The sequence below is a fragment of the Drosophila innubila genome, chromosome X (assembly GCF_004354385.1).
Source record: "Drosophila innubila isolate TH190305 chromosome X, UK_Dinn_1.0, whole genome shotgun sequence".
Classification (NCBI taxonomy): Eukaryota; Metazoa; Arthropoda; class Insecta; order Diptera; family Drosophilidae; genus Drosophila; species Drosophila innubila.
Window position 1 is genome coordinate 17,933,022 of NC_047626.1, and position 144,179 is coordinate 18,077,200.

The window sequence follows — 144,179 nt, forward strand, 5'->3', positions numbered from 1 at the left end:
ATTAGACATAAACATGTGTAGATGACTATTTGTTGGTTTTATTTGTATGTATTTTGATTTTCTGTTTTTTTTTTTTTTTGTCTTTTCACACATTGAAATTTTGATTTTCTTTTGCGTTTGGAATTTGGGTCACACAAGACTTTGTTGTAGAAAAGGTTTGTGATTCTTTTTGCATGCAGCTCCATTATGTAACTGAATTTCCCTGCCTGTTATATGGAGAACTGTAGCATCCGATTGACTTGCTCGACCATTAAATCTCGTTTTTATGGCAACTTTCTAGCTGAACCTTTGGAAGCATAGCCTCTCCTTTGTCTTCCAAAGGAATTTACTGTCATTTTACGGCTTCAAAGCGTATCAATGAACCACTTACACCTATGAAATACTTTTACTGAAAGCACACAATACATACAAACATCATGAGTGTATATTTATAGAGCTATTGAGGTGTTAATGTGACCACAATTTTATTGGCAGCTCATGAGTCGTTAAGCAGGTATTTAATGGGCAGATTTCAAATGATCATGATATGATCATTTAGGTATACATTTAAACAATTCAACAATCCAATTGTTATATTATTAATCAAAAATCGCAAACATTGAAAATTGATACATCAGAACATAAGGTCAACAGATCAGAGAATAGTCTATAGTTATACCAAAGTTTTAGAATCTTATAGCGTAAAAAAAGAGAGTCCGAAACATTTGTAAGATCGTTATAGATTGTTTAATTCTTAAACCTATAAAAAAAAAAATAAACATATTTCTTATTATTATAAGATACTATTTTAAGATAATCACATCAATCAGCGGAGCTTTGGTAGCTTTAACTCGAGGTCCCCTTGGAATTCTGTACATACTTTGAAGTGAAGTACTTGTTTTGACTACTCTTCTGGCCATTGCGATGGGGTCCTTTATAGCTGTAGAAAGCGAGGCATGAGAGACAATGGAAGAGAATTGAATAAAGTTGAAAAACTCACCGTGAATTTAAGATGAACCAAGTGTCTCCATGCTCCGTGGAGTCATTCATTTTCACAATGTGCCCCATTCGGATTTTGTCGCTCTTCTGATCCTGCAGCAGTTTGCCCAACGTGTAGACGGGGAAGGCAAAGTACTCGCGTTTCATGGAATAACGTGAGCTCTGGCGTTGCGGATGTGGCACCGCCGTGGTGCTGGCCAGGGTGTCCGTGGGTGACTCCAGACTGTCGTCCATGTAGACGATCTGTAAGGAACTGCTACTGCTACTGCTGCCGCCGCCGCCAACGCTGGTGGTCTCTTCCAGTTGCTGCTGCTCTTCCAGTTCTATCTGCTCGATGGGCTCCTTCACCTCAGAGCCCAGCTCCTCAAGCTCCTCGAGCAACGCCTGTTCCAATCCCTCTGCTGGGCTGCCAAAGAATTCGGTGTCTGCAGCCAGGTGATGACGATGATTGTTGGGTGCTGCCAGTGCCGGTGATGCACGCAGCACTGGCTGCCGTTGCATCACCTCCTGGGGTGATCGATAGGCGTTATACTGCTTGGCCTTCTTTGGATTCCTTCTGCGTTTGCTAGGCGGCATTTGAGTTTCGTAAGGTCTCGGCATTGGAGTAGTCAGTGAAGTTGTCACAGAAGCGGAAGAAGTATCGACTAAAGTATCGGGTGCAGGAGCAGATGCAAAAGTGGGTGACACAGTGGCGACTGGAGCACTTTCAGGAGCAGAAGCCGGTGCCGAGACAGGATTTACCGATGGTGTAGTGAATGTGGATGAATCTATCAACATTGTCGGTGTCGTTGTTATTGGCGCCGAGGTGATTGCCTCATGGGCATAGAAGGGAATCAGCGTCAAGTTGAGCAACTCCCTCTGACCGGGCAGTCGGAAGCGCTCCACAATGGGCTTGGGTCGAAACATGGGAGTCGAGGGCGGATAGAGTATTTGACCAGGCACCGGCTCCTGCATCGGATACCGTTGGGCACTCAGCATTGTGTTGACCAGGAGCTCACCTTTGGTGCCATTGTAGACAAAGATTGGATAACTGGTCGCCGACAAGGTGTTGTCCCCAGGTGCATTATCAAATATGGGCAACGACTGCGGCTGGCGACTTCGTTGCTCCGTCCTTGGCTGCCGCCGTAACATGGACGGACTCTGGCGTCGCTGCTGGACGTAGTGACTCGGTATCTGCAAGCGGTGAGGTCGTTGATAGTACGGTACCATCAAAGGGGGAGGCGGAGGCGGAGGAGGAGGTGGTGCATCCGGTCGCACCACAATTCTAATGGGCGGTGGCTGTAGTTCTCGATCCTGCCTCATTCGTCGTGAAGTTGTTTCATGGGTTGTCGTGTCATAGTCTGCCTCCGATCTATCCACGCGATGATGCTTCATCAGCTCATCCTCGAGTATCCAGAGCGGACGTTGTGCCGCATTCAGATAGCTATGTGCTTGGGAATACGGTGCCCTTACTGGCGTCCACGTCCAGCTCCACTGTACAGCTCCGAGCAGGCGGAGCAGCGCCAAAGTCCAACTGGCCATTGCCTCCATTCGCATGCGTGCTGTCCAATTAACTGGCCAACAGAGCACTGTCATCCATGGTCTTTATAAGACTCGGTTACTCGTACTTTCATTTGGTGACCTGCAAATATCGCCCAACTTGTTCTCAACGGGTCAAAGAGTTCACTGGGCTGTGTTGGTTGCAAGTCAGTAGCTCAAGTGGTTCTAGGCCATATTCATGCCCAGTGTCGAGCGAGCACCTCGCCCAACATTTGACCCTGTTGTGGTGTAAATAACAGCTGTTCCACTGTCTCTATACGAGAACTTGTATTCCGGCCAAACTTCCTCAACGGTTAACGCTTTATAACGACACTGAAATTGGACTAAAAAATTCTTTAACTCAGAAGGGTTTCAATACCCGTTTCTTAAAAAATAATTAATAGGGTATATTGTTTTCGTTGGAATGTGTGCAACAGGGAGAAGGAGGCATCTCCGACCCTGTAAAGTATATATATTTTTGATCAGCATCAACAGCCGAGTCGGTATAGCCATGTGTGTCTGTCCGTCTGTCCGTCCGTCCGTCTGTTCGTCCGTGTAACCGCCTAGATATCAGAGACTATAAGAGATAGAGCTACCAAGTTTGGCACGCAGATCCCAATGGCATTGGAGCAGGTAAAGTTTGTTTTACATTTTTGACACGCCCCCTTTCGCCCCCGCAAATCACGAAAAACCGTCTGTTCGTCTGTATAAACAAAAGGATATCAGAGACTAAAAGAGATAGAGTAGCCAAATTTGTCACACAGATTTCTGTAGACCCACGCAGATCAAGTTTCCACGCCCCTTTTCGCCACTGCAAATCGTGAAAAACCGCCACACCGACAGTTTTTAAGATAATTAAGTTTTTATGACAATTTACGTTATCTAATAATATTATCTATTATCCTACTGAATCGCAGAAAGATCATACAAGAAGAACGGCAGTAATAGCTAACCAAAGTTATTAATAATTGAGGCAATACAAGCACCGAAACGTATGCAATAGTTTTTATTAGATAATAATTTCTACTACTTTTACATGTATTGAAATAAGTAACGGGTATTCTATGGTCGACTATAGCCTTTTCGACTAGTTTTTTATAAAATAGCTAACTCTTTAGGGCTTCAAAGCCAAACTTGATTATCATTTTCACAAATCACCAGCACATGAACATATTTATTTAATAAAATATTCTGGAGGTTTGTGAATTACACCTGTATAGCTAAATTCTTTTCTTATATATCTATATTAATAAAATAAATAAAGAGAAAAGTTATTAGCTAATTAGATCTTAAGCTATTGTTAAGTTTTCTTTTGGTTTAGCTTCGATTTCTTCTGGGACTCACAATGAAGTCAGAACTTGAGTGCAGTTCCTGAATCTTTACGGTTTTTAAAAATGAGTTAAAACTGAAGGCAGAAGGGGGTCCAAGGAGGGAATGTCTTGAAATGGACAGCTGTCAAAACTGACATTAATCAAAACACTCTAACTGATTTGCTTTCTTGCGGTTGCAGTGGTTCATTGTGGTTTCTGTTGCTATGGTTCTTGTGGTCTATTCCATCTCTGACATGTTATAATATTTTGGCTGGCATCCAATGCCTCATCAAAACATGGAAACGTTGCATGCGGCTTCAGTTCTGATGGGAATGTGACTGTTGACGGTTACAGGGAGGGTCCAATGGTCCGTCAATTCGACGGTTACAACTCAAAGTGCTTGCTGCTCTTTTGTTTAACATTTGGCGCTCCGCTTCCACTTTTTAATGTTTGGAAAAACAATTTGGACAACTTGCAGGAGAGATACAAAGAAATCCAGTGAGCGTGCAAGAGAAAGAGAGAGAGGGGGGAAAGAAGAATAAGAATTAGACAGAGGAAACCGACTTGACCACAGTGGAGTGGAACAAGTGGAACGCCGCGCCAAAATGGGGTTAATAGCCTTTGACAGACAATTGGACGGCCACGGGCGGTCGTGAGTTCTCACTTTGGTAGAGGTACTGCAGCAAGATCTCTCGGCACATGAGAAATGAAAATGGAAATGGAAAATGAGAATAAGAATGGAAAAATGATTGATTAGCCTGTATTGGAGCTTTGATCGATCAATCGGCGCTATCTGCTGGTCCCTGTACCGTCGGTTAATTACAAAAGTGAAATCATTTCCCTGGCTTTATCAGCCTGTTGCAGTATCTCTAGGAGTCACCGGGTCCCGGGTTAGATGCCGAGCTCGGAATCTGTTTAATCTACAAAATCGCTGCGTGAAAGAATCGAAAATGATTTTCATTCATTCATATCGATTATTAAGTGCTATGTTTAGGCGGTAATTTGTAGCTGCAATATTATAGTATTATTGTGATTGCGGGTCAATTTGATTCCTATAAGCTGCTCAATTGCGTGACCTTACAACATAATTAGATCGAAAATGGAAATTAAATTGGAACGCATGTCCATTGGCCTTACGAGCTTTTAATAGACTCTAATGCGTTTTAAATTCGCCCTTAAAAATGCTGGAATCCAAGAAAAAAGAAAGACTGCAAGAAAAAAAAAGAGATGCAACTCAAGATCTACAATTTACTATCTACTCATATCTATCTGTCGTAAATTCCACTCATCTTTCACTCACGCTAACTCGTGCCTATAATTAACAGCTAGAAATATTTGGACAGTCATAAAACACATGCACATACTCATTCCCATAGACTCACGTGAAATGAGAGGCACACAAATCTTAGATTCTAACAGACCGCCCGAAAACTTGTATCTGACATCGGGTCGAGACAACGCATCGCATTTTTGACACCAACAATTTGTTCTGTCAATTTGTTATAAAATGCATTTTATGCAAATGAAAGTTGTCCTCAATCTATCTGACAGATAGCAGAGTTACACTGGCACTCATATTTTCATTTTATTTTCTTCTTTCTTCTCAAACTGATTGATGCGCCGCATACGTCGCACTATGAAAATTAAACAATAAACTAATCAAGAGCCAGATGAGCAGATGCATCTGTCAGATACGGATACAAATGCATATATAGGTACAGATACGGATACACTTGTGCCAAGATACTCCTACATATACAAGTGTCAAACGATTCTTTTGTCTCTTTGCATATATTTAAAATCCCTCCCTCTTTCCAGCTTAACACGACTGTCGCTTATAGCTTTAATTTCAAGCATTAGTACTATATATAAATAATCCATCAGTATGGAAAATTTTAACAGACAGAGAATGATCACCATTGTTATTTATTGATTGGAATCTAACTATTAGTATTTGATATTTGGAGTGTCAAATATAAATTTAAGATACCTAAACAATCTAGAATATTAAATCACATAAATATGGAATGTAAATATCAGTTCTTGATTATGACATGGTGTCGAGTACAGAATATTTACGTAATTTTTATATTTGATTTGATTAGCCGCTATAACTAGATAAATTGTTTCTAGCTGTTATCGGAACACGGGCACATTAAAAGCTACAACAACAACTAATTGGCCTCTTTTCCCATTTATGTCACTAATATCAATCGATATACATATGTACTTATAAGAAATATGTATGCCAACCCCTGCATAGCCCTAAGCCCTTGGAAGCAAGAGCTTTCAGATATGAGCTTTCAGCTGGAATCGCAATTAAGCTTTTGTATACCTGAGTCGCACCAAAAATTAATACCTACGTAAAAAGAAAATACAATAAAGAAAAAAACTGGCGAGCTTACTCGACAGTATTCTCCGACAACTCTGACAATATATTCTGCCGCTCGAATAAATATTATAAATAAAATTTTTTAACTCAAAAATCGGGGACTAGGAATTGATATTAGAACTATGGTTTCCTGCTGAAAACATCTTAGAATTGACCGTACATTATCATTTTTACATTTTTTTTTGGCCCATACAAATCGATGAAACCTAATATAAATACATATGCTTCATAAATTTGTCTTAAAGTCCTTACCTATTAAATTGTCCTTGTAATTTTCCATTTTTTCAAAGTTGTAAATTTGTGGCTCCCAAACCCCCAACTCTAAGATCATTTTGTTTATAAGTACACTGGAAAAAAAGACCATCTTCTAAAATCAAGAGCATCCATCGTAAATATTTTGTTCTTAAAATATGATTATTTTAAGACCAAATTACTAAAACTAATATTATTAATCTAAAAAATCTTAAAATCTTAATATAAGAATAAAAATCTTAAATTGTTAGGAAAGTATAAATAGCTAGTATTTCGTATCAAACAAATGGAGGCCCTGTGGTGCTCTGGTTAGGGAAGCCGCTTCAGTTGTGAAGCAGTAGGCGCCAGTGCGAATCCCACTCGCAACAAATTAAAAAAAAAAAAAAAAAAAAAAAACAGAATAATATGTAAATAAGTAAAATTTTGAAAACAAAAAAAATTATTAAAATATATAAAATAATTTTTATTTATTTTATTTTTTAATTTTAAGAACATTTATTCATAAAATAAGAACTTTGTCTCATTTGAAATGTTCTTAAAATCAAGATGTGCTCTCTTGATTTAAGAATTTGATGTTCTCGACGCATTTTTTTGACCAAAAATCTTAGTTCTGAGACCAAAATCTTGATTTTAGAACATTTTTTTTTATCAGTGCACAAACTTAATATACCCTTTATATACAGGGTATACAATAACGAAAGCTTTTGACTTTTGGTAGATCTGATCGGCTCGGCTGTAAGCAAATTTAACAGAAAGCTTTTCCAGTCAGCTTTCCGTCCAGCTGCGTCAATAAAAGCTCTGTCCGCATTTCGGTATGCTCCGCTTCGTCTTCCCTCGTTACCCGATTCCAGTACAGGGTGTTGTTGTTGTTGTTGTTATCGTTGTTGTGGCTGCTGCTGCTGCAGAATTCAATTTGCCTGCTCGGGCTCAGTGCGAATTGAACTGTCGAAACGCGCGGCGGCTGCGTTTGGGAACGTGGAATTTGTTTATCTTTGTTTTTCGTTCATTCTTTATTTTCGAGAGCGTAAACTGTGGGATTAATAGTTTTTTTTTTATTATTTTTATGTGTAGCAATCGCAATTGAAATTGAAACAAGTTATTTAGCGAACAAGTGAGCATTGAGTTAAGCTTTCATAACAAAATTGTTGCTGCTTCGATCTCGTCAAATAATTGGTCAAGATATTTAATCAGATCGGGCATATCAACACATCATTTATCTATGCAAACATAGATATACACGGCATCACACACACATACGCATGCATATGCGTATACATTAACCATATATATATGGACGTCTATTTACAAAGAATATTTGCAAAACCACTGAAATCAGTTTTAATTTTGGCAGATATTACAATCACAAAACATGAGCAATACACACGACATATCGCCCGCGAGACGAGCTGCCTTCCAGGTGTTGGCTGGCGGCTCTGCCGGATTCCTCGAGGTGTGCATCATGCAGCCCCTGGACGTGGTCAAGACCCGCATGCAGATCCAGTGCACTCCCGCCAGCGCAATCTCAGCCGAGGTGAGTCTAAAGTATCTAGATTTCTCCATCTCATCTCTCGCAGTAGTGCAGCTCTCAGAGAATGTCAACAGAGAAGCTTGGAAAGTCAGTGAGAGCTTTAGCCGGAGAGAGCTATCATACAGCTTTTAAGTGATTCGGCTCAAGTGATTACCCTCTTAACTTCTGAGACTGATATCATCGACTCACACTCACAGATATAGGCTTCAAGGCGTTGATAAGACTGAACAGCTTTTATGACCACAGTGCTTACCAGCTGATAGCATAGATATTTGGAAATGTCATGCCAAGGTCAATTTACCCGTAGATTCTTTCTTTCGAAATGCGTGCTGAACGATTAAATAAATTAACAAAATATGCTTATATTTAGATGGCCCAAAACAAATCCACAGCTGATGTCTGTCTGTCTACATATTTAATCAGTTCGAATGCTTTAATTTGTTGTCGTGCTGTTTTCCCTTATCGATAGAAACCGCTACCAAAAATTAAAACAAATATATATATATACTTCGGTTATCAGCTGATTTGACTCATTCGCATAATCATTCAATCGTGTGTTTCACATATCGCTAATATGTCTAGTGAAAGTTCTAGCTCTAGACTATTCCTTCTCTGTATCTTATCTCCTACAGTTTTGACTTGGATATTTATTATGAGTTAAGTAAAGTTTTACAAGACTTTAAAGCATGTTAAGCCTCTGCTCTACATAAATATTAAGTTAAATGATGATATTATCTATTCTTTTCTGTTTGGCGAGTGAATTCTACTAACTAGTTTATAGCACAATATTAAAATAGATGCAAAATCCAAATAAAAACACACACGCACACACAGTCGCACAACAAACGAGTCCAATTAGCATAGTGTCTAAAATATTGAGCACAATGCACCCAATTTTTATTTCAATATACCGAAATGCTGTGAATTTTGCATGGAGAGCGTATTTTGGAAATGAGCAAGTGAGAGTGTGCTCACTAAAAGAAGCTGGGTTAGCATATTGGTATATACAAATTATATATATATATGCATTATGTATAATACAATGATAGTCACAGCTATTTTGACCCAATACATTATTAAGTACTATATACTTCCATCTTACCATTTTTTATATCTTAAATAATAAATCTTAAATCTTACATCTGAAATTTTAAATTGTTTATCTTATTTTTAGGGAACTTATACTGGCGTTTTTGACTGCTTCGCCAAGATGTACCGACAGGAGGGTATTGCATCGTATTGGAAGGGCCTAATTCCGCCTATTCTAGCCGAAACACCCAAGCGGGCTATTAAGTTTCTGGTATTTGAGCAGACGAAGCAATTCTTTCAGTTTGGCTCACCAACACCGACACCGCTGACATTCTCCCTGGCGGGATTGACGGCGGGCACATTGGAGGCCATTGCAGTGAATCCCTTTGAGGTTGTGAAGGTGGCACAGCAAGCGAATCGTCAAAAGAAAATGATAAGCACCTTCCAAGTTGCCCGGGAGATTGTAAATCGTGACGGCTTTGGGCTGAGAGGTCTCAACAAAGGCGTGACCGCAACAATGGGACGCAACGGTCTCTTTAACATGGTCTACTTTGGTTTCTACCACAGCGTAAAGAATGTTGTGCCCGAGTCGAAGGATAGCACCTGGGAGTTCTTGCGTAAGGTGACCATTGGCTTCACGGCCGGCACCCTTGCCTGCTTCTTTAATATACCCTTCGATGTGGCCAAGTCCCGCATCCAGGGACCACAGCCAGTGCCCAACCAGATCAAGTACCGCGGCACATTAAGCTCAATAGCCATTGTTTACCGGGAGGAAGGATTCCGGGCGCTCTACAAGGGTCTGGTACCCAAGATAATGCGACTCGGTCCCGGTGGCGCCATCATGCTGCTCGTCTTCGACTATGCCTACGAATATTTATTGCTGAATCATTCGTAGTTTCCTTTCATATTAAGATTAAGAAATTATCGGTTTGTTTATAATTTTTATTATACACCTACTTTTATAATATTTTTTTTTGATTCTACTGAATTTTGTATACCTTTAAATGATATAGATATAAAAAGATATTTACATATACACATTAAATTGACTGTAAATACAAAGGAATTTAAATGCATTTATGGCAAGTTTAAGACTTAATGCAATTTGAGTTTGGTAATAAAAATTTTTATGCAAAACTCAATTTTAAGACGAATTCCCCCAATTTAAATAAAACTTGGTCAGGATTTGTGAAGTTTACTACTTCTACTCAGATTGATAACTGTTTTATGTTAGTGAAAAGATAATTTCATTAAGAATAAGTAGTTACAATATTTGCTTTATACACTAATGCTGGCCAAGAATAAAGTAGTTCTGTTACATATTTATCACAAAAACCATTATGCCCACTTTTACCAAATGTCAGCATATAAGAAGCTCAATGAAGCAATTATTTAGACACAGTTCTGGGTAATTTTATTATCAAAAGCTTTAAAATATTGAAGCTCATTGCACTCAATAAATGGCGCGCAGTTAACGAAGCATTCACTGAACGAAAAAGCTTAGCCAAGACACACACCCGCTTTTTGGGTAAGAGCAAAGCTAAGTCATCAAACTAAACTTAACATACACTTCTATAAGCTGTGTTAAATATTAATTCATCTCATGTTAGTAAATATTTTTTTCGAAAATGTTATTGATTTGAAGGGATGCACACTCAAAAGCTTGATCTTTGGAATGAAAATATACTATGAAATTCCCTGTGCTTCCATCGCTAGATTCTAAATCATTAGCTATATTAGAATCAGAAAATAATGAATCATAAAGTATATTTGAGCCATCACACTACTACTGCTAGTAGATTTAATACTTAAAAAAAAGTATTAATTAAAATTTATATAGGAAAGCTACTGTTAAAAGAAGCCCGACTTAAACCAAATTCAAACAAGATGTAAAACAAAATGCCAAAAATACTACTCGTTTTATTTTAATATATTAACAATCGATTAAAATGTTCATAGTAAACCATAATTTGAATTGAATTTTGAAATAAAAGCGACAGGTTTGAACCAAATTTGGACAAACAATAATGAGACAGTTAAACACATTATTTTCTACAATAAAGGAAAAGGTCATGTGTAAATATTTGAGTAATCTAAAGAAAGTTTTATTTTTAATAATGAATTAAATTATAAATATGTGCAATTTAAAAAAGTATCTGTATATTAGTTTTGATGTATAAGTTGCTGTCGCTAGACTTTAATCGGAACTTGAGCTGGAACTGAATTGAATAGCGAGCTTTTTAAGCAGCATCCCTGAAAGCACATAGCACCTGCTGCTGCTGTTAGACCTACACTGAAGCATTCACATACACACTCATTGGCACACGCACACCAGCAAACATTCAATGCTATAGCCACCCCCTTGTGGCAGGTTGCAATCGTTGTTTCGCACTTGATATTGATTTGTGGACAGGCGCATGCGAAGTCGTGCCACAGTCGAGCTTCAGTTCGAGGTCGAACCCGATGACGAGTTCAAAGTACCGAGTCCGAGTCCGCGAACAGAGTCCGAGTCCGAGTCCAAGTCCGAAACTGAGTCCGTAGCCAAGTGGAGAGTCTAGAGCCAACGAGTTATCCGTGCAGTCAGCGACACTAGCAGTCGTTTGTGAGCGTTCGCAGCGCAAGGTACTCTTTAAGTTTCCTGGCGCATTCGAACCATAACTGTGACTGAACAGCACAAGGTTGTCAACCTGGTTTCGAGAGCAAAAGAGAGGCAGAGAGAAGGAAGAGAGAGAGAGAGAGAGAGAGAGAGTGTGTACAAGCTGTAGTTGTATACCATACAGAGAGCGTTGTTGTTTTTTTTTTTGCTGTTCTTCAAGTGTCGGCGTTAAAATTGTTGTTCTATTTGGTTATGTTGTTTTTTTTTTCAAGTGCGTGTCGAAACCAATGAAACAAACACAAATGAGAAACAAAGTGCAAAACGAGGAAATAATTTAAATAAACGGACCTCACCAAATTGTTGCTGTTGTGTGCAATTTTAATGAACGTAAAGTAGTTTCCAAAATTTGTGCTGCCTTCAATCGTAAATTCCTTCTTCTTTTTTTTTATTGTGTCCTTTGCGCAATGCGAGTAAGCGTGGGGAGTGAGATACACAGAGAGGGAGAGAGAGAGAGGAAGAGAGAGAGAGAGAGAGTTGTGCGTGTGTGTGCGATTGCTTTGGAATTGTGCGTGCGCAGTTGTTCTACAATCTAAATGAAACAAAAGCTGGAGAGAGATGGCCAGAACAGAGAGAGAGAGAGAGAGAGGGAGAGAGACAGCGATAGACAGAGAGAAAGTTAAGAAGGAAGAGAGTGAAGACATGTGAAATGTGACGGACCTACGCAAAAGCTAAAACACTTGAACATAACTATTTGCAGCTGTTTTCTATCCGATTCCAAATGCTTCCCCAAACTATTATAATGAAAAAAAAGTTTTCCCCACGTTCAATAGAGTGAAAAAGAAAATGTTTCTCAGTCAAGTCTCAGTGGGAATCGATATATTTTTATTAAATTCATTATTAAATGCTTTAAGTACGACTCGTGTAAGTCTTAGACCTATAATAGAGCGACGAGAACACAATGACAATAGCGAGTAACGAGTAACGAGTACTGGGTAACGGTTATCGGGGAGCGAACTGTGACTAGCGAATAGGGTGGAAAGCAGTGGAGAGGGCATAGCATACGCTCAGGCGTATGTTCGCTCTTTCTGTGACGCCAACCGAACCTAACCTCTCTCGCTCGCTTTATCTCTCTGTAGCTCTTTCTCTCTCACGCGCTTGCCCTCCTTGCTCTGACAGCAGCTTCTACTACGTTCTACAATCAAAAACTACTACGCACACACACACACACACACATTTATATACACATATATATATATATTTGTATATATGTATATGTACATTAAATAGTTGACGCTTTTCGTTGCATAGTTTTTGGAGGCAGTGCAAAGGAAACAAGACACATTTACTTTAGGGCAACAGCAACAACCGCCAATAAGTGCTCTATTTTTTAATACAAATCTCTCTCTCTGTATTGTAACTGTCAAATAATTGTAACTCTCATTGTTAACATTGTTGTTGTCTGTTGTAGCCAAAGCAAAAGTTAAAGCCAAGTCAACAGACCGAAGCAAAGACACAGTCAATGTGCAAACGAAACCAACCAAATAATTAACCAAAAAAACAAAAAAAAAAAAAGAAAACGAAAGAAAACAAACAAAAAATCAAGTTGAATAAGAAACGTTGCAAGGCGAGCTAAAGCGAGAGAAAACAATTGGACAAAGCGCGACAAGCCAAAAAGTGCTAAAAATGTGCGCCTCGCTGCGTCGTAATTTGTTGCTGCAGAGCCTTTGGGCCGCCGTTGTGCTTCTTGGCAATGTGCAGGTGAGTCATACAGTCGAAATCCTATCGTTACTCTACCCCACATTTAAACACACACACACACACGCACATGCACACAGAGAGACACGCACACACAGAGTTTGCTGGTCTAAGTGGAACCCGCAAAGTATGCTACACGGAAAAAAAGATTCTGAGATTTCGGGAAATCCCAAATGCCATCCAAAGTTCAGTGATGTCGAAATTTCATAAACGAATACGAAATATTTGATTTAAGCATGGTTTTTCGCAAATATTTAGCTTTTCGTGAATTTTATGACAATTTTGTAATTGAAACACTTATTTACCTATTTAAATACTGAGTCGTTCCTATTTGATAGTCATTCATTTTATAATCAAATCCTTAAAAAAATACACAGAAAATAAATTGATGTACTCGACACATTTTTTACTTAAAATTTCTTCGTTGTGTGATCAAATAAATAATAAAATTAGAGAAAATTCTGATTGTAAGATTGCGATTTTTGAATATTTTGTATTTTTAAAATGGTACAGTTTTAAAAAGAGTATTCTTGATATAAAAAAAAAATGGTTCAATCAAGAATTTAAACTTGCATATTAGACTGTATATTTTTTTTTTTTTGCTGTGTACTACCAAAAATGTGCTACGGCAAAAGAGACTCTGGCTTCAGGTCTCGCCGTTTGCTACTGTCCTCGTACACACACACACACACACACTGAACTACACAGAGAGACAAACACACACACACACAGGATACGCGAGTGTGCGCAAATATTGGCTTAATTGAACAGTTTTTTTCAGTTCTTTTTGGTTTTGTTTTGGTAAGCCAAAAGCGGGCACAACACTTATACAACACGCACCCAACCAATTTGCATATGAAAGTAGCGGACGTAAAAACTCATCTGTGAGGGGGAAAAAACTAGTTAGTAGGACGAAACGAGAGAGATAGACAGAGAACGAACAATTTTACTAATGATGTCGCTTAGAACTTTTGCTTAAACTTAATGAATATCAGTCAGCGTGTTTTGGCAAGTGCTGTTAATGGTATTTTTCTACTTTCGTCTGACACACTCACCCACTTACATATATACATACATATGTATGTATGTATCTGACTTGTGACATTTGTGACCAACTGATCAAAGCATTTAATAAGCAAACACACACTCGGCAATGTCTTTATCGAAATGAATTTGAAAAACAATTTGCCTTATCAATTTTACTGAACTTAAATAACTCAAAGCAATTTGCCCAGACCGGACAATACAAGAATTCAGAATAGGACAAAACACACACACACACACACACACATGTTGTTGAGAACTAGCTATTTAAGGCAGAGAAAACAAAAACCTTATCAAATTCATACACACACATACACACAGAGAAGCAAGAGATTGAAAAATGTGAGAGAGAGAGAGAGTCAACCTGAAATGGGTATTAAGTGGTAGGTGAGGTGGGGGGGGGGGGGACAAGCTGACAGGATACCACGCAAGCACTTCAAGGAGGCAACGAGAAGAGCTGGAAGAAGGAGAATAGGAGAGTTAGACTTAGCGTAAGCTGCTTTATAAGCTAGCCTGCTTCTGGTTGCACGTTGCACGTTGCAGGTGCTTGGACTTGTGTCTCCCAATGTTCCCGTTGCTTTGTATGCAGCCTGCAATTTGCTTTGTTCCCCTCCCCCCTCCCTCCCCCCCCTTTCTCGTGCCTCCAGTGAATGCCTTTCAACTTTCTTCGTGTTGCCTGATACTTTAATACCGCTATTCATATAGGTTGTTGTTGTTGTATTTCTTGTAGTTGTAGTTGTTGCTGTTGCCAACAATTTATGAGTGACCCAGGGCAAAGGCCTGTGGCTGTCACAGTCATAGTCACAGTCACAGTCACAGTCACAGTCACAGTCACAGTCACCTCCAGTTACAGTTCTATATCCACCCGCGCTCCAGCCCCATTCTCTACCTCCGCTTTCATATCCATATCCTTACTCTCATCCATATCCTCATGCTCAGCTAACCCTCAGCTCGTCAGCGACCCGTCAACATTGCCGTGCACGTTATCAGACAAACGCATCGCTCGTCAACCTTCTGTGGTTGTTGTTCCTCTTCTTCCTATTCCCGTTGCTGTTGTTGTCGGTGGTTGCTTACACTCATTTCATTCACGTTCATTTTTCCCTTTTCTGCTCCTCCTCCGCTTCTTTTCCCTTCTTCGCGGGTTTCACGTATTTTTTGCAGTTTTTTTTTTCATTTTTAGACTCTGTACTTAATAAAGTAAAAACGGGTCTATTAAGTTTGTCAAAAAAATTGTGCAAATCAGGCAGAAGAGGCGAAAATATTTTATTTTATTTTTTATTTTTACAAAATAACAAATGTTAAAGTCCATTTTATATTGGAGTTTATTTTTGTTTATTTTATTTATGCACGACTAAAAGCAGTCGGCAAAGAAAAATTTACTAACTATAAAAATTCAGCTAATAATTAAAAATAAAATTAATATTAAATATAAATTATGAACTGTAAAAAAAAAAATTAAACTAAATCTGGGGTATGCAAAAATTGTAAATGATTCAACAATTGTTGCAAGGATTGGGGAAAACCCAGAAAAACCCAATCAGCTGAATAAAAATTAGTGTTGATATTAGTAATAGTATTAATACTAGACTAGTACAATGTAATATAACAAGTTATAAGTATTAGTAAGGTCTGGGATTTAATGAAAGGTATTGGAAAAGTGAGGATATATATTCTTAATCGTCATCAACTGTAGATCTTTAGATCTCAGATACTTGAAGAACTTTAAGAGTTTTCTCCATATCCTGAGCAGATCAACTTTGTTTTAAATTGAAAATTATAAGAAATTTCTAAGATTGAGGCCTGATCCAACAAATTGCAAGGCAATTTAAGGTAAAGAAGAAAGAGTGTATGTGTGTGTATGAGTCTATTTCTAAATAAGTCCAGGGTGTCTCACATTCGGGTTTTCTCGACTACGTAGCCTCTTCCACTAGTTAATTTTTTATATTTTGTTTCAAAGGACTCTTCGCACGCGTCTCTGACTCATACGCCGTACAGACAGTCACGAAGTTGAAGCGGCCAAGCACAATGTGCAATATGTCCAGGAAACAACCCAACAACCGTCAGCCGATACCGGCCTGGATTCCGTTCCTCTTGTATGCAACCCATACAAAGTCTAGTCACATATTAAAGCCCTTACAGTTACGAGCATGCCAAGTCACAGGGGGCTACCATGGATAGGGACTTAGCGGGGGTTTGATAACTGTGCTTTGGCCATATGATTGTAAGCTGGTAACTCGCAACTACCAACTGGCAAGCCAGCAAGTTGTCAGACCGCTGGTCGCTCAACTTCAGCTACCCCTAAGCCATGTTTACAGCAGTTCGACTTAATTCAGATATCACGGGGTTGACAATGGAATTGAAGCGAGAGAAATAGATGAAGAGGAAGAGGGGAGTCTGCGGTGGAGAGTCAATTTAAGCCCATTTAAAAAAAACCATCTTAGCCAATCTGTCGATCTTGCATTCTGCGCCTTTGTCCTCACTTTTGATTAATATGCAAAGCCCATGACTTTAGCAGCATTCTCAATATATAAAATGAATATTATAACATCATTAAGCTATTTAGCTAATTTATGGCTTAAAAAAATGCAAATAGTTGCAAAGCGGAGATAATTTTGGTAACATATACCTGATTTTAGTCCTTAGACTTTCCTGGTTTCCATTGCTGTAAAAGATCTGTGACACTAATCGACTTCATGTTATTCAGTAACGATGGGATCAAGAACTAAGCCTATGCAATCATAACTTTTGCACCACTATAAATAAAAAAATTACATAACAATGTTATTTAACTAACCAAAATCCTTCAAGGATATACATTTTCTTGAAAAGAGATCAGTTTGGGTCTTCAAGTGCCAACTTAGATACTGCTAGTTTCTATTTCTTGTCTATTACCATCTTTTGTGCTTAATTAATTCAAATTGTTTATGTAAAATTTTACAAGTTTGTTTACTCAATATTCGCTTTGAAAAGCCGAGCTCGAGTTCCGAAATTATATAATTCATTCATACACATATTAACTTGATCGAAAAATATTATATTATTAATTTCATGTAAGAGTTTAAGGAAACTCAATTTAAATTCAGTACGGATTTTGTCTCTCTTTAAAAGCTTGTGACACTCATCACCTTCATGACATGCACTAATGATCGGGCCAGTGTTCAGTCGAATGCACTTCAACGACTGACCCATCCCAAGGACTTTACTGTGGGGTCTTCACTGTGGCTCCCAAGGGCTGTGCCTAAGCATTGCTCATAAAAACTCGTTTGCTGTTAATGCTTTGTGCGTGGCCTGCAGCTGTTGTAGTAGTTGTGGTTGTTGTTCACATTGTTGTTATCTATTGTATATACTATATAGCTGTGTTCGCTCCTCGATGCGGCTGCCACTTGCATTTAATCATAGGGTAAGGTTCGCATTCGCATTCATTGCCTGCACTTGGTCACTGGTCATGGGTGAGAGATGTGTGTGAATCAGGGATTAAAACCGAAACGAAGAACGGTTTGGTTATGCTCGCTTTAAGGTTTTCAGTTAAAGGTTACGAAAAATATTTTAATTTCGTAACAATTACCTGTTTTTTTTTGTAAGTTTCGGTTTTGAAATGCCGATTCGGTTTCGGTTCACAAAAAAAAATACAAATTTCTTTACAAAAAGACCAACTTTTTTCCTTGTTAAGACTGTTACTTAACGCACTGTATGCACTTCAGTTGTACACAAGGGCAAACACAAACACTTATGCACTTTTCAAAGCCAGCCGCCGATTTAGCTGGCGTAACAAAAGCAAAGTTGCGCGTTTTTTTCAATCGCGAGCAGCAACAGTGCTGCCATAAGTCGATAAGAAAAACAGGGTAGACGGACTCCGAAAAAAGGACAAATATTTTAAAAAGGGACAGAAAAACAGAACAAATCTCAAAATTTCAACTTTATCATAGTTTTTATGTACACACGAATAATACCATGCATAAGTTTTTGTGTTATTGCTGTTTTTGCCGCGATGTTGTCAATTTTTGACCGTTAAAAATATTAAAATTGGAAAAGAGTCTTATAAATAATCTATGCTAAAAAATAAAAACAAAGAGTAAGATCCCAAAATAACTTATAGAAAATTGAAGACTTTTATGGCCGTACGCGTCGCAGCCGAAATTCAAGAATTTGTTTGTTGTTTAGTTTCATTGGGGGTCATAAATGATTTTCGCGTAGCGTCAAAAGTTATTGTTGTAGCCGGAGCACTGGGAGCAGCGTAGTGATGTAAAAAACATCGATGAATCGCACATCGAATTTTATTTAACGATGTTTCGCGATTTTTTACTATGTTTTTGCAGATACCGATGTTCATCGATGCATCGAAGTTTGACAAAAACATCGGTCGTAACGATTAGGACTGCTATAAAAGCATAACATACGATACATATGACTGCTACGGAAGCACTCATTGTTATAATTATAATTTAAAACATTGTTTATCAAAAATATGGATCAACGGAATTGAATCAACGGAATTTATTGTGATAATATTTATTTTAAACATTGTCAATAAAAAATTGTTAATGTTATGAACAAAAATTTGTATTATTTTATCGTATATATACGATTTATTTAATTTAATTTTTATTCCTTTTTTTTTAAAGGAATTATGTTTAGAAAACGGAACATCGGACACGATCGATGCATCGAAGTTTTTGACCGATGCTTTATACACCATTGAATTTTCATTTTGTAAACATCGATATCGAAGTTTCGACCCAATTTTACATTACTAGAGCAGCAAGAGCCAAAAATGCGCACAAAAGTAATCGCCGATTTGTCACCACAAAATTCGTAAGAAACTCACACGAAGACAAAAATTGAAGTTTCACGAAAGCAAGCACGAAATTTGCAATGAGCACTACAACAACACTGAAGTCATAAATTATAGCAAAATGAGAACTTTTATTGCCCCATCGTCGCGACGAGATCTGTGTGGATGTTGTTGCTGTCCAGCGTCTCGCGACGCGCATTTGCTGTATGGTTGTTGTTTTGCTTATAGAGGGGGGGAGGGGGTCATTAGACATTTGCGCTCAGCAGCTCAGCTCTATTAAGTCAATTTCCTTTTTTTTTTTTTTTTTTTTTTAATTTTTTATCTAAATTTAAAGCACATTTGTATTGAAACAATATGTTCAAGCTTCAGCAAGTATTGATTCAATTTCGCCAAGAACAATATGGTATTACTTTTAAAAATAAAAATAAATCCCATTTGAATTTATTTTAAATTTATATTTCAGATGATCGTTTTATATTTGAAATTCTATTTTGTTTAACAAGCCTTATCAGCTTTTAATGAAAAAAAATTATTAATTGAGCTGTTTTACATATATTTTTTGATTAAACTGTTTAATACAGAACTTACCAATACATATGACATGCGATATGACTAATATTTGCAACTACGATATTTTCGATATGTTACTCTATGAAATATTCCACCCGATACCTATATCGATAGTCGTCTTTAGCATGCGATATGCTGTGGTCCGCCTTGCACTGGTTACCACTGTGCGTGAATGCAATGCCATCACAAATCGAACTCACTGGCCACCCTCGCAATCCTTCAGCATTTGTCAGGCTTGGCAATGCCAAACAACTTGGTCAGCGTTGTCGTTTGCTGCCTCACTGACGATTGTCCTCGCCTCCTTTTTCTTGTCCTCCTCCTTTTCGTCCTTGTCCTCGCCTCCTTTTTCTTGTCCTCCTCCTTTTCGTCCTCGTCCTCGTTCATGCTCACATCAATGGCTGTTGTTGTTATTGTCGTTGTTGTTGTCGTTTGCTGTTCGTGCACATTCATTAGTTGTGGTGTCATAGCCCACACATCCACACACACACACACATCCACACACACAGACACACACATGCACACACAGACAGATAGACTGTGCACTGACCCCACTTCCTTTCAATTTCCCGTGCCACAACTGAAATCCTTTTGCTCGTGCTTTTGCCTCGGCTTCTGCCTTTGGCTTTGTTTGCTGTGTCCTTCAGCCATGTTTCGAATCCTCAACTCAACTCGACTCGACTCAGCTCGTTTCGTTTTGTTTCGTTTAGTTTGGATTCGTTCCGCCGTTTCTTTTCCCGTGCTTTTTCCTTTCTTTGTTTCCTTCATTTTATACCCGTACTAGTAGAGTGCAAGGGTATATTGAGTTTGTTGCAATGTACATATGTAACAGGCAGAAGTAGACGTGACAGAACTTATAAAATATATATATTTTCGATCAGTATTTACCAACCAGCCGAGTCAATACGAAAGCCTAGATTTTAAAGACTTGAAGAGCTAGATCAACCAAATTTGGCTCAAAGAATTTCATGAAATTTATGAAATCCACAGACATTATAGTTCTTTTAAAATTTTGCCCCCTTACGACCACGCAAATCCCAAAAAAAACCACCACACCCAGAGTTTTAAGAAAGTTTTTTTTTTTTATTCTAAACACTACTTAATATTATAACATAGATCTATTCTAAACATAGCTATGGCTGTTTTAAGTCTTAAGAAACTTGAGCGCCTAAATGTATGTAATATTTTTTTTTGTTCAAATTGAGTAACGGGTGTTTTATAGTCAGTAACTCAAATATAGCGTCGTTTTTTTTTGTGTTTTTCTTTCATGTTTGTTGCTTTTGTTTTTCCTGCTGTAACTTGGTTTGTGCAGCTTTGGTTTTAAGTTAGCAAGTCCAGCGGATCGGCTGGGGTTTTATCCTGACTTTGCGGTCATGGCATGCCCCCTTCCCCCTTCCACTATTCCTGCTGTGCCCCTTTATCGTATCCATACCCATATTCAGTTACAAAGCGTTTACGCTTCAATGATTTTTTCGATTATGCATTTTGCTCATTTCAGCGTTGACAAAGGGGCCACCCTCCCCCTTCCTCCTTCCCCCTGCCCCCTGTTACTGTGCCACCCCCTTTAGAGAGGGGTAGAGCAAACGCATTGGCTTTGTTTTAGGCTAATGTCATTCGCTGGCTTCTGGGCCGCTGTTGATAGAGAAAACGAAAGCCAACGACAAACTGAGCCACAAAAAAAAATGATGATGCCAGATACAAGTAGAGGCAAATTCAGGCCTAAGCCAGTGGCATGGAATTAAGGTTAAGTGTTGGACTTGCCAGTAAGGTATTCATATGTAGATATTGAACGATATGGCGATATGGGAGGTGGCCACACGACCATGCCACATGGGTCAACAACACTTATCCTGCGGCGACCGCAAGGTGACGACTCTTCAGTTGGCTTAAGCCTCAGTCTAACCACAAAAGATGTGTGCGTGTGTGTGCGGATACAGGAGACGGATACAGGACATGCTGGGACAGAGAGGGAGCAAGTGATACAAATGTGGAAGATGATGATAATGATGATGATGATGATGATAAAGATGGTAGATGATTATGCTGATGACTCACACAATTGAGCAAATGAAGCAGAATGAATGGCAAGCGAAGCAGCAAAGCAAAAGGTGCAAAAATATGTAGACGGAAGAGCGGAGAAAGCGGATAAAGCCGAGAAATAGAGACAAGTATAAAATGAAAGACATAAAAAGCAAATCGGCGTCACAAAAGCCATGCCGAAAGCCCTTTTACACACCGACACACACACACACACACCGACACACACACACACAGACAGCTGTTACACAGCGCAAGTTTTGCGTTTGAAGTGCCGAGAGAAAAGAAGAGCGAGTTGGAGATAGAAACAGAGAAAGAGACAGAGCGAGTGAGAGTCGCGTCGCAATTTTCCAGGCCAAAAAAAGGGTGCACGAAACTTCAGGAAAACGGCTTTAACTAATGCAAACAGCAGTAGGAGCTGCGAGTAGGAGACGGCAAGGCCGAGGTCTCATTGATAGCCAGCAGGAATAGGCAGAGGAAGAGCTGAAAGACGCGCACGAGAAGAAGAAGAAGAAGAAGTAGAAGAAGTTCGCTTGGCAAAGTTGAAAAATACAAGTTCGCCTGGTTTTGTTCGTTTGGCTTCGTCTTTATAGAAATACATATATACATACGTATATACATATATATATATATATATATATATTTTATATGTATATTTGTAATAGGAATAACGTACATATAAGAAACGTGGCTAAGGAAGATGCCAAATCGGTGCCTCGGAACGTGAAACGTCAGTGACAACGTGCCAAGCTGAAATTGTGGCAGGTGCTTGAATTTGGCATTTTGTTGACTGAGCCTGAACGACTTTCCTTGTTGTGACTTTAGCATTCGCCCTTCCACACCACACCACAACACACCACAACACACCTCTTAGCCGCATGCATTATTTGTTCGAGTTGTTTGTAGCGGGTGTGGCCTGTATCAGAGTGACTAAAGTCCCTCCAGTCTGTGGCATATTCAGTAGTTCGTTGCTGATTTCATTTGAGTTGCATGGCACTTTTCAATCGCCTCACACGAGTCACGTCCCACACAAAGCAATGGAGGAAAATGGGGAAAATGGGTAAAACCGTAAGCAGTTGGAGTTGGGGTGAAACTAATGGCAGAGGAGCTCAGTCAAGTGGGAGCATCAGGACTATGCGTACTCGTTGTTAAAAGACAATCCGTTGCATACGGTTCAAAATGAAGCTCGTCTTGACTTTTCCAGGCGAGTTGTTTTGCCAAAGCTTTTGTCAGTTTGGCAAATGGAAAACGGCAATTGGCAAACGCGGCAAATAGTGAATAGTGAATGCTGAATGGCGAATGGCGAATGGCATCATTATCGATGCTCTCATTAGCCATGTGTCGAGTGTTCAGCCAGTTGAAGTGATTGCTATTTACCACAGAAAAAGAGCAGATGAAAGAGAGAGAGAGAGAGAGAGAGAGAGAGAGAGAGTTGACTAGGAAATGGTCGCACTTTGTCTGTCTCAAAACAAATAACCCAATAGATAAACGAATGAAAAGATACCGCACATTAGAATAAATGAATGAATGAATAAATGAATGCATTATTAACCTCTTGCATACAAATGTTACAGTTTTATCTAATTCTTCCCACATTGTCTTCCATTTCGAATGAACAATCAAATACTAACATATGTGCATAATTATTTTATAGAGCAAACTTCTACCGCAGATTCAACTCCAATTGTATCTTTTGCATTCAATTTTTAACGCAACCTTGTATGCTCTGAAATTCTTACAGAATATTATTGTCGTAACAAATAATTACCTGGCAATTCTTAAATTGGATATAATAATTGCAGTGGGATCAGTTGCCATTTACAAGGCTTTATCAGTTTGAACAATTTTTCTATTATCAACTGCAATAAATACAGTTGGAATTTAACCGTTTTTTTCGAAGGATCTTTAAAACTCATTTAGAATAACATGACGGGTTTCGAACCCAGATTTATAAAAGTACTACTTAGAAAAAAAATTCGAGATTCACAATTAAAATCATCTCAAATTGTGTCAAAAATTCGGTAGTTCTGAATTTTCCTTCACTTAAACTTAGATTTATTTAACTGTTTTATTGCAGTTTTATTAATAATATTTATACACTGAAAACATTAAAAAAAAATTGTGCTAAAATCGAACTTACCATTTTTTGTCTGCGTTTGAGAGTTGATTTATAACAATGGCGTCACTTTTCGAACTAGCGCTGCCAACTTGTCAGCGGGGTGCTGCCAACTTAACGCCACTACGAATGGAATCGTAATTTAGAAAACACGACAAATACATCGAGCATTTATCGTGTAGCTAACAACACGTTCCTGGACTTCAGTTATAACATGCAAATTTTGATTAGATTTGATTCATCTGCTGTCATAGAAATACAAAGAGCATTTTGATATAATAATTTATTCTTATCGGGTTTTTGCCACAGCTTTCAATTGAATGTCGATTCATTTTGGAGGCGTAGGAAATGGGGAAATAGAAATGTGTGAATGAAAACACCACCTTTCAGTTGAGTTCTGTAATTCGAGGCATTTTCAAGTCGATTTGGGATTTGGGGAGCCTTTTCAATTCCCCGAATCAGGCTGTCAGGTTGTTGGACAAGTTGTTGCCCAGGTTTTTCCCATAAAATGCTTCACTTAAATGCAAATAATCAAATTTCTACGCAACGCACACACACACACACACACACACAAGTCATACAAACAAGCTGCTAATTACGTGACCCAATTAATTCTAAACACACACACACACACACACACCAGTACAGCAATCAAAATAATATTCGTTGGCTTTTAAAATTTTTGGCTTTAACTAGAAAAACATGAACAAAAAAAAAAAAAAATTGAAAAAAAAAATCATGATGATGATAACCAAAATGTTTATTTGAAATGTGCGCCAGGAAATACATTTCAAGCAGCCTCCCAGCCCACCCCCGCCTGTCCCCCGTCCCAGCACTTTGGCAAGAGCAACAACTTTTTATTTAGCTGGCTTTTTGTGCGGCACGGAAAATCCAATTTTATTTGCATTTTCATTAACAGCAAATAATAAAACGGAAATATGATTTTTATGCCATTCCCATGCAAAATGGGCAACCCGTGGAGCAGTTAACGCAGCAGCTGCTGCTATGCCACGCCCCCTGCCCCCACCGCCACCTCCCATGGCTGTGCACTGCCTAGGGCCACGCCTTGTACGCCCACTTCCAGGCCATTACAACGTGCATTTCCGTTTTGGCGTTTTTTTTTGCTTTTGCTGTTGCTGACGTTGTTGTTGCTGTTGTTGTTGTTGTTGCTGTTGTTGTTTTTGGGTGATTATAAGCAATTTGTGTTATAAAATCGCAATATTGCATTTTTGGACTATGCTGCTTTTCGTGCCTTACCTTGCTATTTCCACTTTCCTCTTTTCTCCCTTATTCTACTTCCCACTTCCACTCCCACTCCCAATTTCATTTCCATTCATTTTCCACTTTTTGCCTTTTCTCGTTTGGCTTATTTTTCAATTGGCATAGTTTTCGCATGCTTGGGTTTTCCCGCTCCTTCCCTGCCTCTCTTTCGCCCTCTCTCTCTCTCTCTCTCTCTCTCTCTCTTATTTTGTTCTTCTTTCATTTAAATAAATAAATTCTTGTAATGAAGCTTCGTGCTGAAGTGCGTTAAGCAAATGTCATTAAAAATACTATGAAACGGATTCATTTGATGCTTGAATTGGGTTTAAAATTGGATTGTATTTGAGTTGGAGTTACATGGATACATTCCTGGCCAGCCGCCGGGGGAGTTATCATTGGGTTTCTGACTTCACTTGGCCCAAAAAACAATGCCAAGCCAAAATCAAAGGCCAATCCCAATTTGAACTTCAGTTTGACACATTAATACCAACACCGCCGGCCATTTTCGCCATCATCCTCAGCAGAGTGAGCTCGCCGTATTCCCCAAATCCCATTTGGCTATCAGCACGACCGGGAATCATAGGTGGATGCTCGGAAGTGTGGCAGGGGGGACGAAGGGCGTCAGCTGCTTGTTAAATCGAAGAGCGGCGGGCTTCAAACCATTTGGGGGTCATAAAAGTGGGTAATGCACACCATGTGGATACCCCAGATGTATCTGTGTGTGTGTGTGAGAGAGAGGATCATGATGGCAGTTTCAAGTGACGCGCAATATTTGTGACATAAAATTTGCTATTAAATAAAATTTTATTTGCAAATTCATTCAAAATACTCGTACAACCAACAAAAATATTTTGCAAGGGATGAACCAAAATGAATACGATGAAAAAAAAATATATATATATATAATATTGGAGTGCTACAATTGTGACTCACATAAGCAGGAGGAATGAAGGGAGTTGGATTTGCGCTACAAAAATTGACTTGATGTCAAATTTTACGACCGCGTTTGCAGATAATGAAATTTATATAAGAAGACAGACAGACAGACAGCTTGACAGATAGACAGACAGATAGACAGACAGACGGATAGACAGAAAGAGGAAGAGACGTAAATAAATGAGCAAGCGACGTGGCCAAGACTAAGGAATACAAAAGTGCACAAATGAAAATCAATTTATTGCAGACAATAACAAAACAACAAAAATAACGATTTGGACAATTAAGCTCGACAATAAATCTTCAGTTTTTATTCATTTTATATTCTTTCTGGTCTTTAAAGCCACATCACGATAACGTTAAGTTAGGTTAGGTCAGAAACGATAGGACATCGATTATAAGCGTTAGCCTATAGTCTATCGATATCTATCGATTCAGTGCCATTACTATAATTCAATATTTATAGAACTATTGTTTACTTTGTAAGTTAGAACTAAACTGATATTCTTTAGACATATTCCTAGCTATTAGAATATCTTTAAAATCTTTAGCTTTAGGAATTACAAACTACCTACTAAATTATATACATTCATATGTCAGTGCACATACATACGTTTTATAATAATTATTTGTTATAATGAAATGAAAATCAATATTGGTTAAAAGCTCATTTGTATTTGATTGGTTTGTATTTTTTTAACATCCCTGAATATTATTGATTTTTATATTTCGAATTTTATATAAGATTTGTTGCTGACTTTTTTGATTTAAAGTCTTGTCATTGCATTTGATCTTATAGTTGATTTGTAATAACAATAAAAACTATTTTTAGTCAGTACATCATTTGACAAAAAAACAAACGATTATTTGGTATTTATAAATAAGATGTTAAAAAATTTGTACAAGTTGAAATCAACCATTATTTTAGTGAACAAAAAAATATGCAAACTAAAAACTGAAAAAAAAAATGTGCAAAGCAGACTAAATGAGTGTAAAAACGACGACAGCAATGATGAAAATAATATTGAAACAGATTTTCAAGTTTGCTTCTGAGGAATGTAAATATCCATATGATTGTGTGTGTGTGTGTGTGTGCGTGTGTGTGTGTGCGTCGCCTTTGGCATTTTCCTTACCCCGTTGACTTTGTGGCTTGGCACTTGGCACTTGGCGTTTGGCTTACACGTAACCAGCCATGTCCAAAACGAGTCAACGAGCCAACGTACATTGTTGTCCTTCTTCTTCTTCTTTATCTTCTTCTTTAACTTCTTCTACTCTTTGGTCCTTCGTCCTGCGTCGCACTTAATAAAATAATGTTGTATGCGTTGCGGCGCATAATAGCTGCGAGTGCTGTTTATCTATGTGTGTGTGTGTGTTTGTATGTGTCTGTGTGCTTGGTGTCAACTGTAATTGTGTTTGTTGCCATGTCACATGCACACACTTGCACACACACACACACACACACACTTATGCACTCACATACTCGCAGTGTTTGGCTGAGTTGCTGCTGTCGTTGTTGTAGTTTTAGCTGCCCATAATAGTTGTTGTTGTTGTCGTTGTCGTTGTTGTTGTTGTTGTTGTTGGCATCGCTGTGGCTGTTGTTGTTAGCATGCAAGTGAGTTTGCTGCGTGGGCGGCTCTATTAAACTCTGCTGTTTGTGGCTAAAATTTGCCAGATATGCACAGCTGTGGCAAAAAGTTAATGGCCAAAGCCCAAACAACGAGACGACATCTACAACCCCACCCCCAATACCACAACCCCCTAACGTATCTTTCTCTCTCTCTCTCTCTTGCTACCCATTATGTAACTCATCTCTTTCTCTCTCACACTTCTCTGGCCATGCTGTGTTTTTATGCCTTTGTCACTTGGGTTCTATTAGGCACAAGTACACACACACACACTGACACTGACACACACACACACACACACACACACATTGTTACTTTATCGTTTAAATATTTTGAAGTGTAGCACAGACACAAATGCAACAAGAACAACAACAACAACAACATCGAGAAGAATATCGTCATGTCTCGGCATGTGGCATGCAGCGCGTGGCATGGCACATTATGTGCCACTTGTATGCGACAATGACTACAAGAGACGCAATATTCCGCACCACTCACCCACCAACCCACCAATCCCATGCACCACTCTGGCCAAAGACAAATTGTTAGTGGTGCAGCATCACAGCCAAAGTAATGACATTTTCAACGTTGTCTACTCTTGTTACTATATGTAATATGTTTTATATACACAGAAAAAAATCAGGAATTCTGAGATAAAATCAATACAATGCGGTGTCACAAGTAATCCCGAATATTCTTAAACCAAGAACAAAATACTTGATTCAAGCACAGGTGTTATCTCAGCAATATTTTGATTTTCGAGCTTACTTAGGATTTATTTGAATTAAATAAAATCTTTTTGGGCTTCTTTGACTTTTTTAATGTTCAGTGTTAATATCCAGAATACATGCTTAAATAAGAACGGAGTCTGAAAATACATGATAAAATCAAGAAATTTAAACTTCAATTTTAGAATGCATTTTTTTTTCCTGTGTACGTTTATATATGGGGAGTGTATGGTGGCGCCCTCTGGCCGGCAGCGTGCACATGTGACAACAACCCGTTGTTTGCAAGTTATGGCGGCAGGAGTGGAGGGGTGAGTGGTGCTGGTGGTGGAGGTCGGAAGGTGGCTATAAAACTCAATTGCCATTTAAGCACTGATTTGTGCGCTCGATTGATTAATGCGGCGTTTGTACGAAGCGCGCGCACATTACCGATAAGTTACTATCGATAACTGTATAATATAACCCTGTGCACACACACACACACATATAAAGCACATTATCACCAATCGTATTTCAACTTCTTTATATAAATACGCATATGGGGCAAATTTCTGGCTACTTTTTGGCTACTTTTGGGCACTTGAGCACAAGTCAGGCGTTAAATTTGATGACGTTCAACATTTGCTTTGCACTTTCTGTCTCTTTCGCTCCCTCGTTGACATCCTCTTAACGGACTCTGTCGTTGAAGAGTTTCATTTTATTATTATTAAATGTTGTTTTGCCCTGGATTATGGTAGAACGTGTCGTATGGGCAACCAAGCAGCAAACAACTCCTCTCGCCAGGGTCATGTGCACACCCAAAAACGACGCCCATAGACACCTACACACACACAAACGTATATATATATATATATATATATATATGTACCTACATACAATATCTAAATATATATATATATATATTTGAGCTACCAGCTAGCAGCATCATAAATTTACTAAAATCGAAAGCCTCTTGGGTCACGGGCACAGAGGCTGTGGGGAGCCTTTGGATGGGGGCGTTTCCATTCAATTTCTTTGTTCGTTGTTTTTCTTTTTCTCTTTTCTTATTTTCGAAACCACTTGAAAACTGTCCAAATCAAAGCCTGCATCCCCCAATTCAACCACTTGCCACTTTGCAAACCCCCTTCGCCTCAGCCTCTGTCCTGGCACGCCCTCAGCAGGCTGTGAATAAAAATTGTGTGGGGCTAACGTATTGGCAAATAAATAAAGCGCCAAAAATAAAATACTTTGCGAATATAGGCAAAAAGTAAAGCCACAAGAAATATTCGGAATTTTATTTTATTCGGCGCTCAAAAGTATGCTACAAAATTGTTTATGCCTCCTTTTTCCTAGCGCACTGTGGAAACATTAGCTATTTTCGTAAGTCATTTGCACATTCTTCAAAAGTAAGCAAATTAAAAACGTCGTGCAATCGCATAGAAAAAGAAAGTAAGAATGTATGATATTTTTGAAATGTGACAATTAATTTAGAGTAGTTTAGTAATTTAGATTATATTAAAAATTATCTGACGACTGTTTGTTCCTATGACAGTTGTATGCTTTATTGGTCCGACTTTTATAACTTTTTATAATAATTCCGTAAGATCACCTAGATCAGTGTAACTTGGACCAGCTATGTTGTTAAACAACAAATATGTTGTCTGACAGTATTAAAAATGTACCCGTTTTTTTTTTTTTGATTTTTTTGTTTGCTTTTCAGTTATTTACAAATTACAACAAAACATGTTTAGGCTGCCATGTTTAGAAGAAATGGTCAAAAATTCCCATAGTACGCGCCCCGCTCGCTGAATTTGCGAGTGTGTGCGAGTGTATGTGTGTACAGAGCGTGATTTTTAACGTGAATAAAGCGCTATTGATATTGAGTGTTCGCCAACGCCTGGGAAGTGAGGGGAAGGAAGGGCCCACTGAAAACTGAACGCGCTGTCATATTATGAGCTCAGGCCAATGGCATAAAAAGGGTTTTTTATCGCCAGCTATACAACCCTTTGCCCCCTTTTCACTCACACACACACACACACACTCAAACACACTCTTAGTTTGCTGCATGCTGATTTGGGGTCGGCAGCCGCTATAGTTTTCCCTCACACACACACACACACACTCGCACACACACATGTAGCACTTGAAGCGTCACAAATACTCGCACAGTGATTGAGTGGCGACTGCATCTGTTGTGATTTTGCGGTTGACAGTTAAGTTAATTTGTTTGCCAAAAGAAATAAACGAGTGTGCCATACATACATACATACATTCATATATGCTTAGTATTTGTATGTGCAAGATGGTATAGTATTGTGGAGTACTTTCTGCCAATCCTTTTTAATATGCCATCTCAATGATACGGAAAATTAAGTGGTTAGCACTCATAGATTGGTCCGTTTAACTGACTAACCCTATCAATCTATCGCTCCATCGCCCCAACACACATTTCCCCATCAACCGCAACCATCAGCCACTGCCACGCCCATTCGAGAAGCCGACCAGCCGCCCATCTCGCTTACCGTATGTGCTTTGTGGAAACTGTACCGTACACAGTGTTGTATTCCGCTCAATGTTGTTGTGTGTGAAAGTGTATTAAAGTTTGAACTAAATGAATTTTAACTAGAAATCGATTGATTATCCGCTCTTTGATTGAATTGATTCTAAGTAATCGACACAAATCGATAACATTGATATTTACCCCATATGAGTTTGTTATACCAATTAAGATATTTAGAAATATTTTAGTTATTTTAGACTTATCTTACAAAGTAACTTTAAGTAAAAATTTAAGTAAAAGCGCTTCTAACTAATGTTATATAATTTTTTGAAATTTAATATAGATTTATCTCAAATTGATTGGTTTATCTTAAGTCAAAACGATGTTCTTATTTATTATAAATGCATTAAAAATTTATAGATCACTATTTAGTTATTTTTAGCTTGTCTTTAATTAATTATCTTACATGATAAGATTATTAGAATGTAAATTGTATAAAAAATGTTAAATAATTACATAACGATTTTGGCCCACTGTCCAGGTGAGAGAAATTGATTGATTATCCGCTCATTGATTCTAAGTAATCGACACAAATCGATAATATTGATATTTACCCCCTATGAGTTTGTTATACCAATTAAAATATCTAGAAATATTGTAGCTATTTTATAAACTCTTTAGACTTATCTTACAAAGTTACTTTGAGTAAAAATTTAAGTAAAAGCGTTTCTAACAAATGTTATATAATTTATTTTGAAATTTAATATACATTTATCTCAAATTGAATGGTTTATTTTAAGTCAAAACGATGTTCTCATTTATTATAAATGCGTTACAAATTTATAGATCAAGATAAATTTATTTTTCACTTGTCTTTAATTAATTATCTTATATGATACGATTATTGCAATGTAAATTGTATAAAAGTTGGTTCATGTTCAAGTTTTTATCTTTCATAATAAGAACATTTTTTCATATATGGATTTAATTGAATTTATTGCTTATGAAGTAAAAAAGTTAAAGTTGTATGTAAAACAGTTCATAAAATTTGAAATAAAAAAAGTTAAATAATTACATAATGATTTGGGCCCACTGTCCAGGTGAGAGTTGTCTTTACCTTTAACTACAATTGTAGTTGTTTATGTTCGTTGTTGTTGTTGTTGCCATTGTTGCTGTTGTTGACGGTTTGCAGTGACCTAAGCCAAGGAAACGGCAGCTCACGAACAGCTTTTGGCCTGTGGCAATGTGTGTGTGTATGTGTGTGTCTGTTGGCAAAATGTTTATGTCGACGTCTTTTTAATTTAAATTTTGCCTTTTATTTCGAGGCATCGTTTCGCACGATTCGCCATTTTGTTTGGTTGTATTGCTGTTGTTGTTGTTGTTGTTGTTGTTTTTGTTTTTGTTGCCTTCTGTTTAGTTATTTCGCCTATTTGCATTTGACTTGATTTCCCTTTTTTTTTCTGACCTTTTTCTTTTGGGCCCTGCTCGGAGCAAAGGAAATTACAAAGCAGAAATAATTTTTGGGCAGGAAAATATTTCTCATGTTTATTGTGAATGGTTCAAACGGCAAAAGTGAAATGTGGAATTTGGCAACAACGACAACAAAATGAAGAAGAACAGCAACAACAAAAAGCAAAGAAAGGGCAAAGGGAGCAAGAGAGAGAGAGAGAGAGAGAGAGAGAGAGAGAGAGAGAGATTGTAATGTGCACACGGAAACGGGATTTCCCGCTTTTAGTTTATGATCTTTTTGGGCTCTTTTCACTTCCACTTGCGCCATAATTGAAACGAGTTTATTTGTTAGCGGCCGTAAAGTGGGGAAATGAGAGCAATCAGAGGCAGGGGCAGGAGCTGAAAGGGTAACCTTTGACTCTTTTCATCTCTGCTCTGGCTCTGGCTCTGTTTTGGCCCCAAAAAAATAAAATAATAAAAGTTTTTTGTTGTTGTCAGTTTTGAGTTTGTGGCTAAAGTTTTATGACTTAAACGAAATCTTAAATGAAGTCAATGAAATGAAAATCCATTTCAAGTGAAACTTTTGGATAAAAAAGAACGAAGGGAGCGGGTAAGGATTTCGGTTAAATCAAAGTGCAGATGCCATGTGTATAATAAATGAATGCAAATGAATGTCCTTGTGAGTGTCAGTCAGACAGTTAGTCAGACGGACATTCAGTGGCTCTGTCTATTGTATATATACGCACATATAGATTATTTTTGTGTGGGTGTGCATGTGTGTGTGTGTGTGTGTGTGTGTACTTACCTCAGCGCCTTTGGCGCAGCGCAACTTTCTCAAGAGTTGCTAATGCCAGCGCTTTATCTGTGCCTGCTTATGAGCCTCCAGGGCTTTAGCTCGCACTTGTGCTCTCTCACTCTCTCTCTCTCTCTTTATCTCTCTCACTCTGTCTTTCTTTCTTGCTGTCTGTCTCTTTCGTTTGGCCTTCTTGTGAAGTATAATACATTTTGGGCAGTCTTGCAAGGTAAAGCGACTTGGTCTGTGGTGGATTTCATTTAGCGTTAAGTTTGTGGTAAATTCACCATGCCGCCGGCAATTTCACCACTCGCCTCGTAGCCTGACCAAGCCACTATGGGAACTTTGCCCGTTTTTTTTTTTAATTAATTAATAAATAGCTTAGGAACAAAAAAAAAAAAATTATTCAAATCTTAGAAATCTATCGTATGCAAAATCTGAACACTACAAGATCTTGTAGAAAACCTTTTTGTGTTTTTAAAGATATTTGTACCAAATTCCAATTGTATATTTATTGCTCAATAATGCTCAGTTCAGCAATAGAAACAATTGGTTGAGAGACCGTTCCATGCATGAATATGAAATCGTTATATTTTTAACTCTAAAAAATTTATTTGATACGCATATTGCAACAGCACCAAAGACTCAACTAACAAATTCTACCATTTGAAATTGTTGGCCCTTCTAATCATATCATTGAGAGCACTTGATACTTTAAAACATTATTTATTTATTCATATTAATTATGATAGCTTTGAATATATACTAAATTCGTTAATTTTCATGCTTGTGAAAAATACCAGAAAATAGTGAAATGTTCCCACAGTGCACGCCAGTAACTCAGCAACTTCAGCTTTAGTTTTTACTCCAGCTACAGTTTTCTCCATCTTCGAGTTTGGTTCGTCTATTTTACACAAATTATTTCGAATTTATTTCGGGTTACCTGTCTGCCAAACCCTCCCCCCCGCCCTCACTCTCTTTGTATTTATGTGTGTGTGTGTGTGTGTGCTTGTGAAATATTTTGTAGTATACTTTTCTGCTGGGAGCAGCAGCGAGCTTGTAATACAAAAAACCAATTTCAAGCATTCATTCAAGGCGCTACGGGATTTTTGTTGTTGTTCTCGTTGTTGTCGTTATTCTAGCATTTTACGTTAGCTGAAAATTGTGTGGTGTTGGTTTTGCTGTTAGTTATTGTTGTTGCTGTTGCTGTTGCAATGTCCTGCCTGTGTGAGTGTGTGTGTGTGTGTGTGAGTGTTGTTGCCTCAGGCATTCAACGCTGACAGTTACGTGGCCCTTTTGCATAGCAACGACAACGACAACGATACACACACACACACACACACACCCACACATACAACGACTCACCCCCTCACCCCCGCAGCTACTCCACCCACATGCTGGCCAAAAAACCCCCCCTGCCAGTTAGCTTCCCCAGTTGGGTCATTGTATAACTGCGTTGCGTGGGTTTGTTACAGTTGTTACCATTGTTGTTGTTGATGTTGTTGTTACCGTTTTTGCTGTTGCTGCTGTTGTTGTTGCTGTTGCGTGGCTTGGTATTGGCTGCGGCTTCTGCTGCTGCTGCTGCTGCTGTTGTGTATTTTAAATACGCTTCAAATTTACTTGTATACGCTTTTAATTTGTGCACATTTTGCAGCTGCTGCTGTTTTTGTTGTTCTTGTCGTTGTTGTTGCTTCTGTTGTTGTTGTTGCTGTGTGGTAAGTGGGCCAGTGAAATATTCAATGCGATCTTCTTGTTGCTGTTGCAGTTATAATTAAGAAATTTACTCAATTTACTTGTAGTTAGTATTACAATTTGTACAGTTAAACATTCATAGAGCGAACAAAGCTTTTCGATGGCGAATTTAAAAAATTTATAGAATTTCCTTGACACCTACAGCCAAGGACAAGTAAATAGCGCAAATTAAATGCACTAGTAAGATATATTTTATTTAATCGAAATGAATATAAAGAAAACGCTCGTAAAATAAAATAAAACGAATATAAGGGTTAATATGTGTGTTGTGTGTACCATGAGTAAGAATGAAATTGACAATTGAGTTTATAATTTAAATAGAAATAGAAATCGACAAAGAAATATTAAAGATACTGTTTACTGAACAATAAAACTGTTCAGACTTTTGCTATTTAGCTGTTCATTACTGTAAAACCGTTTTTTCGTCCTCAACTCTCTCATAATTTCTTTAAAGTTGTTGCTCTTGCTTTGACGTCATAGAGACGCTTTGCTGTAGCTGCAGAGTTGTTGCCATTGTTGCGGTCTATTGAGCTGTGTCTCATCTATTTAAGGGACTTTGACTTACGTAGCCAAAAGGGTTCTATGTCATGCCCGAGCACACACACACACACATGCACCTGTTTGACATGTGTATGTGTGTTTGTGTGTATTTTGAAGTTGGTTCAGGTCAAGCGGCTGTCGCTGCCAGACAAAATGCGACTTCATTGCGGGCAATTTCGTGTATGTGGCACAAAGTTGTTGAACTCTATGAATTGATATAACAACAACAACAACAACGACAACAACAACAACGACAACAGCAACAGCAACAAAAGCGAAACAAAACGACGCGACATGGAAAATATCGATTTTATTTTATTGACACGAAAAATTGCGCCTTGAAATATGCAATGCAAAAGTAGAAAATACAAGAGTGACACAAGGGGCTTGCAAGGGGGGTGAGTAGGGGAGGGGTGTTGGTTGCTTGGAGTTCACTGTGCCTGATGACGAAGCTGAGCTGAGCAGAGCTTGAGGGGAGTTGGAAGATGGGCAGGCGAAGTGGCAGACTGTTAGCTGGAACAACGACGCAGATAAGAGTCATAAAAACGCACACAATCGCACGCAAACAGACAGACACACACACACATACACATAGAGTCAGACACACAGATACAAGTTGGGGCAACGTTTTTGGGTTTTTCTTAACTCGCAAGCGGGCAGGGAGAGTGTAAGGAATGAGACTTGGGAGTCGGCATGAGTGCGAGCGAAAGGCGAAGCTAACGATTATGATGATGATGACAAAAGCAGCAGCAGCAGCAACAGCAGCCGCAACAACAACAACAACAACAACAACAAGAACAACCACAGCAAACAACGAGTCATAACAGCGACAAACGTCAGTGGCAAAAATGCCAAAATAAATGACACTGCGACAAAGTAAACTTCCTTTCGGCTGTAACAAGCGGCACGCCCATCAACGCCCACGCCTCCCTTTTCCACACCATTTGCCCTCTTCCTCCTGTCGGAGCATTCCTGAAATGAGCAGCTACCACGAAAAAAAAAAACAAAAGCAAAAGCAACAACGAGCTAAGGAAATTACGCGTTGGTTTGAGGCATTTGTCTTGTGTTTGGGGTTGTTGTCTTCTCACGAGAATATCTGTGAATATACATATATACATATAAATATACATATATAAATGGGTCTGTTGTCTTGTTTTTCTTATGGATTTTGAAGCAATGCAGACTTTGCAGATTACAAGAAGAAAAAAAAAAGATGAAAAAGTCACAACAAAGCCAATTTGAGCTTTGTAATGAATGAAACTGCGCACAAAATAACCAACAACAACAAATGACAACAAACGACAACAATAACAAAAGACAAGAGACCCGAGACAAATACATGCATGTACATATGTACATATGTATGTACAAAAGACAAAGGCTACGATCATTATAAGCACAAAAAACATTAAGAACCACTGAGAGGCTGTCAACCCTATAAATGTGAATTTGGCAACATTACAAAACCATATGGCAACGCCGGCCAACAGTAATGTTACGACTTGCATGTCATCGATATGATATCGATAAGCTCAACAGGATTTTCCTTTGTACACAGATAAATCATCAATTGAAATAAATCGATTCGAATCGAGAAGCTAAGCATCTCTTCTTCTTAAAAACTTTCATAAGTGTGAGCAATGATTTATTTTTATTTATTTTAAAATCAAAATATATTCTACATTGCTCCTTGAAACAAAGTTTTGGTTAAAAAAATAAAATGCTATAAACTTGATTTTTTAAGCCTATTTAAAAGTTTATAAAAAAAATCTCAATTTTCGAAATCTAAATGAAGAAATAATGATACTATCGATTATTAAAAAAGAATTACACTAGATTATTGTTTTACATAGAAACAACTTTAGGGCTTTCACGTGACAGTGGCAGCGAGGCTGTGAGCACGATTAAAAGTCGATAATTTCAATCGAAAGTTAGTATTTTTGGCATATTTTAGTGTGAAAGTTTTGACAGCAATTGTTTAGTGACGTCACGACACAAAAGCATTTGTTTGATTGTAGGAAAATTTTACAATGCAACCCACAAATTATTTTGCAAGTCGAAACAACAAAAATTTAACGGTATTTTCATATTTTATAAATATATAAATTGTTAATAATGGGCGCATCGAATAAAAATAAATAATAAACATACGTAGATCGTCAACTCTACAATAAAGACTACCAGGAAGCTCAAATATTTTCAAACCAAATTATAAAACTGTAATAAAAATTTCTGGTCAGGACTGAATTGTAAAGGGATGCTCACGATTTTAGTAAAGCACATGTGCCCGCTGCCATGCTGCCACTGTAAAGTGAACACCCTAAATAATTTCTATCGTTATATGTATATAACGATAAGCATAGCGATCTATCTATCTATTATAAAACAAAGTCACAGAGTGGGGTACACTTTTGTTCATAAATGATGTTTACCACTCTTGTCAGTTTGCTTTCATCATTTTCTTCCCCTCTACCACTGTATCTCTTTTTCTTTCTCTCTCTTTTAGTCATGTTTGTCAAAGAACTTGCAGCTACATATAAAACGTGATAACAAAACAAAAATCGCTACTTTGCTATGGCATCCCTCATATCATGTCACAGTGCGACACTTATTGTTAGTCCCCTGTCCGCTGACCCCTGACCCCTCTTTATAGCTCAACCTATTTATCGCAATCCCTCCTCCCGGAACACACACCCCCTCCTATCGGGTAACTTTGCACACTTTGTAATTGGGTGCCATTCAAGTGTCCAACTGTTGTTAAGGCGCACAGCTCAAATTGCATATTTCGCCATTATGAACTTGTTAATGCCCCAATCCCAGTCCCAGTCCCAGTGCCCATAACCCAGTCCAACAGTTTTAGAACTGTTCAACCCGGTTCATAGTACATAGTACCCTTCTGGCACTGGCGTCACTAAAAATTACGTCAATTAAACTTAATTGTACTAATTTTTAAATTCTCCACTCTTTTATTCCCTTCACTCGTTTTATTATAATCTTTATTTTTTGCAACTTTTTGCTAAATATGCACAAATATTTAATGAGAGAGAGAGAGAGAAGGCGCGAGAGAGAGAGAGGAAGGGAAAAAAAATTACTTTTACGGTAAAGAGCGTTTAAATAAGGAAACGAAATGGCGTCCAGCTGACAAAATGTAAATAAAAAAAATATAACAAGCAGAAATGCGGTAGTCAAGAGTGCTCGACAAGAGACTACCTTGTAGCTGGTTGTAAAAGAGCGAAAGGAATGATTCTCTAGGATTATATAATATATAAATCTGCATTTTTAAATAAGTTCATTGACGTCACATTCAGAAAGCAATGTTGGTTTTTATTTTTATTTAGTATCTAATATGGTGATTACTACTAAAATTAAATACAAGGGAAGAATCTTACTAACTTTTACTTATAGCTGATCTTGATCTTGAAAAGAGTGACAAGGAATTTGAATTTTACTCAAATCATACGAGATGTATTTTTCAGCTCATATGTATGTACGCATGTATCCTTTTTCGAAGGTTAGGTTACACAATTAGCTTTCTTTCGAAGTCCAGTTTTAAATACCCTATTCGCCAATTTTAAGGGAAATAAGTACGAAAAAAAGTGCAGAAATTAAAAACGAAAAAGTTTTCTGTGACCCTTGTGCGAAGGCGCAAGAAAGATGCACTAAAAGTTCTTGCAAGCAGGTGTAAAAGTTCACTGCAAAGTTCACAACAGAAAAAAGTTGCAATTTTAATTTACTTATTTGCCACACCTACTATAGAAACTAGCAACTGCAACTGCAACTGCAACACCGTTAAAAGTTGTTCATGATGTCGGTCAACTGGGATTGGCTAAGTGTTGAGCCGTTACCAAAAATAGCCTTCAACCGGCACAACTGAATCCACATCACTTCACTCCTAACGCTCAATTCATTCAGCGCAGATTCCATTTTATAATGGTATTGTGCGAAGAAGCAGAAAAAAATTACGCACAAGCATGCATATAAAGAATTTAATTAAAGTTCATTTGGTTGGCGCACTTTGGCTTCTGCCACCTCGACCCTGTCTCTCTCTCTCTCTCTCTCTCTCTCGGCACCTCTACATCCTGCTTCGCCCCTCCAAAATCTGCCCCTGCTGTCGAAGACGTTGCCACTTCTGTCACTTCCGCCTCAAGTAATTGCACTCCATCATCATCATTTTGCTTTTATATGGTGTGTAGATGAGTGTGTGTGTGTTTGTGTGGGTGTCTGCTTTGAGACTTAAGATGGTAACTCTGGCTCCGCCCTAAGACGACCCATTAACATACATATATATAGAACCCAACAGCTCAAGAATGCAAAACGACGGCAACTTCCTGGCACAATGGGCAAAAATCGACGCACATTGCACAGTAATTGAATTTGAAAAGATAATAAATCGATAAATATTGCAAAAATATCGATTAAACAGAGTTGCAGTTGTACTTAAGATTATTTAAATATGTTCTTGGTATGAAGATCTCATAAGATTAAGTGAGGTTTTGTAAGGTAGAGAATTTTTACTTTAATATTGTCATTTAAATAAAAAATGTATGAAAATTAAAAAAAAGTTTGCAACATTTTCATTTTATTTCGATAACATTTTTTCGATATGATTGAAACATTTATATCATTAAATGTTTAATACTTACAATTGAAGTTTACACAATTTTAGTTTAAAATTGTACATTTTATACTAAAATAATGTACACTGAAATACAATAAAATTTACAATGAAATATTAGAAAATTAATATATTTCTTATTCAATTGCAATGTTTTGCACATACAAATATAATATGAAATATAATATGAAAAATTAACTATATATTTATATTTGTTTTAAAATATAGATCATAAAGTCCAATCGCTGTTATTACATACACAAATCTCTCAAATAGAGAAATTATCCCATTGCCCGCTTGGTAGTTTGTTTATTATGTGTCGTTGCTTCGTGTGCACTTTTTACACTTAATTAAGACGCCCGAGAGAAAACCTCTGACACTCTGACACTCTGAAAGTAATCTACCCCGTCCTTTTCTCCCATCTCCAGCGGTCTAGTAACCTGTTGTAGTGCTTTGCAAGTTAATTCGATACGCAGCCGCAAAATTCAATGGCAGAAGTTTTGTGGCCTTTGCACCGTGGGTAATTTTCATGGCACCTTTTGGCTCAACGTCAATATATACATATGTTGTATTCACGTGTCTTGCAACAAAGTTGCATGTCTATCACGCTCTCGCTATCTCTTTGTCTTGCTGCCTTGACGCTGTCGAAATTTTTGCCAAATTGCGCATACGCCTATGTGCCAGTTGAGTGTTTTTTTTTTTGCATTCATTTTGCCAGTCTGTTTGTTATTTATGCACGTAAGCAGCATTTAACTACCCTACAAAGAGTTCGTGTGTCTGTGTGTAATTCATTGACTTCAATTTACAGAGATAATGAGAAAATCGCAAACAGTGCTCAGAGTAAAAGGTTGCCAAACAGAGGAAAAATCGAATAAGCAAACAAACGCACGAACTAACAGCTAAACAGCTAAGCAGCTAAACAGATACAGATACAAAAACTACGCTTTGCAGTTACATAGATATGTTACTAGTAGTCGTACATTGGCCAGGTCTTAAGCGAAAGCTGATATAATGAACTAACTCGACCCACTGCCAGGCAATTCAATCATGGCTTTTAACAGCTTTTATCTGCTGCCAGCAGCGTCAACGCCATGGCTGAGCACCTCTTTGAGAGTATGTGTGTCTATCTCTAACTCTCTGTCTGTGTGTCTTTCAAGTGCATTTCTTCCTCATCCTCTGACACTCTTTTTTCTGTATAATGAGCGTGAAATGCTTAAAGCTTAAATCACCGTTTATCAAAGCCACTGCATTGGCTTCTGTCTATCGTCATCATCTGCTTCTGCTTCTCTTTCTCTTTTACTGTCTCTTTTTTTTGTTTTTGAACATTTGTGCTCCTGTGTTCTGTGCTCCAACCAACTTGAGCTGAACTGCATCATCATCTTGTGAATGGCGGCTGCAATGTAATTAGTAGCTGTAAATTCGTGGGCTCAACGACTTTGACTTTGACTGCAGGCGTTGGAAGGATCGGGTCACATCTTATCGGTAGCTCGTTATAAGCTTAGCAAAGTTTCAGGTTTATACATTTATAGTTTATGCATTTATGCAACTTCTACTGCTACTTCTTTCTATCCTCAATATTCAGCAATCCGCTTTAATATTGTAAAGAGCATAAATTATGCCAAACGTTCGCACACCAATTTCCACAGTTTCATCTCGTTAACGGCATTGTTCATGTTCGTGTTGTGCTATACAGGATTTTAAGTGTGGCAGCAACAGCAACAGCAACAGCAGCTTGAAGCTTGAAGCTAAAGTCGAGAAACTGCTCCTCAGCCATGCCAAATGATTAAGCATCAAAGGTTTACAGTGCCTTCTGTTCTGCTCTAGGTAAGGAGCAAGATGTGAGAAAATAAATTGAAAAAGCTTTTCATTTGGCTTACGCTTGCGATTAAAATGAAAATGAGTACAGAATGGGGAGAAGGGAAGCTTGTATGGAAATGGACTTGAATTTGTATACATTTGTGTGTGTGTGTGTGTGTGTGTGTGTGTGTGTGTGTGCATCAACGGAATGAGAATTAGTCGCTGTCAGGGCAAAGTTTTTGTTGCCTGACTGTCAGACTGCCATTAGGCCCAAGTGTTGTCAAAGTCGCCATCTTGAAACACGCACGAGCTTTACTCTGTCTCTCCCTCTCGCTCACCTTCTCTTGCTCTTCCACTCTATAGATTTATGTGTGTGTGCGTGTGTGTGTGCTTGTGTGTGTGGGTGCTTCCGGTTTCAATTTATTTTTGACGCACGCCAAAGTTTTACCAAAAAGTATGCAACATATACAAACTCCAACACACAGACACATACACACACGCACACACACACACGCACACACACACACACGCACACAGACACATACATTTACAGCTCTCTTTCACAAGCGGGCCTTAAAAGCATCGTTTTCCAGGCCTCGATCCATCGCAGAGTCACTTAATTAGTTTTTACACTTAATTGAATTGCAATGCCTCGTCATGGACGCAACGCCGAAAAGCATGCAGCAATTTTTTCTTTTCGTCTCTTTTCTACTTTTACAGAATATTATTTTTAATTGTATTATTTTTTTAATGGCTCGACCGTGAAGCTTCCATTTGCTGGCCTCGTATATCACTTAGTTTTTCATAAATTTGTGGATTTCAAATTTCATTTTTCGACCACTTTTCGACTGCAATTGTTCCCGCTCGTTTTTGTGGTCAACTGTATCACACAGACATACACACACACACACATCTATATGTATATATATATATATATTTATATATACACACATACATATATGCACTTAGATAGCCGAGTTGAGCCTGTAAAATTAATCATATTTATTATGAAACGCTTTTGTTTTGGGCCAACAGCGCTTAAGCCCCAACAATTTGTGGCCAGCTTAAAATTTTGTTATCCCCAATTTTAATGCAATGCATTGAAATGTTCAGAGCGTTTTAGGGCCATTAATGCTCTATGTATATCCCATACATAATATATACGAACGTGGTCATGGTCGTGGTCATACCCCTCTCTCTCTCCTCTCTCTCTCTCTCACACGTATTCCAAACTGGAACCATAACCAGCTCCGAACCGCACCCGGAGCATTTTCGTTATGTATTTTTGCTGATTGGTTTGCTGATTCAGCATTAATTTTCAACGGACTTAATTTACAGTGTTGTCCTTCTTCTTTTGCTGTAATTTTTGTTTTGTTTTTTTGTTATTTTTTGTACAGCCATTTTAACTCCCTCCCCTTTTGTTCCTTGGCCATTTTTCTGCCTGTAAATTTACACAGTCAACGATTGGTAATGATGACTACTCCTGTTCAGCTAAATCCACTTTATAAAGTCTTGTTTGAGACAATTCATTGCTCAAAGGATCCACAATCATTTACTAAGGAAAAACTTCAATATACTTTGAAAAATGAATTAAATGCTCTTTTTACTTGATTGTGTTACAATTCCACTCCAAATATACTTCTGTTTCAACTGCAATTTGATTGAGTTTCAATTAGATATTTCTGATTCAAATTCAGTTGTGTAAAGCAAGGCTGCAAAATTTTGGTGAAGGTTCGGCTTAGATTCACTTTCGCCAATATCGAGTTGTCGATATTTCGATGTATTTTTACATCACTTACAAAAAGTATGTAATTATTTTTTTTTCGAACCGAACCTTTTATTTAAGAAATTCGTTCGGTTCAGTTTCGGGTTCACGAAGTATATAATATTAAAGTTTCGGTTTATGACCCGGTTCGGATTGCTTAAAAACCCGTACCGAACCGGTTCAGCGCGGTTGGGTTCAGAACCGGTTTGCAGCTTTGGAGTAATGTGTTTCAATTCACACAATTTCAATACTTTTCGCTTGAAATATTTTTTATTAAGATCTTGTTAAAATGCAGCAAGTTTTAGTGACCTTTTACTCTTACCAAAATACCCCGTATTACTTGATTTTATGAACACTACAAACAATCCTATCATCTAGAGTTTCATTTGTGATTAAAAATTAAAAAATTATGTTTTATAAACTTCTTTTAAGACGCATTATTATTATTATCCACCATTAATATGTATGTGTTAATGTTAAGAAAAAAGTTGAAAGTCTACTTAGCTTTTGCTTTAAGTGAATAATTCGATTGTGCTGTAAAAATCAATCAGTATCATTAGCACGTTTCTTTCATCATCATCAGAGGAATTTATAGGACATTAAACGCACAAGAAAATTCCATCTAGCTCTGCGCATATCCTCGGTCATTCGAATCACACTCAATTAGCTCAAAAGTGTGCGACACGAAAGTGAAGATAGAGACGGAGAAAAAGACAGAGAAAAAAAATCGAGAGGCAATTTGGCGTGTTGGTGACCTGCGCCAAATCGACAAATAACGAACTGAAATATCATCGCAGCTGCAATTGCAGAAGTAATATGGAAGGAGGATACTGTGAAGAAATGAGAAAGTGAGAGAAGAGGAGCGGAGAGGAGAGGATGGCATAACCCATATAATCTAAAGAGTCGAACTGGGCAAATGGAAGTCAGAATCAAATAGGATTCAAAAGAGGACACAGACTTTAATGCGAGTTTTGGAAATAAAAAATGAAAAAAAAAAACAAAAAAAATAGCTTAACAGGACTTGGGTAATTTCATTTGGCCAAAGTTGGATAATTGAAGTGCTGCTGCTGCTTCTGCTGCTGCTACTGGCTGTTTCCTTTTGCCTGCTACTGTTGGCTTTCCAGCTGCGGATGCTGCTGTCTAGGAGGCTATGCAAAATCAATTAGATAAGCGCAGTGATAGCTGCAAGTGGAAGTGCAGTTGACTGATAAAAATGTAATTGAAATGCCAACGTATCTATGATAAACTGCTATCCAGGGTAAACGCAATGAACATAATGACGCTGATCCTACTGATGATGATGATGATGGTGATAATGATGATGATGTAACTTAGTTAATCCTGCTGTTGACAAGCAGATTGTAAACAGCAGAAAAAAAAAAATATATGTATCAACAATTGGGGCAACAAGTTATGCACCAGCTCTTGCAGGCATGTGCATGTAAGATCTGTCAAAGCAATCACTTGTCTGACTTACCTGCATACCGCACACATACACACACACACACACACATACACACACGCACACACTCAGAGACAGCAAAAGAAGCGTAAGAAGCAGCATTAGACTATGGGAGTTTTAGACATTTTTTATGTCCAAGTTGTAAAAATATTTAATGAAACGGGAATTTATTGAACAGAGAAGTATATATTGTATAATACATTCTTTTTGGATATTTTAATGCACGTATGAGCAAATATATTTTAATTTGTTACAGCAAACATCTAAAATATTTAATTTTGTTAAAATATTATTTAATCTTAATAATTTTTAGTCAGTATGTGAGGAATTTAATAAAAATGACCCACAACTAGCAGTTAGGTCTAGATTTCTCAAAGAAATAAATAAAGTTTTTCATAAAAGAAATTTTAGTTTGACCTACTATTTGTATTTAGGATGTATGGTATATTAGTCCGATGTTGAAAATTGTAAGTTCAAGTATTAGTAGTATACAACACGACAAATCTGCAAGTTATTTCTAGATTTGATTAAAAAGAAAATACATTTTATATGATATTATAAGAATTAGGTGGTCTTAGTCTCACTATCTTTGCATATTAAAAGCCGAATGCACAGGACTAGTTAGACCAAGTTCATAATTAATTCAAAAAAATGGGCAAAGTTCCCATAGTGCAGTGGCTGAGAATTTTTCGGATTTCACTTGGCACAAAAGTTTTTGGCAAAGTTTCAGTTTTCGAATTTTGCAGTTCTCAAACATTTTGCAGCTCAACCATATTCTTTAGCCGTTTCATGTTGTTCCCCTTGCCCTTTCCCTTTCCCTTTCCCTCACCATCAACGCCATCCTTTCAAGCAGATCTCTTTAATATGGCCCTAAACTTAGGCATTCCATTGCCACACAGGCACGCACAAGGATATGCGTGTGTGTTTGTTGTGTGTGTGTGTGTAAGTGTATACAATGAATGCCTGCTCTGAATAGGATTGTAGTACAAACGGGACAGAGACAAAGCGCTGAAATTTAATGGCAAATGCCAGAAGCTAACGATAAACCCCAGCACAACCAACAATCTACGCAATTGCAGAGTTGTGTGTGTGTGTGTGTGTATTTGTGTGTGTGTGACATGCTGAGTCATCAAGTGGCAGGAAAACACAACTACTACTAGTATGCTTTGACACTTGAAATTGAGCCGCAAAACAAAAAAATTAAATGCCAAAAAGCGAAAAATGCACAGAAAAGCAAAAACGTAGAAAAGTCATAAATAATAGTCACAGTGTTACAATGCGTGTATATGTGTGTGTGTGTGTGGGTGTGACAGTGGGTGGCTGTTTTACTATGATTAGGTGTGTGTGTGTGTGTGTGTGTGTGTGTATTGCACACTCAGTGACTGAAACTTTCAACTTTGACTTACTTTAATCCCAGCCAAACGAGACACGCCATTTCGTCCACAGTTGCTCACAAAAAACATTTGCCCACCCACACACCCACACCCACACACACACACAGCTACTCACACACTCACATGCATCCCTTCCAGCCACTGTCCACTCTCAGCTCATTTTGCTGGCTATTTTTCACTATTTGTCTTGCATTTGCTACGTGTTGTTTTCATGCCTGTCCGCATTTAACATGCACAACATAATTTCCATTCTTTCCCCCACTTTTTGCCTGCTTTTTTCCGCCTTTTTCGCATACATTTACTTTTTGGGGCGACTCTGCTGTCGGAGCGACGCGGCAGCACTTTGAGGCGCCTCTTCAGCGACTTTGGCAAACAATAAATTGTTCGTTTTTCACTGTTTTCCATACTCTTACCGTCAAACAGGCACTTCCGCCACCAATGATGTGTATACTTACTTATATGCATATCAATAAGTATGTTTGTATATACATACCCATACACATATATCATCCTGATCGAAACGATTCAATATGATTCTTACACATATGTATATTTATTTATATATATTCGATTGTATATTTAATAAATATGAGAATACAGTTGACACATACTCAATTCTTATACTTACTATTTACTTAGCAGATATATCATTCAAAATAAACAATTATACTTATTTATAAGTCTTCTCTTAGCTGACATTTAAATTCAACTTAATGAATGTGATTCTCTTTAAAGGGTATTCAATCTTTGATAATACAGATATTGTTTTTCTTGATTTTTTCTTTGCTTAACGCGCTCGCATTAAAATTGTATTTGTCTCTGGCTCTGGTTTTGGTTCCGGCTGCTGAGCGACGATGTGAAATGCGAAATGCGAAATGGGAAAAGAAAGGAAAAACTTATTACGTGTGTTATTATAACGCAATTTCTTTTGTGCTTCTTTTGGTTTTGCGCTTTGCTTTGAACGTTTTCAACTTTTGCGCTCTCAAGTGTCGCCTGTCGGCGGTCGGCGGTTGGCGGTGGAGGCGCCACGCCCCCAAACGCTGCCGTCATCTCAGTCGCTGTGGCGAAATTAAAATATCATAAATTTGAGTTAATTACGGTCGAGTAAACATTAACATAATTGTGTTTCTGCCCGTTGTCAGTGTCGCATTATAAGTAGCATATACTTATTGCCCAGTTTGCTTTTCTTCTATTCTCTTTGTCGTGCTTTTCTACGAACTTTCCGACCAGGAGTGGGCGCCCCCTTTCCAGTTGGTGCTTGGTGTTTGGGCGTAAGGGGATTGTCTGTGACTTTTTAAAGTCTATAAATAAATTCTAATGAGCTTCAGACTTAAATTGACTATTGTTGAAATCGATACTACAAATCAAACCGTAAATGCTTAAGTTGAATTTTGCAATTTTGTCGTAAGTACAAAACTTGTAGGTAGCCTCTTTGTTATTTTCTTGAGCCATGAAATTCTTGGAACACGTCCGGGTCCTCCTCATTCGTCCAAGTATCTTTTTAATAACATTCGGAATATGAATGGAAATGTCCAACGAAAGTTTTTTAAATCTTTTGTGCATCTTGTGCTCTCCACTTTAGTTCTCGGAAGAAAACTTGTATTCATGCAATTATGAAAATAAAATGTAATACCAACTTTTATATCATTAGACTACTGCAAATAGTTGGCAGTTGATCAAATAGACTAGTTCTTTTCTTTCAAAAGAGTCCTGAATTGTTAAAAAATATTTAAATTTTCATAAATGCATAAACATTTCTCTAATATTCAAATTTATATTATAAACAGTTGTCTCAGCTATGTTGTGTGAAAATTTCAGCCCTCTAGGTATTATGGTTTGGGCTGTGCAATGATCAGTCAGTGAGTGAAGGAGTCAGGATAAAGAATTAGGTTTATATATAGATTTTGAGATTGCATCAGATTTGAAGAGTGATCTGATGTGATCAATTAATTTACATTAGCTCTTGCAGTGGACATTTTCAGTTCGCTGACACTTGGTAGTACTTTATAGTGTTGTAAGATGTATAAAATTGCATAATAAATGTATCACTTGAATCAATTGAAGGCATTAAAAAGCTTCTGCACGATATGTATACGTTTATTTATTGCACAGATTTCAGATTACACAACAATCAGGGTCTGACGTAGAAGAATTAATCAATATGCCAGATATGCTGCCTCCAGCTCGGGTTGTTTACCAATACTCATCTATTTATAGACTACCCACAGTGCGGTTGGTTATAATTGATAAATTGATTTATTGAGTGGAAATACTTGTTAATTGTTATTGCTATTGTTGCTGCTGTGAAATGTTGTTGCCATGTCATTTAAATCCTTGAGAGCCCCTTCAGCTTCAGCTTCAGCTTCCAGCTTTCAGCTTCACATCCCTTTGGCGCTTCAAAGTGACCGCAGAATTTGTGGCATGCCCTGTGCTGCCAATTTGACAGTTGGTTGACAAGCACTCGACGCCCTGTCGCCTTGTCACTGTCACCTGAACTGAACTGAACTGAACTGAACTGTACCCGAAACAGAGCTGAGCACAGCTTGAACTCGGAGCACAAACAGGAGCGTGAAGCGAGTGTATCCAGTTTGCCACGCCCATCAAAAGGGTTCGCAGGCGTGAGTTTGATTACATTTTGGCCCTTTTGCCTCGCGCGAAAATACACGACACAGGCTTTGATTGCCAGCAACAGCAGCAACAGCAAAGGGGCAGTGGGCGTGGCTGACTGACGGTGCAACATTGTTGGCCTGCAGACTTTGGCAATTGCAATTGCCGTTGCTTTTGGCCAGGCGCCCGTTGCAACATCCGTTTCCGCTTCCGCTGCGTTGCCTGTGTGTATGTCTGTATGTCTGTGTGTGTGTGTGTGAGTATGCCTGTGTGTGCGTGTGCGTTTGCTTAATTTCGATTTGGATTGTCGCCTGCCAACTCTGGCTCAATCTCGTCTGTTTACGCCCTGCAAATGCCGCCAGCAAATTGTTGCCAACTCATTTCCGATGATTGGCAACCTTGGCGCGCACACACACAAGTCCATCGCAGGTCTGGTCCAGGTATTGGTCTTAAAGCCACATGCTTCACTTATAGTCATTGCTTAATTATACTGCGTTTGCCACTTGCCAAAGATCCGTTTGTTTCATAACAATTGGGCGTGTCTGTGTATTTGTGTGCGTACAAACAACCATGCATATATGTGGTTTCTCTGTGTGCGTGTATGTGTGTGTGTTTGCCAGTTTCAGTTGAGCGAACTCTTCCAAATGAAATGAAACCAAATGTGTGGCATACTTTTAGGCTGCACTTTAAAATGAATTCCCAAACAATTTCGTGTCATATTTTTATTTTGCTTATATTTTAACCAATATTTAAAATGTTTGCCAATGTGTACACCCATAATATTTTTTTAATCAATTAAATTCCAATATGCTTAAACTGTTTTAAAAATCGACAGGCCTCTGCAAAATTATCAATACTAAAACAGTTCTTAAATTTGTTTAATAATAAAATCAGAAGATTCTGATTCATAATCGTTTCAACACTTGATTAAATTAAACTAAATGATGTTGAAATGTGAGCCAAATAAGGGTATAAAACTGGCGCACCTACATGCCTTTATATATTTATGTATAAGCGTGTGTATGCATATACACATAAGTATATAAGCTATGTGTGTGTGTGTGTGTGTGTTGGCTTTATTTTTGTGTTGGCAGATTGCGTTGCCGGGGCAGCGGCATTATTAAATATGCCGCCTACTGCTTTGGCTACTGCAATTGCAACAAGCAGCTGTTGTTGTTGTTGTTGTTGTTCTTTTCGTCGTTGTTCGTGTTGTTGTTTGTTGGCATATGCCGGGGTGTCACCGTAAACAACAGCAACAACAGCTACAATAACAAATATTAACAGACCAGGCCAGGCCCGGCCCGGCCAATTGCAATAATGACGTTGAAAAGGCAAAAGCCCAGTCAAGCCAAAAACTCGGGCCAACAGGAACAACAACCACAATAACAACAGGCATATGCAAATCCATGTGTGTGTGTATGTATTTATGAGCAAGTGTGTGTGTGTACATATATATATATATACATATATATATGTTTTGTTTTGTGAATTATTAGATTGCCTGGAAAAATGCAGCAACGTCACAAACAAGAAGGCGATGTTGAACGTTGCAGAACGACGTCGTTGCCGCCTTTTTGCCAACTTAATTACTTTTGAAAAATACACACACACACACACACACATCCACTCACACATACATACAAGCGGGGGAAGAGAGATACAGGCACATGAATAATGGCAATTGGTGTGTGGATGGATGGATGAATGGTTGACTGACAAGGCAGCCAAGTCTGACAGCAGGAACAGAAACAGGAGCAGGAGCAGGAGCTGGAGCGGGAGCAGGAGCGGGAGCAGGAGCGGCAGTTGGAGCAGCAACTGAAACTGGAACTGAAACTGAAGCCCCGTTTCTCGACATGCTCACACATGCTCAGGGCGCACGCTATTATTATATTTATTAGCAGGGTAGAAACATAGACAGAGGCAGAAATAGGGCCAGGGGTGGGGGCAGGTAATGGGAAAGGAACTGGGAAGGCGACTGGGGCAGGATCAAAAGGCAGGACATGCGGAAGGAAGTCTTCTTTAATGCAGTTTATGTGCAGCCACGTTATGTTCGTCAAATGCATTTTGATAATGGAGTTTACATACACCTTCCTTCACCCTAACCCCTTGTCTCCTTCCCCAATGCCAGCACAGAAAGTTTGGGCAACTCAATTTTCATGTTGCCATGATAACAACAGCAACAACAACAGCCACAAATGTGTATACTGTTGTGGGAGTTTTCGAAGCAACATGATGATGAAATCATAAGTATCAGTGAACACAGATCAAGGATAAAAAGCAGCATATTTGTCTCATCTGTTCAAAGTTTACCAAAGGGCTTGAAACATGGACATTTTCCCCTTTCATCTTGCTCGATAATAAAATCAACAACATCGTGCCAAAAGAGTTCTTTGATTAGGCTAAATCATTTGCTATAGAACAAAATTGTTGAAGGGACAAACAGCTTAGTTTGGTGATATAAGAAGATACAATAGCAAGAGTCCATTGACTAAGTTGAAGATTTTAAAAATGTTTCGCATTATTCCTTCGAAAGGCAGACAATTTAAAGAACTATTTTCAATGAAATGTGCTGGAATTGAAATAAAAAACAGCTTTTGCATATGAAATACAACATACTAGAAAAAAGCCAGCAGCTCCACTTTCGATACATTATAAAGAATTTAAATAAATTTCGTTTAAAAAATGACAATTTAATAATAGAATTTTAGCAGAGATAAACAACAAGAAATATAAAAAACAAAAACTATATTCAAACTTTTGTTAAATTTTTTTTCTTTTTTGCGGCAATTGTGTATATGTGTTAGTTTTATTTAAATGTAATTACAAGAAAAGTTGGAAAGTGGGAAAGTTGGAAAGTTGGCCTTGCACCAGCTGAAATTCAAATTCCAAATATTAGCAAGAGAAGTCAAATAGTTAATAATACTAAAAACAAACAAAGCAAATCATGACACAAAATGCAAAGTAAAAAGTTAAAATCTATGTTGTGTACAAATTTCAGCCTCATAGCTCTTACCGTTTGCACTTCAGAATGATCAGTCAATAAGTCAGAACAAAGAGTTTTATATATGTATGTATATATGGAAAGATTTGAACATTTTGCTGAATTATGTTGGGCCTGCAACTGTAAGATAGTTGTTGGCTGAATGGCTTTGTTTGAGGCCTTTATGTTTGCGAGCTGCGTTCAGATTGAATGAATAACTCGCTCACTCTCACTCACACTCATACTCATACTCACACTGGTACTGACAGAATGAATGAATGCAAAATGTTTGAATGACTGCGAATGCATTTCAGTTTGGTGGAAATATGAACTCCAGCTTATCAGGCTGATGTTAAACAATGGCACCAGCTAATGGAAATTTGAAGCAGCGAAAAAATTTCAAGTCAAAGCCGGGACTATAGTAAGATAAAAGAAAAGCTGAAAAAAGCTGACGCATTGACGAATAGACAGACGGGCGGACGAATAGGCTATTAATCTGTTTGTTACCATAGTTATTCGAAAAAGTGACAGCAGTTGATACAAAAAAAAGAAAAATGCTGAAAATACACAAAAAAAAATTACAACTACAAAAAAAGCGTTAGTACAAATAAAAATCAAAGAAGTATGGAAAACAAAAAACAGTTGATTGAAAGTTGAAGTGCACACCAAGTGGCAGAATAAATGCGATTTTATGATATAATATGTTTCAACTGATAAGCCATTGATTGAGGTACTCCATAGTGCATAAGGACCATCAAGTAACTGAGTGCTCACAATCGAAATCAGAGCATAATCATTTAATCAATCCATCAATTGATGCCGTTTTGCTGCTTGTCTATGCATAATTCAAATGGTCATTCATCAAACTGCCAACTGCCCGATGCTGAGATGCTGAGATGCCGAGAAGCCTGGCAATGGCATCTGTAATGAACCATTTAAGACATCGTTGAGGTTTAGTTGCCCATGCTCTTCAGTCTGTATAGACCCCCGCCTAATGAGTTCAGTTGTCTCACTTGATTGCCACATGTGGCATGTGTGATGATGCTGCCTCTGCTTCTGCTGCTGTTGCTGCTGCTGCTGTTCTTGTATCGCACTCATATCCTTAGACAAATGTAATCTCTCCTACTCGTCCATTGTGGGGCATCATCATTTTTTATCGCTCAGATACGCCCAAAATGCCAGCAAGTCTCACTTGCACAATGTGGCGTATGATTAATGTCTTGTTGGGCTATGTTACGAGTAGTCTATGCCCAGACACATTAAGCATACGCACAGTGTTGCAATGCAACGCCAAGTCAGCTACAATTCAAGCATATCAAGGAAATTATGTAAATGAATTCACAGGATAGAATTACGAACCACTAAACTCAAGGTTTTAGCTCGAATCTTGGCTCAATTTAATACAAAAAAAAGAAATAATTATATATCCATATTTTTTGTATTATTTCTAAATTTTTTAAGCCGCTAAAATTGTTTAATAATCAATTATTCTTAATGAATCTAACTTTTAATTATGATTTATTATTTAAATTTTTGTTAATTAAAGTCTCAAATAAAAGAATGAAATTCATTTAGCTATTTGTTTTTCAAACTGAGTTTGTTTTTTTTCTTTATAAAATAAAAGGGCTCTTGTTTGAGGGGTACACAATGTTAAAGGTTTTTTTTTTATAATCCGGCTCGATAGCTGGATTATGATATTTGTTACACACTGTGAGCGGAATTCCTATATTTGAAACATGCTCTCAACTGTGTTTGCTTAGCAATTAGCAACAACACACGGCACTGAGAGAGAATGAGAGAGTGAGAGTGAGAGAAAGAGAAAGAAAAAGAGAGAGAGGAAGAGAGGGCAGCATTTTATAGCTGACAGCTGGTTATTGCTGATGCAACAAACGTGACATGAATCAATTTGTTGGCTGTATCGATGAGCCTGAGTGTGTCGGGAGTACTCGAACTCATCATGAATTGCACTTGAATACACACAGCACATGCGAGAAAATGAATCAACATATACATACACATATACATAGACACCAGCGAGTACTTATATTACTTTTGAATACGCTTTGAAAGCGAAACCAATGCAATTTACTCATCTAATCCCGCTTCCATTTGCATTCTCATCCATTCACAGGCCGCCTCGCCGCGCTGGGAGCCACAGATAGCGGTGCTTTGTGAAGCCGGACAAATCTATCAGCCGCAATATCTATCCGAGGAGGGACGTTGGGTAACGGACCTCAGCAAGAAGACAACGGGCGCCACATGTTTGCGTGATAAAATGGATTTACTTGATTACTGCAAGAAGGTAAGTCGAACAGGGATTGCTTTAGATTTGCAGGAGAGAGTGAAACGTTTCTAACAGAGGGGGAGGGGGGGAATAAATGCAGAGGGGTGAATTGTTCATAATGTGTAGCTGATTGAATTGAAGCCGCATTTAAATTGCTATTTGCATTTTCTACTATTGCATTTACTTTGCATATATGAAAAGTGCGCAAAGATTGCACCCCCCCTTGCCCGCCATTCCACCTGGCACAAAATGTAATTTTATGACCTGGCTAACGCTCAAGTTTGCAGCCACAAGCTCTGGTCTGGTAACCATCTTCTCCTCCACAGGCAATGTGCCACTCAAAATGCAGCAACATGAAAGGCAATAAATCAAAAGAGTCAGCAATAGCAGCAGCGAATCAGAGCTCGGCTAAAGGGACATTGGTTGAAGGGTATAGGATGTGGAAGGAGAGGGAGAACAGAAGCAGAAGGCAGTTCAATGCTGGCTGCTGGGTGTGTGGCAACAACAATTTAATTTGCGCTGCGTTGAAAGCGTTTACATTGAGACAACATTAAACGACACTTAATTAATTTTCCATTAATTTTTGCTTTTTCGCTTTTTGCGTACGCTCTCCCGCATACTCTCCTTCTCCTTCTCCTTCTCCTGTTTCCATTTCATTCTCCACACGCGGCAGTTTATTCAACACGTCGCATCACACATGACGCATACGCCGTGTATGCCGTTGCCGTTGCCGTTGCCGCTGCCATCATAAATTGGCATGCCATTGGCAATGACGCCTGCCTGCCTGCCTTTGGCTTTTTTAATTAAATTTCTTTGGCTTTCTCTGGCTAATGTAGCGTTCGTTGTTTTTTTTTTTTTTGTTTTTCATTTCCAGTTGCTGTTGTTCTCTGTGCAGCACGAAGCACTCAACAATATGTAGTCTATAAATGTGGCAATGCAATGTCTGGAATACAGCGTAGTTCGCGTCCTTGTCTTCCCATTGTCCCTTCGTCCCTTTCGCCACTTTCTTTTATTTTGCGCCACGTCGCCAGTGATTGGCACAGACGACAGTGTTAAGTGAATTGTGAAGGCAAATAAAAGCAGACAACAACACGACAGCCACCAGAGCTTGAGCTCAATAAGTTTTTCAAAATTTCCATTTCTGACCTTTGAGCATTGTAAATGGCAAATAAAGCACGAGCTCGACACAACCATATGGATATGAAAATATGAAAATGAATACAAAATTGCATTTACGACAATCTAGTTACCAGTGTGAATGTGACCGTGTCTGTGTGTGTCTGTGTGTGTGTGTGTGTGTGCGCACGATAAATGTACATGTTATTGCAAAACTGATTTGTTTACAATTGCAAGTAAAGTTACCAGAAGGAGCAACAGGAATATAATCATCGATTGATTACATCGTAAAAGGATTGCAATATTGTGCATAACAATTTGTGCTGATTTCGGGCTATCTTAATATTCAATTGCATATAACGAGCTCAGTTTTCATTAGGTTCTAAGATTTGCTATCTATTTATGAAACGATCGATTCAATTCAATTATATTCAATCTCTATACAAGTATAAAAATCCTTAAGCTATTGCTAAAAATAAAAGTTAATCATAGCAAGAAATAGTCGGTGTATGAAATTACTTTTTGTTTTATCCTGTTGAATCGATTATAATAAATGCCTGATTGGCTTCAAACGCATATTTGTTTGATTGGTTTTAAAAAATAATTGTTTCTTATATGAAAATTCCATAACTTTTATTTTGCTGATTCATTTCAAGTCACTTTTTAATGATTAAACAGCAGAAATCTGAAGGCATCTCAAAAATTCCTTGAAATATTCCATGGAAATAGGCGTGTCGAGGTTGTAGAGATGAAATTGTAATTAATTAATATCGTATATTCCGGAAAACACAGGCAACGCCGGCTTACGACAGCTTGATCTATTATATTTCATTTTATTTTGGTCCTTGAATATGTTTTGAGCTTGTTTTTGCTGCTTGAACTCATCTATTAGTCATAACTTGGTGCTGATTCAAGGCTAACAGTCAACTTTAACATACAACTGTCTGTCTGTCTGTCTGTCTGTCTGTCTGTCTGTCTGTCTATCTGTGTATCTGTTTGTGCCAAAAGTCTGAGGCACATCCCTATCATTATAAGGATGATTCTAATGAGCCTTGCGGGATGTCAAAGCTGTCGCATTTGATTTTGACACGCAAATTTGTTGCGACCTGGTGCTGCCGCTGCTGTTGCTGTCATTTTGCCACAACATAAATCAAATTACACACACACACACACACACAGACACACACACAGGCCCACACATATGTGGTCATAAATAAGGTACTCATATGTTGGTTGATGTGGCTGTGGCACATATTTTATTGGCCTTTCATTTGCATTTTATTTTGTATCGTTATTCGCTGAAATGTTGTCAGCCTGCAATTTGCGTGTGTTTGCAACGTATTTTATAATTATGTTAATTTATTTATTATGCTTAATTTATGGGAACATGTTTTCGACGCCATTGCCAAGTTTTCCACCCTCTTTCTCTCCCTCTTAGTCTGTGTTGCTCTTAAATTGTTATTAAAATGCAATATACCCAAAACAACGATATCAAGGCAAAACAGAAGCAAAAAAAAAAAAAAAATGACAAATATAAAGCCAATTAAATTGCTATTGCTATAAAGCAACAATAAACAATACTATCAGAGACTAGCAGTATAACTGATTAAATTTCAATTTAAGACAAATAAAATTCCCTAGTAAAGATTCCAATTTGCAGCTTGCTATGCTATAAATTGAAATGCAAATAAAAAACAGCCAAGACAGAAAGTAGAAATTAAAGTTAATCGCGAACTAATTGCACTACAAGGGAACGAGCTAAAGAAGAACGAGCTGTAAAAATGTCAACAAATTGGTATGCCTTACAAGTTATGAAATAATTGAAGTCGTTTCCACTTGTCAGTACAAAAATTAAAAGCATTCACTATAAGCTGGATAAAGGGTACGTCAAATCGACTTAGTTCGGTTTGCAGTCGAGAACATTTGAAGTAAGATTATGAATTGGCAATGGCAGCACGATAGCAGAATAATGACGATTGCAATATGGTTTTAAACGAATGTGTTGTTTTGCATTGCTAGCAGGCCATTAGTACCCAGCATTGCTAGGCAACTAGGCACTTTATGCTGATTAGCCGAAAAGCCGAACCACGCGGCGTATACGCAATGCGCCCATACGCATCAAAGTGCTGAGTGCGTTTAACTGAAGATGCCACAATATTCCAGAATATTAGACTGTTTTGTTCGTTATTCGTGACCACTTGTGCAAGCCACAATACTCAAAACAAATAATCGTAACAACTGGCGCTGAATGAAGCACAAGCAGAAGCAGAAGAGGGAGTGGAAGGGGGGAAGTGGAAAGTGGGAAGTGGAAAGTGGGCTGTTGTTATGTAGACAAACCACAATCCGTGTTTGCTATAACTTCAATTGCGTTTCACGTACACGCAATTTTCAATGCGTGCATTTTGTTTGCCTTTGGTTTTGCATACAGCCTCAATAGCCTTGAGCTGCACCCTCCACTAACGAATGCACAAAAATTATAAGGGAATATAACCGCAACAGAGAGTTAAAATTGATCGTCGAGAAACTACTTAGTAAAAGTAAAATGATATCCGATTCAACTGCTCTCAGTGGTTTTTTAGCTTGCCTTAAAGTATGCTTCACTTTATCTCTTCCGATTTTATGGACAGTATATATAATAATGTTTGTATCCACATGAGTAACTGGCTTTTAAACCAGTTTAACCAAATGATAAAATTTTGGTTCGTCGTTTCGCATTTGCGCAATTGGATTATCCACTTTTTAACCATTTGGTAGGGTATATGAAAGAGCGGATTGGAGCTCAGGGTTTTGGTCGCCATTAATGTCAAGCGTGGAGCAAATCCAAATTGATGCTGAAGCGACGTGGCAAGTAAATTGCATTCAGAGTGAGACTGTGTATGCGTGCGACTGTATGTGTGTGTGTGGGTGTATGCTGCAGATTTTCTTAAACATTTGCTCGCTTTTTAATTTGGCTATTTTTTGTGCACACATACACACACATACATCTGTACGTGTGTATGTATGTATGTACACATACACACATAGAGTTTACGCTCACTTAATTCTCGCACACACACACATCCAAGTACATATATGTATATTTATGTATTTGTACTCATACATATACAAGAGGAAAAAAACTACAGAAGGCCTTCGTGGCACATTCATTTCCTCTCCACTTCATTCCATTCAATTCGCATTTACCTCAACCCCTTCCAGCCCCCTCACTCTCTCACTCTCGCTCCCGCTCTCGCTCTTACCACTTTGGACGTAATGCAGTTTGCTGGCAAAATAAATCAAGCCGCACAAAAGTATGCTACACTTCTTTTCAACGGTCGTTCAAAATTTTTGACGGCGGTCGCAAAAAGAAATTAATTAAATAAAACTTGTTGTCCTTTGTAGTTGTTGTTGTTTGCTGTTGATGTTGCTGTTGCTGTTGCTGTTGTTGTGGGTTGTGGATTGTTGAACTGGTTGCGCTTTTTGGGGCCCCAACGAGTGCCAAGTGCAGCATAACATATTCATTTAAGTATGTGCATATTTAAATGTTGGTTTTCACTTTTTCATTTGGTACGCCTTGTTTTGGTTTTTATTTCTCTGTTTGCAATTTCAAATGGAAATTAATTAATTTGCAGCTGCTTTAACGCGAACAACAACCCGCCTACAACCACTCTCCATTCACCACCATCAACTGGAATCCAGTTAAATATGCCATGGGCAGCAAATGTCCCTGGACACCAACTCCATTTAATAGGGTTGGAGTTTGGGATTGGGATTGGGATTGGGACTTTGCTGGAATGCTGCATTTATTTGCTTTGCGGCATTTGGTGTCATTGGCTGCCCAGAAACCTTCGCGGCTTTCTACTTATTTCAGCCTTTCGTTGTTGTTATCATATTGTTATTGTTATTGGTATTGTCTATATTGTTGTTGTTGTGCTGTTTGTTGTTTGAGGTTTCAGTAATGAGTTAAATTGCATATACCACAAAAACACGATGGATGTTGGGTTATGGCACAAGCTGTTGTTGGCTTTGTACTCATTTGCCTCATTTGCATTAAACAAGCATTGATTTTTGGCATTTTGTAAACATTTGCAGCAATTGTTAAGGCCGCCAACAAACGCAAAACTATAAATATTTTGGTTTATTCCACGAGTTTTCACATTTGACGACTGATTAAATGTTATTAAGCGATTTTATCTATTTACAATTTTCCAAATGTTTCTACCACATGCTGCTTGTTAGATAATTATCAAGATAAGATAAGATAATTATCAAGAGTTTTAAAAACTTTTCATTAACATGGAAATATGCGTTTCACAATTTTTCTCTCAAGTGATAAGTGCCTAATCATTTTTACAGAATTGCAGATTATTATCAACAGTTGTCTACCTGGAATCGACAAGTTAAAATACTAATCTTTTTTTTAATGTTTTTTTTTTTCAACTTTCCTCTCAATTGCATAATGTTTAATCAGCTGGGTTAATTGCAGCCAATTAAAAACAGTTTGTATGATGAAATCTAATAATGTTTCAATTCATTCACTGTAGATTAAACACATTTAACTATATTTATTCGGACATGAATATTCACGCTTGAATTGTGAGCTGAACTTGTGTGAATTCATTGAAATTTCATAAAAAATGCTATAGCCGAGTACATTACTATTGACTTATTGATAAGCATTACTAATACACAAATGCCCAAACACACACACACACTCACACACAGATGCATTGAAAAAGATACAGTTAGTAACTGGTAGCATCATAACGGTTCGCTGTATTCAATTACAAAACCTTGCTAATTAACGACATGATGGCGACCGCAAGTCCCCTCCCTCCCCCTTCATTCCCTTCCGTTTCTCCTTCTCAGTCACAGCATCAGCTCTACTCAGTTAATGAGATTTTGCGACAAATGAGCTTATTTATATATGGGGTGGAGGGGGAGGAGGGGGGCAAGAATCTAGATCAACTATTCCAATGTCCAGTTACCCCTCAACCTTTGCCCCATTAGCTGACCACCGACTAACCCAGGATAGTTAATGCAGTTAATTGAATTTAGATGCGATTTATGTTTCAAAATGCAATTTAGTTCCTTTAATGGTCACTCACAGACGGACAGACAATCGGACAGACGGGTTTTAAATACAGCACATATATGTAAACAGTCTGATATGATGTGAGAGTAATTAAAGGATGCCAGCAGATGCGAACATTAAGATACAATGCCGACTAAATTGTAGATTCTATTTCTATATCTTTGACTTTAGTGTTTACGGCCAAAACAACTGACACATTATAAACTGTTTAAGATTTCGGCAAATCTTTAACTAACTAAACTCTGTTATAGCCTATTTCCACGACAGCACATTTGGCTCATTCGACGCCATTTTCATCATTTGGCCCAAATGTGGACTTAATTTCAGTACAAAATCCTAATGATCATTTTGGCTCATTCATAATGAATGTGAAGATTTTTTGCCATTCGCCCCGGCGAATTTCAGTATTTTTTTTATCGAACACGCGATGTTTATCGATAAACTCGTGAGAAAAAAGCAATTACCACCTTAACCAGCTGTTTTCTTCTATAAAAACAAAAGGCATTAAACTTGCGCCATTTATAATATCAAAATATATATTAAAATGTTGTTAATGTCAGCTTTTTATAAGTTGTGCACAGAAACCGAACAGCTGATTTGCTTTGGGTGAATATCAAATGTCTTAACAGTTTCACATTTGGTCGTGGAAAGCCAAATATGAGCCACATTCAAATGTGAGCAAATGTGGCAAATGTGAGTGGTCGTGGAAATAGTCTATTAACATATTATTTATTTCCTGGAATTTAGATCCATATGCAGTTTTTGTACACTATAAAAGTATATACATATGTGCAGACTTTTTTCGAAATATTTCCTCCGACTATTCAAGAAGTTATGTATATATTTTTTTGTAGTTTGCAAATAAAAATGAAATATTCAAACAATTTTAATTTTATCTGATGGCCAATGGTAATAAGGATTCAATGAACTTCATTTAATTACGCATTAAATGTATGTAGAGCTGAGCACTAACGTAGTGAATTGTGAATGTGAAAAGTGAATAGTGATTGATGCACAGTGAGTGTTGCATTCAAAGCGCTAATTACTCGTATTCGCTGCTGGCAGACATCAATCAAAGTACTCGTAAAGAAATTGTATGTGCATATTGTGGAGAGGGCAGAGTAGAATATCATTTACATGCGCATAAAGTTGCCGGAATGAGAACAGAGCAACAGATTGAGAGTGTGAGAGACAGACGGAAATCAATTGCATTTGCCATTGCTGCTTTGCAATTGGCACTTGACTCAAGTTGGCAACAATCTGTTGGGTGTGCAGGACACGCTGAGCTGCTCCTAACGGTGTTTAAGGATACAGCTAGTGTGGACTTTTGTTCTTGTGCCATATACACATACATACTATACATATGTGCATAGGTGTATTTATGAAATGTTTATAATTAAATGCCGCATGGCCATTGAAAGCCAGTGAACTGGCAAAAAGTAGTTTAGTCGCGTTTACTCAGCAGCCAGCGAGCCATATAAAACACTATGAGTACAAACACACACACAGACACACATGTGTGTATACTTATAGCTAAATATAGTTGCTCAATACACAGACCGTTGGCGAAAGAGTGACAGAGACAGACAGGCAGACAGACAGACACGCTCACATATATAAGTACATTAGGCAACAACTAACAAATGGGTCTGGGACTGAGCCTCGATCTCAGCCTCAGCCAAGTCCTTAAATGCCTGCAAAATTACACGTACACAGCACTGAGCAAGTGGCCCAAAGGTGGTTGGGCGGCTCATTTGGGCTGCGGTGCTGCAGCCACGCCCCCACTGCTGGGTGGATGCTGCCAAGTGTCGAGTGTAGAGTAAAGAGTAAAGAGTGTAGAGTGTGCAAAGTGGGGAGTGGAGTACGAGGGGCATTTGTGCAGCGGCCCAGTCTTAATTCAATTGTTTGTAACGTTGCCAGGCATTTAAGGCTAAATGCTTGCTAACACATAATGCCCATTAAAGGTGATGTATTGCATGCACATACGTGTACACATACAAAAGGACGAGTATATGCGGACTGGGTATGAGCAGAGCGAACACAAACTGACAAAGGACACTGTGAGGTCGATGGGCGAAACGTTGGACTCATCAGTTTTTTGGTCAACCAATAGGATATCAGGAACTTAAGCGAGCTGCATCCGCAAAAAGTATAACAAATGATAGCGGTTGTATAACAGTTTTAATATCAGTGTTAGTCGAGATTATATACAAAACTGTAGTCAAAAGCAGGCGTATAACAGTATACCAGAGTGGCGTATAACAATTCAAATTTGTTATAATTCGCAACGTGCTAAAATATTAATTATTCAATATCTTGTTCGTTTTTCATAATTATTGTGTTGATCATTTAATCGATAAATCGATAGGTAAAACGACAAGCGATTAATCAATTAATAAAAGAAAACACCAAATTGCTTCTCTTTTGCTTATTATACAAAATCATTAAATTTTTCTTAAAAGGATAACATTAGAATAGTTTTTGTGCTGTCTTTTGCTGGACACATGACGTATACGCAATATTAGTGTAGGCAAAATTAAAAAGTGAAACAAAATACGTTGACTGGCCAACAGTGCTTGTCAAAATGGACTTTAAATAACGCTCACGAACAGATAAAAAAACAAATATCCCCGTAACACACATATACACACACACACAAGCACAGTCAGCCGCAGAGACAGGCAACTTAGAAAGTGTTTGCTTTGTCCATTTGACAGAAATGACTTTGTGACACAAAAGTCTGAATGAACGCAACAAAAAAACCCTGCAAAGCCACAGCAACAGCAACAGCAACAACAATAACAATAACCACAACACAAATGAAAACAACATAACATTTAGCCTTTTTGCCCTTATTGTTTTCTGTGTATTTCTTTATCTAAGTATATGTGCGAGCGTGTGTGTGTGTGTGAAAGGTACATAGTGTAGGGAAAATTATTTTTACAATTTCAGTGTCAACGCGTAGAGGCCCAAACACGAGCGAAGGCCGAGTGCCCAGAGAGGTAGAGAGCGGCAAAGGGACAGGGGGCGGGACACGCTTAATAGACACGGCGGTGGAAGAGGGTGCGAGGGGGTGGGGCAACGGTCACTGATGGCCACAGGGCATTGGGTGAGCAACTAACTAACGTCAGCGTTGACTTAACTAAAAATACATGCACATACACACTCGCATAAAGCCGACTTTTAAACTCAATTCAAGTGTGCGAGACGCGCCAGTGCAGAGTGTTGATGATGGTGTGGGCGTGCCACTGCCACTGCCACAGCCACTGCCAGTAACGGTAAAACTTAAATAACAACAAGCTCAGCGGCGTGTGCAAACAAATGCCTTTGGGGCCAAGCCACGCCCCTGTGGACTTCAAGCCGCGCACACAAAGTATAACAAAAAAATGAATTTACAAAATATAAACAGAAACAGTAACAGAAACAAAAACAAAAACAAAAGAAACACAGGGAAATGCAAATAGAAAGTTGCCACAAAATGATTTGACAGCAGAAGACCAGGGGTGGAGAAGATTCGGGAGACGACTCAATAGGCGGAGGAGGTTGATAAGTGAATTTGGAGGACTGTGCGCTGTAGCCTTATGTCAATGCCGCATTAAAAAATCATTTTCAATAACGCGCTCGGCTGCAGCACCTCACACACACTCTCACACACACACACACACACACATACACACCAAACGCGCACACACAGACACCAAGTCACACGCGCACAAGTCGATTGTTTGTATTTTGCATGCATTGCCAAGCACTTGGGGCAGGCGGCACATACACACACACACACACACACACACTCACACTCATTCTGTTTTCGCATGCCCCAAAAGCAAAACCAAACACCAAACTGTCAGCTGCAGGCGTCGCACAGTGGAGCCAATTATCATCTTTTTTTATTTGCTAAAATTTATTTTTTTTAACCCATAAAGATTTTGCAGAAAGTAAAACAGCTTAGAAATGACTGCTTACACAGGTTGATAGACTCACAGTTTCTCGGTCAAAGTTGACAAATATTTTCTGTGCATTCATACGTGTAAAATTGTCAAAATACCAAATATGTTACGATTTACAATTTAATCGTATTTCGGCTTAAAAAAATATTGTTTGATATATAAAATAGTTTATTTAACCTAGTTATTATTTGTTAATATATAAAATAGTTTATTTAACCTAGTTAATATTTGTTAATATATAAAATAGTTTATTTAACCTAGTTATTATTTGACTTATTAAATAATATATGCCATGTTTTCCGACCTGTGGCCTCAGTGTGCGTCACAGCAAATTCACTGTTAAATTTGCGCCGCACATATGCAACATTTTTTTTGTCTTATGCTCGGTGATCGTTTTGAGGGGGGCTTAATATGAATATCAGTAGTAAGAAAGGAGGGACCGATTGCTGTAAATGAAAACATTTTTAATATTTATGAATGTATGTAGATTACCTAAAGCTTATGGTTTTTTTTTAAATATTTATCCAGCCTGTTCCGGCTTAAACTTATTATTATATAGCATTTAATTAAATGTACATTTTTACTCTGAATTTAATAAAAGTATTTAAAATTTATCGTTTTTCTCTATATCGTACATAAATTCAGCTACTCAAATTAAATTGATTCCTCATAGTTTTTCCAAATTAAAATTAGAACATATTAAAAAAAACTTGCAGAATGTTTAAAACCAGAACAGGCCTGTTTATTTGTTTTTTGGTTTTGAACTGTTGTCAAATAATAGGTGTTGTAAACAATTGAACAAAAAAATATAATTTAAAAAAATTTAGTTTATTATAAAATTGTGTATATATTAATAAGAACTAAGGAATCTAGAGAATCAGTGGGAATTCTATTAAATGATACAGCCAAAAATTACCACATATTTCACAGATTATAAAAAATATTAGTAATCGCTTTGTGAACGTTATATGGTTCTATGGATATGTGAATAACTTAAGTTTGATTGTCAAAAATATATATATGAGATTCAGTTCTTTACATGCACGGTTTATTGATATTTTTGTGGTAGGTTTTAATAAATTGAATAGATTGAATATAAATGTATACACATACAACATATATACATATATATATATATATATAAATATGTATGCAAATATGTCTTGACGTATAATATATGTATGCATACGGCGTATTTGAAGAATGTGAGCCACAAAAAAGAACGTATCTTTCAAGGACAAATGTAAGGCTGTTGACAATGATGACAACAACAACAACAACAACAATGCCCGCCAGTTTGTGTTCAATATGTGGGACGGCATATTGTTTATAAATGTTTTGTTCTAACTGTTGTTTTTGATGCTGTTTCTATTGTTATTGAAACTTGTCTAATTGCATTGCTCAAGGATAAGAGCAAGCACGGTTAACAATAGCAACAACACGCTCGTCCTGTTCATCTGCTTATGTGTGGGTGTGTGTGTGAGTGTGTGTGTGTATATGTATATTGTTGAGGGACAATAGCGAAATGTCAAGTTTAATTGTTTGTCTGTCATTAGAGCACGCACACACAGAAACAGACGCTTTGGGAGCCGCGCTTTTTTGCTAATTTTATACAATTAAATTTGCTTTTCATTTTACCCACGCATACAGTTGCAAGTCAGTTGTGTGTGGGCGGGTGTGTGTGTGTGTGTGTGTGCTTGTGGAAACAAAAGAATCAAATTCTGTTACAATAAGTTGTATATATGTGTGTGTGTGTGTATTTGTGGCAAGCTCTCTCGAGCGAAGCACTTAAACAGCATCACGCTCGGTTGAATATGTTTTGATTAAGCCAAGTAGAACGAACACATTTTAGCCGGGCCAAGCTAAACCAAGCCAAGTCCCAGCCCAGCCCAGCCCCGTCCAGCTCAGTCAGGACGAACCGAGACGCGACGAGAGGGGGTTGGTGGAGGAAGGGAAGGGGTGTGCTGGCTTCTAACCAGGGTCCCCATGAGCCCAGTCGGGCCCACAGCTCGAGCTTGAGCTTAAGTTTCAGCTCCCCCTCACGCTCTCACTCACTCTCTCGCTTTCTCTCTCTCTCTCTCACTCTGTATGTGTGCGTGTGAAAGTGATTGTGTACGAATGTGTGTGAGTGTGTGTTGGTTTGCGCATTCGGTTGGCACGTTTATATACTCCAACGACTAAGCAAATGGTGGACTCACAGTCAACCGCAGGCAGCAACAACAACAGCAACAACAGCAACAACAACAACAACAAAATAGGCGCTGGTCAGGCAGAGGTTGTTCTGTGAATGACGTCGTCGTCATCGCTGCTGTTAATGTTGCTGTTTCTGTTGCTGTTGTTGCTGTTGTTGTTGCTGTTGCTGCTTCTGTTGCTGCCTCTGCTGATGATGAGCGTTTTTTTACATTTCCCTTTAAACGACAACTAAGCGGCAGTGTGGGAGGATGAATGGGCAGAAGGTGAAAGGGGATTGTCATATATCAATTCGCACGCACGCAACGTGGCAGCGTCACCCAAACATGAAACGCACAGTGGGTCAAGGAATCAAGTAACTAACATACTCATTGATTGTCTGCATTTTAAATTATTAGTCTATATATACAAAGACCATTTTGCAAAATCATTTCCTTCAATATCGTCAATATGTATCGACTTCTAATCACCGTTTTATATATTCGACTAACACACAAAGTCTACCTCAATAATTAAACTTAAACAATCAAAAGGCAATTTTGATTTCACGAATATAAGATTACACAAAATTGTCCTAATAGACGTCGTATATAACAGCTTATCTGTTGCTGTTATACTTAAAAAATGTAATAGAAAAATTTATTTTTTTTTGGAATTAAAACAGTCTTTACGTAAATAAGCAATTCGTATCTAAATTAACATACTTATAATTATTTATACAATATGTAATATTGCCTTTGTTGCATAAACTGTTATAGTAACTATTTATTTCGATTTTTAATCGATTTTTACTTATAACCTGTTGCATATAACTGACTGTTATAATTATTTTCAACGCATCTACTCGATCTTATGTTATACTGTCTGTTTGCACTGATTGAACATTTGTATAATATTTATTGCATAAACTGTTATAACTATAATTATAACTATTTCTTTTGTAATGATGGCAAACATACCAAATAATTATAAGCATATGTGTATAAAATATTTATTGTTACTAGGCATCAAAATATTTGATACTTCACGAATAATATATTAATTTACAAGACAAATTTAATTAATATTAACAGGCAACCTCACAGTGTTACACGAAATTTGTGTATTGTTTAAAAATCAATTGTGGAAACTGTTATACACAAAGAATGTGAAATATTAAATAGTACATTTTCTATACAAGCAAATTGTAATGCATAACATAGAACAATGTAATGTATACAATAATAATCATATTCAATATAATAATTAAACAGAAATTGTGTTGAATTTATCATTGTCATTCAAATCAATCGTTTGTCAATAAATTCCATGCATTTCTGAGCATTCTAGAATATGTGTTGAACTATTATCATTTCATTTATAAATATGCTTCAACAAGCAACAACCACTTTTAATAAAGACCCAAAAAATGTTTATGCTTGGAATTTTGTATTGCATACTCGTACTCGTATTTGGAGTGAATGCCACAGTGCCATTATGCGTTTATATACTTGCTGTGTATGTTGTATGGGCCACACAGCATGAGGCCTTGTGGAGACTTGTTTTATTTGGAGTATTCAGTGTACAGTGTACAGTGTACACTGTTCAGCTTGCTCTTGGTGCTTGGGGGCGGTTAGGAGGGTGGGCCTTTGGGGTTTCGGTTTTCAGTTTGACTTGACATGCATCAGCATCATTATTTTGTGCTTTTAATGTTTTATTTAGCCCGGTTGCCAACAGCTACGGCAATACATCGTATACACAGTCGGTCTGTGAGCCTAGTGGACGCCAAAAGATGTGGCAAAAAGAGGGAACGAAATGAAGAAGGGGTGAATGGGGGGTAAAACGAGGGATGGGTAAAAGAACGGGGCACGGGAATGGCAGGGGATTCACTGTCTGGCCTCAGCAAACGGATCGTAGCTTATGTGCCGTTTGCACCCATATTATGTGAGTGTATATGTGTGTGTATATGTGTGTGTTAGTGTGTGTGTGTGTGTGTGTGCCATTTGCAACGAAACACTCAAACAACATTTAAAAAGACCTCATTTTCATGAGCTGCTGCTGGTGTTCTCTCTATTTGTGTGTGTGTGCGTGTGTGTGTGTGTGTATGCCACTCGGCACATAATTGTTTGAAACAAATGTAGTGCACACACACACACACACACACACATATAAGGCACACACTCACACATGACATGTGGATGTGTGGCACGTGGCTGTGTGCGATATTTTATTAGGCCATTCAGTTAGTCAGTCATTTAGCCAGTCAATCAAGCCGGGCGGCCAATTAAAGTTTTACTGCTCGTTGGCCAAACAAAAACGCATCAAATGGTTGGCTGAACAAGCGCAGACAATGAAACTGAAACCTATAAATATCTAATGATTTAACCGCTTACGCTCAACGCTTTTCCCAAGGGGAACGCACATAATGAATATTTTTAGACCAGAAACTTGCGAATATATAGTATACAATATAATATATAAGAGAAAGCTACAGCTAAAGTTACAAACGAGCTTATCCGGGATAAACTTAATCTTAAAAGCTGCAGAATAAGCTCGTTTTGTCAAAACGGATTGCAAAACTCATACCCGTTAAACTATAAAGATATCTGCAAAATTGAAAAATTACTTAAAAGAGAAATGTTTAATCTTTCAGAGCGTGCCAGAATTGTTTATTTCGTACAAGGCAAAATTAAACCTATCAATTAAAGTTTTTTCAAATTATTTTAATTTGAACAATATTTAAATTTTTTTAAAATTAAAATTGCTGCTGATTGTTCTGTGTGGTAATCTCGAATATTTTAACGCCGCAAATATTTGTGCTTTAATAAAATATTATAAGTTTCCGAGTGTAATCATTTTAAGCTTAAGTTTTGATTGCATTGCAAAAAAGAACTATGTTTTTTTGTGAGCTAATATAGATAAAAGGGCAAATAGTGAAACAGTTTTAGTCGTTGATAAATGATAAAATATGATATCTGTTTGACTGCTAATCAACAAACGAAATGGAACAAACGGAGCGCTGAATGCCAAGTCTCTTCGTATAGATGCTTGAGAGTTAAATGCGCATATTACGCATACGCCAAGTGTTTCGCACAACAATGGAACAAAACGAATTGAAAACTTTGATGCCCACTCAAAGGCACTTCTCTTATTCTATATACACATTTATATGTGTGTGTGTATGACGATTGCCCCAATTTGACTATTTGTGCGTGTGTGTGTGTGTGTGTGTGTGTGTGTGTGTGCAACAGTCAGGCGTCAAATCGAAGCCAAGGTTTTTAGATGCACTCAATTTACATGCCTTGAAGTGCCATCTCACACATACACACACTCAAACACACACTCGCCCACTCACACACTCACACAATTGACAACAAGCAGCTGTCACTTGGAACAACTCAATCAAGATGATAATTTCGTTGTAGTTGCTAAGCACAAAACCAAGACACAAACACTCATATGTAAATACATATATAGACGAATAAACATTAGCATTAGTTAACGCATTTGTTGTCAGTCTTCTTCCCGAAGGAAAACTCTAAAGCTATTTATTGAAGTTAGCAATTGAATTGAATAATATATAAAATATACTTCCAATTCGAATTGAGCATAATGCATACAATGTTTACTACTATGACAGTAAAATGAATTGAATATAAAATGAATAAAATGCTTTGTATGCTTTAAACTGATTTATGATGTGTTAGTTTGGAAAAGTTTAAGTTTGTGCAATTTAAATCAACTTTTCTTTTTATTCACGAAATTTAAAAAAAAAGCAATGGCTCAACATAATAAAAATATCAAGAAGCCAATAATAGAATATTTGGTCTGACTAAAAAAAAATTATTGTTGGGAAAAATCGTGCTTGAATCAAGTATTTTGTACTTGGTTTAAGAAAATTCGGAAGAACCGTACCGCATTTTTGGAATTTATTACGGAATTTTTTCTGTAAATAAATTTATTTTCTTCAGGTAGAATTTTCCGATTTAGAAAATTAATCGATTAATCGAAGAATGACTTTTCGAATACTATATGTTTCACTCTCTTTATTCTGTCTATTTTTTTTAGGCTTATCCCAATCGAGATATTACCAATATTGTGGAGTCGTCACACTATCAGAAGATTGGGGGCTGGTGTCGCCAGGGTGCACTGAATGCGGCCAAGTGCAAGGGAGCCCATCGCTGGATCAAGCCATTCCGTTGCCTGGGTAAGTACAGGACGAAGTTCTGCCACTTGAACAGCTGCCACAAATGTGAACCATCTGCTCTATATTACAAACAAACACATACATACATGCATATACAAATTCTAAACAACTTGGAATGATGTGAATCGAAACGATACGAAACGGTACGGAATGTAACTAAATGAAACGATTGGCAACTCGTTTGGCTTCAGAAGGACCATTCCAATCGGACGCGCTGTTGGTGCCGGAGGGTTGCCTCTTTGACCACATCCACAATGCGTCTCGCTGCTGGCCATTCGTGAGGTGGAATCAAACTGGAGCAGCTGCCTGCCAGGAGCGGGGTATGCAGATGCGAAGCTTTGCCATGTTGTTGCCCTGCGGCATTTCGCTCTTCTCGGGCGTCGAGTTCGTCTGCTGCCCCAAGCACTTTAAAAGTGAGTATACACGTATTCAGAAAAAAATGCCATCCTAAAATTGCTTACCTTTTGTTCTTAAAATTTTAAGATTGCTTTGTACTATGGCTAAAATGCTAAAATTAAGTTTTAAATGGGATCGATCTTATATTTAATATTTTGACTGACCATTTCTATAACAGCTATTTTTTTTATAAAAGTCAGATTTTAACCAACATAAGTCAGAATAAATAACTTTAGAAGAAGTTTTTTTTTAAGCTAAAATAGTTTTGAAATTTTTTTGGGACTTAAAATAGGTTTTTTCCAAAATTAAAATTATTTTAAAATGGAAAATCTTTTGAACTTGAAACAAGTGCATTTTGGAATATGCTCACGATTCTTTTTCATTTTCGCGCCTTAGAATTCTTAACTGGTTCTGCCGAGGCTAAGGTGACATTTCAGTCAGCAACTATTATTAAGTAGAGAGACCGCTAACCAAAAAAAAAAAAAAAAAAAAAAAACACCAGCAATAAAAAGTATTTCATTTTGTAAATAAATTCAACTCAATTGCATATTTATATTTTTTTTTTATTTTATATTTATTTTTATTTTATTTATTTATTTATGCACGACTAAAAGCAGTCGGCAAAGAAAAAATTACCAAGTATAAAAATTAAGTTAAAGATTAAAAATACAAATACAAATAAAAATAATTTATGAACTGTAAAGAAAAAAAAAATTAAATTTAGATTTGTTTCATTTGCTTTATATTAATATTCGTATGTTATGTGTATGTTTTTCGATTAAAGTCAACTTAAATATGGCAATGCTTGGTACTAGAAACAAGTATTATACATTTTGGGATTAGATCATCATTTTTTTGTACTTAAACTAGTATGCTTCAATCTTTTACAGAAATAATTCAAAAACGTACTTAGGATATACCAGAAAAATCTTATTTTAGGATTTTCGGGACTGAGAAAACCGAACTTGTAATAAGAATTTTGTAGTCAGCTTTTAAAATTGCAAGCTCAGTTAGCTTTGACATCGTTTGTACTTAAAAATCCCTATTTTGAAGTACAGAATATATTGATTATTTTTCTAAGTGTAGTTATTATTACTTAACAACTAAAACAATTCTTACTCACTTTCTGCCCACTTCAGCCGATGAGATACGCGTGAAGAAGACCGATTTACCTGTGATGCCGCCAGCGCAGTTGAACAATAACAACAACAACAACAACAATAACAACATCAACAGTAACAGCAACAACAACAACAACAATGCAAATGCCAATGCCAATGTCAATGCCAATGTCAACGATGAGCTCAGTGTGAATGAGGACGAGGACAGCAACGACTCCAACTACTCGAAGGACGCCAACGATGATGAGCTGGACGATGAGGATGATCTGATGGGCGATGACGAGGAGGATGAAATGGTTGCCGATGAGGCAGCAACAGTTGGCGGCACTGGAGCAGCCAGCGATGCCAACAGTGGTGCCCTCGATGACATCAATGCGGAGTACGACAGCGGCGAGGATGGCGACAATTACGAGGAGGATGGCGCCGGATCGGACAGCGAAGTTGCCGGCATTGCCGATGCCTGGGATCAAAATGGCAGCTCTAGCGGTGCCAAGCCGCCATTGCCAGCACTCAAAGCTCCGTCCATGTCCATGTCCATGTCCATGTCATCATCCTCATTCTCGTCTTCGTCGCCAGCAAGCCTTACAGCTGCTGAACAGGCGGGCAACAAGCCACAACAAGGTGCACTGAAACCGGAACTTGCCACAACAACTCCACAATTATCGGCTGCTGCTGCCGCTGCTGCCGCTGCTGCTGCTGCCTCATCGGCTGCTGCTGCGGCTGCCATTGCTGGCGTCGCAGTGGGCGCACCACCATCGACGGCACAGCCCACCTCGGATCCGTATTTCACCCACTTTGATCCCCACTACGAGCATCAGAGCTACAAAGTAAGTCAGAAAGTAAGTGTTTACGTTGAGGGCGCAGGTTTATTTATCCAACAAAAAACAAAACGTATTCTAAACAAAGGAAGCCCAACAGCGCCTTGAGGAATCGCATCGCGAGAAGGTCACACGGGTCATGAAGGACTGGTCCGATCTTGAGGAGAAATATCAGGATATGCGTCTCGCCGATCCAAAGGCAGCACAGAGTTTCAAGCAGCGCATGACGGCACGCTTCCAGGTTTGTTTCCCAACAACCGCTCACCCCAACCCAACCCTACCCCACCCCCAACTCACCCACAACCATGTAGCCGATAGTTCCTGCAGCCCATTCCATATAAATCCTACCACCTCATTCATCACCTACTCCTAGAAAGCTGTAGAAAATTGCAATCAAATTGTTTATAAAACGAGTTCATATTCTTTTCAATTCAATAATAAATATTTTATAACACAAAATAATAGAATTAAATAATTTAAAACAGCAATAGTAATAACTATAAAAATATTAAAATAGATTTAATACATAAATAAACATAAACATAGCATAAGAATCGAAATGTAAAAAATTTAGTTGTGAGACTACTGCAATAATTTATTAAGTATTTCTTAGATCGCTAGGATGTGTCACAATAAATATTAAATTTTAAAAATTAATTCAAAATGTTTATATTTTTAATGATTATTTTAATTGCAATGTGCAATCGATTGTCACTTTTTGATTTCAATCATTAATTTGTATAACTTACATCTCAGGGCTACTAGAATTTTCCTTAAAATGAATGCACTAGTCACACTGATTAAATCTAATTAATTGCAATATATTTATTTTTCATTTTTATCAAAAGTTAAGTACAATTAATGATTGCATAATGCATATAATGATTGCAATTCTTTACAGCTCTGTCCTACTCCAACCAATTTTTTGTTTCTTTACTCTATCTTTACCTTTGAATCTGTCTCTATCACACACATGCACTATCTTTCTTCCTCTACTTATATAAATATATATATACATATATAAATATATATATATATATATATACATATTTGTTGCTACAATATAACCTATACTCATTATTTACTGTCAATCTATAATCAACCTAATCATAATCATTATCAATAACATTATCATTAGGTTTTGGCTTATCATTTGCTTTAAGTTCGAACACCAATTATCATGCACCTGTCGCTTCATTCTACTCGTTGATTGTATCTATCTATCTATCTATCTATCCATCCATCTATCTAACTATCTTTCTATACTTTATACATACATATATATTCGATATATGCCTGAACAATATATGTATATAAATATATATATATATATATATTTATGAATTAACTCTCTGTAGCTATGTGTATGTGTATGTATGTAGCTGTAATTTCTCTCTACTTTTGTGTATCCATGTATGGCAAATGGGAGCGAAAGAGGCATCAGATTGTAATCATAATAATAACAATAACAATAACAGCAACAACAATAACAAGCATAATGATTTATTAATCATACTCGTAATTTACCGAAAGCAATCCCAAAAACAGATACAGAAAGAAACAAACAAAATACAGAAACAACAATAAACAACAAACAAACAGAGAAACTAAATACTTTTGTATTTTTTGAATATAAATACTTACACCTACATACCAACTAACTAAAAAAGGTGCTTTTGTAGTTGAACTGATTGGCTTTATAATGTACTCGTAATACCCTTTAGTTTTCGACGCCTTTTCATTTCATTCCTACCAATTAGTGCTAACCAACAACAACAAAGACAACAAACAAACAATTAACAACATAAAACTAACTCAACAACAAATGAATGACTCTTTCTATTTTACTCTGACACACATCAAACTGTCTCTCTCTCTCTTTGTTACTCTGTGTATAATACATATAATTATATACTTGGCTTAAATGCTGCTTAAATGCTAACAACAACAATATATTGCCTCCAATGCTGCGCTTAATTATATATAATATATAAATTAAACAACAAAATGAATGGACTGCCTATATATTCATGTATATATATTATCGATATATACATATATATATATAAATGTAGAATTCTGCTCGCATAGCTCTTAAGAACTGTAGAATCCGACCTCGAATCATGCTGAGACTCCATGATGTTGCAAGTGTGTCCTTAAACCATTCAAAACTTCACTCATAAGTACTCGTAACTAGATATTTGGATTATTCATAATCCCCAATTCATTCATGAATCGATACTTATACTCTCTCTCTCTCTCTGTCTCTCTCACTCTCTGCACAGCATTGTGTTACGTCAGCAGCACTTCCCCAAACGAGTCATCCAACTCCCATTCACCCGTCTCACCCCCTCACGCATACAAACTCACCACACCCACTCACACACACATCCACACACAACCACACTTAACTTAACTAACGACAACTGCAAGTTATAGCCATGAAATTTGTACAATTTAGCAAAAAAAAAAAATAAACGTAACTATACTTGAAATGCAAAATCGTTGCAATCGTAATCGAAATCGAATATTGCAATCGATAAATGAAACAATGATGAACAAAATGAAAATTCAAACTCATGCTGATAATCTTTCTCTCTTGGTGTGCAATACGTCTTTATATGGGAATGTAATTTTAGACTTCTGTTCAGGCACTCGAGGAAGAAGGCAACGCCGAGAAGCATCAACTGGCGGCGATGCACCAACAACGTGTCCTGGCCCATATCAATCAGCGCAAGCGCGAAGCCATGACCTGCTACACTCAGGCCCTCACGGAGCAGCCGCCAAATGTGAGTCAACCAGGGATCCCAAATAGCATATATGAGTTCTTAAAAAGTAAACTTCAGAAAAAATGATCTGGATGAGTGGCAAAATCTCAGACGAATATTCCAAATAAGGAATAAACTTTTATTTTCCATTTTTAAAAATATTTTTTAATCTTGCGCTTTATCTATATGCATAGGAAAGGATAAAAAAAAAATATATATGAAATTTTATTTTAAAATTAGTTTTTTTTTAATTTTCATTTGGATAGTAAAATATATCGAAAATATCAAAATACATTTATGCACCTTCTATTTATGGTGGACATATCCCAAAACTAAACTTTTGCTATCCATTTTAAGTCTTGCATTTCATCAACATGTTTTAAAAAAATTATTAAATTTGAAATTTTATTCAAGATTCAGCTTTTATAATTTTCATTTTTATAAAATAATAAAATTGTAAGTAAATAAAATACCAAAACAAGTTTGTGCACTAAAATTTCAATTAACTTTTGTAATATACAAATTTTATATTATTTATTAAACAAATTTAAAAGACAAGTTATACCACTTTTTTTAAAATTAAAAGTGAAATTAATTTCATATTAATTTTAAGTAGTATAAGTTAATTTTATTGTGATTTTTGATTCGGTTCTTGTTCGTGATTTAAGTATTTAAGAAAACACCACAAATAATTATTAGTTTACGATTTCTATTTAATAAATTGTACTCGTTACTCCATATACCAATGCTCATTCAATTCTAGGCCCATCATGTCGAGAAGTGTCTGCAGAAGCTGTTGCGTGCCCTTCACAAGGATCGTGCTCATGCCCTCGCCCATTATCGCCATCTGTTGAACTCCGGCGGACCAGGTGGCCTCGAGGCGGCTGCTTCTGAGCGACCAAGGACTCTGGAGCGATTGATTGATATCGATCGTGCGGTTAATCAGTCGATGACCATGCTCAAGCGTTATCCAGAGTTGTCGGCCAAGATTGCTCAGCTGATGAACGATTACATTTTGGCGTTGCGCAGCAAGGATGACATTCCCGGCTCATCCCTTGGCATGAGCGAGGAGGCGGAGGCTGGCATACTGGACAAGTATCGCATCGAGATTGAGCGCAAGGTGGCCGAAAAGGAGCGTCTGCGTCTCGCCGAAAAGCAGCGCAAGGAGCAACGTGCTGCCGAGCGTGAGAAGCTGCGCGAGGAGAAGCTGCGCATGGAGGCAAAAAAGGTCGATGACATGCTCAAGTCGCAGGCGGCTGAGCAGCAATCCCAGCAACAGTCGCAGCAGCAATCCCAGCAACAGCAACAACAACAACAACAACAGCAGCAACAACTGCAGGACAAGAGCATCAATAGCAAGGAGCTGAGCATGGAGGGAGGCGGCGGTCTGGTAACCGCATCCAATCTCAACCTCGACACCACAAAGAGCGAGAAGGAGCTGGCCGATGCCGAGTATGCTGAGGCCACGGTCAGGTAAGTTCTCCCTCTGCTCTCTCTCCTTTTTGAATTATCTCTCACTCACTCTCTCTCTCTCTCTCTCTCTCTCTCTCTCTCTCTTTGCACAGCACCAAGGTGCAGACCGTATTGCCAACGGTAGATGACGATGCCGTACAGCGGGCGGTTGAGGATGTGGCTGCCGCAGTGGCCCATCAGGAGGCTGAGCCGCAGGTGCAGCACTTCATGACCCACGATCTGGGACATCGTGAATCGGTATTTGAGCTGCTGCGTCCGCGTCTTACGCCGCATCTGCCTAAAGCGTATCCTCTCTCGTTCTCATTACAGAGCTTCTCGCTGCGACGCGAATTCTCGCATGCGCACGCGGCTAAGGAGGGGCGCAATGTCTATTTCACGCTCTCCTTTGCCGGCATCGCCCTAATGGCGGCCGTTTTTGTGGGCGTGGCCGTTGCCAAGTGGCGAACATCACGTTCGCCGCACGCGCAGGGCTTTATTGAGGTGGATCAGGTATGTATAAAATATATATTATATAACCAATCGATAGATGCTTCACCATGAGAATTGAGATTGATCGCTGTATAACAGTTGAGGATTCTGTAGTACACTTTTAATATTCAACATTAATTAATTCCAGCTATTTAAACCAATTCGGCATGCTCAAACTATTTAAAATGATTTATTACAAATATTCTCTGTAGTATAACACTTTCAAAAGTCAACAGATCTTGTCTCCATTTTGTTAACATTTTGTTGTATAACACTTTAAACAATCAATTAAATGAGATTAATTCCTTTAAGATTACTGTATAACAGACCTAGTCCCCTTTGTATAACACTTTAACTTATAATATGTATAATAATCTCCATTTTGACTAATATTTTTAAATGTTGTTAAAAAAAAAAAAAGATTGAAGTTCCAACTAATCGGTCTGATAATACCTTTCCTTAAGCGTCAAAGCATCGATCACAATCTCATATTCACTTTTGCGAAGCATCCTTTATCGAATCCAAATACTCTGTTTCGGATTGTGACATGTGTACTCATCGTTTTTCTCTTTCGCACACACAGAATGTGACCACACATCATCCCATCGTGCAGGAGGAGAAAATTGTACCCAATATGCAAATCAATGGGTACGAGAATCCAACCTACAAATATTTCGAAGTGAAAGAGTAAAAAACTAGAGAAACAGAAAAATTAATAAATAATACATAAAAGTTAAATCAACAAAATGCATGCACCTAAGAAAAAAGCAAGAAGATGAAGAAAAGCAAAGAGCATGGCACATCAATAATACAACTTAAAAAAATTTAAAACAAAAAAAGACAGATTAAGAAATACAAAAAGTAAATGAAATTAACATAAAACAAAATAAGAACAAACTTTTTTTTTCGTCTAAAGGAGCTCAGTTCCGCAACGTACGTGAAATGTAATGCATCTACATATATAATAAATTTAAATGAAAGGCAAGAATATAAAACAAGCAATTAAATTTAAGTATTTAAATGTTTAACAAAAAATGCAGTAAGCCAACAAACATCTCTCTAGCTCTCTCCCTTTCTCACACTCTGAACGTAAGAAAAAATGCTTCAAATGAAATTGTAAACAGAAAATGCGCGAGGATCTTGAAATCGTGCAACAAACACACAAACCCACACAATTCAAAGGAAAACACTTCATTTGTTATCCACACGCTCACACCCATACACACACAGACACATATACACAGACAGGTATCACACACATTTACAATAAGTGAGAAAATTACAAATTTGCTAACAATTATAAAAAAAATTTGTACGAGAAGCCCAAAAAGTCGAATGAATTGTTTCCCTTTTCGTACTGCGTTGTTCTTGTTTAGAATGTATTAAGAAGTTAAAGTAACTATTTATTGAAATGTAATGACAACTCAAGTAAATTTATTGTTAAAGGCAAAGCACAGCGCAAAGTGCAACATGCAACATAAAAAAGCGAGTACGAGTCTAACAACTGCATTGCAACATTTTACAAATTTGAATGAAAAACCGCAAGCAAATATATGAAAATTATATTCCTAGTAAATAAATGGTCAAGACATTCACTACCTACACTAACACACTCACACATCTTCACGCAAAATGGCGACACGCGCTTAATATGACAAAGCAGCAAAAAGCGTAGCATACTTTACAGCGCCGCAAGCGAAATTCTTTGGGTTAACCGAAGAATTGCTTAGAAAAACGCTATAAAAAATAAATAAGAAAACGCGCTGCATGCTAATAAATTAGTAGATGCTAAAAACATAAACGCATAAGCAAAATACGTAAGCAAACAACACACAAAACCGATACACACACACACTTACAGAGCGACACAGACACATGTGAACCTAAGAGCTACCTACGCGTACTAATCTATATATATATATATATATATCTATATATATAATACATATATATACACATATACAGCAATATATATGGCAAATATATGGCATATATATTAACAATATATTTAAAAAAGAAAACGATATAAAAAACGCAAACGCAAAAATGTCCATAAATGTATTTATGTATCTATACACAACACCCAAAGCAAATGATAAAAGCAAAAACTCAGCTAGTAAGGCAACTAAATAATATAAACAAAGCAAACAAATTAAGCAACAAATGCAAATGCAAAGCCAAAACAAAAGCAAAAAAAAAAAACAATGAACAAGATTATTAAATCGCAAAACTAATTGCAAAAGCTCTTTTAGAAAATTTTCTTAAGATTTTTGTAACTGGTTTATGTTCTTTTCCACACGCAACAAGCACTTCACACATACACACACATAAACACCAATACACATACTCCTGGGAGTATGCAGCAACTTGTTATTGTGTTGTATTTATTCATATCAAATGATTTTGTTAAACTAGACAAATCGTTGAACTGAAATTATTTTGCCTACTATTTGCACATGAATTGCTGACTACACTGAGTCAATATCATACTATACAAAATGAGTACCCGTACGAGTATTCAGGGTTCACCCCAAGTTGCTCTTCAGTTGCACTTCAAAACTGGTTGCACAATGGTTGCTTCAAAACAATTACTGACAATTTAAGTAAATACGAATATATAAATGTATACATAAATGTATAGAAAAGCTGCAAGCGACAGGTAGACGGATGGACAAACAATAGATATATTGACGGACTGAATCAAAGCAATTGACAATGGAACAGCCAGACAGACAGACAGACAGACATACAGGCAGGCAGATAAACCGATTGAAATTGCTAGTTTAATTTTTCAGCTCGATTGCTTGGCAAATATTTATCAAGTGTATGCCAAATGCTTTCAGATTCGAGACGTTCTGTTATTTAATAAAATTATACACACACACACACACACAAGTACACATATACTCATAAACAGATACTCAAATAAACACATGAGCAAATCCAATTTATATAAATGTAATTTGTAGTCCATTTTTTGCTATAAACCAAAGTTTGTAACTTTATTTGTATACCTATACGAATAAATCAATAATTATATATATATATATATATATATGTACTTATATATATATGTATGTGAATGTATATGAAATATATATTTAGCAACAAATACAAAAGCAAGAATTATATACAAGAATATACTCTCTTAAACAGGCACTTGATGTTGATATTCAAGTTAAATTATTTCAAACCGATGTTCACATTGCATTTGCGTTACTCTTTTTTTTTATTTTTGGCTCTTACATGTTTCAATTGCATTCGGTTGCATTACTCAGGCCTATACCACCCCGCAAAATATTGCTGTGACACATATTTCATAACCTCTCTCTAAATATTTAACTGCGCAAACATTGAGAACCATGCTTCAAGGCATAGGTACTTATATATAGTAAAGCTTTTCTAGGCTCCAAGCAAATGTCCAAAGTAACCGCTATAATAATTGAATTTTTTTTACCTTATCCTTTATCGTCATTCGTAAATAAGTATATATTATATCATAATCAGTCCCAAAGATCGACATGCTTAAATCGGAGCAGCAGCAGAAGCCCAATAAAAATTACAAATTTCAATATGGCCGTAGTCCAAAAATACTTATGCGGTGGCTGCACTTTCACACACACACACAACCACATACACATACACAGACACACACTTGCACATAAACTGACACATGACATTAGATTATTACAGCTACAACAACAACAGATATATATATTTAAAGATACACAGCTACAACAAGAACAACAAAAGCAAAAACACACAAAGTAAATAACAAACAAATCTAACTAGTCAAAGCTTGAATATTTTTTAATTTATTCATTAATATATAAAATGACAAAATATATACATATATAAAAAAATTATAAAAAAAAAAATAATTGATATTTACACTTAGTGAAGCAAAAAAAAAAAAGAGAAGAGAAAAATGAAAGCAAAAATGCAAATGTGTAAGAAATAAACCCCGTCCTGCGTAAATAAAATTAAACATAAAAAAGAAAACAAAATATCATAAAAGAAACATTTACACAAAATTTAAAGCAAACATTAATAAAATACAAAAAAAAAAAACCAAAAAAAATTAAGAAAAAACAACACACAAAAATATAAGAAAAAAGTGTAATAAGTCGCATGTGTTTTTGTCGTAGTCTCATCATAAAAAAGGAAAACAAAAGAAAAAAGAAATAAAAAATTTAAGAAATGTGTAATTCTTTTTGTCAAACTATGATTTTTGCATAGGTTCGAAATGGAAACGTATAAAATTTAAATATTAAATGTACTCAAGACAATTGTAATTGCAACAATAATTGTACGCTATATATATATTATTATTAAAGTGGAAAGTGTAAACATTGCGCCATGCAGCCATGAAAATTGTAATTGCTACAAATTTTCAAATTTGTCAATAGACAACAACAACAACAGCAACATTGAGTAAAATGCGAAACAAAAAGCCATGACAAATTATGCATAACAATTGTAAAATGTTTCACAAAAAATGCAAAAAACCAAAAACCAAAACCAAACATAAAACATAAGCGGAAGAAACCAAAAAAAAAAACCAAATAAAACAAAACAAAAAACTAAAATGGCAAATAAAAAACAATTTTCATTGTATAATCATATATAATTTAATTTTGAATTCTTGTGTTCCTTTTCGAAATATTTTGCATAAATAAAATAAAATAACAGAAAAACAATTTTCACAAATGTGTCCGACATCCTCTAGCTGTCTCTTTCTTCTCTTTTTCCTAGTCATTGCTTATCTCTACACCCCGCCCCCTCGCTTTCTTTTTTATCTCAATCATTCTATACTTAACCCCTAGTTATAGCACTGATAACCCCAATAGCCAAATATTTTTCTAATCCCTCCTGCTATACAGATTATTATGATTTATTTAATAGGTTTTTTGTTTTCAAATTTCCTGTTTATTGCGTCGGTCATATATCATAACAAACTCTGATAGGTACCAACCAAGAAAGCGAAATTATTCGTGAATGTGAAAATTTTAATCGCCTCTGTAGTAATTCACTTGATTACCAATTGTGAAATTCTCCGATAATGTTCAACAGAGCGGTACTCTAACATTATGCCTAATAAATTATATTAACTTGTCAATTTGTTAGAGTCTATTCGAAAGACTCATCGCTTTATCAACTGAGTCATTCATTATTGTAAATTTAATGGGGTAGTTTTTCAATTATACTAGACACTTTCTTTACAAATAATATATTTCGAATTTATCCATTGATTTAAGTGAAAAAGTCTGGTGAAAAATGTATCAACCTAATATTGAACATAATATTCAACATTTCAACTTACTTAGGTTGTCTTAACCAAAAGTTATTTCATTTATATATAGTTTAGTTAGAATAAGTCAACTTTTAATTTTTTTTTTTTTTTTTGTTAGTAAGTTTAAGATATTGAAGACAATATGATTATATTTTATTATAATATTATTTTCAAAAATTAGCTACAGTCATCTTTCAGACAATATTCGAGCTAAAATTATAAATTAAAATTATAATCTAAAAGTAATTGAAGAAATTTGGTAAGTATGGCACTGTTAGGCTTGAGTTGTAAGGCTCAGTTTAAAAACAATTAAATATACTCGAATTTTATTTATTTTTTAGAAGTTGGTAATAAAAATGGGTGAATTTTTATCGCTTACAAATAAAACCTTTTACCAAAACTAAAACCAAATAACATAAAAAATAGCTGTTAAGTGTTTTAATATTCAGTTTTATAGTGTTTAACTTAGAAGAGTTAAAAAAAGTTTTATGTTGTTGCAGTTGTTGCAACGATCGGGAGTTAAAGAGGCCCTTGGGCCTTGCAGAACGTCCTTCATAAGTTGACATTCATCAGTGAGAGGAGGTTATAACATAGATAGAACAATCGCCATTATCTGCCAGCTGTACTGTGGATGTGAATGGGCTGGCAGGGGGTGTAGGAGGTGTAGCAGCCACTTAATGAGGTGATTTCTATGCCGCAGTGCTTACGTTGATTATGATGTGTGCTCATTATGAGTTTCAACTTGGAGTGCACGAACAAGCCTTTACAATAAATCACTTGAAACTGTATGAGTATACGTGAAATCAATGTAAAGCACTTCAGTCTATCAAGTGTCCAGAGCATGAAAATTGACGTACATTTTGATATATGAGTCCAAACGACAGCCGGCCAGACAAGAAACGATAGATGGGGACAAGCGCAGCCGCCATTGGGCGGTTAGATGGTTAGGTGGCTACGGGGTTGATTGGTTGGTTGGGTGGTTGGGTGGCTCACCTACTCAAGCTAAACACACAAATGATCGATGTGTAGCAGCAATGTGGAGCATGGCATACAAATAGATAAAGATCACGACTCAAAGCCAAAAGTGCAGCGTGATAAATGCATTGTTGCCCTTTCTTCACAGTGGGTACTATAAATAAGCGACCCATTTGATTTAGTTCCATTAAATTGAATGATAATTACGATTTTTAGCAGAATATTTTCGGATTTTATAGCAAAATGCTAAAAGTTATCTTATGATCAACATGATCTCGTTGATTATGTTTGCCTAGATTCTAGAATCTTTTCTGGTTAGCTTATGGAAAATTAGCAATTGTATAGAAAAATTCAATGAACAAATTAATTAAATATAAAATATTAACAAACCATTTTGAAAAGGAATTTATTACAAAAAAATTATAAAATATTAAATGTTACCTCGATTAAAAGGAAATAAATGTAGAAGTCACTCATTTCGATTCCTTTAGCTAATTTTAAATTATTTAAGCAGATCATAAAAATATTTTTATAGCTTTTCGAGGCACCGGTTCGCTCAGTGTAAAACACACCAATACACTCACATTTATTCTGCTCGCGCTTGTTTGACAGCACTGCTAAGTTTGATGAAACATTTTCTTAAATACATAAAAATATAATATTTAATAAAAAATAATAAAACTAAACTCCCAATATCATGTACTGTCTTTTCAGTATCGTTTCTACAGAATCAAACATTACGGTTAGGGTATCAAAAATACGTCATTCCTTAGATAAGTTCTAAATACCTTGTTGCTGCTCGGTCGGTTGGCTGTTGGTCCGCAAACTTTCCAAAGTGCATTTTGTATTCCAAGTGGCCACTGTCGTCAACATGACAAATAACAAACAATGCACTTACAGAATGTGCACAACATGTTTCAACAGACACAGATACAAATATAGATACAGATACACTTTTACAGATAGTAGTCAGGGGAGAACAACTTTGAAATGCACTTGAGGCTCTGCTTTAAATTAGTTAACACTTGCCGAGCAATGAGAGAGCTGATAAAGCGCAAGAACCAAATAGCCCGACAACCCAAACAACCTAATTCACAACATCGTTAAAGTCTTGGCCAAAATGCGTGTACTTACGAGACCTTAAGTAAGATATTTATCAAAGTTTTGCTCATCTTAAGGCACTAAAGCTGATCCGATTGGATCGGCTCTACGTAATATAGAGGTGAACCACTTTTGCGAAAAAATAAAAAGTAGAGATATTGAAAGGCAAAGTCATGTTCATTAATGGATTTGTATAATATTCTTATTTATGATTTGGCCGAAATCCGAAAGCAAGTAGACGACAAGGCGCGAACTCTCAATTAGAGCAGTCCAGACAGTAGCTGTCTGAGGGCGTTAAAAGGGGCCAGCCATAGGCAGTTTGGTGATAAGAGCCGCATTGGGCTTTGTTATCTGATAACAACACTTTACGCTATAGGCGTAAGCGGGACGTCAATAGTGCTCTCTCATTGGCATGTCAATTGCCTGCTTTTGGGGGCCGCCCGTTCCCAGACGTACCCAACTGAATGCATACGAGTATATTTATGCATGGTGAGTATGTACGTGTATATCAGGTATAATATCAGTTTGTATGTGAACAACGCGATAACAACCAGAGATTGTGTTGCTGCAGCAGAGTTGCGTTGCTGCGTTGCCCCTGCAGAATGAATATGAACAAAACAGGGCTACCGGTTAACCCGATAAGCTGCACCACAAGCCCAAAGACAACTGACAAACATAAAAACATACATACATGCATGTACGTATGTATGCTCGCTCCAAGTAGGGCTAAATCATAATCATTGATCGTAAGTACATATCAAAATTTTAATACTTATGATATGACAACAACTACAATGCAACTACAGTAACAACAAGCAAACAAATGTGACTACCACCTTATGGGCGATACTGACTTACTGTTTTTCCCTGCTTATGCCTCGTATGTAGGTTGTTCCAGCTTGTATGGGGCACTATCACAGCGCCCCGTATCACAACTGATATCGCGACTTTTGTACAAATAATGTTGTTGTAAGTGACTGTTGCAGAGCCAATGCAGCTACCCTATAGCTCCATATCAATATCTCTTGAAAGCAGTGGCAATTGTACGTAGTCCGATACGGCCATCAAACCTTCGGACCATCGGACCTCCGCACGGGAGTTTTACGAGTACTCGTACTCCCAAGTTGCCAAGTTCTTGTTTGTCAACAAACATATGCGCCACATAATCGTCATAATAATAATATTGTTCGGCATTATTTTTCATTACATGTGGAAAAGTCTACGGTGTATGTTCTATACGGTATGTGCCTGAGTTTGCATTGTGGGGACTGATTGATTTTACCGTTACAGTGGTACATGTATTTGGACATGATCAAATTTTTTACAATTTTAAAGTAGTAGTAGTAAAGTAGTTTTAAATTGCTTTTAAGTAGTGATGTTAATCCAAACTATATATCGAAATAGGAAATCGACAAAAGTAAGCATCGAGTTGTCGATATATCGGAAAAAGTAGATCGAGCTGCAAATATCGAGTTTTATCAAAACATATTTTTTTAATTTGAAAACGTAATTGTAATCACAAAATAGACTTGTTCTCTTTTGCATTTTCTATTTTATTCAAACTTTGATTTTATTTATTTATCGAAAATTGAACGACTAAACTTACTTCTGCAAATAAACTACGATGAAGAAGCCCCAGTGAGTTGTCGATTTTTCATGGAAGTCAATTTAATCAACTCGATAGATCGTCCAAATAATCATCTAGTTGAAGTACTCGATTATCGCTTCCGCGAAAATCGAGTTGTCGATATTTCGATATATTTTTACATTACAAGTTTTGAGCGGATTTTAATTGCTCCCCTTTAATTAAAATATAAAAAAAAGCTTGAACAAATTTAAAGCAAGTACATTTGATAATTAAAATTTAAAATTGAACAAACAATCATTTCTTAGATTTTCTCTTGTTTCAAACGCATATTTTAGATGAGAAAATGGAAATTATTCCAAAACCTGTATTCAAAACAATAAAGTCACTTAATTGTAAGATTGTATTCTTTGGGTTTTTCTCTTAAATTTGTTTAGTAAAAAAATGTTTACAACAGTAATATTGATTTTAGCTACCTTGTTCTATCACTGGTGACTGGTAATTTCGGGAAAATTCACTTAAAAAAAAAGCCTTGTCTTAAATTTGGACAAGTTTGTACCACTGTGCCACTGCAGCAGCAGCGGCAGCAAATGAAGAGCACCAAATCGAAAAAAAGGGTACAAAAACAAATATAAGCATAAGCCCCGATTTGGAATCAACAGCAAGCGTTGCCTGCGTGTCTGTATCTGTAACTGTATCTGTATCTGTGATTGAGATGGGGACTCTACATATTCATTTTTATATTCGTTTTCGTACTCGTGTGCATATTCCAGCCAGCCATATCTGTAAAATACACACACACACACACATACGTTTAGACACTGATACATTATCGATATGTCGATGTTCTTGTGTACTTTATTTATATTTGTTTAACTCAGTTATATTTTTTTTACCTTTTTGTTTAATACCTATTTGACTTTAATAAGTGATTGTTGTAGCATTTAAAGTGTCGAACGTTGCGCCACTTCAGCACTCTCGGCAAGCTCTCTCTTTCACTCATTCTCTGTGTCTGCGTGTGTGTGTGTGTGTGAGTGTGTGTGAGTGTGTGGATCAAGTGAGACACAAGCTACACGCCTGTCCCCCAAGTTCGTCAGTGTCAGTTGACGCAGAGCCTCAAAACGCATCGTCGAGGAAATTGCAGACCGTTCTGCCGATGTTGAATTACTCGCTGATCGTCGATCGTCGATTGTTCCATAATCGCCAATTTCAGCTAGAGCGAGAGAGCAAGCGAGAGAAGGAGACTGTGTATGTGTGTGGGTGTGTGTGTGTGTGTGTGTGAGCGCATGCGCATCTGCATTAGCCAAGTTATTTTAGCCTAGTTAGTCGGCGCTGCGGCCATATCAGCGAGTGCGTAAGTGGATCGCGTCCGCTCGCTGCTGCTGCTGCTGCCGATGGCATTTTTATGGCTTATTGAAATCGCGACGACAGTCAAAAGCGCGCGCACCGCTCGATACAACACTCCGGCACCACGAAGAAAATGTAACGAGCCCCACCAACACCGCCAGCACCACTATCACCACCAGCTAATGTTAAATAGCCGTCGCTACCGTTAAGCGTTAGCCGTTAACCGTTAGCCAAACTTGTCGTCGCGTCAAGTGGCGCGTAATAAAACCGAAAAAAAAATAAGCCCAAAAAACCAAAGCAAAGCGAAACTCAATTGCATGCATAAGTTATAAAAGTTATACAGATGTCATAAATGAATTAGTATTTGAATTAAATAATAAATCAAAGCAAATGAAATCAAAGGCAATCGTGACGCGACGTGACTAAACTGTGACCACTTAATTGCTGTTTGCGGTTAGTTATTACTTAGTTATTGTACACAAATTATAAAGTGATCGTGGATTAAAAATCGATCTAACGATACAGCGCGAATCGTGCAAATAATTGCCGCCAGCTTAAAAAATAATTGATTCAATGTGCGATTGAAGTAGGCGCCGACAACTGCCAACCAACAACAACAAGCAACAACAACAACAACCAACAACAACGTCAACAATACCCATCAAACACCACTCAAACACCCACCCACCCGTTCTATTGAAAGTACTATTTTTTTTTTGAGGTTTTTTTCTTCATTTTTTTTTTTTTGGATTTGAATTTTGTTGCCTTATCCTGTTGGCCAACTGGCAAAACACGCAAAGAGCAGCAACGTCAACGGCTTTAATTATGACCAATTATAATCCGAATTGTGGTTACTTTGAGGACTGCGGCTATTATACAAATAATGTATATCAACAGGATTATTGCATGCAGCCGGATTATGAATACAACAAACACGTCTACGAGTGAGTATCAAAAATAAAATGGGCCAGCGCCATTTTCATTTCCCTATGCTAAGCCTCATGTAACGATTGGATAATATTAATAATAACTGTGTCCTATGGGTCGATGAGTAATACAAATGCACACAAATATTCCGACGGCATTTACTATACCTATTAACCCCGTGACTTTCACAAAGACTCGTCTATTAATTTTTTGATTTGATTAGATCGACGTCTTACTAATCTCTTGGTTAGAAACAACTCTTTTCATGTTTTTTTTTTTAAAAATTAAATGTCATCTAAATTTTTTAGGTTATTTAAAATCATTAGAAACTATAAATATAATAATGTCAGCGAATTAAAATTGCTGCAACTCTCTGCAAGAATAAAGATAACAATTCATTATACATCTTTGCACTGATATTCAAGGGCTATTGCAAGAGATTTATTACAATTTAAAATTTATTGAAATAATTAAAATATTTTTTAAAAGTTAAAAAACTTGAATGAAATATAAAATTAATTAATTAAATAATACATGCCTAAAAGTAATAATTTTGCTGATATTGGAAATTAATTCATGGCAGTGGACTTAAGTAAGTTCAAAAAGATGTTCGAAAAAATTAAATCTCTGACATTTGAATAACTCGAAAATTTTGGAGAGGTTCTTTTTAAAATGAATTCTTTTAAAAATGTTTAGAGATTTGTGATGTTTGATATACTATGAAAAAATGTTATTTGGTCACTCTTCGCTCAAAGCTGCCTATTATTACTATGATAATATTATGATAATATTATGATAATATTATGATAATATCAATATTGATGAGATTTCCAAAATATAGTATTTCATGAGTACAATTAACTTGAATAAATCTGCTGGGATTTTATTAGTCTCTTTAAATTTGTTTTAGTTTTTTTTTAAAGAACATACGATAGAAAAAGTTCAATTTCTTGCTGTTTAATTTTTCACATATAGTATACTTGTCAGTCTATATACGAGAATCTTAACTGCAATGCACAAATTGCACATTGTGCAGAGCTCATGCATGAGACAAGTAAAACTGTCAAAACATTTCCAAGAAATCGATGCGGCAATTAAAAACAATTTGATTTTAAATCAGCAAAGAAAACACAAGCAAAGAATAGGGCCAAAACGAGAACAGACCTGGCCGGATCCGGATCTGGATCCGGCCGAGAGTAGCTAGTTTAAAAGGATCAATTCAGTGAGAGTATTAACATTTAATGGCATAACATAATGAAATTGTTCTGATGCCGACTACTGCCTATATCGACCGTCTTAAGCCCCTGATTTTCGCACTCACTCACACACACACACACACACACATATACATACACATACAAAGAGGTGATTGTATATGAATATGTAGAAAGTGCGTTGGCCTAAGCCAATATTACGGCATTGTGACGATCGAAGGGAGCGTAGCACTCAATGAACTGGCCAGGATCGCTGGCTGACTGGACTGACTAGGACTGACGGGGCATGTGTGATAAGCCTGAGGCAAAAGGTGTCACTCAGCCAACGGCAAACAGCAAACAGAGAACAGGGAACAGAGAACAGACATCGTTGAGGGACACACTCAACAATGCGCATTATTTCCACTTTGTCACCTTTTGCATTTTTGGCACATCGACGGGGTTTTTACGGCTGCACTTTGAAAACCAAAACACATGTTTAGTGAAATCGTTTGGAAAATCACACACACCCAAGCAACAGAGAAAGCGAAAGAGAGAGAGAGTGTATTTGTGTGAGTGAGAGAGTGGGCATTTGAGTTTCAAAAATTTGTACTTTAATTGGGTTTGTCCATAATCGTTGCATCGAACCCTCGGCTTATCTCGGATAATACTGTTTGCCAAATAAAACCAATTCTATTTATTTGTATTTTATTCTAATGCTGTTTTTGTTGCTACTGCTGTTGCTGTTGTTATTCATCTGAGTTTTCATTGATATTTTTGTCCAATACAGTTTCGGCTGGAGCAGACTTTGGATTTCCCCTGAACACAGGTTGCGTTTCGGTACACGGTACAGGTTGATCGGCAGGATCTTTCGCAATTTCTTTTGCTGCTTTCCATTGTTGGCAATTTTCAAAATCCTAACATAATTTTAATTAAGGAAGTGTCATTGTCGATTTGTTTGTTGTTTGTTGTTTGTGTCAGGGGCTTAAAAAATAGAACTACGCAATGCAATTTGTATATTTAAGATCATTTTATCCCACAAATTGTGTGGTTTCGGTTGCTAAAAAACAAGAGTGTGCTTAGCATTGAGATACCTTAACAAGTACCTAGATCTTTTATGTTCTAAGTTTAAAGAGACAAATTAGACAACAAGGTATACAATTCACAAGAACTGCTTTTAAAAAGCTCAAAGATCGCGTCATCAAAATGTAAACAGTTCTTCAAAATCATTCAGTCAAACACCCAGCAAAACTCTTGCTTCAACAAAGAAAAATATTAAAATAAATATGAAACCAGTTACCATCTTCTCGTCCTCTTGTCGCTTAACCCTTTAACCCTTTTATGCGCACTTATTTCTGGAGTAGAAAAGGACACGCTTTGCACTTGTCTGAAGCCCTGAAATATGAAGTTCGAAAACATAATTTTATTTGATGATACTATTTTTTATTAATAAAACAAAAATAATAATAATAAAAAAAAACACACACACACACCACACATACACTCATACATCTAGAGCCCATACCAAATATTGTTGAGAGTAGCGTTACTAAACGCAATTCGGAAACGCAGCCAGTCAAGTTGAACGTACTCAAAAAATCGAAAGCTTCAAATGCCTGGGAATGTGTGCACATGTCGTCGTCATCGTCGTCGTCGTCGTCATCGTCATCGTCGTCGGATGAGCCAGGAAGTAAACAAAACACACACGAATAGCCAACACGTACATCGTATTTCGGGCTTTTATCCGTCGGCAGCACCGAATTTTGAATGCTCTTTAGTTTTGGTAACACAACAGATAAATGAAAGTTTAGAAGTTCAGATAACTAATATTTATTTAGCATTATTTTAAATCTATGATTTCATTTGCTACTATATTTTTGTATATTATGTGGAAACTTCAGTTTTCTATACGATTACATAAAAAGCCTACAATTCCATTAACCTAAGACTTTAGTATTATGTAAATTTATTACTTATTCTAACGCAGTTAACATTGTTCCCTATAAGAACATTGTACATTTGATATCCACAGTTCCAGCAACTATTAAGTATATTATAGTTATATAAAAAATATATAAAATGTGCTTTTTAATATTTGAAAAACTTAAGGAAAAGCTTTTAAAACAATTTTTGTCTTTAGTTTACCAATTTCTAAAATTAACTAAACTACGAAAACTTTTAGTTAGCCGTTTTCAAATTGTTGTAAAAAAGATTCCTACAATTCCAGAAACTGATTTAAATGCAGTACCAACTATACAAATTTTCTCAAGAGGACAATTATAGGAAAATAATCGAATTCTTTTCTCATAAACCATTCGAAACTTTGATAATTTAAAAATATTTCCATATGAGAAATTTTGCATTTAAGCATTTAGGTTTTAATTTCTGAATTCTTGAAAGTAATTATATCAGTCAAATTTATGCTTACTAAAAAGTGTGACTATGAACCCCGTTAAATGGCAGGGTAGCAAAGTGTGGCATGTTGCATGTCTTGAATGCGTTTAATACGCCCCTTACGCGGGATCATTTGTATTATATTTTTTTTTTCCAATTGTTTCTCTTGTTATTTTTTTTAGGCAAATATTAACGTTAAGTCGTGCTGCTTTGCTTTATATTTTATTTTTATTTTTGCCTGCCAGAGTTGTCGAGTAGTCAATAGTAATATGGCTACATGGACTTATTTATAGTTTCCGATTTTTTTTAGTTCTATGATAAGAGTTGGAAATAATTCCGATGGAAAAATATAAGCAATCGCATTATGTATAAAGTGTATTCAGTTGAGGCAGCTCGACAACCCTGGCCAGCGTGATGTAGCCTGAAACTGTCGCTTGCGAACTATTCTTTTTTCGCTGCCTTTTTTCTTGTCTTTGGCCTGGCTAAAACGACGCTGTCAAAGCTTCCACTTGCCATAACAGTCTGTCATTGTTGTTGTTATTATTGTTCTGTCTGTAGCTGTTGCTGTTGGTGTTCTGTCTGTCTGAATGTCATTGGAAACGTTGCCAGAAACTTGGACAAGAAGGGCGACAGTTTGGGCCAAATCAGAAATTGATACATTTAACAAAATGTTGCACAGCTTTCGAGTCGAGTTGACTCGACGCGTGACTTTGTGACATTTAATGCCAGTTTGTCAGGCAGCCAGTCAGTCAGCCAGTCAGTCAGCCAGTCAGTCAGCCAGTCAGTCAGTCTCAGACAGAGGAACATCGCATGCGCCATGCGAATGCGAAAATAACACAATGAAATTTGCATCTAGTACTCGTACTTGGGGCATGTGTCGCAGGTCCGGAGAAGGAGTCGGAATCGGAATCGGAATCATCACCGAGGAGTACGACGGTGTCCTACCCACAGTTGTTTCCATTTGATGGGCCTATAATGAAGCATGTGATTGGCTGAAGTGTCACACGGTCACTGCAACTGCAACATGCAACGTGCAACGTGCAACGTGCAACGGGTGTGGGAGGAGTAAGGGACACCTGCTTGGCATCAGGTCACAAGATACTTTTCCTACTAAGTTTGGCATTGTTTGGGATTGCTCTAATGTCTCATGAGCAAACGCAAAATATCAACTTCCTTAAATTCTATTTACTTAAGACAACTTTTAGCATTTAGGTAGCACATTAACTAATTTTTTAGGGAATGTAATCATTATGTTTTACAAAATTATTTTTTACAATATAATGTTTTTTTTATGATTTATATTGATTTATTTACAATATAATGATTATTTTGAATTATACTTTACAACTCGAAAAATAATCAATTTTTTTAAGCCAAAAAAATCATATTTTTAAAATAATAATGTTCAAAAACAATAACTAGTTTTGTTCAGAAAACATGGTTAATTTTGAATACATTTTTGCAAGTAAATTAATGAAAGCCGTAATATTGTATATTATGGTAAAAATGCACAGATTACACTTAAAGAAATATATAGATATACTTCACACTCTTTTAAAGTAACTAAAAGTTACTGATTTTATCTTTCTAACAATTCCTAAAAATTCTCCAAAACTCGTACATAAATATCACATTATTTATATCTTACTCCAATTTTAAATTAAGCTCATAAAGGTTAATAATAATCAAGTTAGTGCGCCCTAGTCGAAAGAGCAAGAATCATAGATACCCTAACATGTACACTGATAAAAAAAAAGTTCTAAAATCAAGAATTTTTGTCTCAAAACTAAGAACTTTGGTCTTAAAAATGCGTCGAGAACATAAAATACTTAGCTTAGGAAAACAAATGTTGGTTTTAAAACCATCTTAAATAAGACCAAGTTTTTATTTTAAGAATAAATTTTATTTAAATTGAAATCAAAAAATTAAAAATGATTTTTATATTTATTATTTTCTTTTTTTTCTCTTATATTAAGAATTTTAGTTTTTTGTTAGCTTAATATTCTTGGTATTATTAATATGGTCTTAAAATGTTCTTATTGAATTCAAGATAAATGTTTTTGATTTTAGAAGTTGGTCTTTTTTTTTCAGTGCATACATATAAAATCACAGAGCTCTGATCAGGAATATATATTTTTATATGGTCTACCACGCCTAAATCTGCTGGTTACATACATTTGCACAAAGTACATAACCGAGAATTAATTACACGAACTCAATATACATGAATGGGTGAATAAAAAAGACAAAAGTTACAAGCAAATTCCTTGTTTTTTTCAGAGTGCACGGTATACAGATTTCTGAGTCTAAAGACAATACCACAAAAATGGGCAAGGTGTGTGTGTGTGTAAAGTGTGTAAAATGCTTTTGTCAGAGGCCGCTGTGCCATTCATTCAAAAATATTGCAATTGAAATTGTTTGGCATTTGAAATAAATTGCAAATGTGTATCTTGTAAATGCGTCAAGCTGTGAAGGAAGTAGGAAGTGCGCAGAGGAAGTTTGAGACAGCCGTATGCATGACTGACAAACTGACTAACAGACTGGCCAACTGACTGACTAACTGACCGAACGACCGACCGACCGACTGATGACCCGGCTGAAAAAAAAACTGCTGGCAATTGCACAGTGGGACACAACACATCGCAAACCCATTTGTCAAGTTCGGGTTTTGGACCTTTGCTTTATGGCTCACGGGCACACACAATTAGATCCTCACAGCCGGCTCACACACACACACACAAACACACACACACACACAGATAGACAATTATATATTTGTTTTTTTTTTTATTAGTCAATGAGCTTGTCCCGCCTTTTGTCTGGCGCTGCTTGCCTTCAATCGTTTAGCGTTTTCATTGACTCGAAATCCAACTAAAGAGCCCTCCGCTTGGAGTGCACAACATCCGTTTCTCAATTCTTAATTCGTGTTGTCAATGACAACGTCAATGTCCTTTCAATAAAAGCCATGAAATGGCATTAGCCGACGGCTGTGCAATTCAAATATGCTGGAAGGCCCATCTCAAAGTAGGAAGTAATTTATCTAAATTTTGTAAGCTGAACGCATCAAATGGTTTTGCATTTCGGATTGAATTTAAATTGGGAGTTCCTTGGCCAATTCCCAACTCTACAACACACAATTATAACAATGGTGTGAAAGTTCTTTAAGCCGATTTGTGATACATATTTGCCAAAGAGACCATTGAAATATTAGGCAAATGATAATTAATTATACTATGCTTATAGACTATAAACTAAATCGAATATTCGAGTGAATCTTGCATGCCTGGAAAATTTAAAAAATCTATTTACAATCTAAATTATAAAGAAAGTTCTTTGATTCTTCTATTAGGTCCTACAGAAGATGCGATACGCTATAATGTTTGCTTTGGAAAGAATCTTATATTAATCCCTTTCTTAGGTTTACCCATTAACTAATTCTATATTAATTCTCTGAGGCTCATTTTCCAATGTCTAGTTATGGTCTAACTAACTTAAAGATAATTTGACTTTAAAAGTATATATTTATCTTATCTCTTAGATGAAAATTTAACTGAAGTAGTTATGAAAATTCAAGCCTGAATATTATTGCTGATTAGAGACAATTCTAATAAAGAGTCTTCTTAAATTTTGGCTGTTGTTTAAGCTGTGATAAGTATGTTAAATAATCTTTATACCCTTTGCACATAAGCAATTGTTTTAAATTTAAAATTTCTGTGCTCAAAATTACATTCATTACTTTACACACAAATAGTTGTACAGTTATGAAAGGCTATATTTTTATTTCGCACATATAAATGCCCATGTCAAATAATATATACAATCGTAAATGAGAAATTCTTGATTCTTTGAGATGTTCTCCAGCTGCACATCGAGTCGCCTCTTCCAGCTGTATTTACACAGTTTTAGCTTGGAAATCAGATCAATAGGCTCAAGTAGGACAGACAGAAAAGAACTGAATGAAACAGAAGTAACGCCCATTCAAAATTAGCAACTACAACAGTTTGCCTGGAATCAATAAGATACAATCAACAAAAGAGGCTGGATGGTTACAGAGATCACGCCAGCAACTGACCGGAGGCCGGCTTGTTAAACAAACCGAAGATCAATCAAATGGGCCGGGAATGTTAGCATGTAACCATGTAACTGGGTATGGGATTGCGTAAAATGTGATCCCTGAATGAGGCACTTCCGCCTATTCGAAACTCCTTGGAACAAAGTCAGTTTTTGGGTAAATCACTTCCGCGCAACGAATCTGGAACCCAAATTGTCATGGCCGTCAATTGACAACACGAGCGGCCGAGGGGTAAACCATCTACGGTGGTGGAGGGCAAGCCTAAAAACCAGCAGAATAGCATGAGGAAGAAGTGATAGAAAGAATTGTGAATAGAGAGCGAGAGCGAGAGCAAGAGCAAGAGACCGAGCAGTTGAAATGAAACGAAAGGAAAACCGGAAGGTAAATTAAAATGGATGACAATGGATGAGCGGACTGTGCTGCTGTGTTATAAACGAGCATTGAATGAATGAGAGACTAAGTGTCTCTATGAGTATATATGTGTGTGTGTGTGCTTGTGTGTGCTTGTGTGTGTATAGAAAGGTGTGCATGGCACGACACTCTGGCTGTCATGGCTGCAAAGTATCTCGTAGTTAGCATTCACTGCATGTCGCAAAGCAAGCACCTTTTGCCAAAAACTCTTCCACTGACACAAATCCAGTACACAGCTCCGAGTGCCCCAGACACACATATAAACACATATACACTGATAAAAAAAAAATGTTCTCAAATCAATTTTGGTCTCAAAAATGCGACGAGAATATAAAATTCTTAAAGTAAGAGCGCACATAATGGTTTTGAAAACATTTCAAATCAGACAAAGCTCATATTATATGAATAAATGTTCTTCAAATTAGAGTCAACAAATAAAAAAAATAAGAAAAGATTTATAAATTTATAATTTGTGTATTCTTAATATTATATTATCTTAATATAACTATAAATGCATTTTGTTCCGGCTTAGTAATTTTTAAATGTTACTTTACTGTGTTTTCCTTGTTAATATCATCTGAATCTGGGCTCACCACAGGGCCACTTTTGAATTTAAATAAAATATGACATATTTCTACTTTTCCAATAATTTAAGATTTTTATTCTTAAATTAAAAAGTTCATTTTTTTTATATTAATATTGTCAGCAAGGCTGAACCTTGCTAAATCGGTTCGGTTCGGGTTTTTAAGCAGCCTGTACCGGATCACGATCGAAACCCTTACAATTATTTACCCAGCGAACCTGAACCTAAGCCGAACCACTTTCCTTATTATAAGGTTCGGCTAGAAAAATAATAGCTACAAACATTTTATGCTTTTCTAATATTACTTAACTATTTGAGACTTTGGATAAAAATAAGTATTTTAAAATCTTCAAATAAGTTTAGATAATTAATAACATTTTTTTTTTTTTTCAAAATTAAATTGGTCAGGAAAAAATGCAATCAATAAAAATATATTTTTGCATTAAATTAAACCAAGGTTCGAACCCTAACCTTGGGTTTAGGAGTCACATAAACCGGTTCGCGAACCGAACACAAGTCTTGGTCTATATATATTTTTGCATTAAATTGAACCAAGGTTCGAAGGGGGCACATAAGCCGGTTCGCGAGCCGAACACAAGTCTCGGTCTATGGTCCGAACCGCCGAACCGAACCTTTATTCACATTTTTGTGGTTTGCAGCCTTGATTTTTAGTATTAGTAATATGGTCTTAAAATTGTCTTATTTTAAGAATATATTATATAAATGATAAATGTTCTTGATTTTAGAAATTGGTCTTTTTTTTCAGTGTAGACACAAATATATATGAGTGCTGTATATTGTATAGGGATCTGATTTTTTACGCCTAATGCAGCAGCAGCCGCCGCAATGAAGCGTTTAATTGGGGTTGTTAGACCGCCCGCCCCTAAATACCGAAAAACTGTCGCGCGGTTTTTGGAATGCCCAAATGCATTCTCTGACATTCAACATATTTTATTGCATTTGTATAGTTATTGAAAAGCCGATCCACAGCAATAGCAATTGCAATAGCAATAGCACCACCAACACCAGCAACAACATTAGCACTCACTATTGCCGGGTTATTGTTGTTAATTGTATCTCTCGGATACGGCTCGTTTGAGTGGCCTACGTATTGTCACACTTCAGTTTGAGTTCTGGGATTGGGAGACGGGCTGTTCAAGTTTGCCATGAAACAGCTGCCAATCCAACAAGCTGTTATATTGGCTAGAAATGGTGGAAATTTATACTAAAGAGTTTATCATATGATAAATTAACTGCTTGTCATTGAAGTACGAGTATCAAATTAAAGGGCTCTATCAACTATAGTTAATTGAATCTTGATTATTAAAGTATGCACTTATGAAAGAACATGCAATTCTCTTCTACAAGTATTTAAACATTTAGCACATACTTATACTGAAAGAATCTAGCTGATAATTAGAAATAATCTGAAGTAATAAGTATTGCTTTAATGAGCGGAAACCAAAATCAATTTATGACAATTTAAATTTTAATCAGTTTTCCTTTTTTTGGATCAGTTATCAGAACCTGGTAAATGCCATTAAATCTTTTCATATAAATCAACGTTTAGTATGATTACTTTCTATAAAATCAGCCTACTACTTACGTCCATACATTTGAATTGTAGATAAAGCTCATTCATTATCATATTCATAATCATATCAATTTACATTTATTGTTTATTCATTGACATTAAATACTTTATTACATAACAAATAGATAAACGAAGCGTTTAAATTACTCAAGGTGGATTTTCTTTATGATATATATATCCAAATTTAACCAAACTCAGATATCTCAAAAAATAGACAAACATTTTTTAGTAAAGATTATTTTTTGGCAGATCGTTCCTGTGGCAACAACATACATACATGAGTTTATAGTGCGTTTTGTTTTTTTTTTTGATCAGGATGTATGTTTCGTTTCAAAATCTTAAAAGACAACTTATTTTTTCAGACTGTGGGCTGATTTCCAATTAATCGTTTATATGTTAGTTTTAAATCTGATATACACGTAACTTATTCTATTATTCAAGGAAAAGATAAATTATAAAATTTTTTAACTTAACATTGAATTATTATATTTATCAATTAAAGAAATTACAGTGAGTAAACTGTAGACTGTAATACTTTTAAATGATAACACAGCGCAGTACAAATCCCACTTAAATAGTCTGAAATGCAATACAAACAAATTAGATTCAATTTAATTCAAAACTAAAACAAAAAATCCTTTGGCTAACAAAATACATAGAGAAAAGAAGAAGAGGGTACAACGACAACATGAGGCAATTGAATTGAGCTACTTAACCCTAAACAAAAATACAAATGGGCAAGAGCCAAGCAAAACAACAACAACAACAAGTCGGTAAAGTAGTTTGAAGTGTTGGGAAAAAAAAACGGAATGAAAATAAATAAATAAATAAATATGTGAAGTGAACCGAACGGAACAAAAACCAAACGAGTTTTGTGCGAGAAATTCAATTGAATTTGCATGTAATTTGAATGCCAGTTACAGATACAGATACAGATACAAGATACATTTGCCAATGTATAAGAGTCGTTCATGTATTTATTGTTGTTGTTGTTGTTGCCGCTGACTGGCTACTTAAACTTCCTGCGGAAGCTAAAACTACAACAACAAACGTAGCAACGTCGCTGTCAGCGTTGAAAGGCTTTTACTTCTGGCTTGTTGTTGTTGTTGTTGTTGTTATTGTTGCTGCTATTGTTAAATGCAACATCATCATTAAGCGCATAACAATGGCCATCACACGCACACACACACACACACACACGCACACACACACGCACATACAAACACACAGCTCTCTATGTATTTAGAAGCAGAATAAAAAGGGGCGTGCAATATGCTGCGACTGCTTGTTCCAAATTTCCCTTAGCACCGTTATCCTTATGCTGGCAATTTGGGAAATTTTCCCATAACATGCGCGCAAGTGCGCCATGCACTCTACCCATCTCGCTCGCACCACACTGCGATTGGCTGAACGGCAAACGCTGCGACGCGCCCACTTTTGCAGCGCAGCAAAAACGCTGCCAAGAACAACGATACCGACAGCGACAGCGACGCCGACGGCATTACACGTTATTTCCCCGAAGTGTTGTATGTTGTGTGTAGTGTGTAGTGTGTTCTGTGTTGTGTGTGGCGGCGAGGTGTGTGCGTGTTTTCCCATTTTCCACATTTTCATTTGTAATCCGAGCCATGAACGAACATGGAGTGCCACTGTCCTCTCATATGGCATATATGGAGCTGCTGCTTATGTAAAGAGACCCTCCATTTTTATACTTATATGTTAACCGTACTCATGTATAGTACGTTATGGAGTACTATATATCTACCATATATAGCATATATTTATGTATATATGGCAGACCTGGCACGCAATGTCTGACATGTTATTTTTTCAATTGCTAAAACTTTTTGCCCCACTGCCCCTTCACCCATTTCCACACTCCTCGCTCGGCATTGTTCAAGTTAGCTAATGGTCGTTTTGATTATGTTCCTTCAACAAACCCTCCATAGCTCCTAGTGCCTTGTTCCCATTTCCCATTTCCCATTTCCCAATTCCGTCTCTCTGATGGGTGTGTTCATGCAATATTATATATCCATATACTCGTTTATGTACATGAAGTACTATATAGTGCTGTGCAGGATCTAAAATAATGATGGGTTTACTCATGAAACCGAATTTCAAATGTGCCGGCTGTACCCTCAAGTGCTTGGCAAGTCACGACAACCAGTTCGAGTTGATACTTAACTTTAACATAAATTTAAGATAGTAACTCGTACTAACAAATCGAACAAAACACTCAACTAAATACTGTTTACATGTCGAGAATATACATTCATATTTCTACATATTGCAAAAAGTACACTGTAAAACGAGAATAGCTAAAATATCTTTAGGTGCATGAGAATTTAATATTAGGAATATAGTAAAGTTTTTAGGCCAAGTGTTAATTTTTACTTTCTATTATTTACTTTCTGAAAAATAAAACGCACTCGTAGAATTCGATTATCTACATCCCAAGTTTTTTTATGTTCGTAATTTGGTCCGGAAAAAAAATTAAAGATTTGCATTCTTGAAACTTTTAATAAAATAGTCAAAACATAAGCCATCGAGATTGCTATACTAAACCAAGAATCCCAATTTTAAAATTTTAACCATTTTGTACAGTAGCCACTTCATACAAATTTTTATATACTGCGATTAATGATCAAAGCGAAAAAAAGATAATATCTTTATTATTTAAATACTTATAACATAGTCAGCATTATTTTAAAACAAATAATTTAAATATAATAATAAATAATATAATAATAGTGACGAAGCATCACAAAGGCAAATAGCAACTGATTTAAAACCACTTGAAAGAGTCCAATCTTTTGGAGACAATGCACAAGAAGCGCATACACTGCAAAAAATATTTCTTTTAACGCACTTTATAATTTTTAGTTTAGTTTTATTATTTTTTAAACTTTTCGTCTGATAAAATGCGTCGATAACCTAAATTCTAAAATAAAAGAAAGAATTTTGTTTGTAAGAATATTTTTACTCTTTACGGGTATATTAAGTTTGTTGAAAGTATGTAACAGCAGAAGGAGGCGTGGCGGACCCCATAAAGTATGTATATATTCTTAACGTGCATTAACAGTCAAATCGATATAGCCATGTCCTGTGTCCGTATGTACACCTAGATCTTAGAGATGGTAAGAGCCAAGAGCACCAAATTTGAATTTCAGACTTACTAAAATTTTATGCAGATCGAGTTTATTTTAAAATTTTACCACTTCCATTGTGAAGGGAGTAAGTTGAAAAAAACCGAAATAGCCCTATAGACGTATAAGAGCTATAAACTTCCAATTTGGTATGTAGGTTCCTTGATACCGGAAGCAGATCAAGTTTATTTTAATTTTTGGATCGGACCACTTAATTATTTTGACCATTTTGAGATGTCTCAACCAATCTGACAAAATATGCATTTAAGTTGGTCTTATACCATACATCCTGACCAAATTTGGTTCAAATCGCTCCACTATATCATATAGCAGCCATAGGAAGTATATGTCAATATTTAAGGATTAGTACAAAAATGTTTGTTTTTCTTAAAGATATTTTAATCAAACTGGCAGACTCATTTATTCGTCCTGGCTATATCCTCACTATATCGTATAGCTGTCATTGGAACAATGGCTTCAAGTGCCTTAAAGTGCCTCATACGCTTGTTTTCTCTATCTAAAAGTTGTCCTTTTAAAGAAATATATATATATCCATATGCTTGATTTTAGAAGCCAGTTTCTCTTTTTCTTTGTAATATCCTCAAGGCTTTTTTTATATAACATTATTAATTTTTATTGCATGACGAATGAAAAAGTTTACAGATCATATCGATCTACTAAAACTAGCGTATCCATAGTTAAATTGTGATTAAAAAAGAGTAATGTGGATTTAATATTCTAAAAAATAAGATCCGCATAAATATTATAAGTTCTTAATCAACAATCGGCTTTAGATCTAATAAGCTTGTCTTGAATTATTTTAGTTGTTGAAATAAAATAAATTTTAAACCAGTAAAAATATCATTGAACTGTTTTACTATATCCGCTCTAAGTTCATTATTCGATTAACCAATAAAATTGTTATTGTTAATTTAAGTTATTGAATGCCAACAACGATTTCATTGCTCAACTAAAATTAATTATTAAGTTGGAGAGTTTATAAATATTTCAAATGTTTTCAATGAACAAATATATTTTGATTTGCCGGAACAATGCAGAAATGTAAATACTTTTATTGCCTGTAGAATTCCCAACAAATGTACATTTTTAATAACTGTGTTTCATTCCTAAGAACTTAAAAACATAACAGGGAATCGAAATCAGTTATTTTTCAACCTGAGGTTCTATGTATGTGACAGGTCGGCGACCCCAACTAGAGAAAATAGGAACTTAAGCATTTTTGATAATGAAAAAAGTACATAAACTTTGAAGAGAAAAGACACTTGGTTAGATTTGTTAATGTGGTTAATGGAGTACAAAGTGTGATTACTAAGCGTATGAAATACAGTTATTGCATTCACTTGAATTGAACAGGAGATTTAGGAGCATCATAAATGGGATCCCGACAATCGCCAAGACAGTTGTTGGCTCACACACACGCATACATAAGTGGCAACGGGAGGGAAGGGGAGTAACTGGACAGATAATAATGATAAATACAATATAATGACGCGGCAATTGTTGACAACATCAAGTGCAGGACGAAGCAGAAGGGCAGCCAGGACATTGTGCTAACTGACCAGTCAGTGAGTCAGTGCAACCCAATTGAAGAATGAATGCATGAAAAACCAAAAAAAAAAACAAAAAAAAAATAAAATAAATAAATATAATAAGAATGAGAATAAGTCCAGAGAGCATGATCGGGATGCGGCGACTTGTCTGACTGGCCAGAGGCTCTACCTACAAGTCCACTACTCGAGCGTCACAATGGCAGCTCTCGTCTCAGCACACACACAAACACACAGAGAGAGGGCACTCGCGTGTGAGTGTGTGAGAGAGGGCATAGAGAGGCGGCTCAAGTGGGCACTCGTTGCCTGTGGCATTGTGAGCGTGTGCAAGCGAGATGGCTGGCTAACACAAAGCCTCGGTTAGCCTTGTTTAGCACAAGGATGCGCGATGCCCAAACAAATGGTGGTGGTTGTTGTTGGTGGTTGAATGAGCCACTCACAGAGTTGCTGCTGCTGCTGCTGCTGCTGAGCTGCTGAGCTGCTGCTGCTGCCGTCGTTGTCGTTGTCGTTGTTGTAGTATCCTTGTTGAAAAGGACATGAGAAGCCACTTAGTGAAAATGCGACGAACGCGCCGCGACTAAACAACAGCCAGAGAGACTCTTTATGCATGTGTGTGTGTGTGTAAGTGTCTGTGTGTGTGTGTGAGCCTATATACCCAATGGTGGATGGATGCGCCATATACAATATAGCCAAACTTAAACATGCTCTGTCTCTCTATAGCTGTGTGTGTGTGTCTCTCTGTCTGTGTGTGTGTGTGTGTGCGGAGTAGTTTTTGGTACTTTTGCGCCGTTGGCTGCTTGGACTCGTGTCGAGTTCTTGATGTCTCGTTAGTTGTTGATGACACTTCAGTTTGGAATGTTTAGAGTGCGGCTGACAACGCAATCCGAGCACGAGAGTCGAGATCAAGATCGAAATCGAAATTGCAATTGAAATTGAAACTCTCTTAACATTAACGTAATCGCATCCTTAAACGTAAACGTAAACGTTAACACAGCATTCCAGTGTAATTGCAAAAAAATCAAAAAAAAATATATACAAATATTAAATGATTAAAAGCGACACATTCCAATTATTTGCATAGTGCTTTTTTTGTAATCCGTGTTGCAGTGCAGCAAAAAGTGTTGGTGTGTGAAATTAGTTGTTTTTTTTTTGCACGTGTGACACTTGTTAATTGAACGGCCGCAAAGTGGCGGAGAAACGCAAAAGCACGCCGTCGCCAACGCCGCCGCCCGCGCAGCAGCGACGCAAATCCGGCAGCGCGACGCCGCCAGCAGTAAGTCCAGCGGTATCGCCCACGCGCACGACCACGCCCACAGCGCCTACAACACCCACAACGGCCACAGACATGACCACAACACACAGTAAACCGGCGCTGGAACGCACACCGTCCAAGCAGAAGGAACGGGAGCGGCAACGGGAGCGGGAGCGGGAACGGGAAGGGGAACGTGTGCGAGATCAACGTGAGACGACCAACAGCAGCGGCAACAGCAGCGGGTTGGGCAGCGCCGGCAGTCTGCCAGCATCGCCACAGAGCGCCGCCACCGTTAGTCCCGGCACGCCCACAACGCCCAAGCGGCCACTGCGAACGTCGACGCCATCGCTGGAGCAGCAGCGTCTGTCCAAGATCATTAGCACCGCCAGCACCACAGTGCCAACAACGACACCCACCAGCGGTGCCAACTTGACGGCCGCCGAGCAACTGCGCATTCCCACGGGCGCGGCGGCATTTAGCGGCTTTCCCGGACTGCACGGCATGGGCAGCCTAATGGTGCCCTCATCGGCGGCAGTGGCAGCCGCGGCGGCGGCCCCCTTCCTGCCCTGGTCACCCATATTGCTGCCACCGTGGAGCCATGCGCTCCTGCCCGCCGCCTTCTATCCGGCGGCTCTGCGCAACGCTTTGCCCGGGTAAGCAAGACAGCAAGTTGATCTATGGATGGATCTCTTTTCTCTCTCTCTCGATCACTCTCTCCATTTTCTTTTATATTGATCAGTTACTTTGTATGACCTGTTTGTTAGGATTGACTGGAAGAACTCTAGCATTTTAAGCACTTTCCACTCCAAGATCAATGTAGAAAAAACCTCCTTAATAGATCATCAAGGGATCTACAGTTATTCTCATATATTTAGAATAACCAAGTATCTGCAATGTTTCATTTAGAAAACTGTCAAAGTAATCGATTTACAAGCCTTTAAAAAACTATAAATCTTCTATAATTAAGGAAATACCTTTTTATCTTTATCTTCTATATTTATTGAAATACCTTTATTCTTTATCTTTTATATTTATTGAAATACCTTTAGCTGTCAGAAACAAAGCTGAAATGAAGCTCAACTTCAAGCTGATTTAAGAGCATATTCGACTAAAATATTAATACTTTCATATACATAGAATCGAATTATTTTTAGCTATGAAAAACAAAGCTTTGATTAAGTTAAACTTTAATCTGATTCAAGATCATATTCGATTTGAATATAGGTTTTTATTATGTAAGTAGAATATCAGAATATCCTAAGTCAATTAACAAGTTCTAATCTGAACGATCATTAAATCATAGCTTCAGTAAAGTTTTGATTTGAGTCTTTGTAAATGCATTTTTTTAATGAGCTTTTATTTTTAGCTATCAAAAAACAAAGCTTAAATTAAGTTAAACTTTAATCTGATTCAAGATCATATTCGATTTGAATATAGATTTTTAATATGTAAGTAGAATATCAGAATATTCTCTACACTTATCGAGTTAAGTCAATTAACAAGTTCTAATCTGAACAATCATTAAATCAAAAATTCAGCAAAGCTTTGATTTGAGTCTTTGCAAATGCACTTTTTTAATGAGCTTTTATCTGAAAAGCTTCACATGTGCCTGAAGCTTTAAGCAACTTCGCTTTGTATATCACAAGAGAGTAAATGAGATTATTACGATTTCCAAATTATTTTTAGACTATAAGTTTCATGTTCTGATGTAGATCATACGCAAAGCTGCTCTTAACTCAGTGATAACTATTAGACATTAAATTTAGGTTGTTTGCCATGTGATTGTGTTGTTTTAGGCCTCGTGTCGTTAATGAACTTTACACTCTAATCCAGCTACTGATCAACTGAGCCTCAACAATCCAATCAAGCCAGACACTTGCCCCGTGAACAGCCTACCAAGTAAATTACCCAAATCCTGACCACGTAATTTCCCCCGACCACACACACACACACACACACACACACACACAACAGATTTGCTGAGGCTGGTGCATGATCATACTCAAGATCTGAACTGGCATTGCATTGGGAGATACTTGTAACTTGTAAGAGCTCAAGTGTTTGGCCTGTTCGGGCTTAGAAATTAGAAATTAGAAATTCCCATAGGTGAGTTGCAGGGAAACCCCAATCTGGCAACATGTGTGCAACAGACGACACTAGTAGACGACGACGACGGCGTCACACTGTCTAGCCGAAGGCCAGGACGAGTGCAAAGGGAATTCCGTTTCGAGATGCGGGGCATTCCCCGTGTCCTGAGTGTCCTGCGTGTCCTGACAGGACCTGAACGCGTGGGAATTTCGCGCGCACACATTTGGGAAAATTTGTGAGCATGGAAAAACCGGAAGCAAGAACGCTTTTTACTTGCGCCAACATGTGGCCGAAAAACATTTAGCCTGTTTGCCGACCAGGCCCAAAAACCATAGACCAACCGATCGACAGGTAGATTTACATGCGCTACAACAATAGCGGCTTTGCGTTTAATTGTTGATGGTATTAGTGGAAAATCAAATTTGCATTAGCCTCAGCTTATGCCAAGACTTAAATTTGGGTTTGGTATTGGAATTGGGAGCAAGAGCGAGAGATGCAACTGGAATTGGGACTAGGTGTCAATAATCCAGCGATTTGGCTGCACTTAATCAAAGTTAATTCCAAGCAAGTGTGAAAAATCGAGGTGCGTGCAATTTTTGGTCAAAGTCAGGTACTCGTGCATACACATACACTTGCCACATGTGGCAGGTAGATGAGTCAGCTTGAAAGGGTCTGTCCATTGTGATGTTTTTTCCGGCCATTCATGACACGACACCGGATGTCGGATGTCGATCTTCGATCTTCGATTCTCCATTTGTCGGTTGCATTGAGAGTGAATCGACAAGCAAGTAAAACTCCGCTTTTGTGTCTTTATTTGCAGCCTCTTTGATGCCAAGGTGCCATCGTCGCAGCGTTCCGGCTTTCATATATCCGACATACTCAATTTGGATGGCTCGGAGCTGAAGAGCGCGGCCGCAGCGGCAGCGGCAGCGGCGCATCACACGCACAGCCACAGTGCGGATCTGGGGGCAGAGTCCAGTAATGGCCATGGACATCCGACGCCAACGGCATTGTCGCCAACTCCCAGCACGGGGCTGCCACCGCCCAGCAGTGGGGATGAGCATGTGGCACCCGCCGCCCATGCGGATCATCATACCACGGAGCACAGTTCGCACCAGCAGCAGCAGCAGCACCAGCAGCAGCACCAGCAGCAGCCGCAACACCAACTACATCCGCATCTTCATCAGCATCCACATTCGCATCCACATCCGCATCCCCATCCGCATCCGCATCCACATCATCAGCAGCCCGTGACACCGCTTCCCTTGTCGCATCATCAAAGCGCTGGCGGCGCTCAGCCGCCCATGCCCCATGTGGGCGCCCATGCCCATGCCGCCTCCGCCCAGGCCGCTGCCCATCTGCTGGCCAGTCACAATGCAGCGGCTGCCGCTGCCGTTGCCGCTGGTCAATATCTGCCAAAGAACTTTGCCAGCAGCTTCGGCGATGAAATGTCCTCCTACCATCACATGGCCCAGACAATGCTCTCCCACTCGGGACGCAGCGCGTGGATCAAAGAGAACGAGCTATATGGTAAGTCTATCGATAAACTCTTTAGATCCGTTTCTGCTAAGATGCCGAATAGAATATAGAATTATAAAATTAATTTTCCCATTCATATGCAGAATCTTCTAAGATATGTTATGAATGTTTACAATGTTAAAATATGTGTAAAATGAAATGTTACATTTAATACTTATTTGAAAACGAATTTCGAAATACTTTGAGCTGTAAAGATCTAAACAATTTGGTAAGTCTATCGATAAACTCTTTACATCAGTTTCTGCTAAGATGCCGAATAGACAATAGAATTATTAAATTAATTTTTACTATGCAAGTTTTCCCATTCATATGCAGAATCTTCTAAGATATGTTATGAATGTTTACAATGTTAAAATATGTGTGAAATGAAATGTTACATTTAATACTTATTTAAAAAAGAATTTCGAAATACTTTGAGCTTTTAAGATCTAAACTATTTAAAGAAAAGTAACTTAACACTGAGTATATTTAAAGATTAAATGACTTTACTTAGACTTTAACAAACGACAGATTAAATTTCCCAAAATGATTAATATTAAAGAATATTTATTAACGTTTACAAAAAGGTTATAAATATAACTAACCTTCTTAGATTTTTTCTAAAATATGCGATGCTTTTAATGATTTTGTTTTCGAAAAAATCAACAAAACTCATGAAAATTTATCAATCATTTAATCGCTCCACAATATTTGAAATGTAAAAGAATTATAATTTTTTTTTGAAAAAGTCTGTAACAAAATTTGTTTCGATTTTCATATAAATAAGGGAAGTCTTGAGATTTATAAACTCAATTAGTTGTACACATAAGTCTCATTCAAAGCTTGCCACAGTTTAAGCTCAAGCTGAAGCTTGTGGGCTGAAAAAAACTATGAATGAGATGGTTAGCAGAGAAAAAGGCATTGGAATGAGAAGGGGAGGAAATGGGAAGAGAACGAACGGAAAGTCGAGAGCAAGCGCCTAATAATATTGTTCAATAATTGCCTCACAAAAGGCAGCTGTGTTTGCATATGAACACGGGCAACGTCTGTGGCACTTTGGGAACCCCTCTGACAAGGGCTAACCCTTGGCTGTGACCATGCCACGCCCCACTCTGCCTTACAAGCGTTACGTTACTTGATGTTACGTTACGTTATTGTTGGTGTTAGATGCGATATGTGTCGATTCAGGTGCTTGAAACGCGAAGTGCCCTGGAACTACCCTTTTAATAATAAAATTTTTTTTTTATTTTTGGTGGTTCAATACCTTTCACATTCCATAGAAACTGCGCCCAACCTAATCTTGACTAATAGTTTGTATGCGCTTCACACTTGAGGATTAATTTTGTTATTTTCTTTTTTTTTTTTTATTTAGATTTTTTCCCATTGTTTTTTATATGATGTCCCCCTGCGTTGTTCGTTGTTGTTGCGGACATAACATTTTTCAGTCATTCCTTTCATATGAGCTTGGAAATTTATGGCACGCACTTCCGTTTCGTCCTTTTTTTTCCTGCTTTTGCATGGCCTTTCCTTTATATTTTTTTTATTATTTCAACTTTTTTTTTGTCTTTTCTGTTGATATGGTGCTCAGCTACAAATTATAATTGTTGCCTGTTTGCCGTTTTCTTTTTTTTTTTTTTGGGAAATTTCACAGCTGTAAGCCGAGTCGTTTTGATTATATTAAGTTATTAATTTGTTGAGTTGTCATGGTGAGGACGATTCTAGTGCGATACTGGACTGGGACTAGATTGGGTTGGGTTGGGTCTGAGTGGAGACCTCGCAGGTTACGGGTATTGTTTAGTCAATTGTGCTGGAATTTGCAGAGCAGTTGGGAAAATAAACTGGCATTCAAGTTTAGCATTGATCACCGAGATCACACCCAGAGATCACATTGGGCGATAAATCAAAGCAACTGTATCCCTAACTAGCTAAAGTGGGCGTGTGCTGGCTGCATTGCAAGAGCCGGGCAGAAACCGGAAGATAGGGAGCAGGATGTGCAATATAAAGGGACCTAAAGTCAGGGGCAGGGCGACCATTAGAAGGCAGCTCTGTTTGAGGTTTGGCTTTTGTGTCACAGCCCATTGTCTCGCAGTTTGTTGCAGCCTTAATGTATTTTCATTAGCATTTTTTTTGGTGTTGTGTACTGTCTCATCTCGGCAAACAATGACAGCAGCAAAAAGGCAACACGGCGAAGGTCAGAAGGCAGCACAGCAATTGCCCAAAAGGTGTAACTCCGCAGGGTTGCCCCGACACCGATGGGCAGGCTTGCCAGGTAGTCAACGACACGATCGATCGGGCCTTGTCAATGGCCAGGTCCTCTAATTGACGTTATTAGTTGAGTTTCGGTATGGTACGGTATGTTTCGGTTTGCTTCACGGGCTAACTGCGCATCTGGCCACCCCGATCACATTGTCGATTCTCAGTTCTCTCTCTCTCTCTCTCTCTCTCTCTCTCTCTCCTGTCATAATCCAATTGTGCGAGTCGTTGGCGGTTGTGCTGTTTACCCACTGACTTTTCATTTAGCACCGCTGCCAATTTTTGCCTGCTCATTCGGATTGGGGTGTGTGTGTGTGTGTGTATGTGTGTAAGTAGTGTGGTGTGTGCCTTGGCATTAATTTTATCCAAATTGGTGACAAATTGACTCTGTCTCTACACTGGAAAAACTAATGTAGTTTGTTTATCAAACAAGATCATCTAGAAAATTTTTAAGAGTTCAAGCATTTCTCGGCTATTCTTATTATCTAATGCTTAAATTTTTTATTGTTGTAAATTAATGTGTTTCACTACTGACTTTATTATGATAAATTATAAAATCACCTTTTGATATTCGTTGCAATTATGTTAACGGTTCTCAAAAATTTCTTAAAAATGTTTTTCAATTTCTTAAAAAATTACAATTTTTTTTTAAATTTTTTATTATAAAATCGATCTACCATCTTTTTGAAATTTTATTTAAATTCTTGTTATTCAAATAATCATAAAGATTTGTTTTATAAACTGAGTTCACAGCTGTTAAAGTTTACTTTAAAATTCGATCTCAAACATATAACAATCAATCAATTTCGATACATTAAATCTGATTGTAGATATTTCATTCTACTATCATTTTAAAGCCATATCAAAATTGTTTCAATAAATACTTTATTACAAGCTTAAGTTTCGTACAATTTTCAATTGCAATTCATAAACAAATATATTAACTTTGCTTTAATTATTAGTTCCAAAGAATATTTCGATACCAATCAAAATAAAAGATGAATTAAAAAAATATAAATATACATTTAGAGCGAGATCGTTTTAAAGTTATTATAAAAACATCAATTCCTTATGAAATTTGCGTAAAAACCATTGATGGGACTTCAAAAACTAAGTCTTGAAAAAAACCTGAATCGATGGTATTTAAAAAAGAAATTAGAACAGTCGTTAAAAGTACTATTCCATTTAAGTTAAGATCAACTTGAATTAAATAAATAGTCTATTATACATGTATAATACATTTTTTTAATTTTTTTTATTAACAGAGTTTTTTATTTGTAATCTGTCCTAATTGGACAATCAACAAATTGAATTTATTACATTGACATTTAAATAACATTAAGGGTATTGATATTAAATTTCATTTAGAGTATGACAATTTTGATTGGTATAATAAATGACGCATAGTGAAATAAAGATTATTTGTAAAGTACTTGTATTTATTGTTAGTTCAACTTTGCACAGTATAACTAACTTATCCGCTCTCTCTCTCTTTCTCTCTTGTATTGTTGCAGGCACTCAGCAACCGGCCAGTCCCGACAGCACCTCGCCGGTCACCTCAGAGGTGTCGTACACGTATATTGGGTCCAATTGCCAAACGTCGCCCGCTCTCTCCGGCGATTACAAGAGCTACAGTCGATCGGCGGACAGCGATGCGTTGTCTGTGGGCGATGCGTTGCACACGTTGCACGGCGCTGCTGCAGCTGGCGGCAGCTCGGCGGCGCATGCGTTGCACAACAACAACAACAACAACAATAACAACAACAACAATAATAATAATAACAATAACAATAGCTTAAAGCATGATACGGGCGCTGGCAGTGGAAGTGTCCACGACGACAGCCTGAATGAGGATGGCATCGAGGAGGACATCGATGATGTGGACGATGCAGATGGCAGCGGTGGCGGCGGTGTCAATGCCGATGGCATGCCAAACAAGAAGCGCAAGCGTCGCGTCCTTTTCACCAAGGCCCAGACGTACGAGCTGGAACGGCGCTTCCGTCAGCAGCGCTATCTGAGTGCCCCGGAGCGTGAGCATTTGGCCAGTTTGATACGCTTGACGCCGACGCAGGTGAAGATCTGGTTCCAGAATCATCGCTACAAGACCAAGCGTGCCCAGAACGAGAAGGGCTACGAGCATCCCGGCCTGCTGCATGGCCATGCCACACATCCGCATCATCACTCCGCACAGCCCTCGCCACGACGCGTCGCCGTGCCCGTCCTGGTGCGCAATGGCAAGCCGTGTCTGGGCGATGGCTCCAAGCTGTCGCAGGATTGTGTCAGCACCGCCACAGCGATGCAGAATGCCGCCGCTGCCCATCATCTGGTCGCACTGAATGGCGCCGCCGCCTATCAACATGCGGCTGCTGCCGCCGCCGCCGGTCTCCATGCCCATGCCCATGCCCACGCCCACGCCCATCCTCATGCGCAGCGCGCCGCCTGGTGGCCCTAATATTGCTAGGTGCCCTGGATTCGAGTTGGGGCTGGCAAGCAGACGGGGCAACCAAAATATATACACGTATATGACTGGTAACTCGAATACTGGACAATAAATAATTGTAGCCTGACTGACCAGTGTTGGCGGGGTGGGCAGTTTGGGTTGAGAATTCGAACAAACAAAACATAAATTGGTGCAATAAAAATTAATAACAAGGTGTCCCTCTCCCTCTCTCTCACACTCTCTCTCACACACACTCTTGAGAGCCTGTGGCTTGTGGCATGGCCAGGAGGAGAGTAGCAATTGGTCACGAGCTCAAAGAATTCTGGGCTAAGCTTTTCAGCTGCCGAAAACAACAACAAATTTGGAATGCATGTGCAACAAATTGGCGCCAACATGTTGCGCCAATTGTGAACAACAAATATCATTCGTGTAATAAATTTATATAAAATACCATAAACTTTTTTTTCCTGCAGCTCAAGAGCTGTGGGCAATATATATTCATAAGTTTTTTTTTTCTTTTTTTTTTTGCACAAAAGTCGATAATACTTATAAAACATTAGCTGTAGTAAGAACATTTTTTTTGTTTAGCATTATAAATAAATAAACTATGATAATTACTAAACATAAATAAACTATCAGTCGTTTTGTAAATAATGAAAAGTAAAAGATACAAAAACAAATATATAAAAATACTATTAAATACATATTCCAAATTTCAATGCAAATAAAATACATACATAATTAGAAAATAATCATGTAAATACATATTTAAATAATTAATTAGTGTTCAAATTTTAGGCAGAATTTAATTTTTTATATATACATATTACATAGTCGTATCTGTAACAGTAACTGCAACTGTAAAAATCTTAAAACCAAACTAAAATATATATAAATATATACATACATATATATGAATTTTTTTTTGTATAGTGCAGAAATAAAAACAAACTCTTTGAATTTATAGCGCGTAATGAGTTCATAAACGTTAACAGGCAACCACAAATTCAATAAATTTATTTGTAATATAAACTAAAATAAAACTAATATTGAATATTCAAGACATTTTAGAAATTTAATAAAACTATTTACAAAAATTAAAAATCTATCTCAAAACCTTTATTTTCTATACTTATTTAGCGGGCTTAAAAAGGGGCATCCTTAATTCCTTGAAAAAATGCTGTACATGGAAATAAACAGTAATATAATGATCGAGAAAGCCTGACTACAGGAGACCTAGTTCTTACTATATTTTATAACGACGACGCTGCGTAAAATTGTTTCTTGCAAAAACTCTGAGTTTGGGATCTATTGATTTCGTTAAGATTTCGATTCAAGGTTACAATTATGCTAACTTGATCTGCATTTTGTATACAAGAATTGATATGCCAAATTTAGTGTCTCTAGCTCTTATAGTCTCTGAGATTAACGCGTTTTAACAGACGGACAGATCTTAATCGGTTTTCTCCATAACGACACAACCTTCAAGATGACTGCAAATATTTATATAAATATTGGCTAAATTGATACCAAAGTTTCATCAAAATTCGTTCAAAATCCGTTAGCAATATCTTACAGGGTATTTAATATTCGTCAATCGATACGTAGCTGGGCCTTCTAGTTTATCAAGGAGTTCAGACTCCACACGGTGCATAATAGTGCCAGTAAACAATTGTAAAACATTAAGCAGACCATAAATACGCCTTGATTATGGCTTTTAGCTACCGTTTACGTCTGCAATGAGCGATTGGGATCGTAATCCAATAATTATTATAGGAGTATATGTAGTACTACCAGCACTTATAATACGCTTACTCGTTCACACTGGTCGCTTGAACCTTTGAAATGCTCGCAACCGATAAGCACGAACCACGAATAGAAGGTGCATATAGCATATATAATATAAGTATAAGCATATGATATATGTACATTATATGGTAGATGGTATAATCACACGGACTTTATGGTATGGCCATCTATTAATGATTTAGTGCATATGACTGCACTATATTTAAGTATTAATACATGATGAGCTCATTTACAGGTTATACCCATTGATATGCCAAGAAATATTTTATATAAAATGCAAAATCAATCCCCAGCAATAGAGACAATCAACAATGATAGACACCAGTCTAGCCCCGCCCAGTTCTCTACATTTGAGTGCATATAATTTGCGCAAATAAAGAACTCGAACTCAAGTAGATGTTTTTGAGTATCTCATAAAATAAACAAGTGCTTTTCGAATAAACGACAAATTAAATTACTCATCAATGAGCGCTGAAAACACTCAAGAGCTTCACTTAACAAAAATTACATATAAACATACGTATATAAATGTATACAAATCTATACATATAAATTGAAACTAGTGCGCCATTAACTTTTGAGTTTTCCATTCGTCATATGGAAATAAAATGAATAACCCATTCAGTCGAAGCTGAAATACTCTAATGAATGACACTTTGTTAGAGGACTTGATCTGGTTTTATATTTATTAATTTTGAAGTGTATTTATGACCAGCATATATTTCAGGTTTCTTAGCACTTTTGAGTATATTAACCTTCTGTTATTCAGCCATACATGTTATCATCGCTTCTGGTTATATTTTGGACATTTTTAATTCCGTTTCCGTTGAGTTAGGACTTAAGTCTTATTCAAGGTGATAAACAGGCAATTTTAGGCTAATGACTCAATGCTCTTTTTACTGATTCATTTAGATATTACATGTACATAAAATAATATTTAAAATTTTAACAACATATTCAACATGATCAGTTTCAAAATAGGCAAAATTTAAATGTACTTTTTAGTCGGAATCTATCGTTAATATTCTGATAAAATTTTCAAAATCTATTTCCACAACTTTGAACAGATTTCAGGTGATTATGTTAATAAGTCCAATTAAATTAACGGCTTGTGAAAGTGAATGTGGTCGGAGCAAGGGTAAAGACGCCATAACAATAACCATACCGGGTATTAATAAACAACAAGTACCTGGTCATATATTTCGCGCAGCAACAATAGCAACAACAAGAGAAACATTTTTACAGAGGCAATAAACTCAACGATTACTGAAGTACCATAAATATTATATATTTTTATGATTTCTTTTTTTAGATTTATCTAAGCGAGGGCAGACGCAAGCTGAAAATGCAAAAATCTACAAACAACAATAAATATAATTATAAATAACTCCATGTTTATTTATGTATGTCATAGGACATAATAATGTGCAACAGCCCAATTCTGAATTCAACCAAACGAAGAAAAACATTTTCTTAATTCAAAAATAATGGCTAATTTAATTCTTAACTACTGGCTTTAATCTTAGATTGTGTATGGATGAGTTACAGATATATTTATTATCTTTTAGGAAAAAAAAAATGTTTTTTGTCGTTTGGGGCACTATATCTATACAAAAAAGTCGGTTTGGTTAAATTCAGAAGAAAAAAGTCAAAATTTGTTGCCTAGTGTAATCTATGACCATCATTAATGCATCTAATAGCTGGTCAAGTTATTTTTGTAAAAACTTTAATGTTTATATATTAATATCAGTTCCGAATAGTTAGAGTGCCACAATAATGAAAAAATAAAAATAAAAATTTAATTGACATATAAATGTTGGCATTTATTTGCATATTATCGGACAGGATGTTGATTAAATGGGCCATTCACAAAGTGCGAGTACATTTCAAAGATCTAGATTAGACGTAATACCTGCTCAAGACTGATAATGGCCTAGCAGCGACTGTTTTGGTTAACACAATAATAAACTTTTTGTTATTATTATTATTTTCGTTATACGTGTAGTTATTGTTACTGTTGGGTCTCTTTGCTTTAAGATAAGCCACATTCGTAGAGCTCCCTGGAGGTACCAGGCACTAGCCACTAGGCACCCGGTACCACTAGGCGTCAACCTGATTGCCCCTGTTTATGTGTGTGTTCATATATGTCCGGGCCGTATCAGCGATATATCTCACAGTGCCGGGCAACTTGTCCAGCGATCACATATGTATATATACATCTGTACATACATACACGATATTCTGGTCAGCATGCGTGGACGTCATGTCAAGTACACAAGTGCGGTCTTATCAAATTGCGACAGCCGTACAACAGTTTGGGCAACACTTGATGGATGCGGCGGTATTCTTGGTGTGCAGGCGGTTGCGGAAGAAGACCAGCTATTAATAAGTCGATTTCTTGACGTATTTAATATACTATATTGAAATATAGATATGGCCATGGATGGTTTCCAAAATTCTGTCTATTAAAATAATAATGAAATTTCAATTTATGTCCCAAAATGCGAATTTCCTTGGTAGAGTGCAGGTTTCACCGCTTTACATGAAGTATATGCTTATTTGTTTGCCCGGCTTTTAAAAAGAAGTCCGTTATTGGATAGGATAGCATCGAATTGGTCAGTACGAAAATCATTCATTGCGCAAAACTATTATTTATTTCACCAGATAAGCTTAAAATGTCATTGAAGAACTGCAGAATCTCTTATTTTTAATTTGAAAATAATACCTATTTTGGATTTCAAAATAATAATTGTGGATGAAGAGTTATATATTTTAACATTAATTTTTAACATACAAAATATCGGTTAATTTAAAGTAAAATTTTTAGTAATTTTTTGTGTTTTTAGGTGTCATTAGATACATGTTTCTCTTGTTTACCAAGTACTGCAAGTAAAACTTAATTAAAATATAAATAGGTCGAGCATTGTTTATAACTTTTTTTTTCAAACTTGTAGGATCCTCGATCTTGCATATAATGTATCATATTGGCTCAGAAGATATTTGCATTTAATTTTGATTTTAATCCAGCAGCTCTAATTTTAAAATTAAAAAAATTATTTGAAATAAAGATATTGTGAATGGAAATATTTAGCGGAAGAAGAATTTTATGTTGTTTTGTTAATTTTTTTTTGCGTGTGTACAGTGTACATCAATTTCGAGCTTATCTGTTTAGCATTTTAACTATAGGATTCATATGGTTTTTTCCATTAATTTATTTGATTGTTCCTTGTCCTTTGAGTGAAATATTTTCTAAGATAATGTTTCATTACGAATTGTTTTACTCAAGTACTTTTAGATGAGACTTGTAATTGGGTAATGAGAACAAGGTAAGGTAAACGGATGAGCAACAACAACAGCACTTCAGGCCATACTCGGAGCACTTGTCAACAAGCCCAAGAACATGATGAAACTTTACGAACAACAACAACAACAATAATAATAACAACAGCAGCAACAGCAACAATAATGTTGTTCAAGGAGTACGTGTAGCATGTGAATCGATCGGCACTTACAACGCTTAATCAGCGCCGATTTTAGTCGATATAATGAGTGTTGTTGTTATTGCAGTTGTTGTTGTTGTTTTTGTTGATGTTGTTGCTGCAGTTGTTGCTGTTCAAATTTGGCATTGATAAAGCTGGCAGACGGTGCCAGACAACGACAATGAGAACGAGAACGACAACGACAAAGACAACAACAAGTTTGATTCGAATGTGGTCAGTTTGTAATGAAAAATTGATTAACACTATACGAATATAAGTATATCTATGTACATACTTGTATATGCACATGCACATGTGTGTGAATGTACAATCAATCGAATAAATAAATTTATCAGAAAATAAACGTAAATCAGTGAACAGAATGTAGAAATTAAACAGGCCAAGTAAAGGCAGTAAAGCAAATAAATGAGATTACAATTAATAAAATAATCGATAAGTGCACGAGCTGTGCTTAGTTTTGTTAAAGTACGTAGTTAATATAGCTATACTCTTTTTTTTTTTTTTGTTTTTTATACGCTGTGCCCATTGACAATGTGCAAAAAAGGGTATAATGTGTTTGGCAGAATGTATGTAACAGGCAGAAGGCATAAAGTATATATATACTTGCTCAGGATCAACAGTCGAGTCGATTGAGCCGTCTGTCCGTCTGTCTGTCCGTCTGTCTGTACGTCTGTTTGAACGCGTCGATTTCAAAAACCATAAGAGCTAGAGACTTCAAACTTGGTATGAAGGTTTCTGGATACTAAACGCAGATCAAGTTTGTTTTTAATTTTGGATCGGACCACTGTATCATATAGCTGCCATAGGAACGATACATCAAAAATGAAGTTTTAATATGAAAAAGTTTTTTTGTTTGTTAAGATATCTTAACCAATCTGATAGAATAAGCATCTGGGCTGATATTATAAATTTCGACCAAATTTAGTTCAAATCGGTCTACTATATCATATAGCTGCAATAGAGAAGCTCAATCGAAAATTAAGTCTTAGTATGTAAAAGTTTTTTGTTTTTCGAGATATCTTAACCAAATTGATAGAATATGCATTTTACTTAGTCTTGTCCATCCTGACCGAAGTTCGTTCAAAGCGGTCGACTATATCATATTGCTGTCAAACGATCGATCGGTCAAAAATCAACTTTTATTATGAAAAAGTTTTTTGATTTTGGAGATATCTTAAACAAACTGTTATAATATTCATTTAAGTAGGTTTTGTCCATTCTGACGAAATTTGGTTTAATTCAGTTCCATACATCATATAGCTGCCTTAGGTACAATTGGTCGAAATTAAACCTCAGTATAGAGTACCTGGGCGCAGGGTATTCTACTGTCGAGCGTGCTCGTCTGTAATCTTGTTTTTTTTTTTGTTATTATTGCTATTGCTTTTGTTGTTTTGTAGGAGAAATTTAATTGCGTTTTTGATTTAACAACGGCCAACGCGATTCTGTAGCCACTTGAACTGGCGCTCCCCAATGCCTCAACCTCAAGTCCGAATACCATATGCCATCATATATGTACATACGATATGAGTAGTATGAGCGTAGTGGTAGCGTGTGGAACTCAAATGACATTTAATTGGTGTACGCAATGAGCTTGGCACTTGCCACTTCCTCCAAGTGGGCGTCAACAATCTAATTTGGTTCTGTGTGATTTTGCAATTGAAAATTTACTGATTTGCTTGGTCCCACAAAGGGGCAGGCCATTAGATAAGCCCCATATAGTCCCATACACCATTGGTCTGAGTAATTTCGCCAATACGTTTATAACTTTTGAAATTGGGTTGTTCGTTTTTTGATTTTAACCAAGTATTTATTGTAACCGGATATACTGTATTCGTTTGAATGTATGTAACAGGAAGAAGAAGACATTTCCGACCCCATAAACTGTATATATTCTTGATCAGCATGAACAGTTGAGTCGAAAGAGACATATCCTTTTGCCCGTCTGTGCGATCGCCCAGATCTCAGAGACTATAAAAGCTAGAACAACTAAATTTGGCACACAGACTTCTATTTACCCCAGGGAGATCAAGTTTCATTCAAAGTCCTTCCACAAGTCCTTACAGTTTTTAAGATATAAGTTTTTGTTTGGTAACTAACGTTATCTATTTCTATTATCTACCATTGTACTTAATCGCATAAAGATCGGACAAATAACACGCTATTAACTGTATCACGTTGTTTATTTTTAGTTTGTTAGCTTTATTTTCCAAATTTCATTTGAAATTTTTTCCAAGATATTTTTTCAGCATTTCTTATTATTTATTTATTTTTTTATTTATTTAATTGTATATTAGAATTAATATTTTTTTTTACGAGTAATAAGTTATTTCTTATATTTTTCTTTTCGTTTTTAATATGCTGTATGTACTTAGAAAAAGTATTTAATTTCTAAGAAACTTTCAAACTCAGTGACTATTAGCATGCCGGGGAATCAAACCCAGAAACCGAGGAAATTTTCAAAGAGCCATTTTTCTTCTACATACTGTATAATTTAATAGTTTTGAAAGTACTCATTCATTCAAAGTATAGTGTATAGTTTATACTTCGATTAACTACAGGTTGAAATTCCAATTTCATTATTTTAAGAAGTAGTACCCAAAGCGCAGAAGATTTGATATCCGAACCCTTAACATATTTTATTGAAATTGTTAGCAAAAAGTATTAATAGTTTTATATTTTTAGATCTCAAGGAATGCAATAAATTTTTGTAAAAATTTAAAAGAAAAAAACAGCTAGATATCACACTGTTTAAAGAAACATTTGAAAAACGATGGCTATAAATGATTTGGCCAATACAATGTGGGCAATGTTTGTCCGTTAGAGTCATAAGACATATTCGACATGGGGGTCAGCGAAACCGTTTTCCAATTAGCTAGCAATGGTTGCTTATTGGCTTGACCGTTGTCCGCAAATAAAATGCAATTTTAATGACAAAACTCTCACATATTGTGTGGCTGCGATACAAAGTCACAAAGTCGCAATTCTAATTAGCCAACGTGCTGCAATAAAGCGCCGGAAAACGGCGCCCAGCGGGCGGCAATGAAAAGATGAAGGTGCAAAGTGCTGGGAAACTGATGAAAACGGTTTGAGTATGGGCTGTGAATGTGAGTCTGGTTCTTTGTTTTCTTTTTTTTTTGGGGGTTGTGTCTGCCTTGTGGGCGCTTGCAAATCAAATCAAATTAAGTCAAAGTTGATGGCGCATTTTACAGTTGTTGCTTGTTTTTAGCGCGGTGCAAAGTTAGTGGACGGGGAATGTAAAAATGTAATAATGCCACATTTATGTTGTTGTTGTTGCTGTTGTTGTTGCTATTGCCTGTGGCTGTTGCCAGCGTTGTTTGTTGTTCATTTCGCGGCCATCGTCATTATCTGCATGTAATTTCTCATTTTCATAGTCAATTAAGTCAATCACACGCCCTTTTAGACACCGCAGCGTCGTCGGCGTCGGCGTCAGCGTCGGCGTCATTGACGTTGCCGTCGTCGTTGTTGCTGCCGTTCCCGACGGCTCGAAAGCAACCCTGCAAATTAACACGTCGTCGCCGTTGTCGTTGTCGTTGCCGTTGTTGGTGTTGGCGTTGGTATTAGTGTTAGTGTTGTCGTGGGTTGTTGATTTGTTGGATTGGTGGGTTGATAGCTTGATGAGCTGGTGGGCAGTTGGACGGATGGGCTGATGGGCTGATGGGTTGTTGGGCTTATTGGGCTGGGGGGGGTTGGTGGTGTGTGTTCCGTTTCCGTTGCCACTGCCAGCGGCCCTTTGTTTATTTGTAACGCAATGCAGCGGCGCGTTTATTGCTCAATTTTCATTGATGTTGCCAAAATTACATATTCATAGTTGGCCAGCAAATCCACCACCACCGTTCAGCATTACAATTACCATTACCACAACTCACACACACACACACACACACACACTAACACACACACCCACTGTACGACACAACCAAGACCAGGCTCAATAACTGTAACAATTTCAAGCACTAAAAGGACACGTGGCAGCTGCTTTTAAAATTGAATTTCCTGCATGTAATCTTGTCGAGTCAATTGTTTTTGCGTTGGCCCTTCCCTTCATCTCTCACCCCTCACCCCCACACCCCTCCCTTGTGCATGTTGTTGTCAATCTTGTTGTTTTTCTGTACACGTGCAACTTCTGGGTGTGCAGACGCGTGCAGTTCGCCATCCCCGCCCCCGCCCCCGCCACGCCCCCTCCCTCGAGTCACAGCCACGACCACGAGTCACACTTCTTTATTTATGAAGATGCGGCCAATATGTTGACTATTTGTGGACACCCCATCACCCCATTACCACATTACCACATCACCCCACTCCCCGACATCTACAAGCTGCAACTTGGTTTAAGCTTAGCCATTGGCACGTTGTGGCAAGGATTAACTTTTGACTTTTGTCAGACGCACAGAAATTGGGCCAAGTAGAGGAAAAGGGAACGAGCGGAATAAAAGATTGCAAGTTAACGACAAGAAAATTAATAAATTCGTTAAAAAAAAAAACAACAACATATATCATAAAATTAAATGTAATTTAATACTAACCAAGTTTATCAAATTGTATACACGAATATAACACTGTACTTATTTTACATATATATTATTATTAAAAAGTTTAATACAGCTGTATGATATATTTCTATATATTTTATGTTATAAATAATTAAATAAAAATTGTATAACTAAACACAAAATTCAATTAAGTTAATTTATTTTTAAATTTAACAATGAACATAGCATTTTTTAAGTTTTTAAAGAAATTTTCTATTTGAGGAATAACTAAATACAAAAAAATTATACTAAAATTCACCTTAAGTAACGATTATAATTTTTGAAATAAAACTAAAAAATAAGAATTTTTATTTTACAGAAAAATATTCAATAGTTAATCTAATTTGTATGAAAAGTCACAGACTAACTCTTATTTTCAATTATAATATAAATTTAAAATTTAAAAAAAATTGAATTAATATATTTGATATAAATTGAAAATAAAAGTTCATCCTGTTTTCAATATCGCTTTTAAGATTAAACAATATTTTTGGTAATTTACGTTACCCATTCTTATTATCTATCATCCTACTTAACCGCATTAAGATTGGTTAAACAGAACGGCGGAAATAGCGGTTTTAATTTTTTAAAGCATTAGAAGCTCCTAAAAGTATGCAACGGATATTCCTACAGTCGGGGTCTTGACTATAGCCTTACCGACTAGTTTTAGTTTCGATTTTCTTTAAACACTTGCTTTTCTTGTTAGTGGATTGTTGTGAAAAAAAGAGAAATTAAAAGATTATATTTACTACATAAATAAAAAGTTTGCAAATAATTCGTTGTTGAGCGAGTTCTGTTTAATGAATCAATTTACACACATAACGTAAGAGTTCACACGAATTGATGGCTCAGAGTTAATTTGTAGCATAATTAAAATGTCAAAATCGAATGAATGGAAGAAGGAAAACCTTTTGGTCCTGTTGCCATTGACTTACCCCTGAAAATGGGAGCACTTTGTGGCCCAAGTTGCGTGTCAGGCAACGTTTGCCATTAAAAAGCCACCGAACATCAATTTAAATATTGCATTACAATGATTTGCATAAAAGGCAGCACGCAGAAGCAACTGGCTGAATGAATAACTCAGTGAGTGTGTGAATAGCTGGGTGAGTCCAAGTGCTGTGTCTCTCAGAAATCAAAGCCAAAAACCATTAAACCAATATAAATTTGCACTTTCACATGACCTCGCGTCGGCGGATTGTCTATCTCTCACTCTCTCACTCTCTCTCTCTCTCTTTCCCCCTTTGGGTGTGTGTGTGTGTGTGTGTTGAGCTAATTTGAATATGCCGAGCCCCGAGCGAGTCTTTGTGTGTTTTGTATGTGTTTAGTGCTTCCCACGATATTGATATGATTTTGTCATGTCGCTGGGGGTCGCCTCAAATCAAAATTCGAATCAACAAACAACAATAAAGTGGCAGCAACCATTAGCGGCAACAACGACACACGTCACTGTGGCAAGGGTTGAGTTGCACGTGCAACACCTGAACATTTGCCAGGATCAGAATTCAGTTCGTAATGCTGATCTTGGCATAGATCAACAACAATTGTTTAACCATTGATTTTTATTGCATTATTATTTGTAAATAAACAACAACAACCACTTCTTACAGGAGTAAATAAAAACATATTGTATGCAAGCACAGTAGAGTCGCAAAGACGAGGGTGCGACAACCGAGAAACGTCGCATACTTAATAGAGAAATCAATCAATAGAAATCCTCTAGTCAACCTTATCCTTGGCCGTACATGTCACAACATTTTGGGCGCCGAGGAGCTCAGCAATTAACTGCTGGCCGCGCTTTGAACCTGAACCTGAACCCGATCTCGATTTCGATTTCGATCCCGAAGCACGCCACACCAAAACGGAAGTCATTAAGTTGGCCATTCAGAAAAGGGTTGCGGTTCGCGGTTCACGGCAACTCGACGTGTGCTGCCTAATTGCCCACGAGGAGTGGGAGTCCTCCTGTCCTCATGTCCTCATCCACCTCCAGCCAAAGAGTGTTTAAGGGGTTCAGCCTGGAAATTCGAGTAGACATTTGCCGCCTGCACAACGCAGCACACACAAAAAGGCAGATGCCTCAAATTGCTTACATGGGATGTGATCGAGCAAAATGTTCGAGGCGCTCCAAAGTCGAAAGGTATATATCAATTAGAAACGAATTAAGAAAATATATTTTATTGATTTATTTCCCAGTGCTACAAGTATTAAGGTTACTTATAAATTATAGCACTAGTCACTATGTTAAATTAAATGTTTTTAAAGTAGTTATAATTTAAAACATAAGAAAAATAGAAAAAGATATATATTTCAATATATCTATATCTATACATATATATATATATATATATACATAAATTTAATTAATAATAGCTAATACTATTTAATGCAATAAACACATAAATATGTATTTAAGCACTTGTGAGAGACTTAGTGGTCACTTGAAACTATACATTCCTTTGAAATTTTGAAAATGGAAAGTTAAAAAAATTCATTCATTCTGCATTTCAATTTTTATTAACTAGACTTAAAAAAAAATTTTTTCTCTAGATCTACGTGTTAATTTCGGTCAAGGAATCAAACCGAAACAAGTTTTGGTTACGGTTTCGGTTCCGGTACGTCCCGAAATTTTTTTGAACGAACTTAAAAATATTTAAATGCAGAATGTATTCAGTATTAGAATCAAAAGGAAAATATTTTTTTTTTTTAATTTAATGAAATTTAAATGCAGAATAAATTAAAATGCCAAATAATGATTAAAATGACATTCCGCTTGAAAATCGGTTTAGTTTTGATCAAGTTATGACAGTTTGAAGTTGGTCAGACTTCGGATTTAACCACTTTACAAGTCAAAATTTTTATCCAATTTGGCATGATTTTTTACAAAAAAATGTAAGGTCTCAGAATCAAGTTTAAAGTGTTGTTTTATACTAATTTCGATATAAGGAGTTGATTAAAAGTGAAAACTTGAGATTTAAAATTTTGAATTTTCGAAATTTCAAAGGGGGGACCCTTAGCATCGAAATCAATATCTAGTAGAATGAAAAGGAAAATATTTTTTTTTTTATATTTAATGAAATTTAAATGCAGAATAAATTAAAATGCCAAAAAATGACTAAAATGACATTCCGCTTGAAAATCGGTTTAGTTTTGATCAAGATATGACAGTTTGAAGTTGGTCAGACTTCGGATTTAACCACTTTACAAGTCAAAATTTTTGTCCAATTTGGCATGATTTTTTACAAAAAAGTGTAAGGTCTCAGAATCAAGTTTAAAGTGTTGTTTTATACTAATTCGATATAAGAGTTGATTAAAAGTGAAAACTTGAGATTTAAAATTTTGAATTTTCGAAATTTCAAAGGGGACCCTTAGCATCGAAATCAATATCTAGTAGAATCAAAAGGAAAATATTTTTTTTTTTAATTTAATAAAATTTAAATGCAGAATGAATTAAAATGCCAAATAATGATTAAAATGACATTCCGCTTGAAAATCGGTTCAGTTTTGATCAAGTTATGACAGTTTGAAGTTGGTCAGACTTCGGATTTAACCACTTTACAAGTCAAAATTTTATCAATTTCACATGATTTTTTTACAAAAAAATGAAAGGTCTCAGAATCAAGTTTAAAGTGTTGTTTTATACTAATTTCGATATAAGGAGTTGATTAAAAGTGAAAACTTGAGATTTAAAATTTTGAATTTTCGAAATTTCAAAGGGGGGACCCTTAGCACCTAAATCAATATCTAGTAGAATCAAAAGGAAAATAATTTTTTTTTTAAATTTAATGAAATTTAAATGCAGAATAAATTAAAATGCTAAATAATGATTAAAATGACATTCCGCTTGAAAATCGGTTTAGTTTTGATCAAGTTATGACAGTTTGAAGTTGGTCAGACTTCGGACTTAACCACTTTACAAGTCAAAATTTTTATCCAATTTGGCATGATTTTTTACAAAAAAATGAAAGGTCTTAGAATCAAGTTTAAAGTTTTGTTTTATACTAATTTCGATATAAGGAGTTGATTAAAAGTTTTGAATTTTCGAAATTTCAAAGGGGGGACCCTTAGCACCTAAATCAATATCTAGTAGAATCAAAAGGAAAATAATTTTTTTTTTAAATTTAATAAAATTTAAATGCAGAATGAATTAAAATGCCAAATAATGATTAAAATGACATTCCGCTTGAAAATCGGTTTAGTTTTGATCAAGTTATGACAGTTTGAAGTTGGTCAGACTTCGGACTTAACCACTTTACAAGTCAAAATTTTTATCAATTTCACATGATTTTTTTACAAAAAAATGAAAGGTCTTAGAATCAAGTTTAAAGTTTTGTTTTATACTAATTTCGATATAAGGAGTTGATTAAAAGTGAAAACTTGAGATTTAAAATTTTGAATTTTCAAAATTTCAAAGGGGGGACCCTTAGCATCGAAATCAATATCTAGTAGAATCAAAGGAAAATATTTTTTTTTTTAATTTAATAAAATTTAAATGCAGAATGAATTAAAATGCCAAATAATGATTAAAATGACATTCCGCTTGAAAATCGGTTTAGTTTTGATCAAGTTATGACAGTTTGAAGTTGGTCAGACTTCGGATTTAACCACTTTACAAGTCAAAATTTTTTCAATTTCACATTTTTTTACAAAAAATGAAAGGTCTCAGAATCAAGTTTAAAGTGTTGTTTTATACTAATTACGATATAAGGAGTTGATTAAAAGTGAAAACTTGAGATTTAAAATTTTGAATTTTCGAAATTTCAAAGGGGGGACCCTTAGCATCGAAATCAATATCTAGTAGAATCAAAAGGAAAATATTTTTTTTTTAATTTAATAAAATTTAAATGCAGAATGAATTAAAATGCCAAATAATGATTAAAATGACATTCCGCTTGAAAATCGGTTCAGTTTTGATCAAGTTATGACAGTTTGAAGTTGGTCAGACTTCGGATTTAACCACTTTACAAGTCAAAATTTTGTCAATTTCACATGATTTTTACAAAAAAATGAAAGGTCTCAGAATCAAGTTTAAAGTGTTGTTTTATACTAATTACGATATAAGGAGTTGATTAAAAGTGAAAACTTGAGATTTAAAATTTTGAATTTTCGAAATTTCAAAGGGGACCCTTAGCATCGAAATCAATATCTAGTAGAATCTAAAGGAAAATATTTTTTTTAATTTAATAAAATTTAAATGCAGAATGAATTAAAATGCCAAATAATGATTAAAATGACATTCCGCTTGAAAATCGGTTTCAGTTTTGATCAAGTTATGACAGTTTGAAGTTGGTCAGACTTCGGATTTAGCCACTTTACAAGTCAAAATTTTTGTCAATTTCACATGATTTTTTTACAAAAAAATGAAAGGTCTCAGAATCAAGTTTAAAGTGTTGTTTTATACTAATTACGATATAAGGAGTTGATTAAAAGTGAAAACTTGAGATTTAAAATTTTGAATTTTCAAAATTTCAAAGGGGACCCTAGCATCGAAATCAATATCTAGTAGAATCAAAGGAAAATATTTTTTTTTTAATTTAATAAAATTTAAATGCAGAATGAATTAAAATGCCAAATAATGATTAAAATGACATTCCGCTTGAAAATCGGTTCAGTTTTGATCAAGTTATGACAGTTTGAAGTTGGTCAGACTTCGGATTTAACCACTTTACAAGTCAAATTTTTTTCAATTTCACATGATTTTTTACAAAAAAATGAAAGGTCTCAGAATCAAGTTTAAAGTGTTGTTTTATACTAATTACGATATAAGGAGTTGATTAAAAGTGAAAACTTGAGATTTAAAATTTTGAATTTTCGAAATTTCAAAGGGGGGACCCTTAGCATCGAAATCAATATCTAGTAGAATGAAAAGGAAAATATTTTTTTTTTTAATTTAATAAAATTTAAATGCAGAATGAATTAAAATGCCAAAAATGACAAAATGACATTCCGCTTGAAAATCGGTTTAGTTTTGATCAAGTTATGACAGTTTGAAGTTGGTCAGACTCGGATTTAACCACTTTACAAGTCAAAATTTTTTCAATTTCACATGATTTTTTACAAAAAAATGTAAGGTCTCAGAATCAAGTTTAAAGTGTTGTTTTATACTAATTTCGATATAAGGAGTTGATTAAAAGTGAAAACTTGAGATTTAAAATTTTGAATTTTCGAAATTTCAAAGGGGGGACCCTTAGCATCGAAATCAATATCTAGTAGAATCAAAAGGAAAATATTTTTTTTTTTTAATTTAATGAAATTTAAATGCAGAATAAATTAAAATGCCAAATAATGATTAAAATGACATTCCGCTTGAAAATCGGTTTAGTTTTGATCAAGTTATGACAGTTTGAAGTTGGTCAGACTTCGGATTTAACCACTTTACAAGTCAAAATTTTTTTCAATTTCACATGATTTTTTACAAAAAAAAGGATCTCAGAATCAAGTTTAAAGTGTTGTTTTATACTAATTACGATATAAGGAGTTGATTAAAAGTGAAAACTATGAGTTGATTTAAAGATTTTTTGAATTTTCGAAATTTCAAAGGGGGGACCCTTAGCACCTAAATCAATATCTAGTAGAATCAAAAGGAAAATAATTTTTTTTTTTAATTTAGTGAAATTTAAATGCAGAATAAATTAAAATGCTAAATAATGATTAAAATGACATTCCGCTTGAAAATCGGTTTAGTTTTGATCAAGTTATGACAGTTTGAAGTTGGTCAGACTTCGGATTTAACCACTTTACAAGTCAAAATTTTTATCCAATTTGGCATGATTTTTTACAAAAAAATGAAAGGTCTTAGAATCAAGTTTAAAGTTTTGTTTTATACTAATTACGATATAAGGAGTTGATTAAAAGTGGAAACTTGAGATTTAAAATTTTGAATTTTCAAAATTTCGAAGGGGGGGACCCTTACCATCAAAATGCAAACTTTGTCGAAAATAATTAAATTTTTTAAATCAACAAAAATTGAATACAGAATGAATTTAGAGGCCAAATCATGATCAAAATGACATTCAGTTTGAAAATCTATTCAGTTTTTGTCAAGTTATGACACTTGGAAGTTGAGAATTTTAATTCGGTTACGGTTTCAGTTTCAGTACTAAACAAGAAACGGTTAGTTTCGATTAACGGTTCCGGTACCGGTTCCGGTGTTATTCCCTGATTTCGATGCTAAGCGTCCCCCTTGAAAATTTTGAAAATTCTACATATCAAATTTTTACTTTTATTCATTTTTTTAATTTGATTCTGAGAGGATTCATTATTTTGTAAAAGATTATGCCAAATTCGCAGACGATTCTGACTTGAAAAACTCAAAAGTAGGACCAACTTCAAATATCACAACTTTTTTAAAACTGGACAGATCTTCAAGCGGGATCTCATTTTAATCATGATTTGACTACAAAATTCATTCTGCATTGTAATTTACATAATTTTTTTTATAAAAAATAAGTTTGATTAAAATACGAAATCTTTCTAATATATAATTTGAACAATTTTCAACATGCAGAAACGAAAAAGAAACTAATAAAATTACTTTAAATTTAACGAAGATACGTAACAAGAGATCGCGATTCGTTCTATTTGATGATGAAACATATATGTATGTTTTGAAGTCAATTTGAGTTGTAATTAAAATAAAGATTCAAATATTGTTTTTAATGTATTTTAAAAACTAGAAGCAGTCTTATCTTAAGTCGAATAAATATAAATATGCCCATACATTTGTACAATGTATATATGTATGTATGGTCAGACATAAACTATTCCACAATGTGACAGAGAAGAGTCCAATACAAAAGCTCAAACAAACAATGACCAATGGACAGTGGGCAGTCGACAGTGGACAGTGGACACTGAAGAAGTAACGAGACACCAAGTGCCACATAAATCACTCGTCCAAGTCCAAATCGGAGCGGGGATTGAAGTTGGATGTGAATGGGATGTGGGACCGGACAATTGACGTCAACAATAACTAACTATGATGTCAACTTGTAATTGAATTGATTGACAATATTTTATATGGAAGTAGAATGGACCAAGAATAGCGAACATTTCCTAGCCCCGACGACTTCGTTGGCCTTTAATGACAAAATTTGTTTAGATTAGCATTAATGGACCCCGTCCGAGGACGATGCACAATGATGGCCAACAATGATAAGGGGCACTCTGACTCTAGAAAGGCGACTCTGACGCACAGGATACGGGCGAGTGGTTGGCTGGTCATAAAAAACGATAAGACTATTCAATAAAAATACTTTAAGCGGAAAAACAAACTTCAATGGCGATAAAAAAAAGCGTACGAAATGCGAAAGCAGCGACAAGGGTCACAAATCGAACACAACTCAAGTCCAAACACAAAGAGAGAGTGAGAGAGAGAGAGAGAGAGAACACCCACTCCGCCCACTCGTTTAGAAGCACAACGACGAGGACAGGAACAATATGTGCCAAGGGGCACAGGGGTCAGGGGGTCACCCTTCAATTTCGTTGCGCTTTTTAGTAAATGAAATCGTTTGCTAAATGAAACGTAAAGCCAAAAAGGCAACAACATGCAGTCAAATGGCTTAAAGGCCAACCCCATTGCCAATCCTTTTTCAGTAGCAACAGCAACAACAACAACAACAACAAGAGCATCTGAAGCGGAAGCGGAAATGTGTCGCCGTTCAATGGCAACTTCAAGATTTTAAAATCAAATTTTCAAAGTGATTTTGAAAAATTGGCCGCAAAATCATTTTAAAGCCACTTGAAAATGGCATTTCAATCTCGGCTTGCCACATACAATTTGATGTGGCTAACTGTGTGTGTGTTTCCGTTTCCTGCTTTCGATATACCCCAGTCCATCCCTTTCTCTTCCTCTCTTCCTCTCTCCCCCACCATCCGCTATACCCGCAGACTGAGTGCGACAGCTGCTTGCTGTGGTCTACACTTGCCTCTTGCGATTAATTTGTTGATTTATTTAATACGGAAGGGTTGCTTAATTTTCTCTGACGGCGTTTTTATTTATTTATTTCCACTAAATTGTCTCGGACTTGTCCAGGGCTGCAGTTCAGATGGCCGAAATGGGTTCAACTGCCTCTGGCATGTGAATTACTCAGCAACACTTAGCCAAATTTCATAAAACTTGGGCTGCTTTTAAATTCATTACTATTTTGCAAAATGTGCCAAATAATGAAATACCTTAGTAGTAATTTATAATTATTAAAATATAGAGCTATTAAAATTGTTGATATCAATATTTTATTTAAATCAAACTCAAGTTGTTCTATTCTAGTAGAAGTACCATAATAAAATATTATTTATATAATTAGTACAATATTGAATAATAAAAAAAATTATTTTATTGACCAGATCACACTAGACATGTTTTTAATTATTGTATTATATCATTAAAAGCACGTATTAAAAATTTTTAGAAACTAAATAAAAATGATTGTTAAAATTTTTACCTAATTGTGAAACTCTTTTTTTTATGATTATATTTTATTATTTAATTTATTTTATTATTTAATTCTTTTATTTTTACTATAGACAATGCTAATAAAATATAGAAAATGTTAAGCTTATATTTTTTATTAATTTCATGTTTATTTTTTAACTAATATCTAAAACGTATTTTAAGTATTTATTCTTAAATAAAAGTATGAAAAAAAGACAAATAAATCTCTTTTATTTGAAAATGTAATAATGTTTTATGTTTCAACAAGAATAAAGAAATTTTTTGAAATTCCATTCTTTAATAGTGACTTTTAATATTAATAATAGTATTACATGTAAGCCGTTTTTTTTTTTTAAATATTTTACATATATTTATAGTGCTTAAAATATGATTTATATATTTATTTAATTTTGTATAATGGTTGTTAATATATTTCTTTTTGTTTTTTTTTAAATTATTTTATATTTTACATATATTTATACTGCTTAAAATATGATTTAGATATATTTTTAATTTTTTATAATGGTTATAAATATATATATATTTTTTTTTTTTTTTTTTTTAACGAGTAAAGTCTCGACAGGGTTTATGAGAGTTTAACCAAATACAAATCATATGCAACGGGTGTAGGGTACGAATCGTAGAATTCTTTTAAACGGGCCAAAAGCTTAGTCAGACTTTGGTTCTTCGCTTAGCATATGCAGAAAGTTGTTCCCGGACTCGTGATCCGTTGACAGCAGCCAATTACTGCAATGTATTCCCAGTCAGGACAGTCGGCAGGACTGTTATCCTTGTGGCAGTCCTGGTCGCTGAACGAGAATTTGCATTTGTACATATTTGGAGTTTGTTGTCTGGTTATCAACACACTTCCGGAACTTAATGGCCTGAATCCTTTTGCTGCTGCCTTGATTTGGCTATTCGAGTTGTTATTGTACTCGTAGTTGTTGTTGTTTCAGTTGCTGCTCTTATTTTGGCCAGGACACTTGTAAAGTGCATTGGCCTGTAATAATTCCATGCCCGGTTAAACTTCGTGTTTTGTTTGCTTTGGCTGCCTCTTTATTATTATTATTATTTTTTTTTTTATTTTTACTTTTATCTGAACTCTGTTGTTGTCTGCTCTCGTAATTATTTTGGATCGCTGTTTGCGCTCATATATCTTGCAGTTTGTGTAAATCATTTGCCGCGCTGACTTTGAATTATGGAAAATTCGTAAATTTACGAGCTGCACAATAAACAGAATTGAACTTGGAGTTTGAGTTGGAGTTAGAGCCGTATTAAGGTTTTAGCTTTTGAGAAACAAATTGAGCTCTTGGTTTGTTGCTGTTTCCCCTTTGTTTGCACTGTTTGTTGTTGTATTTACTTGGAGCAATTTACACGCTTTGTTTTTAATGCGCTTTTGATGAAGCCATCATGTCACATTACATCAAAAATAGCTGCAACAGCAGGCAGCCCATCAACTTGCCAGCTCGGTGTGGGTGTTAACCCAACACAAACACACACAAACACACACACACACACACACACACACGCACAGTGGAAGCACACACAATAAGAAGACAATAAAAGGCGAGCAAATCTCCAGGCAGTCATCCCGTCTGCAGTCCCGGCCATTTAACAACACGTCCCGCTGCAAGAATCTCATAAACACTTTTCCTCCTTTGGCTTTTCGTGTGCACAAATTGAAATCTGGTTAGGCACAAGGGTGTTACCCAGCTCCACGCCATCCACCCCTCCATCCAAACCAGTGAGCACGGGGGCTGAAGGGTAACTGGACAAAATAAACATTGGCAGGACGCAAAAGCGTTTTGGGACATTCATGAGCAACTCATGCGTGCAAATCAAAGCGAGCAAGTGGAAAATGGACAAGGGGACAAGGGTACGAACATGATAAGCAGAATGAACAAGATTGGTGGAGTAGAGGAGCTGAGCAAGTGAGGAGCTGGAAACAGCCGGAACAGATCAAATGATTCGAGTTGGCAAACATGTACATACATATATGTTATATGTTTATTAGTATGCTGTGCTTAAGCCTGATGTGATGCGTACTCGTATTAGCTGAAACATTGCAATTGTTTGGCCAGCAAGATTTATCCCTTTAACATATTGCCAACTATCGTGTTAGCTGAGTACATAATGTATTTACATACTTATGTATTAGTTAAATAAACTGACATCTCTGCTTAAATCCTGATTCATTTCAAGTGTTTTATTAGGAAGAACAATTCTTTTTTTTATTAATATATATTTTATATACTGTATGCAAAAATAAAGCATAATATAATTTAGAGACCGGTATCTTACTTGGTTTTTTTTTTCAACTTGATGAACTATCGAAACATTATAAAATTGAGTTCTTGAAAGGCTATCTGAATTAATTATATTACCATCAAATATTCATGTACATATGGGCAAAAGTATTGGTAATTTAATAAGCTCTCAATTTATGGCCGATTTAGTTGGTAAAAATTTATATTTTACTTACAATTGATAGGTATTTTCACACCTACATAGGAGTAGTATTTGTATGTGTTTTTTAACTACTAGAAGTCAAAATTTCATATTAAAAGATCAACACGATTAAGTAGATAAATGAATAATTAAATGGCGCTCTTAAAACTATTTCGAATAAAGGACTTTTCTGACTGTTTCAAGGACTGAAAATGCGTATAATCATTTATCATAAAATAATCCACATTACCTATTGATCACAGACATAAATGCATTAAATGTCTGAGCTGTAAAATTTTCGCAATTTATATCGTCATATTCAGATCAACTATCGAAACTCTTAAGAAATTTAAATAAAAAAATAATAATCCTCTGAAAAGTGTCTATCATATTTAGTAATCTGATTGTGCACAGCTTTAGTTAAAAATAAGTCACATTTAATTCAGATTTTTGAGTAAATATTAGATACAAACTTTCAGCTTGTTGACTAAATTTGAAACATATTTTTAATTAGAGAAAATCTTACAACTAATCCATTTAGCTGAATCCTTCGCCTGATTGTGCAATTTGAAATGTACTTACTATATTCATGTCGGAAAGAAATTTCTAAAAAAAAAAAATCTCAAGTGAACTAGTATTTGGCCAACAAATTGGTGCATTCAAAAGGGGAACTTGAAAGGAGAATTTATTGGTCATTAGCTCAACTATATCCCATTCAAAAACGACTTGTTCAGATTGCATTCAATGCGATTGGGAAATGGGAATGGGGACATAAAAGATAGAGGAGGAAGATGAAGAATAAAGAATAAAGAACGAGGACAATTCAAACACTCACTCATTGTCAATGCACTGAGAGTTGTTGGCTGCTCTTTTTTATTATTAGTGCTGTCTCAGCAGCAACAAAAACTACAACAACAACACTCTCATAACAACAACAACAACAACAAGGTCAGCAATGTGTCATGCTTGTTGATTTGTAAGGATGCAGTGCAGCCCCGTTGTCAATTGTATTGACCGGAAAATCATAAAGCTCTTTGTGACCAGCACCCAGTCCAGTTCAGAGAGGAAGTCAAATGGAAGCAGCCGCGTCATTCCACTGTATCGAACTCGTCTTGGCTCTTGGTCATTTTGTTTCATCATCTCAGTTCATCTCAACTATAATTTTTTTTTTGTTTTTTTTTTTGTTGAGTCGGTCTCTCCTTATGTTCAAACCGGAAATGTTGCCCAGCTCATTCAATCTTTGTCTGTTGCTCTTCGATTTTCTATTACATGATTATAATCCTTTTTAATTTTTTTGTATTTTATAGTTTTTTCCGAGTTTTCAGTTTTGTATAAAGTCTCTAGCTTGTTTCCGCCGCAGAAAGTTGTTCTTTATTATGGAAAACTGTTTATAAGTTGACAGGCAGTAAACAGGATTTGCTCAGAGACGCAATCGGAAATGCTAAGACTTTTCCGACTTTTCCGTCTTGTCCAAAAGGGGTCGCTGATCGAAAAATTAACATTCAACTATGACAGGAAGTCAACTTCCATCTATCCGTTAGCATGTGTGTGTGTGTGTGTGTGTGTGTGTGTGTGTGTGTGTGTGTGTGTGTGTGGTCTGGTTTAGAAAACTGGAACAAGTGCTTATGTAATTTTAAAGCGAAGTTGTTTTACACAATTTGTGAGAACATCAAGTGTACAAACTTAAGAAAAATAGTATATTGTTTTTTAAAAATAAAGAATATTATTAAAGAATAATAAAGATATTATTAATAATTATTATTTATTATTTAATAAAGAAGACGACATATTGGTTCAATTAAATATTTAGTGATTCAAAACATTTACTTGATTTGTATGTACTAAAAATTTAAATTATAATGTTTAGCTTACATATTATCTCAACGAGAAATTAAACTATAATTAGAGTAGTATCGGCTCAACGGTTTGAAACCAAACAGTAATTCTATTTTCAAATATAAATATTTAAAAAATTGTTTTGGCTTTATATGTTTCTTAAGGTAACTCGTGGCTTATACATATATATAAAGGTTTGATCGAGTAAATGACCCCAAAATGACAGTGTCCATATGAGTATGAAATGACACGCACACAAAATGATTTTACCAACAATTGAGACACGGAGCCACTGTGAAAGCACTGAACCACTGAACCACCGACCCATCGACCCACTGGCCAAAAGCATATGGCATGGCGCTTATCCATTTATGAGTGCACATTAGCTGTTATATGATGCCGTTATGATTTACACCCCACGGGAGTAAGGGAAGCACCCAAGCCAAAGAAAGCATGTCGAGCGTCGTCCGGTAAGTGCCACCGTTGTGCAGTTAAGTGGAAACTATAGATAATATATTTATAGTTGCTGCGTATGAGGTGCATTGTCTCTGGTTCGACTATTTTGTATATTAAAATGAATCTTCATTGAAATTTATTTGTCGATTTCTTGATTTATGACTTGGCATTTCTTTTATTTCATCGGACTGGACTTCCAACTGGTCAACTACTTAGTTCGGTTACTCGCTGGTCAGCAAATGATGCGTCAGCATTCATTTCATGCCACGCCATGTGCCACACATTAAAAGATACACTTATTTTCATGTTTGCTACTTAACTTGTCCCCGATACCCGAATTTGCAGAAGGGTAATCGCTTAATTGACATCGTCTCTTTGTCCGGTTTATCGCAGTGTATGCTCGAGAGAGAGAGGAGCAAAAAGTAGATGGGTCTAATACCACCTGAAGCTCGACTACTTCGTGATGTGGACAGCAATGAGCAGATTTAAGGATTAACAGATCACAATTTGATCGAACGGTCTCAGAGTTTGATATTGCAAATATATGTTGAAACTTTCAACCCTTTGCCAATTAATTGTTCAGATCGAAAGAAAAAATTACATCAATTTACTACTTTTTTTATATGTAGCTATCTATAAATTTGTTTAGTTTGATTTTGAAAGAGTGGAAAAATGATTTATAAAATCATTATCTTAAATCAGATTCTGCAAAAATGACTCTAAATTTATAAAACATAGGAAACAAATTGAGCATATTAAGATTAATTTGTATTAAACTTAAAAAGATGACCTTTAGTGTTTTCAGATAAGCTTTAAAACAATTGAAAACGAACAAGATCGTATAATAACTCGACAATTCTATAAAATGTATTTACTTAATTATGTCGGCTGCAAGTCTTCGATTCTATAAAAATGAAGTTATTGTTTATAAGGTTTTTTTTTTAAGTTTAGCCAGATAGTTAAGTTGTAACAATAAATGACACAGTAATTTACTTCGTTTTTTTAATTTAATTGTTATGAACTATTTGACCACCTGAATTTATATAGTTTTCTTGAAGTCTTATTAGTTTAGTTAAATTCAGATTCTTTTTTAAAACCTTAGTTCATTCAAATTTGTTCTAAAACCAAATTTGGTATGGTAATTTGCGTAAAGATTAACTTTTGAGTTTTTTATTCATGACGTATACGTAGAAATGACAAAATATGGCCACAGAAACAGGAGACCAATCATGTTTTTTAATCATATGAATTAATGAGCATACCTTGGACTGTTTTGGAAGTAACAAAGTCATTGGATAACCAATCTTATAACAAAAGATTTGTTTCAGTCGCTCATCTCCCCTCTCTCTCTCTCTCTCTCTCTCTTTTTTAGCTTTACTTTCCGCAGAGGCAGCACCAAACTTGCCGACACTTATTAGCCTCGAGTACATCAATCATCGGCTTGTTTTAATTTTAAAAAATAGCACGCTGTTTACTGAGTCGTCTTGCCCAGTGAATGCAGTCCACCCTACCTCCCACCCCACATCATTCCCGCTTCTCCTCATCCTTCCTCACGCCTTGTTCATGGGGTTGTGCGCAAGTTTTAGCACTTAATTAAATGCCACAGGCCACACGCCCCCCGTCGTCCTGAATGGAATCCCGCCCACTGTGAGCCATGTGCGGCATCTCTTTCTGACACTGTATCTATTCAGTGCATGTGTATTCGTGTGTGTGTGTGTGTGTATCCTTGGGAAATTTCAGTCGGCACAAGGAAATTTTAGTATCATATTTAAAGAGCGCCATTTTCTTTTGTTTGGTTTGCTCAACGTATTTCACTTGAATTCACTTTGTGCTTCGGGTTTGGTTTCCAGGTTTGGGGTTGCGTTCTCGCTTAAAATTCATTCAACTTCAGCATTTTCCTCGTTGTCTGGCAAATGGCAGAGATGAAATGGGTGGGGTAAGGGGAGTGGGCGTTACTTACTGAGCTTATCTGTCGGCAGAAATGCTTATTTTGCGGACAAGATTGATCTGTTTAATAAGCAACCTTAAAATTTTGATTAAGAAAAGTGTAAGCCTTTTTTAATTCGCTTTTATGTGGCATGGCATGAAAATATTCCCCTACGCCTATTTCATTATGAATACAAATTGTAAATGGGACCAGGTACCTCATTTTATCTAAATTATGAACCTTAAAATTAACATTTAATGATCCGCAACTAAATCAAAGTTGATAACTCTTATAGTATAGAGCTCATGAATTTAATGATTTTATATTCGTATAAAACATGCTAAGAATTTAAGATGTAATATAATAAAATTCGCATATACTATTTTTTTGTTGAGTTGTTAAATTGAAACAGGATAAGTTTTGATTTGAAATTCTTTCTAAATATGTTAATAAGAGCTCTGTTAATTTTTATATATAAATAAATGCATTAGGTCAAAAATATTAAAATATTTCAAAGTCTAATTAAAGTCTAATTGCCAATGGTATCTTTGTATTTGTATAAAAAAAAAAACAAAATTTTAATTAAAATAAATATGCTCGACGAGTTAGTTTGTTGTACCCTTTGGTTACTGGGTCCAAAATCTATGCCAGCGCTTAACACAGATGTATAAAATAAATTTATGCAATGATTTATTGGTAACGTAACGGAAAATATAACTTTGTTTAATATAAAGTTCAATTGCCTATTGAGTTTCTCAAAGTGCCAGTGGAAAAGTCTTCCTTCTGTCCAGAATTTCGCAATTTATCGATACTGCCAAGATCATTGATGTCCAGTAGGAATGTAAAAATCCTTGAAAAATCGACAACTTAACTTTCGCGGGAACTATCTTACCTCGATTATTTGTTTGACGATCAATCGAGTTAGTTTAATCGATTTACGTGAAAGTTGTACATATCAACTCTAATTTCATTATACACCAAAATTGGACAATTTTATTATTTTCCATCACAGTCCATATTTTTCCATGCTTTGCCCATGACTTTTTTTTAAAAAACTGTCCTAACTTTGTGAAATCTTCACCAATATTATTGCGGAATTTTCATTTGATCATTATTTGGACAATTTTTTTATACTGCAACAAAATGTAAAAAGTCCACCTTTTTCCATTAAATTCAATTTTTTCTATACTCTTCCCTTGTCACTTTTTGTAGAATAACCAGAATATAATAATCGAACGTTGTGAAATTACTACAAAAAAATGTCAATCCGTTGAGGGAATGTTTTTTGGTACCCTGGTATTTTGTTAGCGCTTATCAATTCTATTTTAATGAAGCAATATATTTTTGCGTGGCCCTTTTAACAGTGATATTAATATTAAATGTTCATTGAATATGATATTTTCACCGATAACGCGTCTCACACCCATTATGTTCCCCCATGAAGTATATAGAGGATAAATTAAAAATAAATATATAGAGTTTTATTAAATTAAAAAACAAAAAGCAGAAAAAAGCGTCGTAGTCTCCAGAAAGTATATTTGTAGATTCTGGATCTTGCTACTCCTTCTGCCGTCATTTAAAGTTAAGAAATAAATAATTATTCAAGCCATCTGTTTGGTGCTCATGATAAAGAAAGAATTCATCACGACCAGATAATAAACATGGTAGATATTCAAGAAATGTTATGATTTCAATCATGAAGTTCTTAATGATTCCATTTATTTTGCTTATTGTATTTTTAGAATTGAATATAAAAATAGTTTGTTGTGTATAAATAAAGATAAAGATAATCATTATTGTTTTCGTTTTTTGTTTTGTTTTATAATAAATATACTAAAGCTAATTGACCATTCGCTCTTTCTAGGTCTATGTATATGAAATAAACTCTAAAATCAGCGATCAAATTGATAATATGCATTAAAATTTGCCCCCCATTCTTGCACAACTGAATAAACCTGACAATACATAATTATTTTTATATTATAACTAAATATATTTATGAGTAGGCAAAGTTGCAAGGTATAAAAACAAAAAACAAAAAAATAATATATTATAATATAAATTAGGATTAAAAATCATTGTCCTGGTTAAGACTCGTGCCAAAAAGTATTATTGGGCGCCATTAAAATGCATTAATACAAGTAGGCTGTGGTAATAAATAGTTGCCCAGATAGAAGTTGAAATTATATTTTGTAAAGTTGAGAATACATATACAAAAGGTGTGCGACCAGTTCTCCAGTTGCTGCAGTTGTCATTTAAGTCTCGAAATACTTGTAGATAGCCGTTACATAGGACATAATCTGTTTCCATTCAGGTCTTTCAAATTGACACATATCATTGATGTTCTAAATGAATAAGAAATCATATTTAAGTTAGACAATAGTTAATTTTTTGGTGGGAGGAAGAGACTCACTAGGGTGGTGCCAATTCCCACAGATTCGGCAGCAGCAAAAGCAAGTGAAAAGTTGCGACGCTTGTTGGCCGGACTGAGTGTATCGTATGGTATGCGATCCGGAAGATATGAATGTAAAATGGCGCAAAATGCCAGGCCATCGTTCCACGATGAGCTAAAATTGGTGATGTCAATGTTGCGGTAGCCAACGGTCTTATTTTGGCACCACTTAAGCAGCGCGTTTCGCTTCGAGCCACCATTTTTGGCCAGCATATTGAGCGGATCCTTGCGCTCACCTACAAATGTGATATCATTAGGTGTCATAGTTCATATCGAAAATGAACAAAGTTTAATGCTTACCACTGATGAAGGATTTTGAGACATTGCCAAAACTGAGACTGCCAACCAGGGCGCTGCTGGGGCTTTGACCCGGCGTTGTCAAACTGGGCGGCTGTTGCTGTTGCAAGCTGGGCGTGTTTGGTGTGGAGGGCTGCGATGCTGATGATGCCGCACTTGTCGTTGACTGTTGCGACTGTTGCGACAGTTGCTGCTGTAGTTGCGGCTGTTGTGTTGCTTTGGTTGTATTAGCTGCTGTTGCTGTCACTCCTGCTGGCGGTGTTGTCGCTGCAGCAGCACCTGCAACTGTTGCCACATTGTTGACATTCACATGCAGATTGCTGCTCTGCATCACGGGCAAACGTAGCTAAATATATAAATCACAGTATATTAATCCAATATTCCATAATGTAATTTACATAAATACAATATATATAATTGGTTCTCTTTCTAATTTTACTTTCAACTGAACGTTGCATCAATTTTTGGATCATATTTTATATAGAGTTTTATAAATCAAGTACACTTCTGTCTGACTGTCTATGGCTAAATTTTAACAATTTCTCTACCTTGTTATGTTGGTAAAAAAAAACTGCGTTCTCTGCGGATTACCGGATTACAAATACCCTTGTAATAGTTTTTAGTCTGAACTATCAATGATCCGAATTAACGAGATTGTACAGTATTTCTTTTAATTTATAATTGTTTTTGTTAACACTTATACTTATGCTTAAAATAATAAGGTGCCGTTTTATAATAATTATGACATCAAAGTAAATATCTAGATCCAAAATATTATGATCAAAATGGCATTCCGATTGAAAATCGGGTCAGTTTTACCACAACCATACCGGTACAATCGATTCGGTTCTTGAAAATGTTATTCCCTGATTATAAACTTATTAGGACCCATTTTTATGTTGGGCATACTCACGCTCTCGTGCCAGTCACTGGATACGGGCAGTATAATGGGTGTGTTGCCCGTTTCAGGCGTGCCACTGTTCAAACTGGACGTGGAGCTGTAGTGAGATTCCGTCTCATCCGTTGTTCCTTGCTGTAAAAATAATAAAAACAATAATAAGTTAATTTGTTATATTCAAAAATCAGCTTTTAGTTTGAAAAAGTTTTCTGTTTTTGAGTTATCTCAAGCAAACTGTTAGAATATGCTTTTAAGTTGGTTTTGTACATTCTGACAAAAAATTGGTTTAATTCGGTTCCATATATCATATAGCTGCCATAGGAACAATTGGTCGAAATTCAACTTCAGTACAGAGTGCCTGGGCACAGGGTATCCTACTGTCGAGCGTGCTCGACTGTAATCGCACACTTGTTGTCGTTACATTTGGTTTCCCTAACTGATATTTTTGTGACCCTGATGTGTGTATATAACTCACCTGCTTGTGCTCAATGCTCTCAATGAGAGTTTTGACTGAGAGCCGTGAGTCTTGCCGGCTGAAGCTGAGCTTGCTGCGCCGTGAAGCCATCTCCTGCTGCACAGTGGACAGGACCGACTGTTGAGTGTCCGTCTGCTGCAGCTCTATGAATTGTTGGATATACTGTTAGTTCTCTAGAGGATCAGGGATCGAGTGTGCCACACGACACGATACTTACGTTGCTTGCTTAATTTATCCAGTTGCTGTTCGAGCAGCCGTATTTTATCCTTTTGCGTCTTGTTATCGAGCACCAGCTGCTCGCGTGCGCTGAGCGCTTCAGTCTTGAAATCGTTGGCAACACGCACAGTCATTAGGAGATCCGCCTGAAACTGTTGCCATTCGTCAGCCTCGCGTTTCCGCAGCTGTGTCTCCTTGTCCAGGCGGGATTCGC

At 36.5% G+C, this 144,179-nt stretch overlaps 5 protein-coding genes across 6 annotated transcripts in view; 3 read left to right on the plus strand and 2 right to left on the minus strand.

Annotated features, from left to right (window-relative positions):
* Positions 1 to 825: 825 nt before the first annotated feature.
* On the minus strand, positions 826 to 2,499 carry LOC117787657. The gene is made up of 3 exons (XM_034626239.1): positions 1,736 to 2,499; positions 980 to 1,585; positions 826 to 919 (listed from the first exon to the last, which is right to left on the minus strand). The coding sequence occupies exons 1-3, from the start codon at positions 2,497 to 2,499 to the stop codon at positions 826 to 828; spliced, it is 1,464 nt and encodes a 487-aa protein (XP_034482130.1).
* A 4,876-nt stretch (positions 2,500 to 7,375) lies between these two features.
* Positions 7,376 to 10,093, plus strand: LOC117793769 (mitochondrial 2-oxodicarboxylate carrier). Its single transcript, XM_034634160.1, has 3 exons — positions 7,376 to 7,561; positions 7,802 to 7,981; positions 9,153 to 10,093. Exons 2-3 carry the CDS (start codon positions 7,820 to 7,822, stop codon positions 9,900 to 9,902), a joined length of 912 nt encoding a protein of 303 aa, XP_034490051.1. The 5' UTR covers positions 7,376 to 7,561; positions 7,802 to 7,819; the 3' UTR covers positions 9,903 to 10,093.
* A 1,425-nt stretch (positions 10,094 to 11,518) lies between these two features.
* LOC117782770 (amyloid-beta-like protein) lies at positions 11,519 to 79,099 on the plus strand. The gene is made up of 12 exons (XM_034619807.1): positions 11,519 to 11,685; positions 13,072 to 13,361; positions 54,225 to 54,395; positions 70,755 to 70,893; positions 71,085 to 71,306; positions 72,429 to 73,237; positions 73,317 to 73,469; positions 75,868 to 76,017; positions 76,760 to 77,469; positions 77,562 to 77,706; positions 77,779 to 77,958; positions 78,521 to 79,099. The coding sequence occupies exons 2-12, from the start codon at positions 13,287 to 13,289 to the stop codon at positions 78,626 to 78,628; spliced, it is 2,862 nt and encodes a 953-aa protein (XP_034475698.1). The 5' UTR covers positions 11,519 to 11,685; positions 13,072 to 13,286; the 3' UTR covers positions 78,629 to 79,099.
* Positions 79,100 to 88,014: 8,915 nt separating this feature from the next.
* On the plus strand, positions 88,015 to 113,890 carry LOC117790131 (homeobox protein vnd). 2 transcript variants are annotated; one of them, XM_034629433.1, is made up of 3 exons: positions 88,015 to 89,182; positions 108,284 to 108,993; positions 112,749 to 113,890. In XM_034629433.1, exons 1-3 carry the CDS (start codon positions 89,064 to 89,066, stop codon positions 113,684 to 113,686), a joined length of 1,767 nt encoding a protein of 588 aa, XP_034485324.1. In that variant the 5' UTR covers positions 88,015 to 89,063; the 3' UTR covers positions 113,687 to 113,890. The 2 variants fall into 2 exon arrangements, with proteins under 2 accessions (XP_034485324.1, XP_034485315.1); XM_034629424.1 differs by lacking the exon at positions 88,015 to 89,182 and adding an exon at positions 105,298 to 106,028.
* Positions 113,891 to 141,319: 27,429 nt separating this feature from the next.
* LOC117793609 (cytospin-A) overlaps positions 141,320 to 144,179 on the minus strand; it is a 15,126-nt gene continuing 12,266 nt past the window's right edge. Inside the window, exons 6-11 of the mRNA XM_034633979.1 lie at positions 143,967 to 144,179; positions 143,750 to 143,892; positions 143,290 to 143,409; positions 142,380 to 142,722; positions 142,041 to 142,315; positions 141,320 to 141,972 (exon numbers count right to left, since the gene is read on the minus strand). The exon at positions 143,967 to 144,179 is cut by the window's right edge and continues 888 nt beyond it. Coding sequence (XP_034489870.1) covers positions 141,883 to 141,972; positions 142,041 to 142,315; positions 142,380 to 142,722; positions 143,290 to 143,409; positions 143,750 to 143,892; positions 143,967 to 144,179 — 1,184 coding nt within the window. The 3' untranslated portion in view covers positions 141,320 to 141,882. The remainder of the gene's footprint in view (positions 141,973 to 142,040; positions 142,316 to 142,379; positions 142,723 to 143,289; positions 143,410 to 143,749; positions 143,893 to 143,966) is intronic.

Excerpts from the sequence above, each read along its gene's own strand:
- LOC117790131 (XM_034629424.1), top strand. The coding sequence starts at position 105,469 with ATGACCACAACACACAGTAAACCGGCGCTGGAACGCACACCGTCCAAG. Across the intron at positions 106,029-108,283 it reads CTGCGCAACGCTTTGCCCGG|CCTCTTTGATGCCAAGGTGC; the intron begins GTAAGCAAGACA and ends CTTTATTTGCAG. Across the intron at positions 108,994-112,748 it reads CAAAGAGAACGAGCTATATG|GCACTCAGCAACCGGCCAGT; the intron begins GTAAGTCTATCG and ends GTATTGTTGCAG.
- LOC117793769 (XM_034634160.1), top strand. The coding sequence starts at position 7,820 with ATGAGCAATACACACGACATATCGCCCGCGAGACGAGCTGCCTTCCAG. Across the intron at positions 7,982-9,152 it reads CCAGCGCAATCTCAGCCGAG|GGAACTTATACTGGCGTTTT; the intron begins GTGAGTCTAAAG and ends TCTTATTTTTAG.
- LOC117782770 (XM_034619807.1), top strand. The coding sequence starts at position 13,287 with ATGTGCGCCTCGCTGCGTCGTAATTTGTTGCTGCAGAGCCTTTGGGCC. Across the intron at positions 54,396-70,754 it reads TACTTGATTACTGCAAGAAG|GCTTATCCCAATCGAGATAT; the intron begins GTAAGTCGAACA and ends TATTTTTTTTAG. Across the intron at positions 77,470-77,561 it reads TATGCTGAGGCCACGGTCAG|CACCAAGGTGCAGACCGTAT; the intron begins GTAAGTTCTCCC and ends CTCTTTGCACAG.
- LOC117787657 (XM_034626239.1), bottom strand. The coding sequence starts at position 2,499 with ATGGCCAGTTGGACTTTGGCGCTGCTCCGCCTGCTCGGAGCTGTACAG. Across the intron at positions 1,586-1,735 it reads ATGTTGATAGATTCATCCAC|TACTCCAATGCCGAGACCTT; the intron begins ATTCACTACACC and ends AACTTCACTGAC. Across the intron at positions 920-979 it reads TGGTTCATCTTAAATTCACG|CTATAAAGGACCCCATCGCA; the intron begins GTGAGTTTTTCA and ends CGCTTTCTACAG.